The sequence below is a fragment of the Vanessa atalanta genome, chromosome 21 (genome assembly GCF_905147765.1).
Source record: "Vanessa atalanta chromosome 21, ilVanAtal1.2, whole genome shotgun sequence".
In the NCBI taxonomy this organism is placed as follows: Eukaryota; Metazoa; Arthropoda; class Insecta; order Lepidoptera; family Nymphalidae; genus Vanessa; species Vanessa atalanta.
Genome location: NC_061891.1, coordinates 5,350,947 through 5,495,125, shown reverse-complemented (window position 1 = coordinate 5,495,125; position 144,179 = coordinate 5,350,947). Strand labels below are relative to the sequence as shown.

At 32.7% G+C, this 144,179-nt stretch overlaps 6 protein-coding genes across 7 annotated transcripts; 2 read left to right on the top strand and 4 right to left on the bottom strand.

Annotated features, from left to right (window-relative positions):
- Nucleotides 1–32,514: 32,514 nt before the first annotated feature.
- Nucleotides 32,515–33,505, bottom strand: LOC125072316. Its single transcript, XM_047682901.1, has 3 exons — nucleotides 33,297–33,505; nucleotides 32,782–33,027; nucleotides 32,515–32,708 (listed from the first exon to the last, which is right to left on the bottom strand). Exons 1-3 carry the CDS (start codon nucleotides 33,466–33,468, stop codon nucleotides 32,515–32,517), a joined length of 612 nt encoding a protein of 203 aa, XP_047538857.1. The 5' UTR covers nucleotides 33,469–33,505.
- Nucleotides 33,506–37,094: 3,589 nt separating this feature from the next.
- Nucleotides 37,095–89,632, bottom strand: LOC125072308 (myotubularin-related protein 6). Its single transcript, XM_047682886.1, has 18 exons — nucleotides 89,428–89,632; nucleotides 47,953–48,069; nucleotides 46,121–46,283; nucleotides 45,641–45,798; nucleotides 45,143–45,315; nucleotides 44,569–44,656; nucleotides 43,773–43,905; nucleotides 43,554–43,629; nucleotides 43,323–43,479; nucleotides 42,398–42,541; nucleotides 41,936–42,042; nucleotides 41,393–41,521; nucleotides 40,925–41,051; nucleotides 40,374–40,513; nucleotides 39,880–39,997; nucleotides 39,570–39,704; nucleotides 39,329–39,485; nucleotides 37,095–38,853 (listed from the first exon to the last, which is right to left on the bottom strand). Exons 1-18 carry the CDS (start codon nucleotides 89,449–89,451, stop codon nucleotides 38,831–38,833), a joined length of 2,169 nt encoding a protein of 722 aa, XP_047538842.1. The 5' UTR covers nucleotides 89,452–89,632; the 3' UTR covers nucleotides 37,095–38,830.
- A 291-nt stretch (nucleotides 89,633–89,923) lies between these two features.
- On the top strand, nucleotides 89,924–102,889 carry LOC125072313 (toll-interacting protein-like). The gene is made up of 8 exons (XM_047682897.1): nucleotides 89,924–90,103; nucleotides 90,843–90,956; nucleotides 91,389–91,464; nucleotides 96,844–96,955; nucleotides 100,276–100,390; nucleotides 101,203–101,289; nucleotides 101,873–102,055; nucleotides 102,561–102,889. Exons 1-8 carry the CDS (start codon nucleotides 90,056–90,058, stop codon nucleotides 102,669–102,671), a joined length of 846 nt encoding a protein of 281 aa, XP_047538853.1. The 5' UTR covers nucleotides 89,924–90,055; the 3' UTR covers nucleotides 102,672–102,889.
- A 2,818-nt stretch (nucleotides 102,890–105,707) lies between these two features.
- Nucleotides 105,708–110,471, bottom strand: LOC125072309 (probable ATP-dependent RNA helicase Dbp45A). The gene is made up of 9 exons (XM_047682887.1): nucleotides 110,318–110,471; nucleotides 109,809–110,002; nucleotides 108,803–109,014; nucleotides 108,296–108,431; nucleotides 107,938–108,107; nucleotides 107,429–107,656; nucleotides 106,961–107,088; nucleotides 106,521–106,674; nucleotides 105,708–106,388 (listed from the first exon to the last, which is right to left on the bottom strand). Exons 1-9 carry the CDS (start codon nucleotides 110,391–110,393, stop codon nucleotides 106,058–106,060), a joined length of 1,629 nt encoding a protein of 542 aa, XP_047538843.1. The 5' UTR covers nucleotides 110,394–110,471; the 3' UTR covers nucleotides 105,708–106,057.
- A 1,041-nt stretch (nucleotides 110,472–111,512) lies between these two features.
- Nucleotides 111,513–133,285, top strand: LOC125072312. Of its 2 annotated transcripts, XM_047682895.1 has the most exons (8): nucleotides 111,513–111,849; nucleotides 112,756–112,843; nucleotides 119,891–120,030; nucleotides 123,908–124,073; nucleotides 124,767–124,897; nucleotides 128,963–129,100; nucleotides 131,916–132,093; nucleotides 132,286–133,285. In XM_047682895.1, exons 2-8 carry the CDS (start codon nucleotides 112,775–112,777, stop codon nucleotides 132,439–132,441), a joined length of 978 nt encoding a protein of 325 aa, XP_047538851.1. In that variant the 5' UTR covers nucleotides 111,513–111,849; nucleotides 112,756–112,774; the 3' UTR covers nucleotides 132,442–133,285. The 2 variants fall into 2 exon arrangements, with proteins under 2 accessions (XP_047538851.1, XP_047538852.1); XM_047682896.1 differs by lacking the exon at nucleotides 128,963–129,100.
- A 1,996-nt stretch (nucleotides 133,286–135,281) lies between these two features.
- LOC125072307 (RNA-binding protein 28) lies at nucleotides 135,282–143,472 on the bottom strand. Its single transcript, XM_047682885.1, has 11 exons — nucleotides 143,022–143,472; nucleotides 142,775–142,891; nucleotides 142,243–142,509; nucleotides 141,660–141,827; nucleotides 140,978–141,167; nucleotides 137,971–138,148; nucleotides 137,476–137,638; nucleotides 137,065–137,170; nucleotides 136,620–136,781; nucleotides 136,281–136,380; nucleotides 135,282–135,824 (listed from the first exon to the last, which is right to left on the bottom strand). The coding sequence occupies exons 1-11, from the start codon at nucleotides 143,290–143,292 to the stop codon at nucleotides 135,321–135,323; spliced, it is 2,226 nt and encodes a 741-aa protein (XP_047538841.1). The 5' UTR covers nucleotides 143,293–143,472; the 3' UTR covers nucleotides 135,282–135,320.
- Between the last annotated feature and the right edge of the window lie 707 nt (nucleotides 143,473–144,179).

Sequence of the window (144,179 nt, the reverse complement as noted above, 5' to 3'; positions counted from 1 at the left end):
GCCTGCTACCCTGTTAACACGCGGCGGCGCGCGGCGTTTGGATGTAGGTAAACTACCGCGCGATAACTAAATGTACCTACCTACATAACTGTTTTGTGTCGATAACGCAGCTAGGGTGTTCACACTGTATCAGCACTTTGTAAGACGCCGTCGTTGAAACAAGATTAGTCCCGAAAAGGACTGTTTTTATTATTACGTCATGTTCGATTGAAACAAGAAACGGCACGCAAGATAGCTCTGATAAGAACTGTTTTTGGATTCGTGTATCTTCATATCTCTTCAAGCATCTTCATCTTTCTTCAACACTTCAAGAACTTCACTTCACAACACATGGCGAGTCGACACGGCGATCTTCGGTGCAGTCGTCCTTTCTCCGCGCAACGCTCGAACAAAATGGCCGGCGCGACGTGCCGGAGCGTTATTTATAGCTACGGTGTCGCGGGTATGCGAACTAGCATGATGCGCGCGCAGCTCGGCGCGTGACGTCAGCGTGCGCGAGCAGGACGGAACGACATCTCCCGCCTCTTTTGTTACTTATTGTTTTTGTATACTGTTTTTTAATTGGCCAATTGATTTTGCAATTTTTGTATATATACCGGTGCAATTTTCGATTAAATCATTCATTCGACCACTCATCAAGAGTATTATTCAAGAAGCCTAAACTGTCCTCTAAAACACGATGCGTAATTAATTACATAACTTTTGGTTAACTTTACTTAGAAGTTTATTAATATTTATGTTATATTAATTTTTATTTTGTCATATATGATCGTCAAATATCACGTCCTCAAGTATCAATAGTAATTCACCAGTCACCCTGTATATTAGAAATCCAATCAATACGAACACCCAAGAAGTGGTCAACCGAACTGACGAGGTAATTAAATTAAGGAAGAGAAGGATGTCCTTATAGAACTCTGTTCCCAATATTCCGATATTTTCTATTTGCCGAACGATCAGCTAACCTATACTTCAGCCCTTAATCATCAAATTAAGACGAGTAGTGATATCGCTGTCCACACCAAATCGTATAGAATTCCAAAATGCCACAAGAAAGAGGTTGAAACTCAAATTAATAAGATGCTTGAACAAGACATCATAGAGCCTTCATCATCACCTTGGAGTTCGCTAATTTGGATAGTGCCCAAAAAGTTAAACCTTCAGGGCCAACGTAAATGGCGAATCGTCATTGATTATAGAAAATTAAACGACATAACTATTGGATAAACTTACCCTATTCCACAAATAACCGAAATTCTTGACCAATTAGGACATAGTAAATATTTCTCAACATAACCCCAAGGCCACTTCCGATTCAATAGAATGCCTTTTGGGCTTAAAAACGCCCCATCTACATTTCAAAAACTTATGAACAACTGTCTTTCTGGCCTTCAAGGTTCACGATGTTTCGTCTATTTAGAGGACATCGTCATCTATTCTCATGACCTGAGTTCCCACATCGAAAATCTAAGAGCTGTCTTCGATAGAATCCTTGATTTTAATCTAAAACTTCAACCGGAAAAATGTGAGTTCCTAAGGAAGGAAGTTGCCTATCTAGGGCATATTATCAGTGAAGATGGTGTCCAACCAAATCCAGACAAAACCAAAGCCGTATGCGAATTTCCAGTTCCCCAATCTCCAAAAGACATCAAATCTTTTTTGGGTTTGACATTATATTACAGTAGGTTCATACCAGATTTCGCCAAGCTGACACATACAAAATATCGAAACAGCTTTAGGAACCACAAGAGGTTTGTGTTCTCAAACTTATATTATTCAAGCTGATGCAGAATGTAAAAGTCTGTTGCATTAACAACGCGCTTTCAAGATATGTGGAGAGAGTTTGCATCCATTTCGCAACTAATACATAATAGAATAAAACGTAATGCATGGATTAGAAGTATAGGAACAATCCTAAAACAGACTTATGGTACTCTAGATGAAAACGATGGTCTGAAATACGATGAGGCGATAATATCCTTGCAAAATAATGAAAAGCAGTTGACTTCACTGATGAAAGAAAATATCTAAGTTACTACTTCAATATTAACATATTATAATGATACCTTGCATAAAATTAAAAATAATGAAGCCAATCTTGGTGAAGCTATCGACAAGCTCTCTCTTAGTATCAAGAATATTTCTGAAATAACTAACGGATTACAAATACTTGCTAATATAAACTAACTACTTGATATCCTAGAAACATCAATACTTACTTTATCATTTCAATTAAAAGATATAACCAACGCAATTTTATTTAGTAGTCAAAATATTCTGCATCCTGCAATAATCACACCAAGTCAATTATACAAAGAACTCGCCGATAACTACAGACGTTTACCAAACGACCTCGAATTGCTTTTTGCTTTAGATATAAGTTCTAGCCATCTTATTTTAAATATATCTAAGTTAGTTTGTTACTATGTTAATAATAAGATTGTTTTTGTTCTACAAGTGCCACTGGTCCAAACCAAGGAATATGTATTATTCCATAGTGTTGCAATGCTTACACCTTACAGACGGAAGAACTCAGTTCATTTAGCTTAATCATACCCAATAATAAATATATAGCAATGACCAAAGACAAATCCTTTTACTGTATATTCGACACTCTGCAAATTTGCAAATCAGTAAGCCCAGGAAACTTCATATGCGACATCGAAAATGTGTATTCCACTGACACGAAACCCACCTGTGAAAGTGAATTGTTAGCAAAAGTGATATGTGAAAATCTATAACAGTGCGAAACAAAAATCATAGTGGGAAATCTGGACATTTGGAAATCGTTGACGAACAATAAGTGACTCTTCATACAATCGGAACCTAACAAAATTTCTATTGACTGTCTTAATTCTAAATTGTATGAAACAAACATTTTAGGTACAGGCATTATTAGCATCCCTAAGGATTGTATCGGATATTGTAAAAGTACTACACTAATACCAAAATATATTGTTTTAAATATTACCTCACCTATAAATCATATTCCTGACTTTAGCTTAATCAACGACACTTGCTGTAACCTAGATAATAATATAGCAAGTAGTGTGTCTCCTATCCATTTACAAAATATAGATTTAGACGATTTTAATTCTGAAAATAAAAATAAAATGAAAACTCTTTTAAATTATTTAAATCCTATGGAAAAAACATTAAGCCGTCATATAATTAGATATGGGACTCATTACTCTGTTTCTATAATCGTAGTATTAGTTTTTATCCTTCTATTTCTAGGTTATTTAATAATTAAATTAATTATTTAAACTTATAATTTTTGTTATAAATTCTTTCTCTGGTTACCATTACCCCAATTGATCTTATTACCCCTATATCTGGTACTCATTACCTTGGGTAATGGGAGCCAAAGTAACTTTTACCAAAATTGGTCATAAATGTCTTTGTTTGATTTATTTCTTAATTTATTTGTTGTTATCATAAGGCTGATTAGTTGTACCGTAAGAAACGAACAAAAACTATTATAAAAAGTATGTTTGTCAAAGTAATAGGAGTTTTTTCTTAAGTGGCGCCAATTCCCCCGTGTTCCCCTACTCTATGGTAGATTTGTATTCTTTGTATTAGTATAAAAACCATTTGAAGGGCGTCGATGCTTTTCGTATAACAGAGAGTTCGGTTATCCTTGCGGATTGAATACTCCGTAAAATTTGCTCAGTTAATGAGTTGACATGCACGAATTATGATTCGGTGAATTATTTTCGTAGAAATTTCCGCAAATCCATCATAGCACATACTGGGCACATTTTTTTTAATAGAAATTCAAAAATGGCGTAGTCATCATAATGGACATGCAATTTTAGGGGTTTTTACTTACTTATATTTTGAGAGTTGGTAACACTGCCCCGCGCACCGCCGTTACGGACCACGCGACGACGGAGATAGCACGTGCTGTAGAAGTTTTTTTCGTCACTCCTTATAATTTTTCGTGTACTTTCGGATAGAAGTAGGGAAGAAGTGGGTAATGGGAGTCAGTGGGCAGTCGTGGTGACTACAATAACTCGAGAAACAAAATGCGCTCAGTCACAAAACGAGAATTTTTTTTTTGAATGGCTACAATATTTCACTGCGCATACTAAGCCGTCACCAGAACAACCCATTCTACTAATACTAGATAATCATGCCAGCCACATGTCACTACAAATCTTTGAGCACTGCAAAAAAAATAACATACATATGCTTTCACTGCCTCCGCACACATCACACCGCATGCAGCCGCTTGATGTCACATTTGTTGGGCCTTTTAAAGCTGCTTACAAGAGAGTGTGACTTATTTTTAAAATCTCGGCTTGCAGAAAAAATAACACCTTATGATGTGGCAGCGCTATCAAAGAAAGCATATGAAGCTGTGGCATCTATTAACAAAGGAGTGTCTGGATTTCGAGCAACAGGTATATTTCCAGTCAACCCTGGTGTTTTATGCGATGAAGACTTTTTACCTGCTGAAATACTTACAAACACTACAGACTCTATTGCAACTGTACCCATGCTTGCATCTACAAACTTTATGGCTATGCCAAGTACACCACCGGTGGACCCTGCTGTATCGGTCCCCACGCTTGTTTCTGCCAGTTTGAGTGCTTTGAACACTGCTCAAGCATATACTCCGGCATTGCCATTTGCCACTCCACCTAGCCAAGTCGTTGCACAAACTTCACCATCCCTAATTGCAAATTCTAGTTCCTTCTTTGCATCAACCACTCCAGTAATGCCAACCATTCCGCAATTGTTAACACCTCCAATCGCATCCACTAGGTCTGTTTTGCTATCGCCGATTCTTCCACAAAAAAATATTGTAACCTCACATACAGCTTTTGAAAGATTGCTTCCAATTCCTGAACAAACACCATGTGTCAAAACGAGAAAGGGTGGAATTAAGCAACATGCAAAAGTTTTAACGTATACACCATTAAAAGATAGTCTTTTAGAAAAAGAAAATAAGAAAAAAGAGAAAGCAGAGAAAGAGAAATACAAAACTGAAGGTAAGAAGGCAAAAAAAGGTAAGAGAAAAATGGAAGACAAAATAACTACTCCGAAAGCAAAGAAAACGCAAAAACAAAGAAACAAGGCTAAAAGACGTGTTTTACAAGACATCCAATCGACCTCCGTAGTCAGATTCAAGCCTCCATAACATTTGTGACGACGATGAAGATGATAGCCTGGAAAATAGAGATGAGATTGGTACTAGTACCTGCCTTATTTGTACAGAGTTCGGGCGCAACAAAGAGATCTGGTACAGATGTACGGTGTGTGGGCTGTGGGCACACGCAGACTGCACCGGATGTGATTCAGCAGAAGGATATGTGTGTGACAACTATTAGAATCTTTTGACTCCCATTACCCAATGCGTGACTACAATTACCCGCATTTGTGGGCAATAGTGGTCAAAGTGATTTTTTTCTTTAAGACTTATAATTAAGAAAGTTGGTCACCAAAGTAAATGAAACTCGTCAGACTGATAGTTGATTAAGTAAACTATGTTAAAAACTTATATTAATAAATATTACTACAAAGACCTGTGTTTTGGAAAGATTATTGCTTAAGTGACTCCCATTAACCACTCCTCCCCTAAGTAATAATGTATTTATATTGTAATTCTTTGAAAATAAAACACAAAAGAAAAAAAAATACAGAGACGTATTAAAAACAGCACTCTATTATTTTCACATCAAGGCCTTTAAAGGAGCAGTTAGAGGAAAAAGAACGCTGCAGAGAAGAAAGTTAAAGAAAAGAAAAAAACTAAAGAAAGGTCTGTCAAGAGAAAAGTTTTGAGCAGTAGCTAAAGTAGTAAGGATGAAGATAACAATATGAAAAGCAAGAAGAAAAAGGTCAGGCAAAGAAAAAAGAAAGACAAAGAAAAGTTTAAGAAATGTATCGACAGCAGCAGTAAAGATAGTGTGGATGATAGGCGCCTAACTCAAATGTGCGATGATGATGAAGATGACGATATAGAGAATAGTGATAGCACGGGATATGCCTGTATTTTTATGCGATAGCTTATATCGTTTTCATAATTGAAGGGGTCAGGGGAAAAACTACTTTTGTCCACTTTTTATATTTTTTCCACTAGCAATACCATCTGAAAGTACATTGCTGTCACTATATCCTCCCAAAAATAAACAGGACAATAAAATCCGGAGTCACGAGTTATTTTGTTTTTAAAATACAGGTACTGGTTTATAACACCCATAGTCCGTTACGTTCAGGAAAAAAATAACTGTTGTCCATGGTCCATGACAGTGACACTTTGAGGTTATATTTTGAGAGGTTATGAGTTAATGGGTGTTAAGAGTTGGACTTCATAATAACTATTAAAAGTGTTATTATTCTAGTTGTTTGTGTGTTATTTTAACGAAAATGTCAAACGAAGAAGTGGACAGTCTAATCTATGAAAAATCTAGCAAGAAAAGAAAAACATTTGGACGAATTTCGGAAGCAATTAAAAAGATGAAGCTACAAAGCCATGAAATGGGTGAAAATTGCTTATGTAAAAGATATAAATCTTTTGATGTGATAAATGAAAAACAAAGTAGGAATGTCTTAAAGAGTTTTAATCTTCTTCCGTCTCGGGATGCCCAAAATTTATATCTGTGTGGTCTTATTACTCTTTGTGAGGTACAGCGAAGGCGGCCAAGAAAAAATGAAGATGATGTAAATTTACATGCAGCAGCTTATGCCTACCGCATTAGGATAACTGAAAATAATGAAGCCAAAGATGTTCCTGTTTGTTTTAAAGGATCCATTGCGATACATGGTATTTCTGAACAAAGGTTAAAAACTTTAAAGAAATCTTTGCATCTGTCCAGTCTGGACATGCACCTTTGGACAAGCGAGGCAAACACACCAACAGACCAAGGAAACTTACAGAAGATATAAGGTAAAATAAAAGGTAGAAAAATAAGGTAATGGAGCACATTAGATCTTTTCATGGCCGTAAAAGTCATTATAGTCTTCATGAGTCATCTAAGATATATCTTTCTGAAGAATTGAATGTGAAGAAATTGTACAATATGTTTCCAAATAAAGACTTACTGTCTTATGAGTCATACAGAAATATCTTTGTAAATAATTTTAATATTGGTTTTGGCTACCCGAGATCAGATACTTGTGGAGCTTGTGATGAGTTTAAGGCAAAACTAAAAGGATTACAAATTGACTTGAAGAACACAAGTGATATTGAAAAAAAGAGTGTAATTGAAAAGAAGATAAGAGATTTAGAGACTGAAAATAAAGTACACAGAGTTAAAGGAGAGGTGTTCTATCGCAGAAAAAGAGAAACTAGAATTAAATGTCAATCATCTTCAACAAGAGAAGCGATTGCTATGGATTATCAGAAAAATTTAAGCATGCCAAACATAACTACTAATGAGATATACTATAAGAGGCAGCTAACCTTCAATTTATTTAACATTCATGTACTCTCTTCATCAGATTCTTATTTCTTTTGTTATGATGAGACCATTGCCAATAAAGGAGCAGATGAAGTTTGTTCTTTTCTCCATCATTATATCTTTACAAAACTCAATACAAATGTCAGAGAGCTGGTAATATTCTGTGATTCATGTGGTGGGCAGAATAAAAATTATTGCATGTTCAGATTTATCCATTATGTGGTTCATAGAGCCAGGCGTTTGGATATGATTAAAATGATATTTCCAATTAGAGGACAATCATACTTGGAGTGCGACAAAAATATGGCACTAATAAATCAGAAGGCACCCTGTGAAACACCAGATGACTGGAGAAAAGTAGTATCTGAGTCAAGAGCAAAACCTCCACCTTTTCAGGTTATTGATGTTGATCAGCCTTTAGTCAGATCTTGGACCAAGTTTTTAACACCAATTTATAAAAAGACATGCCCATTTTTATCTAGACCTATTCGTGAAATAAGAGTTGAGATTTCACATCCTCGCCTCATTTTCTACAGAAATTCTTATAATGGTCACTGGACATCCTCTGTTATGCTGGATTCAAAAAGAAAAAGAAGAAACTCAACACCTTGTGCAGAGCCTATTGATTCAGCAGAATTTATTCTGCCTGAACAAGCGTACAAGGACATTTTACCAATAAGTAAAGCAAAATTCCAAGACATTCAGTTGTTATCAAAATATTGCAACCCTGCAGCAAAACAATATTATTCAACAGTAAAATATAGTTAGGATTCAACTCATATTACATTAAAGTTACAATGTACCTCAGGGACATTGTTTGTTTAACCCCTGAATTTGGTGGACATAGGTTGTTTTTTTACTGATAAATCTGACTTTGAAGTTTTTTTTTATTGTAACCTCTAAATAAGCCAGGTTCAAAACTAAAAAAGTGTAACATTACATTAACAATAAACATATGTTTATAATAAAAAAGCATTTTTATTTATATGGCTTTAATTTATCATTTTATCCATGATCTAAACTGTTAATTAGTAATATCTCAGTGTGCTCATTAAGTGATAAAAGTTGTTTTTCCCCTGAACCCTTCTATTGTAAAAAAAAATATTAATACCAAAAAACTAAAATATAGCAAGGATTTTTTGTTTTCATCAGCAGGCAGATTCGGGAAATTTGAGAAGCGTCCATTTTGACGAGCCTTGAATTTCGCACTCATATTTGGTACATTTTAGTAATTATTTTTATAATAAAAAAAAACTATAATTAAAAAATATTGATGTGGGCATAATTCTAAAGTAATAAAGTTTATGAAAAAAACGCATTTAATCCTTTTTAGAATCACACGTATATTCCCTTTTGCGGCGTATATCAAGAGTTTAGTCGAAATTAAGAAATCTGGTTCCGTTGTTGTAGATGCTCGAATTGAATACATAAGGAATGTAGCGGAAAAGATTCTGCCAAGCAATTTTTATGTGATTTTATTTTTTATAAAGTCCAGCCGCTGGATCGTACTTTTATGGGACGCTTAAAACCTACTGTAGTGAAGAAGTTCGGGTGTTTCTCAGAGAAACTAAGGCTAAGTTCATATGGCCGCGCGGTACCGCGCGGAACTACGAACCGCGCGGCACAAGATCAATATAAACGATAATTATCGTCTACATTACCGCGCGGTACCGCACGCCAACGCGCGGCGCGCTCTGACCCGCGCGCAAGATCTAGAACCGCGCGCTGCCGCGCGGCACAAGTATTTCAAACCTGTATCGACCTGTTCAGTTGATCCGCGCGCCTTGAGACGGAAAGACACATAGATCGATGCAATGAGTACCGAAGATGACATTGTGCCTATCGATTTGCTTATCGACGAAATCGAAAAAAGAGATGCGATTTGGAATCTTAACTCTAAGGATTATTCAAATAAAATATTAAAAAGAAGGTCTTGGGAAGAACTAGTTTTAATTTTTTGCAAAAATGATGATTCCGAAGAAAAAAAGAAAAATTTGGGTAAGTATTTTTTTTAATTAGTTTTATTTATTTAAAATAAGTTTTATAAAATCATAGGTAGGTACCTATTACACCATTTTATCTTGCCAATCTAATTTACCTTCAGTAACAAAATAATTTGTGAATTTAGTTCGAATATTATCTACTTCATGGATTGCTCGTCCACTGTTAGTTGGATTCACATTAGGTAATGGCGCTGGATTGATCATATCATCCTGATTTATACCATCTCTCATCCTTACCAAGTTATGTAAAACACAAATAGCTTTGACGATATCAACAGCAAAATCTATCTTCACGTCTATTGGCCGGTGTAAGATACGCCACTTGTTACACATTATGCCAAATGTACATTCGACATACCTTCGTGCTAAAGAAAGGCGGTAGTTAAATATTTTTTTTTCTTTTGACAACATTTTACCACCATAGGGTCTCATCAAATTTTTAGTCATAGCGAAAGCCTCGTCAGCTACAATTACGTATGGTAGTTTAAATGCATCGCTCTCATTATTTGTGATAGATCTAGGCTCTGGTAAGTTCAACGAATTTTCTGAGAGTTTTTTGAATAATGACGTTTCCTTGAAAACACCCGAATCACTGTCTTTTCCGTAAGCTCCAACGTCTATCCATATGAAGCAATAGTTAGCATCACATAAAGCCATTAAAACTAATGAGAAAAAGTGTTTGTAATTGTAATACATTGATCCTGATTCTGGTGGCTGTATTAAACGAACGTGTTTGCCGTCCAACGCTCCAACACAATTTGGAAAATATGCTTTATTTTCAAATTGTATAGATATTTGTGTCCAGATTTCTTTTGTTGGTGGAGTTTTTAAATTTCTCCATAAAACTTGGCACACTTGCTTAATTATACCCGATATCGTAGACTTGCCAATTTTATAACCATATTGTAACTCTGCAAATGAAGAACCAGTTGCTAGGTACCTGTAACATAATAGTTATTTAAGATACACGTGCATAAAGTAGATCTTTACCGAATAAGTGCTACAGTGAAAACACAAGCATTGCGAGTGTTTACAGTGTGGCACGCGAGCATAAAGTGCATATGCTCACGTGCCACGATAAATATTCCATTTCTATTCCTACTCCTATTCCTCGTCAAATTCCTATTCCCATACCTATTCCTACCTCTACTTACTCCTATTCCTATTCCTAATTCTATGTCTATGTCTATTTCTTTTAAGTAAATCTTTACTGAATAAGTGCTACAAAGAAAACACATTCATAGCGAGTGTTTACAGTGTGGCACGTGAGCATAAAGTGCACAAAGTACAATTTGCATAAAGTAGGTCATAAGGACTCTTTATGCACCCGTATCGTACAACATTTTTCAATAGTTTTGCAATGAAAACTAATAATTAATTATTTACTTTCTAGGATCGATTTTGCAAAAATGGAAAAATTTACGAGATGCCTATGTAAAAGAACTTAAGAAAACAAAACATTTGAAGTCCGGTTCCTCAGCATCAACACCATCTTCATTTGCGTATTTCCAAAGATTGTCATTTCTTAAACAAGTTGTCCAGAAACGAAAAACTGACAACAGCCTTGATGTTGCGGAAGTTACAGAGAATCCTGATTTGGATAGTGCAGTTAACAGCAGCGGCGTTCAAGCTTCAACAGAAAATGTGCCCCGGAAAAAATTCAAACTTCACCCTGCCGATGAACATTTTGCAAATCTTTTACAACAAAGCATAAATACTCGAAATAATAATGCAGCAGAAAAGAAAGATGACGATGAAGATAAATTATTTTGTCTTTCATTGGTTAGGGAAATAAAAAAAGTTCCTGAAAACCGGCGTTTAAAACTGAAAATTGAAATTTATAATTTATTAGAACGATACCAAGCTACACGAGCACAGCCACTTGAAGATTTTAACTACCCGTCTACTTCATATAGCTCACAACGACCACCCAGAAACTATCATGCTTCATTTCAAAGTTCTCAATATAGCAACCCAATGCAGTACTCTGATAGAGAATCAACACAATATGGCTATACAACTAATTCATACACTTCACCTCCCACAAGTTCATCGCAAGCAACATCACCCCCGGGTGATGTTACTTGTGACCCGTCATACGAAGATTCTCAAGAATTAGATCTGTTCAATTAAACTTTAATTTGCCAAGAAGCCTCGCTCATAATTTCTTATTTTTTATAATTTTTACTGTGATTATGATTAATAAACAGTTAACTTACCGCAATGTTACAATGAGTTTTTCTTTTGGTGATATGCAATATCTTACAGCATTTTCACTGGATTTTAAATCATTTTCAATGAAATCGTATAAAAAATCAAAGGTTGCAACTGACATACGGAAATAATTAAAAAATTTTTCTTCATGTAACCTCAACTCAGGGTATAAGGTGACAAACAGGCTTGAAGAAAGTCTGTCACTTAATATTGGATGCACCCAGTATCGCCTTTGTCGTCTTCTGCGACGTCTCAGTCTTCTATATAAAATCCACAAGCAAATTGCCTCCTCCACGTCCATTGTTTATCAATGTTAATGCCAGACTGGCGCTCGTATATACCCTGTCATGTGAACTCTCACATCGCGCGGCGGCGCGCGGTGCTGCGCGGCCATATGAACTTAGCCTAATAGACCCTTAACACCAATTGACGTTGTCGACCTAATTGGAAAAGCCTACATTAAGTACCAAACTGGAGAAATTGCTGCCTATGGTTTCAGAGTTGGCGGCATATATCCGTTTAATCGAAATACACTACCGTCCATAAGTTTGTAATTACCCTAATTTTCGTCGACAGAAAAATTTTACCGCAATAAAACCATTAAAAACATTATTGTTATTGGAGATTAGTATTTTTACGACCGTACTAACAACAATATATAACAAAAACACTAATTTCTTATCAATTATCCATTGTTTTCAAAAATGACCAACGCACCTTTGAAGATTTCTTAGAATTGGCGATTTTAAGCATTGTTATAGTAATAGGTAACGTCTGAGCTTCGCAATATGAGTGTACATTTCAAAAATTGACAGTTTAGAGTTCAGTCTCACTTATGACGTTTACAAAAGTTTGCAAGCTCATAAAATGGTAAAAAGGTAACAGATTTCACTTGAACAGCGGAGTGCAGCTAGTGGACGTCGTCACTTCAAAGGGCATCATTCGTCGGGCTGTTCATAATCTCTGCCTACTGCCTGAACCTGAGTTTACACGAAATCCTGAGGACTTCGAGCGGGGGGAGGATGTTCGAGCCAAATAAAACCTCCTTGCTGTGTACAAAATTAATTACGGCGAGACGTCATTTTTAGAAAAAGAGAAGATTGCGCTTGGAGACTTGGACGTCAAATAATAATATAAATTATTTACATAAAATATTATGTTAATTTGATTAAATTCATTATTCAAGAGCCAAATACTCTTCTCATTTCTCCATCTTCAATCATTGTTCATAAAAGAAAAAGACTGGAGTGGGCCAAAACACATAAAAATTAGATAGAGAGAGTGGGAAAAAGTCCTTTGGATGGATGAGTCCAAATTTCAAAATTTTGGATCCAATAGACGAGTTCGAGAGTTCTTAATTGTCCTCAGTACATTTAACTGCTAATCTAAGGCTTGATTGAGATTTAAGTTTAATAAAGTACACTTTACAAATATTATACTCGTTTTAATTAAAATTACCCTAGTGATTCCAAACTTTTGGACGGTAGATTTACACAAGCTAATTACATGGCCGCTGCTCAAAATTTTGATGACACAGAGCCGGACAGAAATTCAATCCATTGTTACTCCTTCTCATATTTCTCCGGTAAACACAGTAAAAAAACTACCAATAGAGGTCGAAAACCAGCAAGATCGGCAATAATCTAAAGTTCTCACTATAAAGAAATAAGATAAGAGTTCACAACTTAAAAAGTCTGATAAAGAAAAGAGAACACAAAAAAAATTGAAAGAAAAGGCAAGAAAAAATAACAAAAAAGACCAAGAAAAGAAAAGTGACAGATAGTGACTTAACAGATCCGAATCCTGGGGCTGAATCTTGAAATAACACATTCTTCTAACGATCTAGCAACGAGAGATAAGACTGCAGTCCCTACTGACGAAGACGCCGAATGTTTTTTTTTCTGTAAAGAAAAAGGTGAAGTATGGGTACATGGCTTAATGTGCGAATTGTGGGTTCACGGTGCTTGCAGTGGTTATGAATACGGTGTGTATATTTGTGAATACTGCAAGTATAAATAACTAAGTCTAGTAAACTGTAAGTTTGAACTAAATATTAATCTGTAATTCTTGTGACTGATTACTAAATATATAGATATTATTTTAAAAAAGACTGATTATCTAGACAACTAAAAATTATAAAGATATTTTCTAAGTAAAAGTTATCTATTGTCGAAGAAAAATGTGAATATAATTTTGACCCCTATTGCCCGCAATCATTGTAACATACCTAAAAAAATAAATCTCATTAATTACTATTCCAGAAATGCCGTAAATGCGTCACAGGTCCACAAATTGGGTTCAATGGCATCTGAAACACCGTCAAAAGCTGAGGCTCTATGAGAAGTGCTGCGAAAGCAATGAATATACCTTTTTCAAGCCTCCAAAAGCGGCGGTAAAGAAGAATAATTTACCGGAACCACGTCTGGGATGACTTCCTGTATTTATAGCAGATGTTGAAAAGGTTTTGACAGATCGGATAAGATCTTCTATTTTATATGGAGTCACAGCGATTCATATAAGGAAAACAGCATACCAGTATGCAGAAGAACTTAAAATTTCACACAATTTTGATACGAGTGCTAAAATTACTAGACGCGATTGACTAGATGGCCTTGTAAAAAGAAATAGAATCTCTGTTAGGAAACCTGAAGCTATAAGTATTTACAGAATAACGGCTTTCAATAAAGAAAAAGTCCAACTGTTCTACAGACTATTAGATCTAATAGACAAATATAAATTTACTCCTAAATTTAATCCTAGATGTCAGTAGTAGTTCAGTTCGCTCCGCGTCGCGCGTGAGTGCAAAGATCCGTGCAGTTATTTGGCGAAATAAAAATTAATAGTAAGTAAAATCCTCTTTATTTGTTTCGGCAAGTATAAATATATTTCAGAGCGTTCATGTCTTAAGTTATTCTGATATAAGATTCATATAATAATGGTTATTTTAGGTTTTGTTGCAATGTATATGAGTTACAGTATGTCCTAACCTCAAAATTACTGGTATCGTGTTTTGACTTTGTTTTTTATAAGTATAGTCATCTCTTCCGGAAGAAAAGGAGAGATCGCCAGTGCAAATCATATATGATGGCCATATGGCCATCTTATACTGATGGTACAAAATTATCCATTATTAAGAAAAATAAATATATTTAATTTGTTTTAGATGCCTAATAAATACCAACGAAAGGCAGTGAGAGGAAATTGGAGTGAAAAGTCACTCAAAGCTGCTATTAGTGCTGTAAAAAAATATGAACTGTCTATTCGTACCCGCAGCCAATGAGTATAAAATTCCAAAAAAAACTTTAGAAAAGAGAATAAAGAAAAATAATGACAAAAAGGGGCCTATGGTACCATCGACTGTTTTCGGAGAAGATAATGAGAAGGAACTTGCTAATCATATCAAAATAATGCAAGCCAAAGGTTTTCCTTTGACAATGAAGGATGTTCGACAAGTGGCTTACGAATTTGCCGAACAATTAAAATTAAACTATCGATTCAACAAAGACTTTCAGATGGCAGGATATGACTGGTTAGAACTATTCTTGAGCAGAAATACAGATATCACTGAAATAAAACTAGTTTTTAACGGATTTAATCGCGTATATTAATTATTTTTAACATCCCGACGTTTCGAGCACTTTGCAGTGTTCGTGGTCACGGGCAGATAATTAATATACGCGATTAAATCCGTTAAAAACTAGTTTTATTTCAATGTGTAATAATCGCGAAAATCTAAGACAAAATTATACATATATCACATTATGGAAGGTCCATAATGTGATATCTATATTTATCATTCATCTCCTTGGGTCAAGCCAATGCGATGAATAAAGCAGAAGTAAATACATATTTTCAACTTCTTGAAAGCGTACTTATGCAAGACATTGGGTGAGTCAGATGTGCAGTTAAATAGTCGTCCTGGTCACGTACTTGCTCAAAAGGGTGCTAGGGCGGTTTCTACAATTACTTCAACAGAGAAAAGAGAAACGATAACGATAATAGTTAGTACGATTTTTTTATAACATAAGTACTTCTTTTTATTGCTTACTACAAACTGAGCCCGTGACTGTGAGAGTGTAAAACGCATAAAAAAATCCTTTGTTGTTGTTGTTGTTTTTGTACTAAATAGATGTACCTACATAATTATTGTTTCTAGGAATCCGGTACTATAAACGGTCAAAACAAAACTTTTATAATTTTTGCTCAGCCCGTCTGTCTGTCCCTGGATCTGTTAACCCATCGTATGGATATTTATTGAATAAGTCTCATAAAATGGTTATCACAGACTACTTATTCTTACAGGTACTCTGCTAAGATGCTACCAGGTTTGCCACGCTGTAATCATGATGCGGGAAATAAATAGTATAAATGTTGCAAATTGACGATACTAAATATACAAAATTTCCATGGAGAATTTTATAAGACAAGAAATAAAAAGGACCAAGATGCATTTTTATTGAAGCACTACAGAGTGTCAAGGGTGAAAAGACGCCGGCCAAGAGTTGGTCAGCGCCAGCCAACACAAAATACAACAAAATTATTTGTTCGAAAGAGAAATTCGGTGAAATTAATACGAGTTTGCCAAAAAACTTTCATAAATATTTTAGGGATTACTGAGCACAGAATAAGAAAAGTGTCTTGATCATTTGCCAGCACAGGAGCCATAGTTCAAGAAAAAAGGGGTGGAGATCATACATCGGCCAAAAATATCCATAAATTGAGAGAAGTCAAAAGATATATAGAGTCATTTCAGTGCTAAGAGTCACATTATTGCAGATCTACCGTTATGAGAAAATATTTGCCATCTACTCTAAACATTCGGAAAATGTGGAGAATGTATAACCAAAGCAATGTATTTCAAGTACGTGAATGTTACTTTAGATCAATTTTCAACACGTGCTACATTTCTAGTAGAAATAGACTTTTCAGATTGAGATAAACTGTAATTAACGCTCTAACTGTGAAAATGACGACGAACTACCTTGTCAGTGTGCCTAAATTGAAAGGACGGGATAACTACAGTGAGTGGGTTTTCGCAGCTGAGATTTTTTTAGTGTTGGAGGGAATGTCCGATTTCATCAAGTTGGAGACTATACCAACAGAAATAGGAGCAACAAGTGACGCGAAACTCCGAGCCAAGCTAATTTTGACGATAGATTCGTCGCTGTCCGTACATATCAAAAGTGTACAAACGACACATGAGCTGTGGATGAAATTAAAGAACCTAGGTATTTGATGACAGGATCAGTTTACTGAGTAGTTTGATTTCCATCAGACTTGAAAATAGCGTTTCGATGACTTCGTACGTGAAATAAATTATCGAAACAAGCCAAAAATTGAGTGGTACGGGTTTCAACATCAATGTCGCATCGCTTTAGTTAGCAGGATTAACAGAAAAATATTTCCCTATGATAATGGCGATCGAGCATTGCGGCATACCATTGACAGCAGACGCCATTAAAACAAAGTTGTTGGACATGGAAGAAAGCGGAAACGGCGGCGACAATATTGCTGTCAGTTTCAGTGGCGCGTTTGCATGTTTAAGGAAAAACCGGAATGTTGGTTGCGACCAAAGACAATGCCCAGATGTCAAAGTCTAAGCCAAAAGTCATTACATGTTATGAATGTAAACGACTTTAAAATCAAATCAATTCAAAAATCTAAAATTCGCCAAATACAAATAAAAATGGACGTACTAGCAGTAATGCGTTTAACACCGTGGTCCTGAATGGTGAATTTTGCAAAAGCTTATAGTTAATCCCAGGAGGAGATGAGTCCCGTAAAGTGTTTTGAGTTGTTCCATGGTAACGACACGAGAGATTTTATAACTGATATGAGCAATTAATATGTCTTACAAGGAAATCACACTTTGAATGTGACTAGTGATGAAATAAGCGTATACATTGTAATACTTCTACTTACAGGATATTTGACGCCTAAGTACATGCGAATGTTCTTGGAAGTAAAAAGTGATACGCACAATGACCTAGTAGCATCTAGCATAAGGCAAAATTGATTTTTCGAAATTCAGCAATATCTTCATCTTTCAGGCAGTGCATCCTTAAGCCCCAAGGACAAATCCGGTAAAGTTTGAGAATATTTCACAAAACTAAACGAAAATTTCGTTGCAAATTTTGAAAGAGCTGGTTTTCTCACATATTTTAATAGACGCAACTATAGTAGCATACTCTGGGAGACACGGCGTAAAACAAAATATACACGGAAAACCTATAAGGTTTGGCTACAAACTCTGGTCAGCAGCCACCCGCCATGGTTATCTAGTGAATTGTGATCTTTATCAAGACGTGTCTGGCCCTGTCCTTAGCATGCAGCCTGAGTTTGGCCTAAAGGCTGCTGTTATTTTGGAGGTTCATGCTAGATTGCCACTTTGACTTTGACTTTGTAAGTAAGCTATTTAGTAACTGGAAAATAGCTTTAGAAAGCTTTGATCATCATGCAGAAACGATGCAAATTTGCTGTTGAGCAGGCAGCAAATTTGCATAGGTCATGGAAGGCAAAACGCTTGATGTTGCAGAGTTCATAAATGTAGAAAACAATAAAATTGCCAAAGAGAACAGAAAAAGTTTAAAATCCATTATTTAAACAATTCTTCTTTGCGAAAATCAAGAAATAGCATTAAGAGGAAGCCGTGATTCTGGAGAAATTGGAACAAATGAACCCGCACATAATGATGTAATGTAATGGTAATGGTAATTTAAAACACTTCATCGTTTTCGTGAGCGATCTGGCGATGAAACACTTAAGAATCATTTACTTACACAAACCATCTACAGTAGAGCCGTGTTTACGTCATCAGGAATTCAAAATGAAGTGATTGAACTATGCGGTAGTGCTATTCAATCGCAAGTACTTAATAGGGTCAAAGAGGCTGGATTTTTTACTGTATTTGCTAATGAACATATCTCGGCGAGAGCAATTAGCATTATTGTTCTGATACGTGCACTGCTCGTCTGATCGACCTAAACAACATTCAGTAATTTTATCTAGCACGCCAATGAAAAGATCATTGGAAGAGAAGGAGAAGTAACGTTAAGAAAAAAAATGTAAAACTAAAATCATTGCAAAGGAGAAGGGAGAAACCAGCAGCAAAGAAAGGAAATGTACCGCAGGAAAAGGTAAAAAATGAAAGAAGGCAATCAACAAAAAGAAAACGTAAAAAGGGCAGAAAAGAAACTTTTTGAGAATGAAACTGACACATCAGAAGAAGACGTTGAGAATCTTTGAGACGATGAGTCAGAATATTCAGAAGAAGAGACGCTGAGTGCTATTTGCTGAAACATAGGAAAAAAAATGAAATGTGGTACCATTGCAGAGGTTGAGGTAAATGGGCACATAAATAATGTTCTGGTTCTGACAGCCCAATTGATTATATTTGCGTTTTTTGCTTGGATCCTTAAAATTAATTGTTATACGGTTACGTTTATATTAAATTTTGTATTATTAAGTACGATTTCAAACTGAAATAGAATTTTTTGAAGCTGATTTCATAATTTAGTAGCTCCCATTAGACTTATGGGTTTTATGACACCGAAGAACACGATCAAAATAAGCGAGCCTAATGTCCTAATCGAAACGGCGCCGAACGTTCCGGAGCATGCGCGTAAGACCACATGTGAATCATTTCGGGTTGGTGTAAGAATCCCACCATTCTATGCGGAGAAGCCAGCTCTTTGGTTCTCCCAGATGTAGGCACAGTTTGCTCTGTCAAATATAAAACTGATAAGACCAAGTTTTATGACGTACACAGGGAATTTGGATCCTCAATTTTCATGTGAGGTGGATGACATAATCACCTACCCCCCACCAACACACATATATGACAAACTAAAGAGTGAACCGATAAAAACGAGGAATTAGGAGACAGAAAACCTTCACAGTTTTAAAGACATCTTACGTACCTAGCTGGACCTGGAGTACCAGAAGACCTCCTCCTCGTAGTATATGGGCAAGTCGACTTCCACATAGTATGCAAGCAATAATTGCCCCACAATCGAAAAGCACGATGGACGATCCGGCGGAATTAGCGACGTCGATCACCGCAAATGGCGTAACATCAGCCGGCACGAAAAGTACTAGAAGTGAGAACGCTGAACATGCAAAAAAGTGTGTAAACCCTGTAACTACATAGCGTCGGGAAATGCAAGAGGCGATCAGTAACGGCGGCCAGTGATTGCCCAAGTGCCCGCCGCTTATTCGTAATCGATCGCAGAACCAAAAAACATTTTTTGTGGATACCGGCAGCGATCGGTGCATTTTCTACCGGTCAGCCTTATCAGAACAGCGTGAGACGACGAAGTTCGAGTTATGTGCGGCAAATGGTACACAAATTAATTCTTACGGTTTTATTAACTTAAATTTAAACTTAGAGTTACGCCTTGACTTTACATAGAAATTTATTGTTGCGGACGTTACGAAGGCGAAAACGGGAATGTGTGACTAGAAACGGAGTCAAAAAACAAAAAAGATATTTATTAGATACAATGTCCAATTTACAGAAGAATTTAAAAGTTAGAGTTCTAGTCTACTCAGTTAACAGACTTTCTGTCGTTTACGTCCTTTCTGGCACCTAAGATAAACGAACGAGATACATGCCTTTGCATCAAACATGCAAAGGCATGATAATCACAATAAATTGCTTGAAAACACTTGCTGCGATCGTTATGATGAGCAATGTTTATCGCGGGAATGCCAGCGTTGTGTCAGTAACCCTTAATTCGATAAAGTCCGGTGTGACGGACACTTATTTAAAATAAAACCTGCCAAGTTTTTATTTCATGTTCATCGATTTTCAATCGATTAACTTTATATGTTTATTTATACCATAAACAAATAGTAAAAAAAAGTAATGATTGTGGCAACATTGCATATGTCAGTTAGGACGCAAAATGTCTGCGAAAAGGCGGCCACCTGTTTTGCTCAAGGTATTTATAATTGTTTTTCTTATTTTTTGTGGAAAATGAATTGAATTATAGATTTATTTATTAGATAATAAACATTTCAATAATTATTTATAGAAACATACGCACTTAATCACTCACTCACACTCACATCCCGCGCGTTAAAACTAATCTTGGATCCCAGTCTCCCGTAGTACAATTAGCAAAATTTTATAATGACATTTCCAAAAAATTACCAAGTCCTATTTAGTGATTCATTTCATGTATTTAAACAAAAAATTATTGACTATTTTTTTTTCTAAGTTAAAGTTTTCCTAAGTTTATATAGTAATATTTTTTATTTTTATTTTTTGATTTTTACGTAATATTTTTATTTTATCTTTAAATTAATATGTAAACTTTTTAATTGTGCACTGTTTATAGTTAGTAAATGTTATGTACACTTGTCATTGACGTACATATCTGATGTTTTAATATAGTCACTTTAACTGTAAATGTTCAATATGTATGTTGTAAGTGTGCTTGTTGTAAATAAATAAATTACATTTTTATGGTGTTTATTTGTAACTAAAATGATTTGTCCGTCACAGCGGACATTGCTAATTGTATAGAAAAGTAATACTTTATCACTATGTCCGCTGCGGCGGACAACCCCAAAATGTGTGTGCTTCTGCTTGTTTGGTTATGGTTCTGAGTTTGTTTTTTTTTCTTTGCCAACAGCCTAATCGCGCAAGTAAAATTATTGCTTTAGTGCCGAATAAACATGCACCTTCCGATGCTAGCGAAATATCAGATTCGGAAACTGAATTGCATGATGCACGTACTAATTCTTCAACCCCCCTGTCTTCTCCTGCACCATCTATTGCATCTTCCCTTGCTAACATAACAATAGATACATGATACGATAGGACGATGAAGAATTACACTCCGAAGATTCTGATATTATACCAGATACTATCGTGCGTGAAATTGGCGAGTCCATTTATGAAAATGTTCCATTCCTATCTGCTATTCCTTCATTGCCTGCAACGCCTATAAGACCAATAGTTTCTTCATTAGTACCCCGATCTAGATCATCCCGAAAACAAGATCTAGGAAACCACCCTCAGTCAAAGCCAAAAGACCAAAAAAAAACAATAAATTTCAGCTGACTTACAATTAGAGAGTAGCTCAATTCCGTCACCAAGCGACAATAGAAGAGGGTGAGGAGGATGATTACATAGACCTGCCAGAAGATGATTCACCTTTGAGTTTCTTTCACCTTTTTTTTTCTCAAGATATGTTTACTAGTATCGTAGAGCAGACAAACTTATATTCAGTTCAACAAACCGGCAAGTCAATTCAACTAACAGACGAAGAATTTAGAAACTTTTTAGCCATCCATATATTTGGATATTGTTGTAATGCCTTCATATCTTGATTGTTGGTCAGAAAAATTTAGATATGGTAATGTCGCAGATATAATGTCTTTGAAAAGATATCAGCTGATACGAATGAGACAAATATTTTAAAGTCCGTCCAGTCATAGAGCATTTACGACAAAATTGTCTGAAACAACAGAAAAAGGAGACAAAATTTAGTATAGATGAAATGATGATAGCATATAAAGGAACTAAGGCCGGTAAAAGAAAACAATACATGAAAGCTAAACAAATGGGGATTTAAAAATTATGTAAGAGCCGGAGTTTCCGGAATAATTTATGATTTTGTGCTGTATGGAGGTAACGATACTTTTCGCAACCATAAGTTCACTGAAGAAGAATTGTCTCTAGGTTTTGGTGCTCAGGTGGTTATAGCATTATGTCAAAGTATATGTCAAAAACCATCTTTCGTGTTTTGCGATAACTTTTTTTCTTCACCTGAGTTGCTATTTATTCTCCGAGAAAACCATGGTGTTTTTGCCTTAGGTACTATTCGAGGCAATCGCCTTCGAGGAGCAGAAAAGTTTTACCTACTGAAAAAGCCATGAAAAAGAAACCTCGAGGACATTTTGTAGAATCTATATGTGATAAAAACCGCTTAGCTGTTGTTCGTTGGAATGATAATAAGACTGTCACATTTATAAGTTCCTTTGTAGCAAGTGAGCCTATAGAAAAAATACGCCGATATTCCAAAGACGCAAAAACCAAAATCGATGTCCAATGTCCACAGATTGTGCGTCAATACAATAGACATATGGGAGGTGTTGATCTTTCTGATATGCTAATATCACTGAACAAAACACCTTTCAAAAGCAGGAGATGGTATTTAGCGATATTTGCACAGATAATTGATATTTGTATAAATAATGCTTGGCTATTGTACCGCCAAAAGCATTCCGACAACGTGAAATCTAAAAAACCTTTGAAAGCATTTAGATATGATATTTATGACTTATTGTGCAAGGGAAACAGGTCGGCTACAAGAAAACAGACTGAATCCGTCAAAGTAAAGAAACCGCATGCACCCCGCCCTTTGAGTCCATTAAAATACGACAATATAGGACATTTCCCTTCGATCATGGAAGAAGGACGCTGCAGGTTCTGCCAAAAGAAAACTGTCGTGTATTGCATAAAATGCAACACAAGATTGTGTTTCATGACAGGAAAAGCCCCAGGAAATTGTTTTTCAAATTTTCATACAAAATAAACTGTACTTCGGTATCAATTAGTTCTCAAATGTTCATTTCTGTATTTGTGGTTTTTATTTTGCGTAGTTTGGCAGTGTCCGCCTTAGGAAATCCTATAAATCTGACCATTAATTTCACAGTAATTGGCAAGGTACGCTCTGACGGACACCAGTTTTCACAGCAGTGGGCTATTGTAGATTTTTTTTTAATTTTTCCAGAACTTTATGACATCAGTACAAAACTTTTAATGAGTTAAAAGAAAATCTTAATAATATCGAAGTTGCGATACTTATGGATTTTTCAGAAAATTACTGTACAAAGTACTGTGAAGAAATACAGGCATATCATTTTGGAGAATCTAGACTTCAGCTGAGTCTTCACACTGTTGTAGTTTCACGAAAGACTCTACAAAATCTTATTGTACTGTTTCACAAAACACTGCACATTCACCAACTTCTATATGGGAAAGCCTGAAGCCAATTTTCAAAACTTTATCGGCACATATTACCTGCATCCATTTTATGAGCGACGGACCTGTTACACAATATCGGAACAGAACTATCCATATATTAGCTTCAAGGCTTCATGAAGAGGTTCCAAATATAAAAAAGTTTTCCTGGAACTTTTCAGAGAGGGCCATGGCAAGACCGCTGCAGATGGTGTTGGCCCTACGTGCAAAAGAAATGCAGATGCCATCGTTGCTACAGGAGGTGACATTGACAGTTTGGAATCTTTTATTGATTCTGTGCAGCAAAGATGTCTTGCAATTACAATGTTTACGACTGACTCTGATGCAATTAATAATATTACAATATAATATATACAATATACAATTAATGATATTCAGCAAGACGCCAAGAATTTGAAAAGTTTCAAGGGTACCCTCAAAATACATCAAATTAAGAGTGAACTATTACGATGCCCTTTGGGATTACCGCAAGGTGCTGAGAAACTTATAATGAAAAGTTTAAGCTGCTCGTGTGAAGAAGAGTGTCAGCATTTTAATCTAGGCGTTATGAACTACCAAGTGAAGAAACTTTGTTGAGGACGTTTACACAGACTCAGAATCCGAAGTCGAAACCAGCCTAGCACATAACTCGCCTGATACTAACATTATTACAGAAAATGAAATTTTGCAACCGTGTGACAATTTCGACACTGATTTTGAGAATCGGTGATTACGTTTTAGTCAAGTTTAACGTCGAAACACCGAATATCGTTATGCTGCTGTTATTAATCAGGTAGATAATGAGGAAGGGAAACTAACAGTAACTTTTATGAAAATTTGTGATAATAAGGGCAAGTTCAAAATGGACGAAAATTATATTTCAGATGTCAGTTTTGACCAAATATTGGAGAAGTTACCAAGTCAAAAAGGGAGAAGATTATTTTATTATTTTCCAATATCTGTACCGGTCTTTGAGAAATAAGTTAATTTAAAGCTTTTTTCCTGAAGTGCTATGTTAATGTGTATACAATTAAAGTTTATTACCTTAGTTTGTTCAAAAGTACAAATGAAGGGTCCACTGCAATAATGATGAATGTCCAAAAACATTTAATTCTTAACCAGTAATGCCATTCGGTCACTTGACTATGTAGTTTCAAATCTTGTTTACAAACTTACCAATATCGCTTGCAGTCCCGAGACAAATATGTTTTTAATATTTTGGCTACACGGCTAGAACGCTCAACGTCACAGGTATTCACGGCAATAACGATAAATGTCCAGCGCATCGCACTGACCGCCATCTTGTTGTCAAATCAGCGGCAATCCCGCCAATTGTTTTGTCAGTCTTTGTGAGTCTTGCGTTCGTTATTAGGTAGGTAGGTTATTATACGGATTTTAGTGTTTTCTTTCTTAATATAATGACAGAGGACAACGAAATGACAAGAAACACGAAAAAAAGAAAACAGACAGGAAGAATAAGTGATGTTTTAAAGAAACTTCGACTTCAAGGACATGAAATTGGCGATGATTGCAAGTGTAATCGTTTTAAATGTTTTGAATTAATAAGTGAAGAGCAGAGGACAAGAATAATAAGACAATTTAATAGTTTTGCGAACAGGTATGATCAGGATAATTATTTAAGCGGGCTTATAACCGTATCTAATGTACAACGTCGTCGTCCACGAGTAGGTGAATAAAATGCGAAATTACATAATAAGTCATATTCTTACAAGATTCGTATGATTGGGGATGATACTTACGAGTTACCGGTGTGTAGAAAAGCTTTTATATCCTTACATGGTATCACTGGAAGAAGACTTCAATTTCTTCAGAAATAACTGACTGAGCATGGCGTTGTCCAAAAAGATAAACGGGGGATACATGTTAAAACAAAGCTTTCTAAACAAACTACTGATTTGATGTACAAGCAAATTGACACTCTAAAAACAATTAATGGTAAAAAAGGCCACTATAATTTACGGGAGAGTCAAAAAATATATCTGTCGGATGAGTTGAACTTGTCTAAGATTCACAAAATGTATAATGAAAACAATCCAAATAACAAAGTATCATACGAAACATATCGCAACTATTTCAACAAAAATTTCAACATATCATTCGGTTATCCCAGGATGAATACATGTTCTACTTGCGATGAATTTCAAGCTGAGAAAAAGCATTTTGAAATTAAGATTGCTTCTCTTTCAGATGGCCAAGAAAAATCTCAGATTTTGTCTCAACTTCGAAGGCTCGAAATTGAAAACTTAGAACATAAAAAGAGAGCTGAAGTTTTTTATGATAAAAAAAGAAAAGCTCGTTTGAGAGCTAGGCAAGATGTCACAACAATAGCGATTGCAATGGATATCTCAAAAAATCTTCCTGTTCCGAACATAACTACAAACGATGTATATTATAAAAGACAGCTGAGTTATTTTATGTTTAATGTTCATGTGCTTGCCGATTCCTCGTCTTATTTTTTCGCTTATAATGAGAGTATTGGAAAAAAAGGATCAGACGATGTGGCCTCTCATCTGTTTCATTTCATATATAATGAAATGGAGGTACAGGTCAAATCTCTTATAATTTTCTGTGACTCATGTGGTGGTCAAAATAAAAATTATACCATCTTTAGAATGTTACACTACATAGTTCACTGCTGCAATCGCTTAGAATCTGTCACAGTTATATTCCCGATAAGAGGGCACTCTTACATGGAGTGCGATCGTAACATGGCCTACTTAAATCAAAAGGCTAGGATTGAACTTCCTGAAGAATGGGCCGAACATGTGCGTGGAGCTCGACAGAGACCGAAACCTCTCAATGTCATCGAATGCTCACAAGATGCATTCAAGGGCTAGACTGCATTTCTGATACCGTTTTACAAAAAAACTTGTCCTTTTCCCATAAGACCTATGCGTGAATTTAGAGTCCAGAAAGAACATCCACGGCTCATGTTTCACAGACATTTTAATAATTGTCCATGGGAATCAAGTGTGGTCAACACACCAGTTTCTTTTCGGTCTATGAAGGCAGTTAATGAGGGCGAATTCAAATTACCTGGTTTGGCTTATAACGAGAAGCTGCCTATATCAACAGCAAAATATAACGACCTGCAGTTCCTGAAAAAGTTTTGTAGGCCTGAAACGAGACGTTATTACGATGAACTTCCTCATGCTACAAATATTAAAGAATCAGACGTTAATTAAAACAGGCATTTGGACATCTATCATTATTGACTGTCAACGAAGTGTGGCCAATGCTCATTATAGTCCTTATTTTTAAAGACTTACTTAAGATTAGATTATTTTTAGTTAGTTTATAATGCCCTAAGAATGATTTTTTTTCCAAAGAAATAATATATGATACATATACTTTAACTTTAATAAACAAAATTTTATTATCTGCAGGTTTTTTTTTTTTACACCGTTTATAAATTTAAAACCCAATTATCTTAAAACAAAAGACAAAGGACATTCATCATTATTGCAGTGGACCCTTCAAATGTTTCAAAGTAAAAATATTGGTTGTGATAAATGATTAGTTGTAGTAATTTTTCTTTGTCTATATTTGAATTTTTTATTATTATAAAGACTGACTTTAGTGTCATACAATTAGTCTTAAAAAAAACCGTTGAACTAAAATTTAGTTGATTTTGTTAAGTTTAACACAAATGTTATTAGCTCTTAAGAAAAGTCACTATAATAAATAAATCTTGTTTTAATACAGTTGATTTATTCCAAAAAATTACATATTTTAAAAACGATAAAGAAAAATAACGACTGATTACTTTAATAAACCAAAATACTTGTTTTTGTCCTTAAAACATTCCCCTGGATAGTTACGACAGTCCCCTGTCAGGGTAAAATCTTCCATAACAAAAAAAAGGGATAATGTGTGGGCTTTTTAAAGATACATATTTAGTATACTTTTGCCCTTCATTTAATTAACAAATATTGAATTAAATTCCATGTCTTTTAACAATTTTTAATAGCATTTTTATTCTTCTATGAAATATGACCAATTATACGTAGGTATATTGGGCTTCTATGGTTAATATCATGACTTTGGCCCACCTTTAGTTTATTTTGCCACCTTGTGGCCCTTGCCTGTCAAGCAATCTGCAACCTGCAGATGCTGCCTTATAGTAAAGAATTATAATAACTTTACTAAAAACCATCTAAAAACACCTTTGTCAAAATTAGGCCACAAGTTAATCAAATTTTCAAGACCCAGCCATATAATCTCTTACTAACTACTTTCTAGAACTTGATCACGAAATCACTCATATGGTCATTATTGAGACTGAAGAACGAACATCCTAACGTTCGATCATTGATGATTTTAAACATATTTTCATTTTTTTATTTAACTTAACCTTACATTGGAATTGTGCATTATATTGTTATAATATAACGCACCTGAGTAGTAACTAGATTTTTGAAATAACTACTGATTACTAAGTTGCTATTTCTCACGGAATCCTATCAAAAAATCTTCCATCCTAAACACCTAACAATTACTTGAGTGATGCACAAAAAGTATAAAAACACTACGATACAATAAGGAACACCGCTGAAACTCCCACGGCGCCAAGCTCGCCTTAATAGTATTGGGTGGCTTGTGTTTGCACATATGTTGAGTGCCGCCGTGGATTGTTGGATTCCAGGGCCGAGTGGTTATCAGGCAGGATATCAGCTCGTACACCCGCGCGATTTTTAGCGAACACTTTATTAATCAAGATATTATTGACAAATGTCAATTGTATTGTAAATGGCAAAATGGCAATGTTGCCGTAACACAAACTTTTATGTCATTAGACTATCGTAGTATCCTGTACACCCAGGTAGTTGAGCTTATACATTACAATAATCATACTATTAAAGTATGTGAAAAACATTGTTAAAAAAATTATGTATTTAAAAAATTTACTATGTTAATTATAAATAAACTCATAGAATTTCAAATATATATATGATAAATTATTAATTATGTTATTTTAAATTGTTGTAAAAATATTTTTTTATTAAATATATATATTTTCTTGCCTAACTACATCACAACGGCAGTTTAAAAAATCTATAGATACATTTTTCAAACATGATCGATTTAAAAAATAAAGTTTCTTTATTGACAATTTTGAAAATACAATCGAAATAATAAGTTATTGTATTTTTTCATGTATAAGCAGGTCACTTGCATTTTACAATAACAATATGTTATTGCTCAAATTTATAGCTAAAGATTTAAGTAATGATTAAACGAACTTACCTGTAAGTGAAGTTCTATCATAATTATACTCGTGCTTCGTCCAAAGAGATTAGTAACGTGTGAATATTATTGAACAAAATGTAGTAACACATAGGTGACACCACTTCATCACTATAGTTTAGAAAAAAAAAACAAATTGCCACTACCAAAGTGGCAACACTAAAACAAAAAGTAAATAAAGTATGTTCCTACCCCACTCAAGTCAGCCCACCTGCGCTGAGCTTTTAGTAGGCAGCCTCATTTAGTTTAAAGCTTATTGGATATTTCCTCCATCAATTATTGCGGGCTACTTAGGGAGGGTGGGTGTTACTAATCTCTTCGAACGAAGCACTTCGTATAATTATGATAGAACTTCACTTAAAGGTAAGTTCGTTTAATCATTAATTATACTCGTGCTTCGTCCTCGAGATTAGTAACGTGCGAGTATTATTGAACAAAATGTAGATGTTGAGAGTAAGTGGAGGGAATATCTTAAATAATAAGGTCATGTCATAGATCATTAATATTTATTTTTCCTCGACAAAAAAATAATACATAAACTTAAGAAAATAACAAAAAAAAATAGGTAACATTGTAATTTTGGATTCATATACCTAGCATACTAAATCAAAGAGAACACAATGTTCGTGCTAGTGCCATGTTACCTTCATTTTGAATAACAGGTCTATTATAAAATCGGGTCTTCGCCGGACATATCTCTGGTCTTATTTTGCACCGTTTTAATGTTTTGATATTTTCTAACTTTAATTTAATTCGAGTTATTTTGTCTGAGGGTAAGCTTATCTGCCACTTATGGGTGTCGATTTCAAATCCTAGGTACTTACAGGACTTTGAAGGTACTTTGACACTTTTATCTTCGTTGATGATAAACCCTAACGCCTGTAGTAACATTCGAGTGATATCAATGTTTTGTATGCACTCTTGATAGGAATAACCAGCTAAAAATAAATCATCTAGGTATGTAGATGATATAAAACGACATGACCGTAACAAGCTTATGACAGGTTTCATCAGTTTTGTAAAAATGAATGGCGCCGTACAGATACCGAAGGGCAGAACGTTAAATTCATACAATTTATCATCTACAATAAAGCGAAGATATTTTCGTGAACCTGGGTGTATATTAACAAGAAAATATGCATCTTTCAAATCCAGCGTCGCGATATAACACTCATTAGAAATGAGTTTTAGGACAGTACGTATGTCCTCCAATTTAAAATGTTCCGTATGGATAAATTTATTTAATTTTTTTAAATTTAGGATAAATCTCATTTTGCCATTCGGTTTCGGTACCAAGAATTTCACACTGAGATATTGCCCCAATAGACAAAAGGTTACGTAAGGTATCAACCAAGTGGGATCTTTCAGAATCTGTGAATGTGTTTGGCTTTGGCAAACATGGTTGATGGACTGGTTGATTAAACTTTATTTGGTAACCGTTTATCCATGATAAGATAGACTGATCACGTGTTACTAGGGACCATTGCTTACAAAAATGTTTAAGTCTGCCAGCGTAACGTACCGGATCTACGGGCGGCGGGTCTGCTTGGATCGCTGCGCGTAGTTGTGCGACAAGGGCGCGCGAGGCGGCGCGTTGTGTGTGACAGGCAGCTGGTGACGCGGCGGTGGACCCGTCGGTTGCCTGCGAGCCGGGGTCCTCGCCATCCAGTTTAAATTTTTCGTAGAGGAAGCTGCAAGTTTCGGTTTCTTGGGTGCATTCGGCTTAATATCCGAAATAGAATTTGAAACAGCCTTTGCTGTTTTAAAAGTCTCTGCTAAGTCGTTACCAAATAGGTATTTGTCAATTTTTGTTAATGATAATTGGTCTTTGAGTTCTTTTTTAACAGAATAAAGTGCAAAGCTACGCCTTGCCTCCGATTCGGTATGATTGATGTCGCAGAATAGTCTACCAACGTCCATAAGGTTCTTTATCAAGACGTTGTTTATATCTTTGGTACTCAATTGATACGAAAATATTTTGCCCAAGGATGAAATGGCAGCCGCCATTTGTTTTTGTCTTGATTCAATGGCTCTGTCTCTTATGACCACCTGGTCCGTTAGAGCCGCCTTAATTTCAGCATTTAGCTGTGGTGCCGTTATATTTTTACAATTTTCAGGTACTAGATACTTCTTAAGAAGATCTTTACGAGTCTCTCTGCTTAACCCAGACGTAGCAATATGTGTAAATCTGGATGCTTTTTTAATGTCCTTGTTAATGTCTGGGCCATATTCAATAGTCACGGACGGATCCGCTCCCAATATGTCCTGTATTTCGGTGTTAACGACGCCGCTTGGTTCTTCATGCAAACATGGAGCTTTGTGTCATTTTCTGAATTGTCGCTTATCTCAATGTGCGGAATTTCGCTATTTTGGGCCATATGCTGTTCTATGTCAATATTTGCAATTGTCTCCTGGCCTGTAAGGAGACGACGGTGGTTAATCTAATGTCATAAAAACATTATATTACCTTCATTGTTATATTTAGAGTAAAAAATCATCTAAATATTTTTATTATTATGTGGAGGGTAGGTGTAGAATTGTAGCGAAATGTTCCCACAGAACACTGACGCAACTTTAGATTAAGTTTAGATACGATTCACATGCGGCAAGATAGTCCCTCAGACTACTCTCATGCATAATAACAAGCTTGGCGTTTATCGCCATTGCAATTTAAATGCGACGAATTAGTCCCGCAGACTACTCTGATGCATATTTATAAACTTATGCTCTTACGGCCGTTACAATACAAATGCGATGAGCTAGTCCCGCAGACTACTCTGGTGCATATTTATAAACTAATGCTGTTACGGCCGTTACAATACAAATGCGATGAGCTAGTCCCGCAGACTACTCTGGTGCATATTTTTATAAACTTGTGTGCTTACGGCCGTTACAATACAAATGCGATGAGCTAGTCCCACAGACTACTCTGATGCATATTTACAAATTTGGCCGTTTCGTAGACAATTCTAATACATTCAAACCGATTATAATAGAATAGTTAGAGTACTCACAGTCTGGGTTTGGCGAGGATACTCTCGATGAACAAGAAGATGGACTTGCAGATGGACACGACGACGATGATGACGAACTTAATGAAACATTATTATGTTTTTTACGACGTGAGCGTAATCCTTTTCCAGTTTTCGCAATTTTTTTGCTATAAATTCTATACTATTATCGCTTACACGTTTCGGCATGATTTTTGCCTAATTTGTGTGCGAATAAGCGAAGTGGTTGAGCACTAAAATACGAATGAGGCTGCTTACTAAAAGCTCAGCACAGGTGGGCTGACTTGAGTGGGGTAGGAACATACTTTATTTACTTTTTGTTTTAGTGTTGCCACTTTGGTAGTGGCAATTTGTTTTTTTTCTAAACTATAGTGATGAAGTGGTGTCACCTATGCGTTACTACATTTTGTTCAATAATACTCACACGTTACTAATCTCGAGGACGAAGCACGAGTATAATTGTAAATATTTATTAAGGCAATCAATTTATAGATTAAATAAAACAACAATCGTTGTAATTATTGATGATGTTTTTAAAGTGTTTATAATTTATAATAGGTTTTTATCAGCAAGCTAATTTTAACATTTAAACTGTTATTTAAGTTATGCTTTAATATTATATTATATTTTCCATATAATTAATAGTTCACTATAATTTTATGTTTGTTATTCATCATGAGATCATTTGTACAGTCATTTAGATGTGAGGCCATTGCACAGTCGTTTTTATTCTTTATGCTTGTTTCAATACAGCGATCTAAGTTTTTCTCTAATTTTTTCATTAATTTATCATCTTTCTCATAAAATTTGCGCACTAATGAAAGTAAATTATCTGTAATAAACATCGTATTATTGACGTAACACAAATTTCAAAAACTATCGAAGAAATGTTTAAACATACAAACCTTTATGGATTTTTCCGTTTTCAATAACACCGTTCCGTTTTAAAACACACGCAATAAGACATTCGCCGTGTACAGGTGATTCTTTCATGGGTGACAAACTTTTTATTGGTCTTTTGTCATTCTTCTGAACTTCTTTAAGGCATTCGGACATATTCTTTTTAAATTGCTCAACGTGACTCTTGACTTCTTTAGGAAATGAACTGTATGACCAATCCGGCTCGACATTTCCGTGATTGTGAGTGTTGACTTTTGTAACAAAATCAAATGTATTTTTCTATACTCAATTAATGATAAAACACCATATAAAATGTTAAATGGTTCCCATAAGAGGTGACAATTTCATTAATATTAACCATTCTTTATACTGTAAAAGCGCCAGCTACCAACTAAGATATTATGTGCATTGTGCCTGTAATTACACTGACTCACTTATCCCCAAAGAGAAAAAAAATAAACAAGATCCCATTCTTATAAAAAAATAAAATAAAAATAAAAACTTCATTTATACATCTCACCACTTTTTACACGATTTTTCTTTTGAAGGATCATGTTTTTCGTTATGATAGTATCTTTGTCGATTTTTATATTATGCTTAGTGTCCATCCCTAGCATCTCTGCATTATCCTGACCTTTTTCGCCCGTGACAAATTGAAAAATTGTTATTAAAATGAAAAGGTAGGATAACATATTTTTTTTTTAAAGAATTTTCTAACTAAACTGTTAATAAGCCGATTAACTTTAGCTTACAAGTAAATGCTTAAATTGTTTCGCGGCGCTTAATTGGCTATTATACTTTTTATGAAGCAATTTATTTAGTAAAATCAATACAACTTTATGACTTTGGATTTGATTTATAAGAATTGATTGAGATAAAAATTGCTATTTCATTTTTTTTTTATTTCGGCAACATTTTGTAATACTTTAAGTATGCTTGAGCTATTATGCTGATTAATAAGTGAATGAATAAGTCTACATTATGCTTTGATGATAATCTGCACGAGCGATATGAAAGTTATCAAATAGTAAAAATAGGATTAAGGCTATTTTTATTTTTTATTATGAAAATATTTTGACTCGCTTTGAATGCGAAGCGGTATCACACTGCTCTATTAAAAGCAAAAAACATAGCTTACTTTAAATTATTGTTCTCAACTTTTTTTGGATCAGCATTCATCTATACTACATAATTATAAATAACATAAAAACTGAAGACAATTAGTCTGGTACATATGTTATTAAAGTGTGAACGCTAACACTTAAAATCTATACTAATATTATAAAGCTGAAGAGTTTGTTTGTTTGTTTGTTTGAACGCGCTAATCTCGGGAATTACTGGTTCGAATTGAAAAATTTTTTTTGTGTTGAATAGACCATTTATCGAGGAAGGCTTTAGGCTATATAACATCACGCTGCAATTATTAGGAGCGAAAAAAATTATGGAAAAAGTGAAAAAAGCGGGGAAAATTATTCATCCTTGAGGGCTTCCGTTGCGTGCGCTGCGAAAACGGTTCAAGATATCAAAAATATATGTATGAAAGAATTATTCCTCTTGAAATGATCTAAAAAAATGTCTGCAACAGTATATGTTTATCTTTTAAGATTAACTCACTAGAACCGTTTTTATGGTAATCAAATTTGGTCGAAATCGACGCGCGGTCGGCTCCCTTCTGAGCGTTTGTATGCAGCGTTATTTGTTTTTGCGATATAATATCGTCGTGTATAATAATACTTTTTAAATACTATTTAATTTTGTTTTAGGATAATATTTTGGTTCTAATAATTTCACAATTATTAACACTTTTTTTAGTTTGGATGTAGATAAAATTAATTATAATTAGGTGTCATAGTTTTCTTTTTAGTATTGTTTGTATTAAGGATAGTATTTTGTTTCTAATAATCCATACTATCCATACTTCCATATTATATTATATTTTAAATGCGAAAGTAACTCTGTCTGTCTGTCTCGCGTTTACGCCAAAACTACTGGACCGATTTAAATGAAATTTGGTATACAAATAGTCTAGAGCATGATAAAGGACATAGGCTACGTTTTAATTGGAAAAATGCTGTAAAGGGTTGAAAAGGGGGATGAAAGGTTGTAAGTTGTTGAAAGTATTGTCATTTTTAGAACTAGAAGCATACAACTTATATTTTAGGCTGTACACTTATAAACTAACATATCATGACACCCACTAAGAAGGGAATTTTGGAAATTCTACCCCTAAAGGGGTGAAATAGGGTTGAACATTTGTATAGAAGTCCGTCATTTTTTAAGTTGGAAACATAATACTTTATTTATAGGATACTTATTAAAAACAAGTACATAAATATTTAAGCGTTTCTGTATATTCTACTCCTAAGGGGGTGAAATAAAGGATGAAAGTATGTATGATAGTCCGTAATTTTTTAAGTTAGAAACACGAAACTTTATTTTTTTGATACTGATTAAAAATGACTAGATTTGTATTTAAGCGTTTCTAGATAATCTAACACTAAAGGGGTGAAATAAGTGTTGAAATTTTTTATGGGATTTTTTTTAAGTTAAAAGCATGAAACTTTATGTTTGGGATACTAATTAAAAATTAGTAAATACGAATTTAAGCGTGTTTTGATATTCTACCACAAAGGGGATGAAATAAGGGTTGAAAGTTTTTATGGAAGTCCGTTATTTTTTAAGTTAAAAACATGAAAGTTTATTTTTGGGATACTGATTAAAATGATTAAATACGTATTAAAGGGTTTCTCGATATTCTACCTCTAATGGGTTTAATAGGGGTTGACATTTCTTATATAGATTAGTCTGGAAGTCCGTCATTTTTTTAGTTTGAAGCATAAAATTTTATTTTTGTGTTACTGATTAAAAATGAGTAAATACATATTTAAACGTTTCTTGATATTCTACCTCCGAGGGGCTGAAATAAGGGATGTAAATTTTTTATGAAAGTCCGTCATTTTTTCAATTAAATATATGAAACTTTATTTTTGGGATACTGGTTAAAAGTGAGTAGATACGTATTTAAGCATTTCTGCATATTCAACCTATAAGGGGTTTAATAAGAGTTGTCTATTTTAATATAGTTGAGTATGGAAGACCGTCATTTTTGAAGTTAGAAGTAGGAAACTTTATTTTAGAGCTACCGATAAAAAATGAGTTGATTCGCATTTAAGCGTTTTTGGATATTTTACGCCTGAGGGGAGAAATAGAGGTTGACATTTCGTGTACAGGATAGCCTGGAAGTCCGTCAATTTGAAGTTAGAAGCATGATATTTTATTTTTGGGCTACCGATTAAAAGTGTCTTGATTCGCATTTAAGCGTTTCTGGATATTTTACGCCTAAGGAGGGAAATTGTGTTGACATTCCGTATACAGGTTAGTCTAGAAGTCCGTCATTTTTTAAGTTAGAAGCAGGAAACTATTTTGGGCTACTGATTAAAAATGAGTAGATATGTATTTAAGCGTTTCTGAATATTATACCCTGAGGGCTAAAATACACACCAATGTGGTATATAAAGAGGTCTTATATTAACGTAATTTTTTAAGTTAATTTGTAAATACATTTATATTCTACGCGGGCAAAGCCGCGGGTAACAGCTAGTTTAAAAATATAGACTGACGATAAGTTATTTAACAAATGAGAATATTCGATTTCTGTTAAAGCAAACATCGTTGCTCTTTGTCGTAACTAGTAGTCGCTCGCGGCTTTGGTTGCATGTATAATATTTCTTTTTTTTCTGCAAATCCGACTAACATTACAATTAACACACTATATCGCAGATGTTAGTCTCTGGAAGCACATGACACCCGATTAAACTTTAATATCAACTTATTGCATGAAATCTCTGAATGACTGACGTAAACTAACTGACATTTTATTCTTATATAATCATATTATGGTCACATTGAGTCACCAGACCTGAAAGATATCAATACGTCTATATTATAAACCGAACTCTATTCAAAGCGGGATCATCTCGTACTATCCTATCTAATAATCTAAATGTAAGTTACTTCATTAATTTGTTTATTACTTACGTTTCCTAAGCTACTCAAACAATCATCGTGAAAAATAGCATGCACGTTAGAAGAGGTACAGAAAACGACATAGTATTCATTAGACTTGACCATCGTATGACCCCTTCAGACGCGAGCAAAACTAGTTAGTAAACAAATCTTTCTAGATAAAAAAAGATTTACATATCTTTCAAATTCAGAACAAGGCAATCTATGTGGTGTGGATTAAAGTAAACAAGGGAATTTGATGAAAAGATTTATTATTAAACTTTATAAGATTCTTTAATTACTTTATGGAGCAGTCAACATCATTTCCAAATGAAAAGTTCTCTATTCTTGTTAGAAACAAGAATAGAGAACCTTTTCTTCATTATAACGCAATAAAAAAAAACTTTACATTTTTAAGAATAAACCGCACATTACACCGCAAGAAATAATTTGAGACCCGGGTTCCCGAACCCGCTGCAACCAAGAGGTCAGCTTATGAGCTGTATGACAAGTGCAAGTTTTACAAATTTTCTCGCAAAAGACTCGAAACAACCAATCACGAGCATTAACGTTGTCACTTTCGAATGCGAGTCGATGTTCGATGCTCGTTAAAAAAGTCAAACTCGCAAATAGTGATTCCGATTTCTGTCACTAGACAGCGCTGTTTTGATTTCATAAAAATATCACTAAATGTCAACGCTATCAAATAAAATCGTAAAAGCCTCGCACTAGGCAAAAAACAAATGTATTTTTCTTTAATTTTTATTTCGTAAAATCGGTCATACGTAACATGGACTTTCATACTATAATTTTTGTATTTTTTTTCGGAAGTAACAAAATCTAACCTAGTGTTAATATAATTATAATTAAATTAAATCTGTCTTGTACTAACTAATTTACATTTATGACATGTATACAGAGAATAAATGATATTTAAAAATAGAATATGGCTTAGCGGTAACAGGCGAATGTCAGATGGAATGACAGTAACACTCGGTTACTGTATTAAAAAAAGAACATACATATACTTTACTATTCCTTATTCTAATCCGTAAGTAATGGTAGTTTTTAAATTACACCTCGTAATACTCGTTCCATTATCCATAATACAATAAGATTCCTGTTATAGCGGACGATCGGACGATCAAGTCTGATAAAAAATAGTCTAAATAAAATTAAATTTATTTTACTGCCTTTAAGACAACGTAATTCGTTAATATCGCCTGATGTGCTACACGATAGGTTCTCTAATACTTTGGTTTTCTTAACGTGTGAAGTATGACCAGTAAATAGAACAATGAGGTATCTGTCTTTCTGGTATTAATAAGCAGGTCACTAGCATGTGTTAGAGCATGCTCATTAAAATGCTAGTGTTATTAATTTATCATAATCAAAATTATTTTCATTATTTATATTTTAAATCTACTATAAACTACTTAAATCTACCTTAAAACTATTTTGAAATACACGAAAATACTAAAACTAATGAACAGAGAGAGATAAATGCATCTAGAATGGATACTCATCAAATAATATCAAAACACTATTCATGCCATATTACTTGAACCGCACGATAATTATTTTTAAGTTTTATTTAAGAATTAATAAAAAAAAATCTGAAAAACTAAGACTATTTTTTGAATAATATGTACAATTTTAAAATTAACTGTTTCTACAACATTTGCATAGATATTTATTAAACTAAATTGCAATATACCTTAACAGGGATGTTCCACATATCCATTGTCATGAAATTCTAAAATAATTTGTTTATATCTGTGCGTGTACATGAAACACTAATAAATATTACAATTATTAATGCAAGCTCCGCTTTTATTTTGTTATATATAATTGCAAAATTACAAATACAGCTTTTTTCTATTAAGGTACAATTCATCAATACATACTTTTGTCATAACGTTAACTTATAACAAAACAGAAACGATGAGAAGATAATATTTTAACTACTTATATCAGATATTAATCAGAATATAGAAAAACATTTACAACTCTTACTGTAAGATAATTATAATTTTTGATATTAATAACTTAAGTGGCTTGTGATACCAGACCTGAAATAAGACAATTACAAAATTATTAAATATAAATTATGATATTTAAAATGAATGCATTCACATTAGATCATATTCATGTCATAATTAATATTTAAGTTACTTTAATATAAGTTAAAAGATGGGAAGACAAATTTTTGAAATTCCTAAACAAAGACTGGATGAGGATATCTGGTGGATCTCAAGTGAGAAAAAAATTTAGTGAGATGGAGGAGGCCCATACTCGTCGAGAGGTCCTTAGTTAAAATTAAATTTAAAAAAAAATCTCTTATAAGTATTATTTCTAAGGCGTTAAAGATGCTTAAATCAATAAATAAATATTAGTTGAGTAAAATAATGAAGGAAGTAAAAAAACTAAATTGCAAAAATATCGTTATAAGTAGCGACAGCGAGTACACTAGTGTATAAGAAACACAGAGCCGTTAAAAAATCAGTATAAGCATCAAAATAGCTTGAATTAGAGCGAGTCACGAACCGGCGGGGGAGGGCGCGGGCGCGTCGGGCGCGTCGGGCGCGTCGGGCGCGCAGGCGGCGCACAGCGGCACGGCGCGCGGCGCGCTCAGCGCCCGCAGCGGCGCGCGCGCGCACACGCAGCGCGTGCACACGCAGCGCCCGCAGCCCCAGCAGTGGTGCTGCGCGGAGCGATACAATCGGTAGTAGTCAACATTAGTGGGGCTCGTGCCGTCGGAGTATTGGAGTTTTGTACCCGCTCTTACCTTCCTGCTGAAGTGGTCGAGTGGGGTGGAGCAGCTGCACTCCGTTACGTTCTTGATGCTTTTCCAGTCCAAGGCTACGGTGTTCATCTCGGCCTCGAGTTGAACCATACTCGAGGGTATCGAGGCGTCCACTTTCTGAAACGAGCACATACAAAATAGTTATTTCTGCCCCACACAGTCCAATATTATATCTCTTGGTCGGCGGCTTCAGAAATCAACGTGAGGCTTGAGACGTGAAGCGTAAGGCTTTGAGAGAAAAAGACTTAGCCCAGTTATCTACTTCTAGTAACAATAAAAGGTTGAGCTGTACCTCAGTTATAAGAGGTATTTTTTGCGTGTTGGGCGAGGCTCCTCCCAGCTCCTTGAGGGGGTGGTCGTGCGTTGCGCACTCCAGCTCCGACAGCGAGCCGCCCGACTCGTACAGCAGCCTATATTGTAGTTAGAAGATAATTATAATCTTCTTAATGTCTTATCATTTCACATACACATAGAGATTAAAATTAAAAGTAGTTGAATTTGCATAATATTTTTATCGATATTTTTTTTTAATATTATACGTAAACACATAACACAATAAAAATTACCAAATGATGCTGTTCTGTATAATATATAACAAATTACGTTATATATAATTTTATAATCTAACGGTATTTACAATTTTACTGTGATACACAGATACAAAGAAAAAAAAACAAAAAACGATCAGATAACTCAGTCGAAACCCGGATGCTATATAAGAATTTCTCGGCCCTGTAAATAATAACTAGTCAAACCTCAGAATCGGGGTTTACTTGTCTTACTAACTTATTGTCTATCTGTAGACCTTCCACTTTAGTCTCGATTTCGACGGTGTCGTCAGCGCCGTTCTGGTAATTGACTAGCGCAGTCTCTCTACTTTTTTCGGCTTTACGTCCAGAGAGAAGGTTCTTGAATGTTGATATCCTCTGTAAAAAAAACACAATTATTAATTTATGTTACCTTTTAAGTCATTCGCTTATTAATATCACATTTATTTGTGGTAGATGCGGGAATCAATTTCATAGAGAAGATATTACGAGGACTACTAACGTCCGTAACGTTTGCCTAATTTAAATAAACGTAACTTGAGAATGGCCCAACAACATATGTGTAAAAAAAATAGTAACAGCCTGTAAATTTACTACTGCTGGATCAAGGCCTCCTCTCCCTTTTAAGGAGAAAGTTTCATGTGTATGAATGTCGGCTCTTACGATACCCAGTAGTAGACCATCTTACACTGTCAAAATAAGGAGCGTGTACGACATTTTAGTTAATATGCCAGTGGTAATAACTCTGACGCGTATCGCGTATCGTTAACACAAATAGTGTGAGGTAACCTTAGCGAGATAGTCGATGTGGTGCGTCAGGGCGCCGGAGTGCTCCACGGCGGCCGGCAGGATGTCCGCCAGCGACTCCCGCGGGTGGACGCCGCTCTCGTGCCGGCAGTACATGCCGCGCCAGAACCTGGTTTTAATATGCACGACTACAATAAAATTTGGAAAACAAATTACGAAACGTCAGCGTAGACTTGTGGAGGAGAGGGGAAGCAGGAATTAAAAGTAAAATAATTCCTAAGAGTACTCACCGTGATACAAATTCGTTTATAATCACATATTTGTCAAATATCGTAATACACATATAACGAATATATTTGATATAAATGATTGATTTAGAAAAAAATCAGTAATCATAGTCTGTGCATAATATTAATAATAAAGGCATGAAATTTTTATATTCAATTATCCTCTCTCGTGACTCTTATACCAGTAATGATAACAGCTACAAAAATATATGTAATTTAATACCTTATACTCTGTGCACTCAAATCTGGTTTGAGTACATCGGGATGTGCTTTGGGGTTATAGAGAGGATTCTTGTATTCGTTTAGATGACTCGCCATGTAACCCCACAGAGAAAACGTACGTTCAGACAATCTGTAACGAGAAAAGTAAATGTAAGGTTTAATTAAAAAGACAAAACAACTTTTTTATGATGTCGGTAGGCGGACGAGCAAATGGGCCACCTGATGGCAAGTGGTCATCACCGCCCATAGACAATGAGGCTGTAAGAAATATTGACCACTCCTTACGTCACCAATACGCCAAAAATATAATACAAGTGATCACAGCTAGTTTTACATGTTTGACAATAATTGACTTATATAAAATAACTTTGAGATACCCGCTTTTTAGAGATAAGTCATAAAAAAGTAGCTTATGTTCTTAATTCAAACTTGCTTCATACAAAATATCATCAAATTCGTTTCAGTGATTTAGAGCAAGAGACAGACAGAATCACGCATTTTCCCACTTATAATATAAGTATAACATTATAGATATTTTTTTAACCTTAAATCACGGCGATCTTTCTGACAGTTCCCGATGAACGTGCCGTATTGGCACGCATGCGCGTGATCGTGTAGTGTGAGGAGAAATCTCTCGTTGAACTGGAACGCCTGTAAAACAATGTGTTTGGGATCATGTCCTTAGTTTAGCGATTTACAACAGTTACAACAGTTGCAAGCGGGTGAAATCGAGATGGCCCGATATCATAATTGAAGATTTAAGCGCTTTTAAGCCCTGGCAAGCACCATCACATTTTGAGGTGCCCAATTTTTAGTTAATTTATTTCTTGTTCGGCGAGGTATCGTAAGAGTTGGGAAAGGTAAAAAAATAATTAATACACAAAAAAACGTCCTTATTTATTAGTTCTTTTAATTATACCATACCCTTACTTCCGAGATTACCAATTTCAACTTACGACGTATTGATAGTCTGCTTATGGTTTTGGTGGAGAATGAGACCGCTTACCTCTGGTGCTTGTCTGTACAGCTGCCACGTGCAGTCCAGAAGCTGCGTGAAGACGGGAGACCGCTCCCGCGAGTCGCAGGCCACGTGACCGCAGCGAGCTGTGAATTTGTGGCCGAAGGAAAGCCAATCTTTTTCTATGAGTGCCTGAAATTTTAAAAACATGTTTTGAATATATATTTCGATTAGTAGTCAATAATTTTATACTTAATTTTATAGGTAGCATTTGAATAACATATTTCTGGGCATTATTATCGTACGCTTGTCCTTAGTCGATTATTCTTAACACAAGAACGGGTGTTTTTTTCTGCACCAATTTAATTTTTAAGCTTTTGGCATTTATCAATATGATAGAGCGCAGGGCGTTTCAAGTTTTACACCATAGTAGGCTATTTGACTGGTTTTGAAAATCAATTTTATATTATTTAGTAGAGGTTAAGAAATCCAGTAAAAAAAGTATTTGCTGAAAAATATGTACTAGAATTAAAAAAATCATATTTAAATAGCGCGCGAAAACGCTACTTTGACAATGTGGTGCTGCAATGGGTTCGCTGACGTCACTTGCCTGTCTTGTAATCTTTAGCACATATAATCGAAATACAGTAGGCAAACGAGGTTAACAAGCAAGTGACGTCATCATAAGCCCGACCAATCAGGAGAGTTTTGTGTCACGTGACCAACGTTTAAAAAAAATGCATTTTTATTTATGGATTTTTGAATAAATAAATTATTATTTTCAACTTTCGTTAATAAATAACATTTTTGAACTCATAATATATACTGATAACAATAATTGACACTTTATTTTTCGCATTGTCAAATAGTCTATCATGTAATACTGAAAGTGCCACGTCAAGTCTTTCACGCTTATCGCGCACTATCTCTTTCTCCCTTCCTCGCGCGCCCACAGCTCGCCTCGCTCGCTCACCTGGTAGCCGTTGATGGTCCTGTAGTGCGGCTCGAGGCAGAGCGCGGCGAGCGAGCACACCTGCGCGGTGCGGTCCCAGCCGTCGCTGCAGTGCACGCACACACTCACACCGCTCTCGATCGCGCTCGCGATCCACCAGGACGTGTCCAGGATAGACCTGTTGTAGACGGGAAATCGCTTGAGAATATTGCAGTTTATGTAATAAACTTGAGGCATTGGTAGAAGTCATACTTTATATGCTTGAGCCAACCCGACGATTCCAGTCCATTGAGAAATGATGACATCGTTGGGCTGTTTTGTTCGCAAGCTAAAATAAAACATATATTGTTAGTTATATAAAATAATGGAAAAAAAATCTAAAATGAAAAGTTTTAAAGTTTTGAAAGAAACTTTTCGATGTAGGCAATTTGTCCAGTAATTATTGTATAAGCTGTCATAGAAAATGCTTACTTTCGACTATCTTTTGTAAACTCTTCCGCATGACGTGGATGTTCCCGATGCCCATGAACTGAAACTTAATATTTTCGTAGAAGGCTTCATTCTCATATCCTTTACCGGCTGCTCGGTTCACCATTGCGTTTATCTAAAAAAAAAATACAGTATTTGCAAAACAATTCATTACATTTGCAGTAGATGCCATAATAATAATAATATACTTTATTGTACACCACAGTAACACAGTAATTTAACGATAAAAATAAAATATATACAAAATAAAAGTAGATGCACAATAAGGCGGTCTTATCGCTAGGTAGTACCGAAATGTATTGTAGCAACGTGGCGCTTTCTAGTTTACAAGAGAGAAGGTCAGATCAGCAGTGGTACATTTACAGGGTAGCTTTAATTTTATTTCCAGATTTACCTTTAGTGTAATCTAAATCTTTACTTAATAATAATAGTACGGTAACTATTTTAATTTTTATTTGTATTAAAGCCTTAATGCCTTAAGATCTTGTTGCTAATAATTCTTATGTAAATAAATACATACATTTATTGACAAAATTGTACCACCGGTTCAGATTAAAATACCTTTAACTTAAAAAAAAACCAGCGAACGAAACTCAACGAGTTCGGGTATCTTCAAATTCGGGTTTTAAAACAATATATTGTATTTAAACTTAAAATGGCTCGAATGCAGTCGTTGCATTGCCGATGTGTGCAATTATCTTTGAAGTCGTTAGTTTTACGATAACTATTTATTTAACCTTGCCAAATTTAGTATATATATGATAGCATAACATCTCACCCTGGGCCTTGTGTCTACAACATACATGTAACCGCAGTTGGGATTCGCACGCCGTATAAGATCCAGCATTTGTTCGTCTTCCATACATCTGTAAACATTAACATAATTATGTTAAGCCCTGTCCCAGTACATTGTAAAAAAAGTGTGCGCCTATTGGTACATGGGCTAAATAATTTCTTAGGATTGTCCATTGATTTATTCTAAGATCTAACCTAAGTATCTTATGTTGATTAGGTGTTGTTATAATTATTGTCTTATCTACACGTTCTAGTTTTAATACCAATATAATAATTACCAATATTGAATTAAATAATTTCACTATAATACTCTCAGAAACAAAAAGAAAAAAATCAAAACTTTTGTGCCACATCTGCGCGACCGTCTCGGCTTAATCTCTGAACCAACTTCAATTCCCGCTTTTCCCTATTCTAATAGTATACATATAAGCAGCATTCGTCCTCTTGCTGCGCTCATCGACCAATGAGGTGCGAGTAATTAGTTCTCGAGGAGTTCGACTTGTAGTATGAACTAAAGAATGTTAAGTTTATTGTCTCCTATCCAATAAAGGACTCACCGAGCCGAGAATCCACTCAATGGCTGGCTGCATCTAGCAATAGCTGCTTTATTGTGATGTAAATAAGCGAGAACTGGTAATCGGCCTCGCGATCTGAAGCTGGCGCTGCCTAAGAGCACAGCCGTTGAGGCTCGTGCTGGTACGTATATTTCGCTTGGATACGTGTCGCAGAGCTGTAATATTGATTTTACCCAATAAAATTATATATTACTAAAAGTCATGTTGTTGTTTATTTAAATCTCAAAACGTTTACAAACATTCTTAAGATGGTATTCCAAAATTATCACTCTAAACAAAGGAAAATCCAGTATAACACACTATCATTTTTATGTTTTATATATATGTTAAACTAAAACATCTTTCTATCTACTCGCAATAAACGTAAATTTCAATAAAACGAATGAAATGAAATTCAAATTCTAATTAAAATTATCTCCTATTCATATTTCACGACTGGATACAAACTATGATAAATGTTCGAATATAATATTAGCTTACTTCATATTCCTTGTTGGCGTTACAAAGAACCCACTGTTCATTCGGTACATTCATCCTTTGATACTCGGTCTGTATATCAAAGAAGTTCCAGCCGGCTGACTTCGGTAAATCATCCGGAGTAGACTTGTAGTGGAAACAATATAATTCATCCAAATGAACTGCAATTAATATATTATTTTATAATGAGAAAAATAAAATTTAAAATAGAATGTCGAAAAATGCTTATTACTAAGGAATGAATATTGAATAAATACAAATACATTGTAAATGTAATCAAAATAAGTATTGTATAATATCAACCATCTACTAGTAAAATTCAGTAGGCAGACTAGCAAATGGATCACCTTAGAGTAGGTAGGTAGTCACCACATCCCTTACATCACGAATACGCCACCAAACTTGGTGACTAAGATATTTCCATGAAACAAATTATTGGGGTCGTATTAAGCTAAGCATTTTCCACAATAATACATAACTTACCTGGCTGACTTAATCTCAAGAGTGTCTGATGCATCTCATGACAGTCCCTCTCGCGCGGTATCACGAAGAATACCGACTGAAAGGTTTTGGTACGAACGAGCAACGGCGACCCCGTTGTGGTTATTGGTAAACGTTCGACAGACGATATGTGCATCAGAAGAATCTAGAAGGAGTTACGTAACATAATTAAAGGTAACTTTTAATGAATAATAATACCTAGATATCCATACTCACACAGACAAATATTGGGGAACCAAAAAAATAGCTTTTCTTTTAGGATTTTTTATAAAAGACGATTAAAACTGGCATTATTGAATGAAATAAAAAAAACTAAGCGTGATAAAGGAGAGATCGCATCGCATTGATCTATGATGAAGAATGAAATAGTCGACTTTAATCGAAAGTTCTTCTTATGATCGTCAAATCATTGATATTTTTTATTCATGAAACTTAATTCATTTCCATCAACACGTCGTCTTGTAAATACATTTAAAGCAACGATGACGGAGAGTTGACTCTAACCAATTGTGGATAGAGGTACCCAATCATCACCCGTTAGACCAGAATTAGTCGATTAGCCACAACTTTGTTATAAGCATATTTTATCGTTAATATTAGTAGTTGCATGGGCAAATGGGCCAATTGTTGGTAACAGTTCACCACCGACCATAGATATTGGCGCTGAAAAAAACCATTGTATATATCGCGAATGCGTCACCAACATTGGCAACCATGTTAAGACCCTTGTGCCTATAATTGCACTCGCTCATTCCCTCATAAAACCGAAACACAAAAATACTAAGTATTTCTTACCCGGTGAGTTAAAGTTCTAATGTAAGTAAAACAATCGCATCCCTACACTTAATATAAATAATTTGGAAAATCTATTTTAGACAATCTTTTAGATTTTAATTGTAAATCCCGTTTTCGATAAGACATTTAAGAAACTATTTTATTCAATCACAGTAGAACTTTAAAGTAATACCTAATTACGTATACATTGTGGAGAAATACATGTTTCCTAAAATAAGGAATAATAGGAGCAATTGTACCTACTCATTTTACGAATAAGATATTGTCCATACGCCCATTGGAGTCACATTACGTATCTCACAATTTGTATTGCTATAATTTTCTTTGATGTCAACGTTTCAGTTATACCGCCTCGTTTTCCAGTGGCTAGCTGATAGCCCCCGATGTCCTGGGCCCCGAGTCAGGTCAATCAAAATCAATATCAAAATATTCTTTATTCAAGTAGGCTCATAAAAGCACTTTTGAATCGTCATGTTACAGTGTTGAATTAAATTTAAAGCTACCACCGGTTCGGAAAGTAGATTCTACCGAGAAGAACCGGCAAGAAATTCAGTTACTCTTTTCCACCAATTTTTTTATACATCCTGCCTAGAAGTCAATAAATTAAGTCCACGCTCTTTTATCTTTAATATAATCTTAAATTGTGCAATATGCCTTATTTATCAATGTGTATTTAATATGAGTTTTAAATTTTTAATATGCCAATTAAATAAAAAGTTTTTAGGTTTTTCTCTAGAGAAATTCTCAATAGTAACCCATGTTGTAAAAGTAGAAATTAGTGTACTCTATTGCTTCGTAGAAAACACGTAAAGCCTTTGATCTTGGACTTTCTTTCCTGAATTATTTTCGGTCGTGACTGATTGCCGTCCCATCGGACTATATTAGTGAGGGCAGAGGGCACATATGTTTGCACACAAACGTGTACATTAAAATACATTATGCGCAAATGTCTAGTCTTCCTGGATAAAGGAACGAAGAACATCGTCTTCATGAAACAATGACAGGAATTATGCACTTACCCATGTCTCTTTTCTCATTTCATGATCGACAAATATTAGATGCGTCGTAGCGAAGTACAGCGTGCCCTTTGATGGATTTCGAAGATTATATTTATCCAACATCTGAACGTTCTCCAACTGCAACAATATGATTATTGATAAATATTTAAAACTGAATAAAACAAAAACTAAATCTGTTTCAGTTGCTAAAGTTAGCGCGTCCAGATTATGTCAGAAATCTTGTAATTCGGGTACCGAATTAATTATTAAACAACTCCATTTTGCTACTGGATAAGGGTATACCGGTCGGTAGCGTGATTTGATACACCCTTTACTTGATAATGGGAGCAGTATTTCCGAAACATACAAAGACCGACGCAATAAATAACATTAAACCGAAATACGTGACATAAATGAAAGTTGTTTTAACAAAAATTTCATATTGTACTTGTTGTTTTTACAACCCCTATAAAAATTAAAAGAGACAACAACTAACACTAAAGAAACATTTAAGTATACGATTATATGACTTTTTCTCTTGCTACACCATGCATAATAATTACAACATTTAGTTTTCCTGTTCATTTGAGTACAGTTGTTGTTTGTTTGTTTTTTGCTCGCTATAAGAAACTTCTTTTTTACTTATAATACTATTACTAGTTAATCATGTTATTTTATTTTTCTAATAACCTTCAGTCACTCTCTATCAGCCTCATCAGGTATCCTGTCGCCAAACAATACTTAGTATTGTTGTGTTTCGGTTTGAAGGATGAGCGAGCCAGTGTTTACACGTACACAAGGGATACGATATCTGATATTGGCGATGTAAGTTTTTAGTTAATATTTCTTACATCGCCAATGTGACCGCTGGTGACCTCTACCATCAGGTTGCCCTTTTGCACGTCCGTATAATATAATACAAAAAAGACTATCTTTTTGATTAGGTTAATTGACTTTCGTTTATGAAAAGCTTAAATAGGAATATAATTTCCTCGCTAACTCTCAAAGCTACAAAATAGTCTATATATTCAATCTTCATTCATAAATCACAGTCGTAATGAAAGCTTTATAGTCTGACCCTTTGTGAGTTTTTATTTTAATATTTAATATGCAGCAAAAAATAATAATTAGTTCTAAAATGGCTTGGGCCTTTATTGTAGACCTGTTTATATAAATTATGGGCAACGCGTTAAATAATTAATCGTATAATGAGATTATTTTAAATTATGTCTCTGTTGAGGTGGCTTTTAAATATAAATAATAAAGTATGCTTTCCAACCCTTGGGAATCAACTAATTTACCTGGATTTAAAATTTTCAATGTGTTGGCTAAAGTTTTTATTAATACGAAGCAGTTTTATCAAGATTCGTGTCGAGAGGAAAGGAAAAGATGAGAAAGTTTTAATATTTTTACCGATTATGATGCAAAAAAATCAATGCTGTAATTAATTTTTAGATATTTATTAATACGTTGTATAAATTTAATTGAAATGAACTTTAATGTATTTAACTAACAATCGTGCTAAAAGCATTGGATTGAATACTTCAAAAGGTGTATATTTGCGTTTGAATGGCATAATTATACATTGATGTTTGTAAAAGGTGTTTTCAAATAAATAATTAATCTTCATTGATTTAACAACATTTCTAGAAACCCCGTATAAATCTCATTACATTGCTGTTTCACACTCCCTTTGCACAAAATATATTCTCTTAGGTAACGTTTGGTTTGTCTGTGTTTTTAACATTAAATATTTATTAGTTCGTAGGGAGGATAACAAATAATTACACACTTTTTTATGTGATGATCTAAAGGAATTACTCTTCATATTTACAAAATTAAATAGATCTAGTATATCCAAGTACTTCTCTCCCTTAATTTTCTTTGAAAATATGAGAATTATTATATAAATAAATAATGAATTACGTTTAGGGGATGATGAGTTTTTTCTTTCAAATGTCAAAACAATAATAATAGTAAGAGAGAAATTCATGTTTAACTAAACAAACGCTGAGTTGTTGCTTATATTACAAGTTAACATTAGAGAAAACATAACGAATGATACTTTATTTTCTGCTTTAGCTATAGGTTAAAGCAGTGCGTTCGTACCACACCGTATCACGTTACAATGATGAAGTATATCGTGTGATCACTATCAATGATGAACATAAACGGGAAATGCATCCATTATTTATCATTCTTAGAAATCGAATACAACGTTCCAAACGTTTCATTTGCTGGGTTAAAATCCTTTAGATTTAATTAATTACATTGTTTTCTATACAGACAGTAACTACGTTTAGAAAATACAGAGGGTATTGCCAAAAAAGATCCATGTACCGTTAAAACTGTACTTACGGTTATTTTTTTATATTTATGGCAACGGCAACGGTAATTTGAAATAGATCATAAATAGAAACCGTCACAATAGAGAGATAACCTCTTTGCTCAATTAGTGTCAAGTTCAATTTTTGTTTTTATTTCATGATTTATTTCTTTTTAATTTGTAGTAGTTTTTGTTCTTTCATTTTATTTTTCATATTTATATTTTTATTGTAAAGATATATTAATGTGTATATAGTGTTTAGTTTTTTGTTATTTAATGTATGTATAATGTAAACGCCTGTAGTGGTGTATCACACTGTACAAGAATTTGTTTCCTACTTTTACTTGATAATATTTTGCGAATATGCCTAAGGTGTTTCGAAAATCTATAAATAAATAAATAAATATTTCATGACTAAAGCTTTTAGTGAATACATATTTAGACATATTTTGTTCTGAAATTAAGCTTCAATTACAGTATAATTAATTATATTATCATCCCTTTTGAATAATATTACTTCAAAACTATCAAAGTCTAAATCTCGTTTCACAAGTAACCGCTCGAGGTAAGAAGTAAGGAGTCCTTAATTTCGAATAAATTTTGGGTAGGGGAATATTGTTATGGAAACATTGCCCGAGGTGACTTTGTAACAATTTCCAAGTTTGTAAATGAATGCGTGTTCTAGACGGCGGCTTTCATTATTAGGAGTGTTGTGTGGTTTTTGTATGAAGAGGATTAATTATCCTTATATTGTAGTATATTTGTAAGTTATGTTGAAATCTAAACAGTACTTACGAGTTACTACGCAACAGAGATACTATTTAAATAATAAGCTTTTGGTCGCTAACAAATATAAAAACATACTTTATTAAAGCGGGTTCCTACAAGCAATTTACGATAGTTATTTAAAAAAAAAATGAATATTACCGGGAATACCCTCCAAGAAACACAGTAGTTACTTTTTCCCGATAATCAATTACACGAGCTTGTAAATTAATTACAACGTCATCATTATATATCTCAATATATACAAAATTTTCTAAAATTATAAAAAAGTCGTATCGACCATACCAAATTTGCAGCAGCGTTGATAGATCGTCTGTCAAAATATCGTTACGACGAATGATTATCTAAATGATCGATCAGTTTCAAAGCATATAAATGTCAACAAAATGTGATAAAATTATGTTTCAACTAATCAAATTGTTTTATATTATGGGTACATTGACTTAAATAAAGTTTTTTCAAGAAACTAATTAAAACATAAGAGGTTATTAACGCTCTAGAAAGGATGAAAGGAGTTGAATTAAAAATTATATAAACAAACTGAGATAATTACAAAACGACTAAAAAAAAGATGTTTTAAAAAAATATGTGTAAAGAAAACCCTTTAAAGTTTGTCCCTTTTATCTCAACTGTAAGCCGTCTTCTTTTTCACTGTCAGAGGCAAATCTGTTTTTATTGTTTGACGTATGCCTTAAGCTTGAAGCTGTTTTAAATAATATTAAATATACAGTATCCAAAAGATGATGTGATCCTTTAATAATAGCACTTGAATCTTAATCTGAAATTTTCCGTTTTTCATTACATATAGCGTGATCGGCAATTTAGAAAACCATCTTGGGATAACCTTTATTTCTCAGATTAAATTCAGCCACATTTGTACCCATCAACTCACATAGGAACAGTATGGTGGAATAGCCTTTAATAAACTTCTCCTTGTCAGAGTTCTTTATCATATTGGTGAATTGACTTCTTTATTACTGATAATTTATTGACAGAATAACTCAACACATTCATAAGCCAATTCAGAATTCGAACTCATGACCTCGAGATTTTATAGTTTATAAACTAGCAACTAGATCGCGTTGTCGGTTGACAAGTACGATCAGTGTTTCCAATTATATTTCCTTCATAAATACCTATTCCAATGGAAGTAGGAAAAATATATATGTTATATGCAATAAATAAACACGCTAATTCTTACATTTGAGGCCGAGAATCAAGGTCGGGTCAAAGTGAACGCGATAAGCCTGTCATTTCCATATCACAGCAGTAAAAACCTTCTAAGAGTCAAGTTAAATTAATCACCACATGGCATACAGCGACCTCTTTCTTAAGTTATGAAGAACATATATTAGAGAGTATACTATACTATAAGTATTAAAAAACATTTTATAAATTTATTTTTAATCTCCCTATTTGGAACAAATCTTCTAAGACCCTTTGAAGACCATTTTTTTTTTAATTTATTTCTTAAATCGATTAACATCTATAGTATTAAATGAAATATCGGTCTAATTAAAATGGGTCTAATAAAAGGGGAAAACTATTCGTTCAGGATTAAGTTGTGTAACAAATATACAACAAAAAAGTGTGTTCTCCATTTTCTTAAATTTATTATGAATACCTACCTACCACAAATTATCGATCATATCACAGACTTTGCCCTCGATGTCTTAATTATCTCATCGGAATTCCTTGCACGACGATAATACGACGATCCTCTGCAAAAAGGGAAGCTATTCACAGTGTCTCAATCCGACATTGTTGTTTTTTCACAAGAAACCTCTCTGTATTGTGTATCTTTTCATCGATAGTCTCTTGACCTTCGTCATATTTAATATGAGACAATTCTATGTTGTCATAAATTTAAAAAATGTAACGCTAGTAGAATTTAAAAGGTGATTTTTTTTTTGTTAAATTAATAGTAGACATGATATTTAATACAGAGGGTTAAAATGTATAGCATTTAGTAATTTATTAACTGATATATTTATATTTTAAATTGATTATTTTTAATTTACTAACACCGGGTTAATTGGCGCTTATTAATTGTCAGGAACAGTAGTAATAGTAAAATTTACCAAATTTCTAAACCTGTTGACGTTGATCAAAATTTCATTAAAAAAAGCCGTACAATATAATACTTATGAACATTTCTATAGCTGAAGGTTGATTAAAATCTAATCACGTCCCAATTTTCGATCCTGTAAATCCAATATCACCGGATATGAAGTACGTGCACGTATTGAATGCAAATTCTTGAGAATAAAAAAATAATAACTTTCTAATGATTACAATTTTTACAATACATCATCTGTTACATTTTTTTTTTCTGTTATCAATAACAACATTTGACATTTGTAAATATAATACGCACCATGCCACACCTGATATAGGAAGTTTATGGATCATTTCAGCTTCAATGCAAAGGAATTATAATATTATTTAGAACTAAATGTTATTAGTCAGAAAAATATTAAAAAAATAATAATTATATTGGGAAAATAACTAAAGTACTCAGTGATAACAAATTGAGTTTATTTTTTTAAAAATATATCATTTACTTCGATTAGGAGGCATTTTTTTCTTATCAAATGGATTTTTAGTAGCATATTTAACGACATCCTCGACCATACGTTGAAGCGGTACTATTTGTTGTTCTGCTAGTGCTAGCAACTGATTGCGGCGTTGATTTAAAGCGTCCATTGTTCGGTATGAACATGATTCTAAAGCTTCTCCTGCTTTTACGAGCGCAGCACACGATTTAATTGCCTCAGTTGCAGCAAATTTGCCTCCTTCGAAGAAAAGTTTAATCCGTGACATAAATTTTACGTTGGAAATTCTTGCTTTTTGTAAACTATTCTTAATTATATCTTTATAACTATTTATTGCCGAATCTAAGGATTCTTCAAATAGTTGCCTATGCTTTCCCAATCGATGGGCATAGCTACTCATTTTTAGTCTCTTAAATTCAGGATCAACCGGTTCTTTAACCAATAACATGTCCATATCAGTTTTAATAGTACTTATCCATTTGGTGAAAGGATATAAATCCGGTGCATCAATCGCCTTAAATTCGGATGCCTCTATAGGGAGCCTATCAATTATATTATACATGGCATCCAAGTGGGAATTAAGGCGTGATTCATGAAATCGTATTTCTGAAAATCGTGCTTCACGAGCAGCTTCTATTCGTTCTTTGCGTATGCTATGACTTATTAGTTTTAGAGAACATCTCATATTTACGAGTGAAGATCTTTCATCCACCCATTTTCTTGACTGTCCGTTCAAATATTCAGAGATAAGAAGTAAAATATTATCAAAAGACTCCAGGTAATTATTAATACAGAGGTTTATTTCCTGTTCTTGAAGTTGAGTTTGAAGCATAGTCTGCAAAATCGGTGCACGTAAAGACAAAATTTCCTGCATATTTGATGTAGGATCTTCAGAAGTCATTGAAGTTTCTATGGATTGCACTTTATAATGCTTATCTAATAAGCAGGAAAACTCAGAACTTATAATAGCAAACATGGTTAAAGGGAATTTCATGAAATCTTCAATCTTAGCGTATTCAGCTTCCTTTTGTATACAAAAGGTGTCTCCTTTCTTGTTTAAATAATTATTGATAACCTCAAATTGTTGTAGAAGTTTATCAAAGTCAGGAGCATAACGCATTTGCTCTAATGCTATATTAAAGCTAACTTCAGTCGAAAGTTCAATTGCATCAAATGTCGTCTGCGTATCGTCCAAGCTTAGCGTCATGAATTTTTGGACTAAGGATAAACGATCTGCATGGTCATTGTATATACGACATAAGTCTGATAAAATTAAGTATATGTCGTGAAGACGCTTAAAAAATAAAGTCAATTTTTTTTGTAGATTTAAAACATCGGATTCTATTAGTTTGAGTATATTATTGAAATCTTCATTAGTATACTGTTCATTACATTTGGTTAAGAGACCGAAAGTATCACTGATAATATTATTCAAATTTAAATCTTTAAAACTACACCTGTAATTTAATAAATTACTACTTCTATTTTCAACACTATTGTACAAACCGTCTAATTCAACAGATATTTTCTGAAGTGCTATAAAACAAGCAGTATTATATGTTTCTAAAATTTCAGAAACATACTTTTTAACTTGGTCTAAATTCAACAAGTTTAATAGATCTTTCGATGTTTGATCTTTATCATATTCAGCGCTGGACTGCTTTTCAAAGTTAGGATGCTTCAACAATGGTGATCTTTCGCTTTTAACGATTTTAGCTCTACTGAGACAAAATTCATTAATCATTGAATGTGCATGTACAATGCGTTCCTCCAATTGTAGTCGAAATTGTGCTTCCAGCTCTATATAAGCCCTGGAGTTGCTAAGTAACTGATGATTTATATCATAAATCTGTTCATCAAATTCATGCAGTAAGCTTGAAGGTGGCTTGTGTCCAACATCTATCAGATGTTGAAACTGACGCTTCAAAATTATTTTTAATTTATCTACTCGTCGCCTCTCCAGACCAAGAGATTCCAGTTTAAATTTTGCGAGATTTTCTGTTCTTTGAACAGATAACTTTGTTATCTCTTTAAGGGCATTATTGCGATCTTCTCTCGATAAAGGTACATTGTTAGATATAGCTTTTGAAATTATTTTTTTTATATCCACGTCACTATCTTTGATGTCACACAGCAAAATTTCCGCAATACTTCTCACTTTTGAATTAATATCAATATTAATAGATTTTGCTTCGTCTAGTAGATTATTAAGAGCACTGTTATGATTCATTTCGCGTTGTTTAAGAAAATTTATAAGAGTTGGGCCACAATTTCGAGGCACCAAATTATCAGGCAAAGCTGAAACCGCTGCTAAATCATCTGAGCACCCTGCAAATGCAATCAATGGTTTTTTCGCTGTTTGACTACAGGCGCACTTAATTTCTTTAGATTGTAAACTTTTCTGGTTCATAATGTTTTAAAATAAATAAATACATTCAAAATAAAGTTTGCAATCAATAAAATCATCGAATACAAATGTCAACGTCACATCAAAAGTATGACAAAATCATCAATTATTTTATAACATGTACAAAAAGGTTTTACAGAAAACACATATTTCATATTTTTCTAAATTGCGAACAGATTTTTTTTATGAATGATTAATACATTTATTCTCTGGTTTTGTGGATGAACCAACTATACCACGCAAGACTCGACAATGACCTAGAGGGTACTTGGTAAACTTTAATATAATATATACATATTATGAATATAAATTCCATTTGAATTGTGAACACTCACTACGTTTACAAAATTATGTCATAACGTGAAGTTGTATGAACAGCATAAATAATATATACAATGTTGTTGACAGATCTGCATAAATTTACAGACTAGCTACTCTGAATTAGCATGAAAATAATCATTGAATTCAGAATATAAAATATATTTTTATTATACAATATACATATTGAACTAACCAATTGTTATTCCACTTCAGAGTTTTTGACGTTGCCATTTTGAGTGTGTTCACGACGTGGTAGAATTCTGGTTGGAAGAAGAGAAGATAGCCAGGGAACTAGTTATAAATTATTAACATAAAATGGTCAAAAAATTACTATAAAATATGTATATACATGAGCGTGATGTCATTATATAAAATGTTTGACAATCGTTCTGAGCTGATTTTATTACCAATCTCGACAACCTATGTATCTACATCTAAGTTTCTTTTATTTTTTTATGAAAGTATCTTTCTTTCACTATTCTTCTACTTTTAAGTTGTCACAATAAGTATATACGATAAAAAAAATGTTTTCAATTTTTCTACTTCTCTATCAACACGTTCTCCAGACACATACTTGATGAGAAAATATTAATAATTTAATATTCATCTTAATTTCTCGCTTGAGTTGGCCGATTTACTAAACAGCTTTCCTTGAACATGAATAATAATTAAATTGATGGCGCACATTAAGATTTACGACGCAAAATTCCAAATTAAAAACTTAACACTCGAAATGTATTTACTCGTATATTATATATATTTAAGTAAAATTGAACTCCACCATGTTACATTGTGTTAGTAAAATATACATATACGCCATTCCTAGCACTATCAATGCGCTGATGAGATCTGAAATGTACTTTTGTGACTGAAATTAGTCCATCTCTTTAGGGAGCCTAATTTCCCTTTTAACCAAACACATCAAGGCAAAGTATTTATGTTTGACGGTAGAATAACTAATGAGCGGTTAGTACTTAACCAAAAGGACTAGCAAAATCGCTCTACGTGGCTTGCTTCTCTATTTGAGAATATCTAATGAAGTTTATCTGATGTTGTGATTGCGGGAGCTAAATCATTCACTTAGCACAAGCTGCATCTCTCGTACCAATTTTATTATATTTGACGACCTCCGTGGTCGAGTAGTGTGTACACCGGTTTTCATGGGTACGCCACTCCGAGGTCCCGGGTTCGATTCCCGGCCGAGTCGATGTAAAAAAAGTTCATTAGTTTTCTATGTTGTCTTGGGTCTGGGTGTTTGTGGTACCGTCGTTACTTCTGATTTCCATAACACAAGTGCTTTAGCTACTTACATTGGGATCAGAGTAATGTATGTGATGTTGTCCAATATTTATTTATTTATTATTTATTATATTGTATAGGCATAACCCGAACGAATTATGAAATTTTTTGTGCTAGTAAACCAATTTATTTTAAAACAACTTGATTTTACGCCTGATCTTTCATTTTACATAATACTACTACTGTTTTTACACAACTGAAACTCTTACTTTAAGCTTAGTCTGTTATTATGTTTATTTATTATAATATGCTTCTGAATGCTGCTCTAGAAGACGTAAGCATTTATGTTCAACTTTTCAACCGATGTCCAGAAAATATGCTAAAATATAACTTGTAACCCCCAAAGTACAAAATACGTTCCTAAGACACAGTTTTATTTATCTAAATAAATAAACGAATGTATAATATGTTATAATGGATAATAATTAATAGCATTTAATCCGATGCGGCGTTTCTTGTAATTAAGCCATTTGAGAAAATCCTAGTAATTAAGTATCGCAAACACCTGCTTCTCACGCACGACCCGTCTTAGTATCTAGGTTAACAAAGACATATTACGAGTACGATTAATTAATTATAAAATAAACGATAATAAATAAAAAATTCGTCTGGGTGCTATTTATTCTGCCCAAAGAGCCATTAGGTGATTTCGAAGATTAGGGTAAATCTTGAGTTCGTAGCTCGGAAAATATACCATATAAGTTAGTTAGTTAAGTTTATTTACGAAAATAAAATATTAATCATAATCATTTATAACATCAAAATAACGAAGCAATTTTGAATGGAGAATGCTCTACAACTGAGGTGATCAAAAATACTAATAAAGAATATGTCAAACAATGCTCTGGTTTAGATTATGTATATATTTCCTAAAAAGTCATTTTGTCCGATATGTAGATCATCTTATAAACTCTGAATACCTTTTCGAGCAGTAGCTCAATAAAGATTCTCGCAAAATTATTCTTCAGTCACTGCTGAATAAGCAGTTCAAAGCCTGCTAGGATGTAACCCATCGTTACATCAGAATTTTATATCAGTCCAAAAAGATTTGGAAAGCTTTATGTCGTCCAGAATGCCTCGCAATTTGCCCCGAATCCGAATATCTTGAATGTTTTGGATGAGATCGACTCGTATGCCGTAAAGACAAACGGCCTGACTCTCTCTTGTGCGGCCATGTGTCTTATATATAGAAATTTCAATATTCATCCATTTTGTTGTGTCACAACTGCCCGTGGCGGCCACATTTTTTTATTTGGTCAGGGTAAAAGATTGAAATAATGGCTCTTTTTTAAAAATAAATCAGCAACATAATCTTTCAGCGTGCCTTCTGATTAAAATGATGTCTCCAAGTTTCATCTATAGTAAGCAAGACAAAACAAAAAAAAAAAGCCCAGACCGATTTTTTTTAAGATTCGTCATAAAATATAAACAAGTGTCTTATTTTGTTCTTCTTTATAACATTTTTGGCATTCATACAAGTTTATTACTTTATCTCATTATTATTTATTTATTTATTACTATTTCTATGAAAATAATCAAAAGAATCATCGATGTTCGTAAAATAAATATTATTCAATGATTTCGTTAGTAAACCTACTTTTATAAAAAGGTTCTAAGGGTATCAAGTCTTTAGATTAAGAGCAGTAAATAATAATTATACATATTTGTTTTCAAATACTACAATTATGGTAAATGATTTCCTCCGCTCATACATAATTTATTATTTTACGATCTTGCATTAGGCTAAATTTCAAGACCCGATGGAACTATATTTTATGAAAAATTAACATATATATGTCAATATAAGCCGTACGATACCTTGTTAAAATGTGTACAGATAACCTGATGTATTATACCTGAGGGTAATTAAAAAGGTTCATTTAAAAACATCGCTCTGACGTAACCACAAATTGAAAGATATATGGAGCAATGTAAAGTGTTTTACGAATTTCGAACTTATTTAACTGGAATAAGGTAAGTTTTAGAAAAGATAATGACAGAATTTTATATAGGTTACGTTGCTTGCAAATGTATGTACTTTTGAATTGAAGTAGTTTTTACGATAATTGCGGAGCTATGATGCGATTTTATTTGACGTTATTTATTACAATTTTAGTACTGGATTGTATGATTGTCACAAAAGTATGATGTGCACAAAAAATCACTGTCGTAATATGTTTTGAACTGCTGTACTATAAAAACTATATCATTTTGCAGTAAAAAATGTCATGCTAATCCGTTAAAACATTAAACAGAAATACTATTTCTGTGTTTGAAATTAAACAATTTGAGACCTTTTTAATGATGAATTAATTATTTCCAAATAATTATTTATATACTTAGCAAAATAAATACGTATTCATACTTTTGTCATATTTGTAAAACATATTATGCACGTAACATAGCTTTAATATCAATGATAAAATGTGAAAAATCGTAGTTGGATATTTGTTGCGATACATTTTTTCACCAATATTTTCCGAATTTAGTTTAGCAATTAATAATAAATGGCGTATCGATAATTCCTAAATCGAGGTGAGCCTCCTGCTCGTTTGCCACCTCTAACATAAAAAAAAAAACTAATCCTATCCTAAACCATAACTATTTTTACACATAACAAGTCACGAGTGCTTCTTTTATTAACAACTGCCTTGCAAATTTTAACAACGTAGGTGAAAACTTTATGGACGTTTTAATCGTACTTTTTATTAACCTTTACGAGACCAATTTAAAGTTTAACAAAAGTTATTTCGATATTTAATGAGAAAAACCGCGGAAATAACTAGTAAAATTAAATAATTACTGGTGTTTTATGTAATAAAAACAGGGCGCCCAAACTGGGACTTAATGCCAGAAAATGTATTTAGTGAGATTTTATGATATTTAGATATATACCTAAAAATGTAATAAACGGAATACTTTGAAATTTGTATCACGTTGTAGTCAACAATAGCTTTAGTAGAATGTTAGATGAGCGCCCATGATATCGGATTTTAAGGAGTGCCATACTAACATATTTGTCGTATATTCTATACTACAAAACGACGTTCCAATATGGTACCAACATTTGACTCTAATAGATCTGCTTTGCAATTTTAGTCACATTTAATTTGGAATAATCTCTTGCTTTAATAAGATTGGAGCGGATAATTTATAGGAAAAACGTTATCCAACTTTCACATATATTCAAAACACTAACACAAATACATTTACGTTACATTTGACCGTTAGATAATTTTCGATTCTAATGCAAGCCTATGGTTTATACTCTAATTTATTCAACTTGATATTGATACGTTTCGGTTTTAAGGTTGAATAAGTCAGGTAGTAAGCAAAGCACTTATCAAAATCAATATATTTTTTATTCAATTAGGCTAATAAAAGCACTTTTGAGTCATCGTGTTAGTCTTGAATTTAATGTAGAGCTACCACCGGTTACTCTTTACGACAATTACTATTAATAATAGTAATATTTTTTATTTTAATTACACAGTATATCAGTAAATTTACAATTATTTTTTTATATATCCTACCTAGAAATCAATAAATTTTGTATTGAGTAATATGGCTTATTTATCTATGCTTTCTTCGACATGAGCTTTAAATTTTTAATAGGCGAAGTTAAAAACGGATGCGAGTTACTTATGATGTAAGACAACCCGTATTGTATTTGCAACACTATCGTGACACCAGATTACATGAAGTAGACTTATTTAATGACAGTAACTAGTGATGTTTTGTAATGGCACCTTTAGTTTGATATATTACGAAAACTATGCGATAACATTCATTAAACGTAACATAATATTCATAGCAATAAAAAAAATAACTTCGAAATACAGAAGACGATGATATTACTTACAACAATATAGGTTTTTTTTTTTTTTTATTTAACGGTTATGTGGACGGGCAAGGGACGAAGACTCATAACTATTGGTGCTGTAAGAAATAATAACCATTCCTTACGTCACACCAATGCATCACTAACCTTGGGAACTAAGATGTTATATCCCCTATGTCTGCAGTTAGAATACTAAGTATTGCTGTTTGGTGTTAGAATACATATTTGACAAGTGGGTGTTCCATAGCCAGGAGGACTTGCATAAAGATCTACCAACAAGTATAAAATACTTAAAATATTTCAAAAGCTTCTATTCTTAACTTACTATAGATGAAGAATATAATCTCACTTCGAAACTTTTTACCTTAATAATATATTAGCAACCTATAACAAACTTTGATAAATTACCTGGAGAATACCTATCTTAAGTAACTTGGTATTCATGTGAGACGGGGTTACGGTTTGTTATTGATACATTAAAAAGGTACATAACGGAACGGAATAACAATGGCGCCTAATGGAACCCATTGAATAGATGTTACTATTGAAATTGATCGGACGTGCGACATTTAATATTGATGTTTGGTTCGCTTTGGTTTTAATCAATGTAAAGGAATGGAGGGGATAAGCCTTCGTTACTTGTTTCGTTATTTATTACAAAGTAGTATTGCAACTTATATAGTACAAGTAATTAATTAGTATAGTTTTAATATATCTAAAAAAAAAAACACTATTATTTCCACTAAAATAATTAATAAATAAAATATTTTAAAAATCAACTAACGTCCCCATTTTTAGATTAATTTATAAATATTACACTCTTCTTTGTAGCAAAAATGTCCTTTAGAATAAAACTTTATATAAAAAATACGGAAAAGAATCGACGGTAAAGTAATCACACAAATTGAACTGTGACAAACTCGATTTGACATACAGCACAGATGGAGATAATGATACCTTTCAAATTAGATAAAAATTGTCACACTACGTAAAAAAATATATTTTACCCACCTCTTTGTCGACCAAAGTTGAAGGTATAAAAAGGGCGATACATAAATTATTCAAATGACTTTATCAGGCCAATAAAACGTGCTTTTTTGACAATCGTATAATCGTGCAATTTTGATATTTACCGTTTTATATTTTTTAAATAGAATTTGAAAAACAATTCATTTTTATTACGATATCTCGTAATTAAATGAAAGAATATAACCCATCTCGATAAAAAGTCTAATAAAATAATGTTAAAAAGGAAGTGTAAATTTATTAAGATTTATTTTGTAATCATCGCCTGTTGAGGTAAGGCCATCACTCAACCAGACGTAGAATGAGTACCTACTTCAATAAATGGAACATTATTTTTAAGATTAATGTTCATTATCATCATTATAAATTGATAAAGATTTTTACCAGTTAAAAATAAAATTAAAAACTATTGAATGTAATAGTAAAAAAAAAACTCGATGAGTTTGTATAATTACCGCCATTTACCGTTTAATTACTAGTTGCCGCCCGCAGTTTAGTTCACGTTTTAGAGATTGATCGTCAAATTTTAGGCCGAAATAAGTAGCTTATCCTTTCTTAGCATTCAAGCTTGTTTCAGGCCAAACTTCAAATTCGAGTCAGTGACAGACAAACAAAGAGACAGAGTTATGTTCGGATGTTATAAAAATTATCTTTCAATTAAAAGTAATTTGACCTTTCTAAACTCATACCTACCCGTAACAAAATAAAAGTACCATTATAATCACATGCCCATGTCGCCAGATGTTTATCACAGCCAGAACCAAATAAACATAGTAAGAATTAAATAAAAAGTTTAAGAAATAAATTGTTCTCCTTAAATATTCTATTATTATTATCCTTGTTATTTATTTCTCGTTTTGTTGAATAAGCATAGTTAATTTATCATTAACGGAGGTCTTTGGAGGAGCTTTGTGATTTAATAACTGTAATAAATTAATAAGCTATGTATTATATTCATAAAGTAAAAAATTAATTAAATTGGTTTAGTTATTATTTCGAGTAAATAATATCTAATTTGTTTCGAAAAGTATCTATTCCCTCTCTTCTATATATATAATAAAATTGGAGTGTCTGTTTATAATATTGAAATAACCGCTTTTTACTAAATGCATATGTATATACACGGTACATATATCAAAATAACATTTTTTTACAATTTTTGGCTGTCTGTCTAATCTCTGAAACGGCTGGACCAATTTTGACGGGACTTTCAATGGCACATAGCCGATGTAATAAGGTGTAACTTAGGCTTACTTTTATTTTAGAATTATATATAGAATAATAAGAATGACGACCTCCGTGGTCGAGCAGTGTGTACACCGGTTTTCATGGATACGCCACTCCGAGGTCCCGGGTTCGATTCCCGGCCGGGTCGATGTAGAAAAAGTTCATTAGTTTTCTATATTGTCTTGGGTCTGGGTGTTTGTGGTACTGTCGTTACATCGGATTTCCATAAAACAAGTGCATTAGCTACTTACATTGGGATCGGAGTAATATATATGATATTGTCCAATATTTATTTATTTATTTAAGAAAGTCACGCTGCAATGTACAAATACCGTCCAGTACCGCGCGCACCCCTGGCGCATGCCATCACTCCGCCGTCACGTCGGATGCCTACCACCAACGACTTAATATCACAATAGCTGTTAGTTTTGCTATGAAAATCAACAAGTTACAAGGGCAAACGTTAATCAAAGCTGGTATAGATTTAACTAAGAGTTGCGTTACACATGGGCAACTAAACGTTGCATGTTCACGTTGCGAGGAATGCCACTAGTGTTATTGTTTTAAACCAAAAAAATCGTACACCAAACATTGTATATAAATATTTTTTTCAATAAAGCAACAGAAACAAAATATCGATTCATAAAATGGAACAATTTCATTAAAATTAGCATAGGTATTTCTATACGCGAAATAAAGAATTAATAAGTTATAGTAACATCTGTGGACTGAATAATAACTTTTTGTTAAATTGAAGCGGAAGTCGCGAGCACAGTTACTTTAAAAATAAATGATTATATAATTTTATACCAAATTGCAACATACGTCATTGGTCAAAGATACATCGAACGTTGATCTATTCTTGGTATAAAAAACTTTTAACTATACTTATTAGTTATACAAAATTTCAATATAAAGATGTATATCGTATTAGAAAACTCGAGCTACAACATTGGATCGAGGTAAACAATATGTTAAATTTTCACAACTAATGACCACAATGCATCTTGAATTACGAATTGTTGAGTAACTCGATCTCCGTGCAATGAAAGCCCGACATTGTTGAGACGGAGACCTAAAAATCACAAGAACTCGTGGAATTATTACTGACCTACTTAAATAATCCGATGCGCTTAGAATGGGATGGAATACCCTCGGATTATTTGCGTTTAATACTGAAAAGATCCTCACATTGGAAATGCAATTATTGTACAGTAGGTACATAACCTAATCATTAGAGTGTCATCTTTTTAACTGATATTATTACTTAATAGTATTACTTGTCTTTGTATTTAACCTTTCGCATTATAAATCGGGTTTAATTGTTCCAGTTTTATTTATAGTATTAAACGAAGTAATGCTATTATAATGGTCCTCTCAGCTTTAATGTACAACAATGTTCGAGCGGTTTTCATTGTCCAACTAATGATCATTTATTACGTCAGAGAATATGGATTATTATCAAATATATTATATATAATATAATAAATGTTATTATACGAAATATAATGTAACGAGTATTTGGTACTTTACAGTATTCTCGATTATATTTCTTTCAAGAACGATAAATAACAAATACATAAATTTAACTTTGCGAAGAACTCCCATTTATTACTTCTAATCTTAGTAAATACCTATTTAAGTTGGTTTTGCCTAAATGGTCACTGATGTTAATATATTATGCTATAAATACATATATGCCTTTCGGCACTTGTATGATTTAATTATTTTTTTTAATTTGTAACTTTGGTCTATCTGTTTTGTGAGATTATTTCTATTAAAATTAAATGACAGGTTTTTTAAAAACGTCTCACACTAGATGGTCTTATTAAACAATATTAGATATATATAACTTATGTTGTTAAAGTGTGACTAAAACTGGTTTACCTACGTAACTCGCAAGGCTCGTGGCGAATTCAGATTTAGCAAAATATGAAAATCAAGCTCAATAATAATGCCAATTAAATTTTTAAAAATCCTTAATTGATGAAATTGCACTTACGGATTTATAAACTGCATTAAAGTTCAGCTTTAAAATAACTTTTAATATTATTTCAAAAGTATCTTGTGTTGTTTTCGAGGGTTTAAATTATACGAGGGTAAATCAAAAACCTAAATTTTTTCTTGAATGCCAAAAATGATAAAAAAATCGTTTAGGAAGGGGTGAAGAATAAAACATGTGACCATAATCATGAGCATATCATTTGATACCATACAATTAATTAAAACTGATTCAAAGGGCTTTAGAAAAGTGTCGACAAGATGGGCACCACAGATGTTAACCGACAAAGACAAAAAGCGACGTTTGTAAGTTTCTCCGCGTTATCTCGAAATGTTTCAGTGTTATTCGAATCAAGTGTGACGTCGGGTTGTGAGTATGAATAAAAATGAGTTTATTCCGATCGATTTTCTATACTAAGCATCCTCTTCGCCCATGCATTATTCCAAATGAATTGAATGAGGTGATTACGAGTTTCCAGGATTTATTTGTTTAAACTGCGTAAAATTTAAATCTGGAACTTAAATCTAAAATTTAAATCTAGTAATATTATAAATGTGGAAGTTTGGATGATACTGGATTTGGATTAAATTTGAAATTGTTCAAAATTTACACATTTTGTTACAATATCTCATTTAAAATTTATAAAACTTAAATGATAATTCCCGATTTTGACTGCATTCATGTGGAAACAACAAAGAACCAAAGTTATAGAAAAATGAAATTTATTCGACCACTGTCTCATTTCTTTTTGAGAGAATAATAATATATTTCTTTGTACGTCACTCACAAAAGCTGATCAGAAAGTTTTTGATCTAACAACAATTTTGTTTCGACATACATGATAACAATTGTCATGAAACAATTTTAAATGTTATGTTGTCCTAAAACCCATTTGTTTTCGAAACATACCCAACTGAATAACGGAATTTTATTTTTTTTGGTTAAACGCCAACGTTTTACCAAACTTTTAATAATGCCATAATAACTAACAATAAATCAATTGCTCTCTGTGTATTTAGATATACATGTGTGTAGTTTGCATAAATTGCCACCTGTCATCAACAGGACGCTAAGAGACATGTAATGTTGTCATCGTTACAATCTAGACTGCAAAATGAAGCTGAACAAAGATGGCCGACCGCCTAACTATGTTTATTTTTACATTTATTGCAGTTGTTCCACGCGGCTGACCATATCACATATAACGCCCAAAAACTTCGTCAGACCCTCAGAGATCATCAAAAACTTTTGATGTTGCGCTGGCCGCTACTTATCATGGCCGCCAGCCTCAGCTGTAATGAAAACTATTCTCACAAAATGAAAAACATTGCAATAGGTATATTACTTTTACGCCCGAATTCTCATATAAAAACGTTGTATGACAATATATTTAAACAAATACAGACAATATAATACCTAAATGTCAATATTGTTCTTAAATTTACAAATAAAACATTTATATTAAAAATAACGGCACATTGCCATTATCATTATTTTCTGTATGCATCTGTGACCGACGAGCGATCGTGGGTAGGCGGGCGAGGAGAATTAAAACCACGTCTTTGAAGGTTTTACAATATCAAATGATTGTTTCAATAAAATATTAACAGTAATACAATCAGCACTTTCAATATTATAATAAAATAACGATGCTTCACCGGGCATGTCTTGCTTACGCGAGAAGCAAATGGATTATGATCCGTTTGCCTCTGCGCATAAAAGAGCCTGAAGTTGCATCAGAATGAACGTCAAACCACACTATTCCAAGTGTCAAATGTCATTATTACTTTTGACGTTTCTTGACACTCCTGAAAACACAGTGGCGCCGTCAAATAAATACAAATAAATGGCAAGGTCCGAAAGCGTGTAGTTTTATTTTTAATTATCATTCATTCATTATAAGGCTAAAATAAAATGTATATTCGCACGTGACATTGGCGAAATAATCTGTGCCCTCTTGGCATAAATAAAAGCCAAAATTAAAAAAAAAAATGTTTATGGATAGCTTTTTAAATCTATTTTTGTAATATTTTGAGTGAAGCATCTATCGAGTTTCGGACAATGTAAAGAACATTGTTCAACAACAACAACAATTCCAATTTCAAAGTCAAAAATCTTTATTAAATATACAAACTAGCTTATTGATATTCAAAAATTTACCATCTGTTCGAAAATAAACACATCGGACCTGAGACGAACCGGCGATAGAACTCAGCGGGTTTTTTTACTCATGTTATATTTCAGTATTATTGTTTTTAGAGAACTGAAATATATTTTTAATAAATAGAACTGAAAATATATTTACGTTATTTAAACAGCCTGGCGGCGATCATCTTCGTAAGTTGTGCAATCAACTAAGAAGTCATTAGTTTTGTGATATAAGGATAAGCTAAGATAATGATAAGTAGACTCAAACGTTTTTATACAAATTTATTTGGTTTGGAAAATACTATAATTCAAGTACATATATGAAAAGTTCTACTAGTTTCGAAGGAAATACTGTCCTGTGTGCAATTCGCTAATGTAATTGAAGCGATGTCGAAGTACTAAGCAAACATTGAATTGAAAGTCAAATAGTAATGAAGGATTTTCTTTTAATCTAAGTTGATTTTATAGTTTGAATAAAATTAATGTAGTATTTTATTATAACTTTTTTTATGGAAGAATAAAATAGTTTATAAATGTTTGTACCTAATTTTACCGATAAACATAGATTAGAAGACATGTTTTTGCATAATTCATTGCCTGGGTTTGTGTATTATATTATCTATGATATTGCCGTTTTGTATAGAGAAAAAAAAAAACAAACATTTTCTTTACACGAAAAATTTATACTTAATTAATAGAAGGACGAAAATACCAGCCTGAGAGAGTTTAAGCGTAGAATTAAGGAATTTACGTTCTTCTCGAGGCATAACAGGGTAAATATTGTGTAATTATAAATTCCGAGTTGGTAATAAAAATATCCGAATTTCTGAAGAAACTTATTATGGCGTATGCAGCCTAAGTAAGTAAAAGTTTAAACGTGAGTGTGAATTCAGGAACGAAAAGAGAGAATGGGAAATTGGGAAATTATTTTGGACATGAATATTATCTAGAGCTCCGTTGAGACTTAAAACGATGGTACGATATTTACATAGCAACTTGGGTTTATGTTTATTTGGTACACAAATCGAGGCGTGGCTGAACCTATTAGGGTAATATTTTTTTTATTTTAAGAATAGTAGCAATGCCCCAAATTAATTAAGGAATTATTAGTTCTATTAACCCCTCCTTTTAACCTTATCTTTTGTGTTAGGACCGGTTATGACAATAGCCCAAGGGGTCAGGATCGATCCTGTCAATTTTTACGTTGGTAGGCGGCCAGAAAAACAATGCGCTGTTGACCCTTATCCGTTATCCCTCCAATATCTGTCCTCCCAATTATTTGGACCTTGAATTTAACCCTCCAAAAACAAAAGCGTGTCTATTTTTGACCTACTTTTCTAGGCTTAATGTGATGGATAAAATTAAGCAAACTGCTATAAGGATCGTCAAATTATTAATTGGATCACTGAATACGAGACGAATAATTATAAAAAGATATATACTCGATGCCAGTTACATTCAGTTAAGTTAAACCATTAATTAATGAAATTGACCAAAATGTTAAACATCATAAAATCCAAAAAGTTAAAAGTTAAAAAGCACATCACTTTAATACATGGTAGGTACATTTTAATAAGATATAAAATGTTACATTTAAACTGCAACTACAAAGAAATATTGTATTCAAGTTTCAAAGAAATCTAAGCTTACATGTTCCACGACTTAAATAAGATCGCAAGGAGCTCAGTCCGAAAGAAAAATGAACTACTTATAACTTCTTTACAATCGACGACAATGACAAGATATTGAATTAGCGTAGTTATATAAACAAGTTTTTAAAACATTGAAATCAATATAGGATAGGTATTATGACCCGGATTCGCTAGATTTATTCCTTGCTGAAAACCATAAAAAAATATTTTAAATACCTGACTCCTTGGTTACTGCTTAGTTTCGAAAGTTTTTGTGAAAATACAATGTAATGTATAATTAATTATGATCTATAATGTCAAGAGAGAATGAGAAAAATTATTGCTGGAAAATATACTTTCTTCTGTTTTTCTTTTCTACCAAATTTATAATCGTATCGGTATCGTATCGTTAAACTGATAAGCGCTTTTATAGAGAACAATAAATCCTTCTGTATGTATATATATAATAGAGCAGAAAAGGTTAGCATATGAATATTGTAGGAGTATATATCAAATCAAAATCGATTAGACTTTTCATTCTTTATAGTGTAGAGATCTTCCTAATGTAACTTAGCAAACAGTAAACATTATAGCAATTAGTTTACCCGTTATATTGTTGACGTATACGAAAGCATCCATTACAGGATTTTATGTGAGGTATATCTAGTCGATCCTCACGCGACCGAGGGTTTTTTTTTGATGATAGATGATTTTCGTGAAAATTACATGGCTATGGCCATTTATTGTTCGATTTTCAAACTACGAATCTAGTCTATGTTCTAATAATACTTAAAGTGTAATAGTCTTAATACTCAGAGAGATGAGGCAGGTGAACCAAGAGAGAAAGAAAAATACCTCCGCCCCCTTACTACGATATCAAATTATAAATTAACATTTCATATAAGTATTTCATCTGTATGTATGTATAAGAACGACAGATTGCAAAGGTATATTTTAACTTTTATTAAATTTCAAGAAGTTTCTTACTTCTTACTTTGAAACATCTTGAATGAGCGATTGAGGTCATCACGTCAGACATCGTTGAAAAATGTGGGTTGGAATATGCTAGTCAGAAAAAGAAAAGATGGCGAGACGAAATTCAGTGTAAAATGGTTTCCTAAAACGCTTATGCGCTTTTGTGAGAGCCTTGAAGAAAAATGATTAATAATCATTAGTTATTGAAATACTTAGTTACATACAAGAAAAATATTTTTATTTTATAGGACGAGAAGTCGGTACCTCATAGAGAGTGGTCACCACCGCCAAAAGTCATAACCGCTGTAAGAAACAATAAGCACTTCTTACATCGCCACTACGCGCCAATCTTAAGAACTAAGATGTAATGTCAATTGTGTCAATTGTATGGTCACACTGGCTCGCCCACCCTTCAAACCACAACAATACTAAGTATTGCTGTTTGGCGGTAAAATATGTGATGAATAGTTGGTAGTCGCCCCGACAGGCTTACACAAAACCCTACCACCAAGTAAAACCTGTGTATACTTTATAAATTACCTGTATACTTTGTAGGCGAACTAATCGGGTATAATAAGGGAATTGCTAGAAATTTGTAATATGACTCAGTCAATTTTCTATATGCTAAGCTTGGGTGGTTTCCAGTCCCATGTCCGCTTTAACACATATTTGATAAACATACTCGTATTTAGTGACTTTGTTTGGTTATACATTGACAGGATAACAAATGGGTTCTATATCTTATCCTATAAATGTCATATTTATTTGGTGGTAGGACTTTGTGCAAGCCCATCTGGGTAGGTACTCATCAGATATTCTACCATCAAACAGCAGTACTCAGTATTGTTGTGTTCCGCTTTGAAGGGTGACTGAGGCACAAGATACATAACATCTTAGTTTCCAAGGTTAGGGGTGCATTGGCGATGTAAGGAATTGTTAACATTTCTTACAGCGCCATTGTCTGTGCTTGTCCGCCAAGCTATACCATAAAAAAAGTAGGAAAAACCGTCGGCAGCTGTTGTCTCCATATATACATACTAAAACATTCAGTAAATGAGCTATCGTCTCCTCAAACACAAGTGCATTCTCATAATCTAATAGAGGACAAATCCAAAACGATCGATAAAGATAACATGCTCTTAGAAGCACCAATTTCTAACATAAAACCGAACTTTTTTTTTTAGTTAGCCAGGTTTTGAACCTTAGGCCTCTGGTGGCCTTATTAAGGTACTAATTAGCTAAAATATATAAGCTACTCATTTTCACCCGCGGCTTTGCTCGCTTTTTAAGGGTTAGTCGTCAGGCGTTAGGCATAAAAGGTAGCATATATCGTTCCTTGGAGTTCAAGCTTCAGTTGGTTTGGTCGTGAAAGAGCAACAGACAGACAAACAGACAGAGTTATCTCCGCATTTATAATATTAATATAAATAATCCTACGTGCTATCCCAAGACAGTATATATGTATATATTTTTTATTTTGCCTCAATTTTTTGGATGATGATCTCGTTAATCTCTTTAATTAATTATTATAGAGGGATCATGAAATGTCTAATGAAGATGAGTGAGTGTATTTCTTCCATTAGTAAGTTTTCAAAAATTTGTGTATTTATTTTTTATATCTACTTGAAGTGAGAAGTAAGACGTAATGGCTATGAAGATTAATGCTGTTACATAAATAGAATGTTAGGAAAATCTGAAGATTTTTTTTACTATCCTTATTCTTATTGACAAAATATTTAAGTGAGTGAAGTGAAGTGAACAAAGATGTAAATAACTAAATCAATACAAGCTCCTCACAAGCACTTTTGTATGATTAGCGCATGAGTTTATTCACCAATGAGTTTTCACGTTCTTAGTTTGTATTTATAATGCATCTCGAGCTCGGCGTTGTGGAGAAACATCCTGAGAAAACCTGCAAGTGCCCAATTAATTCTATTACATGTTGTGTATTCATCAAACGGCACTTGAGCAGCATATTGAATAAGCTCCAAACCTCATCTTCAATAGAAAAGGAAGCCTTAGGCTAATTGTGAGGCTGGTATTACAGGCTGGCGTATACTTACGTTAATTAAATGCTAAATTTTGAAATAAAAATCGTATCTCTATACAGTTTAAAAAAGTCGCTTTCTGCCGCCTGTACGCTTAGATATTTTTAACTACGCAACGGATTTTAATGCGGTTTTCAGTAAACAGAAAGAGTGATTCGAGAAAGGTTTATATTACATGCATATTATAGAAGAGAAAAGACGAGAGAAGATGAGAATTTCGAATTCCCCCGCTGGAAAAGTATAGTAGATGTAGATAGACTCTTATTAAACCAGTGTGAAGCCGGGAGGGGTAACTAGTTGAAACTAAGTAACAAACTATTATCCAATGCAAATATACGAAATTATATCTTTGGATCAATTCAATTGTTTGCTAACACGCCCAACTAATTCTTGGGTAAATTACATTGGTTCAGTGTAAGGAAACATTTGATCAATCCAACCCGACTTGCTGGAATAGTATGCATTGCATATCAAATATTTTTATCAAGTCATTTATAATCTGTAATATAATGGATAGAGTGATTATGATGTTATACTTAGATAACAAGAGTGGAGATTTCATGTAAAAAGCCACCGCCAATAATTCATTGTAAACAGCAATATGATAATTTTAATTGCAATACAATTGCGTTGTGACGCGTTGTGATTATTGGTCAATTGGTTTTAAATGCAGACTCTAGCAACACTGATTAAAATTATCAAATTAAAAAAAAAATAACTTCGTTTCACATTGGATTAAAACAAATAATACTTATTTAAGTTATTCTTTTATAAAACAAAAGAATACGTTTTTGGTCGTAGGGCTTTGTGCAAGCCCGTCTTGGTAGGTACCACCCATTCATCAGATATACTCAGATACACTACTCTGTATTTTTGTGTTCCGGTTAGAAGGGTGAGTGAGCCAGTGTAATCACAGGCACAAGGGACATAACTTCTTAGTTCCTAAGGTTGGTGGCGCATGGGTGATGTAAGAAATGGTTAATATTGCTTACACCGCCTTTGTCTATTAAAAAAATTATGAATTACATACATAAGGCATAAGATTCAAGAGTTTTCACAGTACTTAATGATCGACTGCCTCGTTGGTCTCGTGGCTAGATTTAGGGCCGCAGATCCCGAGGTCCGGGGATCGAACACCAGTCCAGTGAGTCCATGAAACGTTATTGAGCTTTTCTGTGGATTTTTTTTCTAATAAACAGCCCGGAATCGTCACACTCGGAAAGCACGTAAAGCCGTTTGTCCAATTGATCGGATTATAAGAATGAGGGGATAAGCAATGCACCTGTTTGCGCGCTCACTTGTGCAATATATCCTACCTAGTTGGCTGGATGCCACCTGGAAATCGGGCCGGACACAATCACTTATAAACGTTGCTTGGCGTTTGTTTAAATAAACCCAAAGAGATTAAATAAACCCAAAGATCCCTCATCTCATTATTGACTTGACATTTGAGAGAAACAGATAAAGCATTATTTCAATAATCACCCTGAATTTATAAGTCAAGCCAGCCATGATTTTCTTAGGACTTTTTGTAAATCTTGTTTTACAATATACTTATTTTTGATGGTATATGTAGCGGACAGGCAAATGGGCCACCTAATGTTAAGTGGGCACTATCGCCCGTAGACATTTGTGCTGTTGCATATATTAACCATTCCTTTCATCACACCAATATGCCACCAACCTTGGGAGCTAAGAGATTATATGCCTTAAGCATGGTTACAATGGCTCGTTCATCCTTCAAATTGGAACATAAAAATACTAAGTTTTGCTGTTTGTAGGTCAAATGTCCACGAGTGGATGGTACCAGACGGACTGCACAAAGCCAATTTTTTTTATAATGCCTTAGACAAGATATCTTACCGGACCATCGTAACACGACCAGCAATATAAAATCAATCGTCAAACGTATTTGCAATATTTTTATGCACCTAAAAATAGTATTAAATCGAAACATCGAGCTCTTGGAAGTAATTTCATTGAGCTCTTTGAAGATGAAGTCTTCGATGTACAAGATCGAGAGATGAAAGCGGAACTCAAATAACGTACCGCGAACTATATCGCTTTGTAAATATAGTTTTAATTACGTCTCGTATTAGTTTACGATATTGATTTATTTTTAAAGCAAAATTAAATCTATTTTTTCTCACAAACATTTAAATATTTTCTTAAGATAATCAATATAATCTTTCGAATATTTAATACAACTTGGCGGGACGATACACTTTTGCAGAGCAGACTTGAAAAGATACATACATACATTTAAACATACACTTTACATTATCATATTTATAATAAGAACATGAATTTCATGCTTGTCACGTCAAAAGTCTAAATTTACGGGGTGAAATTGCGAAGCACAGTTACTTATATAATAATATTATATATTAAACCTCTGGCTGCAATTTCTGGTATTACTTATATAAATATGTATATATATATTAATCTTGTAGTTTTAGGTTCGGTATTATATAACCACATCTCCTCATATATTCATTATAAGTAGATAGTTAGTCTATATTGAACAAAATTTTATAAGGATAATACGTAAAATTATTATTATTTAAATATTAACAATACCTAATTAATTATTTAGATAAGATAAGAACACCGACTCTGCAAGTAACTGATTAATTTTATTTATTGTATAAATTTATATAGTAATATATAATTAATAAAACAGATGTGTTTGTTTGTTTAAACATACTGAAGTAAGTTTTTCCTTAGATATTCTATATATTGAGAACATCATAGTACGACCCACTGGGTAGAAGCAGTAACGTATATCATGAATCAAATCACGCAGAGAAGTTAGATTTGTATATTGTGTTCATAATATTTATATTATTAAATATCAAACAACTTCTATTTTTATACATACGAGCGAAACGATACGAATCGTACCGACACAGTAAAGATTATTCTGATATAGTATCGTATTGTTAAAGTTTATCGTCCTTATAATAACACAGAAAAAGTAAAGTGATCTCCAAGGTTTTAGTTCCTCATTACAATCTAAGGCCAAGTGGTACTGGTCTGATTATAATGAGAACATAGCGTGGACGCATATAAAGAATAACCAATGTGCCCTTAAACATTCACGTGTCAATCCGCCCCCGATCCACGCCTTGGTTAATTCTCTTTTAACACAATTAATTAGACGACATAGAATTATGGTGTATTGGGACACAATCCCAAGACATTTACCCTAGCCAGTGGAGCGTGAAAATCGATTACCTTCAATATCTGTCGGATCGGCTTCACTAGATTTAACATGATGTTCAAATGTATATTAAGGTTATTTATAGAGCTCATCCCTTGATGTCAAACTGTGGTTCGTTATAAGCCGAATGAATTAAAGAATCTATAACAATTTGGTAAGAAATAATCTTTATCAGGATACTTTTTTATTTTGTCGTTCTAAAATTTCATAAGACAGATTTCATGACATATCTTATTGAAGTCATCATACTACAGTTTAGATGAAGTATAATTTTTAAATTACTTATTTTTGTTTTTAATTTTGTTTATTTTAATTTTTTATTAATCATTATTTTTTTAATGAACAATTTGTATCTAAATAAAAAAAAATCTATGATACTATATTATAAGATAACACAGAAAAATGTAGGATTTTAAAGATGCTAAAACATGTGCGGCATGAAATTTAATTTCAAGCTACAAGGGCATATTAAGTGCATGTAAGAATTTAACGCAATTTTCTCGAGACGCGTATAAACCGTTCCTAGTTTACGAGCAATTTTCTACAAAAATACATAATTTACCTATGTTTAAAACTGACCAATTAAGTTTTTTGTCATATGCTTTCTGATAAAAATGGTTTGAAGACTAAACGATACTCTTGATAAAATATATATTCTTTTATTGTGTGATGGACGCTCAGATGGCCGAATTTGTTTTAACAAAACCTTCTGTTCACGTTACTCTTACTGATAACAATAAAAACTATAGAGTTTAGCAATGAATTAATTATTATCTTTACATCGCAACATCTCAAAATCATTGAGGTTCTTAGCGTATTTATGGTACAAAAAAATATTTATAGCGTTTCATAGAAAATGTAGTATGTACGTAAGTATATTGATTATTAATACATCATATACAATATAAACCGCCCACCATTTTTATCTTGCATTGCATTCTTTCATTATCTCCGAAACGAATAATCGAAATAACAAAGTTATTTATTTAATAAACGATATTGTTGCGGAGAATGCTTAAAACTTTTGATTAGCCCTCATACCTTGTTGTAAAACTCAAAGGGAGGTACCGAAATTCTTTTGAAATTGAATTGTTGCTCTGATTTACGCTATATTTTAAATATAGACTTTCAAGATGTCTGTAAAAATTTTTAGAGATCTACTATTTTCTAACGCAACACTTCAGTTTGTAGACTATTGTAAAAACAGGAAGATAGAAGACAACTTTGACTATGAATTGTGGAAATCAGGCATTTTTAAGGTCGGCGAATTCGTTTACGGAACTTTGAAAGTAAAAATAAAGTGAATATTAATAGTTAAGTGAAAAAGTGTTATAGGTTATAATAAATAAAAATATATTTATCAAAAACTGTTTGTAGCGCGAAGATTGCACGAAGTGTTATTAGAAAATTGCATCGAATATGTAAATCTAAGTTTTGTTTACCTTACTGCGTCTTCGATTTGAATCTGTCTTTCTATTTTCAAAGCATCAAATCTATTCTTAAAATCTTTCAAATATAATTTAAAAAATATCAGAATAAAAAAAGTCATTCGAATCCATTATAAAGTTTCCGAGGTTGCAAAGTACGTGCGCAGACAAAGAAAAGATTATTTTCCACGTCTTTTAATTTTTTTTAATATTATTATAAAAAATATCTCTAATACATATATTTCTCAATTATTTCAGCCTTTACAGTTATACATCCTTAGACACGATTCTTTTACAATTTTACATAACAGATAATGGCGATCATATCCTCCGACCGAGTTGGAGACAAGCCAACTGCACAGGAGATATTAAGGACTTAAGTGTGTGCACTAACACAGATCAATATCTACTATCATAAAATCGCTCGGTAGGAAGGAGTTCTCGTGCAGGACCAACGGATTTTCAGTGCTGCCTGAGGCACAAGGATGTACACATTGACAATTTTTGCAAATGCGAACTTCTTTTTTTCTTTGACGATGTTTTTTTCTTTATGTCCGAGACTATAACCTAACCAATCAAATGCTAGGGCAATTTACACAACAACATACATTTGATGATAAAATACTTATTGAATATGAAAATTCATAACAATAACATTAAATAAACGGCATTCGTTTTAGCTAACCGATAACCCTTATTACTGAGGGTATCGAAATTCAACACCAAGGTATACACAAAGTCATTCGAAAAAATGACGTAAAAGTAATTAAGACGCTTCTATTGACATTTCTTCCCGTTTCGTCTCGGATTCAATCGTATAAGTATTAAGTACACTTCATTTTTCAGTGGTATATTCTCGCTGTCTGTCTGTAATTAAAACCAGCCAATATGTTACCAAAATAAAATGTAACACAAGCATATTTTTTGTCTGTCTGGCTGTTTGTCTGGGATAACCCTTAGAACTGGTAAATATAACAAATGATAATATTCTGATTAGTCTAGAGAGTATTGTATAACAAGGTAAACAAGAGTTATAACAACTTACAGTTTACGTAAATTTTTATTTCAAGTATAATACGAATATAATGCCAATAAATCACAGAGCACAGGTAGAACTGAAATAATTATATCCATAGTTCATAATTTTGCCCATTTACAACAGTGTTTTGGATTCCGTGATGTCATACTAGCATTAATATTGTAATCATAATAATTAAGTTTCAAGTAGTATGTTTAGAGAAGGGACACATTGCCATCTCTGATTCCTGGTAATTATTTTATCAAGGTAACCTTAGGAAATTATATTATATTCATAATATAGTATATACTACTGTATAATGTTCTCAGAGTGATAAACGTCACATGTCTTTAGCATTTTGGATTGGAATTCCATCAAACACAAAATATAACTATATTTTATCCGTGGTACATTAGTTGCTATTATACTACGAAATTAAATACGTCTAAATGTTTTAACAACGATAGTAATGCTAGAGTTAATCAAGCTATCTGTATATTCAGAGAATTTCTATTTTTCCGATTAATCGTAAAGATTGAGCTAGTCTACAGTCTGCTAAGTGCGACTACAGTCCTCAAGAAGGGACTTACGACTATCAGATTCCTAATCGTTCTAGAGCCCGTTAAGCCATTTATAAAAATGGAATCTTCTAAAATTAAAATGACGATTCAAAAGTGCTTGTAAAGATGCTTAAATTAAGAATCTTTAAAATTTGATTCAATTTGTATACCCCACATATAGGCTAGCCCGTGACACAGTATTAGCAGTTAATCTTTTTTATGACTGCTCCACTGAAGCTAACGAACGCGAAGCCAAAACGGATATTCTACTCGCTTCCGCTATACGCAACCTTTTATTTCACTCCAGGGATGGAGGAAAAATTTTATGACGTTCGACCCGTGTTTTTACGATACTTTGTAAAATGTACCAATTTATTTATCAAATCCGTATTCGATTTAGGATTCCCAACCTTTCTTGTTATGTATTATTTAAGCCAGGTTTCCTTTGATATGTTCCTGTAAATTAAGAAATAAAACTATTTTCTAAAAATACCGAAAAGAAAAACGTATCACGTATTAAGCACGGGAACTATTTGATATTGATATATCAAATGTACTCCTAGAAGATATGTGAGAACTGCACTAATATTGCGTAATTTGGCACTCCGAGAGCAACGGAGCGATTGAACTAGTTCGGCAATCTTGGCATTCAATGACAAAATTTAAGAAATGGCTTTTATATAGAACACTGACATTATTGTGTGTCAGTTTTTATTACTCTGTTGAACATATTTTAAATGTATCTATGCTGTATCTATTTCTAAAGATAGATATATGACAAAAAATACAAAGAGATCACGTATACCTATATATTTTAAACAAACACATATATACAAAATAAAAGCAACGGTATAAAATTTAAACAATTCGAAACAGATACAGTTTGTTAATTTGACGGGTAAATCAATAGAGGGATGCACATATATAAACGATTGCTATACGAGTAAGCCAAAGGTCATGTCGTTGTAGGTTTAAAATATATGAAAGAAATGTAAGAATACCTGCCAACTGGTTAATCGATTCAACCCGTTAATGCGGATACTATCTTATTTCAAAAAGATAGTTTATTTTACAAACCATCTGTTTTTTTTATGACTTACTGATTTCTTCTTATTCTTTATATTAAAACATTACATAACCAGAAGGTTAAAAGGATAAAAATTTTTGACTGACTGACTGACTTTTTGTGTTATCCTTTTTAGTACGAGCTAAAATACATTCATTTTTGTGTAATCTATTATCTGAAGAAAATTCTTTTCCAATTTCACAAGTTTATTTTATCAATAAAAGGGATATTTTAATTAAACAAAAATAATATTTAAAATGAATGATGAAATATAAGTTACTTTAAATAATACTATATCTCTATAATAGGTCGCAATGGACTTGGATAAACAATGGATTTTGATGCGGTTTTTTTAATAAATAGAATGATTTAAGAGAAAGGGTTATATGTATAATACATACACAATATAGTACAGAAACACTGAGAATGTTAGAGGTTTCTAAAGTGATGTAAATAAAAACATTTTTTACGCTTACATTGTAAAAGCTAGCTGAACCCTATGAGATAGATCAAAGTAATGTACTACAGTATTGTACACCTTAAAAAGGTCTTCAAAAAAGACCGCGATGGTATATGTCTATCTCTTAGAGATATCCCACAGCAACCATTTTTTAACCTTTACTTTTTACGAGAAATAAAACTGAAAAACTGTTAAAACTGTTATCGTTGTAAGACATTCTGTAGTATATTTAGTGGCAGCATTGCACCCGTGCGAAGCCGGGGCTAGTATATACATAAAATTCAAATTCAAAAGACATCAAAAACGCCAAACGAAATAGCACATTGTATATTCCTGGCCCTAATTAGTTTTATCATTTTAGAATTGAATGCACACGAGTGTGCAAACAGTTGAGAGACATTCGTAAGAGGAAATCTCACTCGGTGTTTGAACAATGGCAACATTTTCATAGTGTTTCACTTTGTTATTTTGAAATGACTTATTTTTTTATTTTTAAACCGCGTATAAAAAAAAAAAACTTGCAAACAACAGCTCACGGTCTTATATATTTATTTTATAGATATAATATGCTTAGTGGTTAATATTATCGGTTCTACGTAACTTACCCCAATAGCACCACTGAATTGTCATGTGCTTAAATTGTGTTTATAATTCATCTAGTACCTGCCGAAAACTCCGTTTTGAGCACAGCAAGCGCAAATAACTTATCGTAGATTCTGGCAAATACAATATTCTTTAAACTTCCATATGAAACTGTTAAAATATTCAACTAAATGAAAATGTAATTTGATAAATGTGATATCATTACGCGTCGCAGAAATGAAATTAGTTGAGATTTAATAACATAACTTTTAACCTAACATATGCGAGCTACAAGAAATATTCAGGTATGTACACACACGCTAATGTGCACAAACACAACACATGCAGGCTCACCATGCACGATCTACGTTTTGGACCTTATTCCTTATCAAAATTTGTACTTTTGACAATGGAACCGAAAATTAAATTCCAAACGGAGAATATCATAATAAACTATTTTTTCTTCGATTGTAATATCTAATAAAACTTTAAATTACGTAGGTAAAGCTCAAAACGGTTTAAAATTTGTTTTTGTAAAATTCTCGTGTAGTTTTTATTATTCTCTTATGATTATTTTGTTTAAAATCATTAAGATTATCTTGTTTCGTACCAGCTTGGTGGTGTGGGTGTTTCATCCGGAAACCACTACTCGATTTTTAATGAATCACCTTAATCTTTTTATAACAGGAAATTAATTGGAATTTCTAGGCAAAGCGTCGTGGGTTTTAATCCGGTTTAAAGAATTTTATTCTCATAAAATGTTATTTTTTAACTCCATTTTAGCTCTTATATATTTTCCGATACATATTATTGTAGTTAACTTTTACATAAGTTTATAATATCAAATTCTATCAATCATTTGGGAGCTTAGCTTTCAATCAGTGGAGAAAATATGCAGCCGGAATCGATTCTTGTTATACCTCTAGCAACGTATGTAACTTCATGAACCTCGATTCCTCTTCCCTTCGCCATTTCGCTAAAGTTTTTTTAATAATATCTGCGTTCCAAGTTGTTCGAAGTTTTTTTTTGGAACAATCTTCTTCGTATTTTCATGTATAAATTCATAACATAAGCGTTAGCAGTTATTATTATTACAATTTTTTTTGTTGTATACTGTGTTTGTAAATTACATGTATATGTAACATGTAATTTACATACATTTTGTTATTAACGTCTCAAATTTCACCTAAAAACATAAGATACAGCCGAGGTTATAAATGTCTCATTACGGAACCACAAACCGCACCTCCCTTTACGAAGAATAATTTGAAGCTCGACATCCCTAACGCGAGCAACCGGAACGCTCGCCCTCGTACAAAACCATGTCATTTTCTACATAAAAACCAAAACATATTTTATTAAAGTAGACACTTCCTAACAATTTTGAATCATAACTTTACAAGATTCAATGATGTCAACAAATCAACACAATGATTTAAAAATAATTTAGAGTTTTTTCTACTTACCATTTGTAATTGAATATTTTTGGGTATTATTGATGATCTAATATTCAACATGATTTGTATAAATAGGAACAAATGGTGAGTTAAAACGTGACATGAATTCGTAAACTTCTTCGCCTTTGTAAAAATCATAATATTACAATCTGATATAGATTAAGTAGATTCGGAAAAAAATACAATTCTCATTTCATAATTAAACATAATCAACAACCACAAGAGGAATAAGGCCACAAAAAGCCAGAGCGCTTGAATAATCTATGATATACATTATGGTTTCCCAAAAAATGACGTTTCGACATCGACAAAGCTGCTATCGAAATTTGGAAGAGAAAATGAAGTAGATTTAAGAAGTTGAGTGGAAAATTGTTGCTTTGTAAATAAATGTATATATTAAACAAGGACTATCAGTAGTGGACGATATAGCAAACTACAAAGAATATAAATACGGGTACCTATATGAATATTTTACCGATTTCGGATTATCCGATAGTTTCGGATAGTTTCGATTACGGATATTACATTATTTAGACATTGTGAAAGAAAAAATTACAAGATATTAATTTGATATTATTTGTAGGCTATTATTTAGTATAAGGCATAATCACAGAGAAAAAAACTTATAGCTTTAAAATACAATAAGTTACTCACTTTTAGTATAACACTATGGAAAAACAAAAAAAATAATAAATATATTTTTTATCAGTTTCAGTTACGGATAGATTTTCATTTTGGACATCCATAACATCCCTGGTTAATGTAAGGTTTGTCCGAAAATCTCGATAAACAATAATACCGTTACAACGTAGGCATAATTCGTCCGTTGTGCATGTTAGATTTGGAATAAACGTGAATGTGTAAACTGTCTCACGTGCCTTCGCAAATGTACATCGAATATTTCGTGAATACACATAAAATTAGACATTTCAGTCACTTACTTTTTTTACTTATTAGTACAAATATTAGGAGAAATAGCAAAACAAAGAATCGGTATTCATCATCCTTTCTTTTTTCTATAATAAACGAAATAATTTACTTACTTATTTCAATAGTTTTCTTTGTGAAACACTGGCGAAAAAAGAAGGCTTAAAGGTAAATCACCAAGTCGAGATCTAAAACTCATGATGTTAAAGAAACAAATTGTAAAGGCCGAATGAGTATTTATCTGACACATTGGTCTCGTAGCTGGCTTAACCAGCTGTAGATCTTCAAGGACCCGAGTTCGGATACCGAGATCGGATTCGGATCAATAAAAATTACGAAGCTTTATCTAATAAAAAAAACTCAATAACGGAACGATTTTCAGCATATTCAAATAAATATATTATCTGTGCCAGTGTCAAAATTCTAAAACGACGTTTCAATATTATAAGGACATATTCATAATCCCTAGGAGAAAACTCTCTCATACACATGATGCCGAAGTTGTTTGAAAGTTAGAGACCTGATTAACGAGAATACGTTTGAGCACGACATGTAAAGGAATGAGGGTAGTACGAACGCTCGTTGCACGTCCTGTACGTCCTTTCACAGCGCTTTCGATAACTCAGTCTTATTAAACCGATTGCGTTTTACTTTGTAATGTACTTTTTTATTTTTATATATATATTATACTGAAATATCATTCGAATAGACACAATTTTAATTAATGGCATTTATTCATTGTAATACAAATCGAAAGCTATTTTAATGACTTTAATTAAGGATATAATTTTCTAGCATTCTTTGATAGCTTTCATTCTAAGTATTTTATCAAATTTAATTCTGTATAAACTGTCAAATAGCAATCCTTGGTATTGCTCTCATACATTGTTTCGTTTGTATTAAGTCATAATACACAAGTGTTTAACTACAAGTACACATACATGTTCCTTCACGCTCGTAGCCTGATGGGAAAATCGGCACGACCGGGCAGAGATCGGAAAACAATTGCAGGAAAATGTACATAACATCTTTGATCCCATGATTGCCCTCGCATTGGCAACGTATATAAATACTTTGTATTTTATTTGTTTGTAAGGAAATGCCTTTTATGAAAGAGAAACGTGATGGCCCTGTTGTTGGAACACGTGAATCCTAATCGAAGACTGTAGGGTTAAAGCCGAGCAAACTGTGCTCAATTTTTGTTTACAACTAAATTCATGACAACATCGTGAGAAAACTTGCAATGACAATGTTCCACCCACGTGTGTTTCCAGTTTACCAAAAGCTTGCATTGTAACAGCTAGATGATAAACTCCAACATTACTCCCAAAAATAGAGGAAGCCTTAGTCCTTATATAGTCAAGATTCCATTCGAAAACCTTCTCGAAAGCCTTCTGTATTTAAATACTAAAAAATATCTAACCTATATTAGCATGTATTTATACAAATGCGATTTTATTTTGATCCTTAAAATAAATATAATTGAAGTAAAATCTAATCCTTCAATATCCTGCTTACCATTTAATTTTTAACATTTGTAAATAAAGAGCAAAACGTCTAAAACATAAGTAGTCCATGAACATTAACTTACAGCTATGACGACTATCTATACAAGTAACTATCTCATCTCAAATTTCCGTTCCGCAGAGCTATTATGTAAGAACATATTCGAATCTCACCCCAGAACACGACACTGATAACTCAGGTCATATACAACTGTAGTAATAAATATAACACTTAAAAATATACATACAAGCATCAATTAGCGAATTACTAATTACTCATCTCGGGTTCGCTGCAAAAATATCTTTAAGCGATAATGTCTTGCATATTTCATACGTGTTTGTAATTTCTTCTACATTCCTTCCACGTATAAACTAATAACAAAAAAGCCAATACATAGTATAACTTATCACCGTATAGCATCGGTTTTCAAAATTGGTCGAGTGAGATTCGAAGTAAGATCTTACAGAATAACACTGTATGGCAATACCTTGTAACATATACAGTAATATACTATTCGATTGCCAATATAACCAGAGCGGAATTAATAACACAAACTGATTGTAGCAACTAGCAAGTAGGTATTACAAAAGAGTTTAACATATTAAATATAATCTTATATCAGAATTTATTTTCGAAGAAAATTTGTTTTTTTTTTTTATTAATAGCACACAATCAATAATAACACAGCCGATGGTTAATCAACGTTCAATTAATGCAATCACAATTAACAGAATTTCTATCTGTGCGACATGTAGGTATATTAAATTACGTATTAATTAGGGCATAATTATCCTAGATAACTAGCCCTCACGACCTAGTCTTCATATTGTTTCGATTGTATTAAATTAAAATTTATACTGAATATCATAACTACGTAGGTAAGATAGTTATATTTATAGGGATACGTAAATTATTTTATTGCCTCATACGTCTATTTAGTTGTTAATCTATAAGGCTGCTGTTACCGAGGTCGTGGGTTCAAATCCCTTAATCGATCTAGTTATAAAGGTGTAAATACTATAAATTTCCAAACACGAGTCTCTCTCCTCGGAGAGCACTTAAAGCCGTTGTTCCTGCACCTGAACTCTCTATTAGTTTCGGTAACCGTCACAAAGGATCATAAGTATTTCAGGCATGCTTTATAGTGTACCTGGCTTTGCACATACACTTGCACACTGGAATAACTCCTTGAGAATGACCAGGGTGCCCGAAATTGGCTAGGAAGATAGCTATATCAACATAGCCTAGTAGGTAAGTCTTAGTGTCCCATTATTTTCCATTTTAATAACGTGCATACGTTGCTTATTTGTAATTTTCTATGACGACATGAGTTGGTGATTTCTTTATATCATAACATTGATTTTCCAACCTGCACGCCATTAATTATAATTATAAATCGTATATTTATTACTGATATGAACGTTACAATCTATTTTGTAAACAATGCTTCCTTTACTGTTTTCATAAGGCTAATAATAATAAACATTGAATAACTATTGGACACCCATTAGTCGAAATTCGATCATAATAATCGTTGAAAATTTGAGGAAAACATATATGTATATCAATTTCTATGTTTCAAAATATTTTACGACTTATAAAGCTAGCCATACAACGCGACCAAACAAAAACAATAGACCATCTGTACTGTGTAGGCAATCAGAGAAGTAAAAGGTACTGAATGGTTTTGTCTTTTCCTATTTTTATATATCAAGATGCCGCCGATAGAACTATAGCCTATTCCAATAGAAGTAGAAAAAAAGATGAACCTTATATTTACGTATTTCATGTGATTTACTAATAACTCAGCTATGTTGTGCACTACTAAGAGTTTATAATTAATATGTCTTTATTTATAATACAACATTATTACACTTAAGTACTTATTTCCACTTTAATTTGACTTCCACAATTCCGATAACCGCTTTCTTCGACGTTCAAAACGCTATTATTTCGCAAATCCATAGTAAATATCATAGATTAATCAAGCTCTTAACCAATGATATCGCGTCAATTTGCTGTCAAATGTGGTTTATTTAGCTTTTTCCTGTTATGGTTGAGATTGAGTATGTATATGTATATTAAATAGGTAAAAAAAAATTGCAATTCAGAAATTAAACAAATAAGAACATTATGGCATATTTAAATCACACTGTGATTATACTTCTATGAAAAACTTAATTTGAACGTCTCAATACAGTGATGATTCCGTTTTCATTAAAACCTCAATAGGTAGAACCTCAAAAGAGGAAACACAGATTTTTTTTTAATCGTCAATGATACGGACTACATAATTACTTACTATCTTACCTGTATTGACTATCAAGGACGAGAGTTTAAGACACAAACACGAATCATTTTTTTTTCAATGCTATTACTACTACGTTGAATAAAAACAAACACAAGTTAACAGACTGTAGCAAAACAAATAAACGAACGTGGAACAATACAAATTAAAAAAAAATTGCCAATTTAGTAAGCATAAAAAAATATCGTTTCTATAAATGTAAAGTTTGAAAAGTAAATATCTCACCTTTTCAGTGACAGCAAGTCCACTAAACTCTTCAGATGAAACACAATCACCCTTAAACCAATTTGCCAACCTACCAAGTTCGCCAAACATTGTTGAAGAAGTTAGAGAACTAAACGCCATTTTAATGAAAATAACTTTGTAAAAAATATTTATCTGTGAACTATGTGTGTGCACGCATCTTTATTTAAATGACATTACTTTCTGATTTTTCCATACAATAATCGAATCAAATAAATAAATTGTATTATTTGAAAACTCGCAGATTCGTATTATTAATAATTCAAGAACTTGTAACAGACAATAAATCTAGACATAAGTTATATTTAAAAAAGCTTCGACGCGATATAATTACGTCAAATTGAATTTCCCGCGCATTCGAAATTTTCGTCTTCACCCCTTAACGGCACGAGAGGAACTAGATACAAAATTGACAATTATTGCGCCCTAGGTAGTATCCCAAAATATTCGCGATTCTATTTCAACGAATAAATTCACATTAGACCTTATCTTCATCGCATAAACACTACTTTGGCATGTCAGAGGTCAATACCATGCGCATGCGCGAACTAAGGCTCGGTCGTGTCCGATTACGCCCGAGATGGCGCCATTTTCCAATTTATTCTAATTTCATAGTTTTAAATATAAACATAATTCTTTTTTTTATTAGTAATATATATTTTTATTATAAATTAACATGAAAAAATATTCTTTACCATTTCAAAAATAAAGTTTGAAATATTTACATTATAAACTAGTATAACAGCCACTTAAGATCTAATATAATATGATGATTATTTATTATACTTATGATATATAAATTGTACAGTTTGTTTGTTTAATAATATTGCATATCAAAAAGCTTTTTTCAAAATTTGATTCATAGAATGATCTAAAGTTGGAACAAGTATAGATTTTGATATACTTAATCTGAAGATTTTCTTTTAAGCCACTAATATTTTAAGTCACAACAGTTGTATTACAAGTTCCAATAAGCATTAACAATAGTATAAAAAATACCTTTTGCACATAACTTATTACTATAATTTATAGTTTGGAACAACATAGCAATGTTATTAGGTTTCAATGAGTTACCGTTCAATTATCAAGTTCTTATGCAGGAGTAATTTCCAAGATATTACTTTAGATACTATAGGAGATTACATTATTAATAGCACCAAATATGTATGCAAAATTTCTTGAATTAAATTTTATTTCAAGTTTAAAGTTTTGACCCTAACGTTAAAAGCTTCTTTTACACCTTAACTCACAAGATCATGATTAACAAATTTCAAGTTCACAGTAGAGTCATTTTTGCTCATATATCAATTCCGTGTAGAATATTTGGGAATGATTTACCTATTTACTTGGCTTACCATCATTTCATACAGATACATGAATTCTAAACTACCCAATTATTTATATATTAATTTGCATGACTTTTGTATTTTTTTTATTGTATGAAAATTATTTGTATTATGCTTGTATTTAATTATTAATTAAATGGTTTTTTTTTATAATAAATTGCTGTATTATTATGTTACAAAAAAAAAAAAATTTGTTGATTAAAACAAATGTTACTGTCAAAACAATCATTTTATTTTGTCTTTATTGAAAATAATAAATTATTTTTAACTAGATAATTAAACTAAGGTCATACAATATGCATACAATATGTATGACCTTATTCTTAGCTAGCTCTTCTTCTTCTATTCTTAGCTCTAGCTTTTTTTCATATCTAATATTTATCAATCTACAGATATTAAAAATTCAATATTTTTTTAAAACAATTACTCATTTCAATTACAGATTCGATAGTTTCGTAATTTGTCAAAAAAATAGAATAGAAATAAGTAGAATGTATCTAATACAATCTCTGCTCAAATGCTCTAACATTCATGACATTCCATATATTACTTATATGAAGTTGAAGGTGATAACCAAATTTTTTTTAATCAAAATACTTGTAGTTTTGAACAAAAGGTTTTTAGAAATTACAGACTATTGTTAATAAACATGTATTTTTAAATTAAATAAACATGATTTATTAATTACGTTCAGCATTTGAAAGACTGAACTAAATTATCTGAGGAGCGGTGAATACTTTAACAAAGAAATAGACCGTAATCAAAGTATATTATTGCTTACCTTTGGCGTTTTGATGATATCCATAGTCACAATTAGTATCAATCGATAAAAAAATCAACTAAACATATGCTTAATTTAAAGACACACACAGTTTTGACACTTTGGATACAAAATATGTTTAACATTAAATACAAGTCATTTCATAAAATCCAGACACAATAATATATTTAGCAATATTTATAAAAAAAATAGCAAAACAATTTGAAATTGCTCAACTTTGACACGAGATAAGGATATTTTGACGTTTGAATATTTTCTAACCAGCACATAACGGATGACAACATTAATTCAAAAGTGCCATTACACTTTCTTATACAAAATTTAAACTTAGTTTTAAACAACTACATTTGTTTTATTGATCTAAATTTCTTTGTCATGTTATAGCATTATCATTATGAAGTAATTTATCTATTATAAGATTTTTTTATTATTTTAGTTTACAGGCAACATTATAAGCTATTATTATTATGACAGATGTGATATGACAATTGACATAAAGGTTTCATTCGTAGTTCGTTGTCATCTTTAATCTATTGTAAAAACCAGTCGATTTCGGAAATAAGTTTATTTTACTGAAAAATATTTTTCAGAAGTTTTTAAGACATTTCTCTATTCCGAGACAATAATAATGACTTCTACTGAGCCCAATGATAGAAACGAGGAACGTAGACGAAGGGTGAGTCCATATTTCATGAGCAATAATATTAAATAAGTCTACATACTTATAACATATGATTCATAGTATTACGCTTTGCTTTCTTATCTCAACACAGATGAATATAATTTAACCAGGTATCATGTTTTGTCAACCGGTTTTTGACACGTTTTCTATGTGATAAACAAAAACATTTTTTTTTCTCGATCGTTCTGCGTGTTCGTTTGTAATAATAGACTAATGTTTTATTACAAAACAAAATAATATACTACACTATTTTTAAATACTTTTCTCTTTGTTTAACATTTTTATCACACAGTAGGTATAAATAATGTACTTTACTCTTTAGTCAACAGTATTATTTTATTGCTATTTAATTTTTACAAATTAGCATAAACTGTCTCCTTTCTTTGAATAAACTGCTAGTAGAACTATGATTAATATTTATTTATCCCTCTTATTATTTACATTAAAATAAAAAACCTCTTGAAACAAGTGTTAAGACATTTAACATTGTTTTGGTAAACAATGTTTAACTAGCATGAATAATCAAAACATTACTATTTTTTGCTTATATTAATGAAAGGTTAAAGTAGTTAAATTTGAAAGTTCTGACAATATTATGCAACATTTCATAAATTTTATTTCAACATCATCAGGTAATAATCAATCACTGATCTAACATCCTCAAAAGTTTCAAATTAAATTATTAATATTGGATTAAACCAACTTACATAAAGTTAAATTGTGTTATCTTTAGGTACTTTTGGGGCCTCTGCCCTCTGGGTTCCTGAGAGCTGATGGAACAACTGACACACTGGATGCTGATTATCAGGCTGCGCTTGCTCTGCAACAACAGCTCTGTGGTGCTACGGTACATATTTGTTAAATATACGAATTATGAATCCTTTGGTTGTATTCTACAATAATTATCAAATACCATGTGGCATGTGTATTAAGAACTACTTGTTGGATTTAGTACACCGTACATATTGGTATATATTATTAAATACTTGTGGGTATTTTACCGGGCTTTACACAGCCTTATCAGGCCACCCACTCACTTACACATCTGTACTACATATTGCTTTGTTTCGTTTGGAAGGATAAGTGAGCCAGTGTAATTATAGACATAACATTCTAAATTTCAAGGTTTAAATTCAATTGCTTTGTTAAAATTGTATTTTTAATGCATAATTATTGTAATTAAACTAAATGTACGTATTTTTTGCAAAGTAAAACTCTAAACGAATTCCAGTCTGGTAAAGGTTGTTCATTAAATGAATGTATTGTAAATGTTATCTAGATGCCACCAGCAGGACCACCGCTAACAGCAAGGCTCAGCGTTACAATTGCACAGGCTAAGCTTGTAAAAAATTATGGTAAGTGCTTATTTTATAAGAGAGATATTTTTTTATCATAAACGTTTATATTAGTAAAATGTCAATTTATTTGGGCAGTGGTGACCACTTATGATCTGGTAACGCATTTGCCAGTTACCCCTGACATATAAGACTATGAATATTGCCCTAGTGCCACCACTGAAAGATGAAATTACTATTAACCCTCATGTATAAATACACATATGCTTTACATCCATTTTTATTGATTTGATTAGTAGATACATATTTACCCACAAAAAATATATTTCGCCAAAATAAACACGTTTGCTTGTCATAAAATTAATTTATATTTTAAACCTTTTTTAGTCCCGCAAAAACGCTGTCAGTCGTTTTGATAAAAACAACAGTTGTGTACGTACGACCGGCACTCATCAACGTTAACAGCTATAAATATTCGGGGTTTTTGGGAAAATAATAAAATACAATCGCTATCCTAAGAGTTTTATATATATATGTTTATATTAGTATATAAAAAAAATTGCATTAAAACTCCAGAAAAGTAGTTTATCAAAGTCCCAGATAATATTGAAATGACAGTTTTTGCCTATCTGACGCCACACCATGGCGGCTCGTGTTTTAGGTCACGTGATATATAGACTAAAAATTACTACTTTTAATTTTAATATAATAATGTGCTTTTATGACCAAAAATTAAAATATTTAAGTATATTTCTACATATATTTAAATTTTTATCAAACAATTTATTTTTCGCTACCGAAAATACCCTATTGTCTGAGATTATTTTAATAGTAATTTCGATGTTATATGATAGAATATTATTCGTAAAAAATGTATTACGAAATTGTACCAATAAGTCAGTTCGCTCAGAAGTATAAATATTTCAATTTAAATTGCTCTCTAAAATATTTGCAAATACATATATCTATTACGTACCATTTTTGAAGTAGGGTAATAATCGACTTAATTTTAATGGTGTTTATAAATTTCCTCAAAGTGAAAAAAAAATAAATATACATTATGGATTTCGATTGATCTTAACAATAAATTACAATTTGATTTTTATTAGAATACTTTTCCATAGCGAGTTAAATATTTGCATTATTTTAACTTTATTCTTGCATCGCAGGCCAAGTAAGAGATATTAACTTTTTGGTTACTGATCCCTATATACATGGTGTTCCCTAATGGTAATCCCTGATTACAGTCCTATTTTTTGTTCATTATGCTACGCAAATCAAATATGCCAATTATTAATTTAACTTTGTATTAAATATAAATTGAGTGAATGAACATGCAAACATAGGCACGTCATATTAAACTTATTATTTTCTTTACTCGTAGTTTTTGATAAATATTGTAAACACTTGAACATAATACGAACTTTCCAGAATTCAAAGGTTTGTCCTTCTGTTTGCCTGGTCGTAGGGCTGTCATCGTTAGCCACGCAACAATAGTATATATCGACGTTTTCTGGTTTCAAATCAAATGTATTTTATTCAAGTAAACTTTACAATAAAGCGTTTTTGAATCGTCAATATTTAAAAACTACCACCGTTCCGGCCGGCCACCGGCCTCCAGCGAAAAGAAACGGCAAGAAACTCGCATAGTTGCTCTTTTTAAATAAATATATTTATAATGCTGTTTTTCTAAATTAGTGTTCAATCAGTCATGTGATGGAACCCGAGCCAAGACAATCAATCAAGATTTATTTATTAATTTAGCAGTAATAAACTTTTTAAAAGAGCTGGGCATGAATAAATGAGCCGGTGCAATCATTCAAGCAAGGGATATAACATCTTAGTTTTTATGGTTGGCGTCGCATTGACACTCTAAGAAGTGGTTTATTGATAAAAAACCTGCAATTATCCCACTGCTGGACTAAGGCCTTTTACTAGTTTGAGAGTAAGGCTAATAGCTTTTTCCAACAAGCTGCTCCAATCTGAGTTAGTGGATTTATTCATTTAGTACTTGAGGTTTATTTCCTAGTCAGCCTTTATAAATAAAAAAATACGATAACGAAAAATAAAAAAAATTAATTAAATGTTAAGTACAAAATAGGCAACATACATTCCATTGGCAGAATATTTTGCGCTTAACTACATTATGTACATGCTAGAAATGCTAGAAAAAAAAAAGCAAGATTTTATTTACAAAATTTCGTGTCGTGTGTTGATCGTTAAACAGTAACTTTGCCTGGAGCCAATCTTGGGTGTAGAATCTAATACTGGCTATTCAAATTCATCGTCATCGAACTCAGGTTCTTCGTAATTCAGCTTGCAAGATTTCACCTAAAAAAAACATACATTGCAATTTAAAAACTTGTAAAAAGTACCAAAGTTTGTTAAATAACAATGTTGTTGTCTGTGAAATTGCATTTGTAAGAATTCAATTGATACTCTTAAAATATTATCTCTACTCTCTTACTGTCGTTAATCTATAAGGGCACACACTACGCGCTGTTAATTATAAGAAGCCAATAAAATGATTCGCAAGTACATTTATTCAAGAGTATATAATTATGACGTTATCTGGAAGTTTATTCATTCAATTGTAGTTCCTAAGGTTGGTGGCGCATTGGAGAAGTAATGAATAGTTAATATATATAATAATATAATAATTAGTGGTGGTGACCACTTACCATCAGGTGGCCCATTTGCTCGTCCGTCGTCCGTCGAATACCGAATATATAAGTAAAAAATCGATATTCGGGCACGCAATTTACCTTACCGAATATTCGGTATTCACTCTAAGTATACCATGCAACACAACTAAATTCTACTTCAACTTACCAAGCGAACATATTTAGCGGATTCACTAACTAAAATTGCAAGTTTATTCAGTGACATTGATATCATTGCGACAATATTTAACTTTAGAAACCATTATCCTAACCTAACCATACAACATTTCGCAATCGAATCGAATCAATCGTTTCTGTTCAACTATTTTCCTATTCTACGCATCGATCCAATAGGCTATTTGACTGGTTTTTAAAATCCATTTTATATTATTTAGTAGAGGTTAAGGAAACCAGTAAAAGTTGTTTTTGTTTTAATTCTACTCAGTATATAATTGCTGAAAAATATCAAATTAAAAATTCCATATTAAAATATTTTTGACAATATGGCGCTGCAATGGGGTTGGTGTCGTCACTAGCCTGTATCGTAATCTGTGGCACATATAATCCACATACAGCATGCAAACGAGTTTAACAAGCAAATGACGTCATCATAAGCCCGACCAATCAGGAGCGTTTTGTTTTATTAATGGATTTTTGAAAAGATAATTGTTATTTTCAACTTTCGTTAATAAATAGCAATTTTTAAACGCATAATATATACTGATTACAATAATTGACACTTTATTTCTAGCATTGTCAAATAGCCTATTGCGGCTCGGTCAAAGAAGAATCGGAATCTAATTGAGATCGTATGTAATCGATATAAATAAGTCGAACTGGTCAACAGTCGTTACGCGTCAATTGATTTGTCCCCCAGGCAGTTGGTATATATTTTGTTATCACAATCCACAACAGTTCCGTTCTAGGCGACAGTCAAAAAGTGAATAACTGGTTTGGCAGGGTATAATAATAACTGCCCTTTAACAGAATATCTGTTTTTATTTATTTATCTATATGTTTATATATATCTCTGATTTATATTTGGCTTAAGTTTGTATTTTAAAGAAAAATTATAACTTTTAAGACTTTAAGTATGACTCTTGTCGATTTCTTTAACCTTTTCTGAGTATTTAAGTAAAATTTGTAATTGGCCACAATAGAATAAATGTAATAAATAGTTAGCTGTGTTGGTTTTAGTATACACTAGACGAACATTTTTTTCTACATTGTTCAATGCCTAATTTTGACTATTAAGAAAATAGACTTATGTAACAAAAGGGCTAAAATAGAATAGGCTTTGTTTTTACTTAGACTATAAATATGTATTTATTTTGATAATTACTATATTAAAGCTTATTGCGATAATAATATGATAAAATTAGTTTTCAACTTGACAACGACCATCTTATACTTGTGAATGATATTGTAAATAAAAATCTTATTTTTATATTGCATCCAGCTGAACCACGCGAAATTTATACAACTTTACCTATAGCACACAAACAGTGCCCCCCCCCCCACGCCCCCTAGTTTAACCCTCGAGGGTGAATTAAAAAATGTGCCTATGTCCTTTTCCAGGAACTATCTCTATAACTTATTTGCATCTAAATCGGTTCAGCGGCTTAAGCGTGAAGAGGTAACAGACATAGTTACTCCCGCATTTATAATATTAGTATAGACATTTCTATTGTTTTTAAAGAGAGTGAGAAATCAAGAAGCGTTAATAGCGTAATGGTGTACGAGACGCCTTGCGATATGAAGTCTCGAGTCTTAAAGTGACTCGTGATATAAGTAATTCTTAAAAAAAAATTAAGTTAAGTTATATTCGACGATAACTTAGACTAGTTATTTTTTAAATACTTTATCAACTAATAAAAGAATTATGTCATGCATATATTTATCATAGGTGTAATCGAATCAGCAGTCATTGTTATCAAATCTTTATTAAATGAATTAATTTAAAATTTTCATTTTATCGATATAGTACACAAGCTATGAATTACAATGGTAGGATCAATTTCTATTCGTCTATTCATTTATGAGCGAATTTTTTTCGTTTTCCTACATTAAGTTACAAGGTCATATTCATTGATATTAAATTGCCGTTTAGTGGTGAGGCCGATATTCGTACGATCTATTTGTATAACTTGTTTTGGTATAAATATCTGTATTATTATTGTAATTAACTATCAACTTACCCTGGCTTGATGAGAGCCGAGATAGTCCAGTGGTTAGAAAGCGCAGATTGTGGAATGATCTCCTCTGTGAGGATTTCCTGATGCCCTATAATGAGGCAGTTTTGAAACACCATGGTTACAGGTTCTTTCTATCAGTGTTCCTAGGTTGGAAACGCATCAGCAACTCACAGGTTGCAGGTGTCAATGGGCGACGGTGGATATTGGCTCGCATGCATTTTAACCGATGATTCTAGATTCAAACCCAAAATTCAAACCACTTAACTTTCGTGTGCTTAATTTATTTTTATAAATCATCTCGTTTTTAACGGTCAAGAAAAACATCGTGAGAAAATCTACATATGTCTAATTTCAATGAAATTCTGCCAACAAGTGTATTCATAAACCATTGGAACAGCGTGATGGCTCCAAAACCTTCTTTACAAAAGGAGAGGATGCCTTAGCCCAACATTGGGTCTTTCTAAGACTGTTACTGTCACCCCGGCTAAACTCGTACATGACGTAGGAGGTTACTTCAATCCATGGTTGAAATATTTACGAAGACGACACGGCGATAATTAATAAATCATTTCCTTGCGTAGGTCTCACTCGCATGGATCCATATGTGCGGCTGCGTGTCGGCCACTGTATCTATGAAACTCAAACAGACCCCAGCGGCGGCAAAACGCCTCGATGGAATAAAGTTATACATTGGTAAGTATATCCGTAAAATATGTTGAATTAAAGAAATTGCCCAGTTATTATGTTTGGGCTGATTACAGAATGATCTACGCCTTTAAATTATTTAGTATATTGCTAATGTATAATAGAGCAATATTTTATGTGTATTAGACTTCAGAAGGAAATAATCCTAATATCTTTCTGCAAGGCAACAGAAAATCTATTTAAAGATATTCCTTAAGTTGTATATAATACATATTTTAAAAGTAGTTTAAATATATATACCAGTTATAGACCGTAAATAAAAAACCACTTCTTCCTCAACGTAAACAATTCTTTTGTGGAATGTGGATATACATGATTGTTAAAATGTTGCCTGACACAATCAGATTTACATTTCACGATGTTATTATTCACAACAGAATATATATAAACTCAAGATAACTGCAAATAATGTTGATTTTCGCGTTTATAAACAGCGATTTTGGGTATGATTTATACGGCATAAACACTGGGTCATATACCTACATATATACCTACTGATTCAATATCTGTCGCTCTCTGAAATATGGCCTAGTGTAATAATAATGGGATTATAAGTAATTAATAAGTGACTAAAGTCTGTTCGAATCGAAGAAGGAATGAAGATAAACAACTTTACTACTTATAATATACAGAGCCGTCTCAAGGTATACTGGGGCCCTTGGGCCTTTTTTGCTAGATATTTTTTGGTTTAATTTGGTAAATTGTTGGTTCTTCGGGGCCCTCTCGGGATGGGGGCCCTGGGCACGTACCCCATGTGCCGTAAAGTGCTGTATACCCCATGTGCTGTATCGTAAAGACGGTAATGATAATACTTATATATAATTTTAGTTATAGCCTATTCCAATGGAAGTAGGAAAAAAGATAAACAAACCTTAGATTTACGTATTTCATGCTATTTGCTAATAACTCCGCTATATTGTGCACTACTAAGAGTTTATGATTAATATACCTTTATTTATAATACAATAGTATAACACTTAACTACTCAAGTATATCCACTTTAATTTTACTTGCAAAATTCCGACAACGGTTTCGTCGACGTTCAAAACGCCATTTTTTCGCATATCCATAGTGAATATCGTGGATATAATCAAGGCCTCAACCAATGATATCGCGTTAATTTGCTGTCAAATGTTGTTTAATTGGGTTTTTTTCGTGTTATGGTTGGAGTAGAGTATACATAGTTCCGATAACAGCTTTGTCGACGTTCGATGCGCCATTTTTTCGCAAATCCATAATATCATAGATTATTCAAGCTCTCGACCAACGATATCGCGTCAAATCGATTTCAAATGTTGTTTATTTGTTTTGCTTTTGTTCTTTTGTGGTCGGAATAGACTATACTAACTATTAGCCTGGTTTGCCCGTCTGCGTCTTGCCTTGGATTTAAGTTTCTTTCCATCGGATGCACTTACAATTTATCAATAACACTTGAAAGTGCACAACTACACGCTTTTCCTGATAGTTAAATGAATAATTGCTTATCATAAGTATTCGTATCTCGGTTAAAATAGGAAAAATCAGTAAACAAGATTTCATAAAAATCATGCACTATAATGAATCGAATATTTGCAAGAAATATTTAGGTACAAAGATATAAAAGATTTGAATTGGATGGGATAAAACATGTACTTAATAAAACAAATAATATACATTTAACAATAAATTATAACGAAAAAAATTACTTAAACGTAATGAATACTCCTTACACAAATTATATATAAAAAAAAACATTGCCTTATTAATTTTAACTACACACTAAATAAGTATTAGAGTATGGTTTGCAAAGATCAAAGCCCGGTTACTTTACTTAAGAAATTATACTTTTATAGATTACGTTTTATTTTATTTATTTTTTTATTATTCTTTATTGTACAAATAAAACATGTACAGAGGGCGGACTTAACGCTATAACAGCATTTTCTGCCAGCCAACCCAGAATAGTGTAGGAGAGTAGTCAGTAGGGTGTGCACAGAAGTTAAAGAATAAATAAAATTAAAGCTATGTTTACATAGGAATTTAAAACACTAACGTACTAAGGCAGATTGTACACGATCACTATTAAAAAAATCTATTAAATTAGCATAACACCATAAATATTTTCGTATGCGAATTTAAGTAGAAATATGTAAATATAAATTCTTGACAAAGCAACGATGAGAAAAAAAATCGTTTTAGGTCAAGAATGTCATAAAACAGGCCGTAAGTGGACGAAAGAATCGTTGTATATTTATAATATTATGTGCTTTAAAAACAGCTACTTATTTAATTTGCATGAAAAATTTAATTAAAAGTATCGTGGAGTTATTACTTATACTATACATAAAAAATAAAATCTATAAAAATAAGTCTTGTTATAGTTCGTAATCTATGAGTTCGCGTGTCACTTATCGTTCATCCGATTAAGTTGAAATTTTATAAGGTTATTGTACGGTCGTGCACATGTTTCTAACATTACCTTCAACATAGTATAGGAGGCGCGTGTGACGTATCAATAATCAAATATATGTTATATCATGTCTCTATTATGGAAGCTGAAGACGCGTATGTCGTAAACCAGCTGTTATCCGCCTGCGATGCTGGGTATTAAATAAGAAAGAAGTTTCAACGGAATTCAAAAAAATAATAGCATTCAACCGATACGTTCGATAGTTACGTGATATATACAAAGAACTTATTAAAAGTGATAGAATTGCTTGCATCTGAATAGTTATCATTCAAACGTTACGTATTTCACTACATACATATTACACATGATCTAGACTTTTTCCAATGTCTCGTCTGGATTACATCTAACGAACCTTAGCATGATTAGTGATAATTGAACTATATAGATCTATTCACTTACGACGGCGTGTTCCTCCACGTCACTTACGTGCAAAGACAGATGTAGTATACGTACATACAAATGTCCTCGAATGTCTTTTGTACAAAAAATCCTAAACAGTCAGGAATTAAAATGTTATTCTTGTGACTATTGTGCCACAGTGGTACAAGCAATAGCCTGGATATTTCTAAGATATTTAAGATTATTAATTCATTGGCAATCGTGTTGTCCGTATGTTATGTGTATCTATTTATTTTTGTCTCTATTGATTAATGGGAAAATGTTAGAGAATAATCTTTAACTGTGATAGATAGATTTTCAACTAAATAACTTAAACTATACTAGTTTAGGACTTCTTGGACAATATATATGATCTTTTTAATTGTGTCAATTAGAAAATAAGATACTTTTTATATTTATAACCAAAGTCCTAAAGACGATATTTAACGATAAGTTTTAACATAAATAATATGCCCAACAGCTTACTACCGCCCGGAGTCAACTCAATTTACTTGGAGATCTTCGACGAGTGCTCCTTTACGATGGATGAGCTCATCGCTTGGACTCACATTACCATCCCACAAGCTGTCTTGAATGTAAGTAATCGCATTACGTTAATATTTTACAGTTGGTTCATTAACACGTATATTATTAAAGGAAGAAGATCAGATATGGATTCACCATTCTTCAGGCATCCCTTTTTATTTAAAAAAGTAAAATACATTGGTAAATGGGTCTGATTGGTGAGTGGTCACCACCTATCTATATACATTGACCCTGTATAAAATATTAACCATCGCTTGTATCGCCAATGTTGTACCAACCTTGAGAACGAAGATTTTATGTCACGTATGCAGTTGTGGACTAATTACACATACTCACTTAACCTAGCAAACAACGCCCCACCCCGAAGAAAACTTGTCGAGAATTTCCCTATAAATGGCGTATTATAAATAGTTAAGGTTTGTAGTTAGAACTATCTAAACTACATTTAATAAGTTAGTTAGTAATAAGTCGTCTGTCAGTTCTTCCTAAAAAGCAGTAAGTTGTTTTTTAAACGCTTGTAACGAGACGTAATAATTAATACCCAAGCTGAGTTTATTTAAGTTTTTTTTTTTTTATATTATCCCCCATTTAAAGCATTTTCCAAACCTCAGCAGGAGAGGACACCTCACCCAACAAGTGGGAGATTTTGCGGGTATTTAAGTTACTTAATTAAGTGTGGAGATTTAAATTCCTCATTTCTCCAATGTTTTGAATACATTAGTAATATCGTGTAAAATAAAACTTTTACGGTCTGGGTTGAAATCGTTGAACGCATTGTTATATGAGAGGGTGTATATATTTATGTTCTTATGGAAGCTTCTTCTAGGCTTAAGTTTGTATGTTAATATGTTTTATATTCCAGGGCGAGACTCACGAAGATTGGTACCCCCTGAACGGTAAACAGGGCGACGGTATGGAGGGCATGATCAATCTCGTTCTAAGCTATTCTGTAAGTATACATTACTTCATCCCATCAATAAAACTATAAATTAGTTGTCTAGGAGTTAAGTTTTTACGGGCGAATTTTTGGATTAAAAACTACATGTGAGACTGGGATAGTGGAGGAGAGTGATCGAGACACCAAAATGTATGGTCTGCATAGTCGCACTACTTGAAACTTAGATGCCATTTTTATTTAAATATGTCCATTGATTTAACATTTCCCCTTTGAATCGCTATTCCGATCCTCGGGACAAAAAACTAAGCAGTCCTCCTGTCACCAAAGGAGGCAATAAAGCGAGGTGTTATACTTTTAATTAAGATTTTTCCAAGGTCCAAAGTGTTTCATGGGCCAAAAAAATAATTTGAAATACATATATATTTTTAGCTTGAATATAAATAAACTAAAAATAATTAATACATTCCTAATATGCATAAAATATCAACTACGAAATTTCTTGCTGATTCTGATCACTATAATATACATTCCGAAAGAGTTGTAGCGCATTTAATCTGTGTTTAATCGAAATATTTTTTACGCAATAACTGCACCACACTGCACCGTAAATAACACTAACGGTCCGTGCGCGTAGGTGGGCCCGGCCGCCATGGCCACGTTCCCGCCCGTGCTGGTGGTGCCGAGCACGGGCATGGGCTACGCCGCCATGCCCGTGTACCCGGCGCCCATGCAGCAGCACATGGCGCCGCACCCGCAGCAGCAGCACGTGCCGCAGTCGCCGCCGCAGCAGCCCGTCACCGAGGAGCAGTTGCAGCAGGTAAAGGCTTACGAATGCTGTTACGTTTATGACACTTATATTCGTATTCTAACGTCGTTAATTTATGAGCGTGTATATGGGAAAATAGTATTAAATGTCTACCTCAATAAAGCATATAATTCAGGAAATCGTACTTTGCCAGCTAATTTAATTTATTAAAATAAGTCTTACATAAAAGCGCTACTTTGATGACACCCCTAATTACGAATTACCTAAATAACACAACTGTTATGACACGCCCATTTAACTACTTAAGTATATGTCCTCTCTAAAACTTTAGATGGATTGCTATTAAAATATTTATAAAATACATATACATACATACATACATATCTAAAACTACATTCAATCTGAGAGAGGTAGATCCACGGCGCCCCATCCCCCTCTCAGACACAGATAAACAGTGTGTCACTTGAAGCAAAGAAACAATTCAAACAGACGAGCCAACAAAATGTAATAATGTAAATGTAACTCAAGATAACAACATATATTATCCTTTTTGTAGATCGAAGAAATGTTCCCCAGCATCGACAAGGAAGTTATAAAATCGGTGCTCGAAGCGAACCGCGGCAACAAGGACGCCACAATCAACTCTCTACTTCAAATGTCTGAATAGAAATTATATTCTAATACATTATATTGCCAGATAAGAATAATTCCATTCATCGAAAATTATGGCGGAAATGACTGAAGCTAATATGTCCGAGAGTGACATAAAATACTTGGTATATTATTTCGCTAATATTCTTAGACTTTCGTTTATATGTATAAATGTTGAATATAAATATATAATGTGACGGCACTGTGTCTATATAAAATATTTTTACTAAAAATAATAAGATTTGTATTCAATATTGTTATGTTCACTTCAACGTTTAATCCCTGAAGAGTTACTGTAGACAGTGGCGTAGCTAGGTGGGCAAGGGCCCCGGTGCATAGGAAATGAATCGGGCCCTCACCCACTCTTTCCACCCCATCTTTAAATTATATCGCCCTTCAAAATTATAGATAGAAAAATAAAAAAAAACTTCTGAGCAGGGTCGAGATTTTCTTGCCTAAGGAGCTGGCGAGTTGACAGAACCGCTCTTCTCAGAGCTTAGGTTAGAGGACCCCCTTAGCTCCGGGGCCCTGGTGCACTGCACCACCTGGCCCTACGATAGCTACGCCACTGACTGTAGATCTTGAATTTGTGTAAGTATAAATATACTGTACGTTAAAAAAATAATATCTATGAAGGCATTAAAAATATTCTTAAGTTATTTTTCTGTGATGTCTATAACACCTGTACGAGGTAACATTATGAACTTGTTATAAAAATTGGTTTTATTTTGTGCTATCTCGAGTTCTCGAAACGTTTTTCTTTAAATGTCTAACAAAGATCTATAATATTTTAAAAATACTATAAGTGGGTAACATATATAATATAAATAATTATATAAACTGTATTAATATACAGATTGGTAGTCGGCGTAGATGCGGTATTAAAAATGCCCTTTGTCAACAAAAGTTGTCAAAAAACGAACCGCAATTATAAAACCATTTTTATAATTCACAGTTCATAAGCTTTTTTGTTGTACTTGGACGCCTTCTAGTAACCCAACGCCTAGAACACAGACCGTCGCCTTATAAGATTCCTCGGTGATACTTGAGATGATAAGTTATTATAAAAGTATTTTTTAAAAATAACAATTATTTATAATTCAAATAACGCGTTATTTGTTATTATTAAAATCGTAAATCGATCTAAACTATATATATTTTATTTATATTCGTTCAATTTAAAATGTAATATAAAATTAAAATAATAAAACTTTTATTAATTAAAATAAAATTAAATGATGTATATTAAGCTTCGCTAGACTTTGCTATATTACACATTTATAAACATCTGTCTATTGAAATAGTTTTTATTATGAATTTACACATGAAATAATATGTAATAAATGCAAGTCGAAATTTCAAATGTATTATTTTGTAATATAAAAAAAAACCTTTTGTAATAAATAGCAACACTTGGTTTTTTATGATTTAGAAAGTATTTAAGTTTTTTTTTGGTTTGACAGAACATTTTGATTCCTGTTTAAAAATATTTAAATTATTTTGGAATTCATTTAGTTTTATATCTTTGACATAATTAAATTGAATCGTATCTGATAAAATAAGACTGGTTGCAAACGAAGTCCTCTACAAGAGGGTAAAATAAAAAAAAAGTATCAATTATAGCGCTTATCTAAAATATGCTTCATTTCTTTTCTTCATCTCCTATATAATATCTAACTGAGATCGAAACAGTGCTTAAGAGAAAGAAGTATTTGTTTAGCATACAACCCCAGTAAAGAATGATATAATTTGTTTACTAACAGCATAATGGAGGTGCTAAGACAAACACACAGACATGAACTAAAATTAAAAATGTAATTGTTGGTTGTAACAACATAAATGAACTCAGGTAGTATGGTTCTATTCTATTTTTAATTAAAAATCAATCGGGAGAAATCATGATAAAGTTACAAATTATTAATGCCTAATAAATTTACAAATTGATTCAAAATTTATAACTAACAACCAAAATATATTATTATTTTTAAAAAGCTTAATATTTTTTTATTTATTAAATAATGAATTTGATTTTTTAATTATTTAAGTTTTATGCGTATTTTAGCAATCGTATACAAAATCACTAGGAACATTAAAAAAAAAATCCCTAATTTAGATTGATTTTAGAACGGTCACATAAGAATAGATTTATTATTAACTACTATGAAAACTCTTTAAATAGCATTGATTATTTATGATTAAAAATATTTTCAATATTTGCGGCTATTTTAGCTTTATGATAATTTTGATATAATTATCTGTGATTATGATTATTTAATTTTTAACTTATCTTCTAAGATATTTTATTACTTAATTTATAATATTTTTTAAGTGGGTATCGGTTTTATTTTTACTACAAATGTCAAAAATTGTAATTTTAATGTTTAACTGTCTTTATTATTTTGTTTAAAATGACCGAGATAAACAAATATTTTCGGATTTATGAAATTAAATAAGATTTAATATTATTTTTCTTTTAAAATATTCAAATAAAACACAAATAGAAATCTTCACTTTAAACTACACTTATAGATCTTACACATTAAATCACTATCAATGTAATTAAATAGATTTTCCGGGTCATTAGTGCCTTCTCTTTTTCTCATAGGCGTTTAAATAGAGATATACCATCAAAGCCTTATGTCATATAATCGAGTATATAATACGAAAGCTTTGCGGCTGATTTGTGCCAAATCAATTGCCATCAACGATTTGCTTGTCTATAACTATTGTTGTATTCATTTTTAATTATACATTGTATAATAAAATTATTGTTTATCCAATAGCATGTTGTTTTTCTATTCCTCTTCCTGACATTACTAAACTGAATTTGGAAGAAGATACCGCACTGGTTAACCATACAACTGTTATGCCAAGTATATTTTAATATATAGCATATAAGCAAATTAGACTAGTCTTTTGCGTTTGGGTTGTCGAAGTCAAGGTTGAAATTCAAATTAATATAATCCAAATTCAACTGTTTTAATTCTTGATCACAAATCATTTAAATATATAATTAAGCATAAATTTATCATAATTTTAAACTCAAATTTGGAAAAATTATCATCAACTGTCATTGCTCTTGATGCCTAATATATTCTAATGCACTTCCAAAAAATATGTGGAACTGGGACATATCACCTTATCAATCATTCTCAAAGCTAGCGGTACATTGACAATGTAAGGATTGGTAATATTTTTAGGTGCCGATGACTACGAAGTATGAACAATGCTTACCAAGCAAAACTACTTACTTACTTTTCGAAAATGACAAGATAAATTGTTTGGTAGTCAAATATTTGAAGGTCGAATAATTGCTATAATTGTTAAAATATCCTCCTCCCCAGGAATAAAAAGAACACGCTCTAAAATAAAATAACCAAGTAATTTTAATAAACCTTTTTTTCATTTAGTTATTACTTTTTTCTTTTTTGTATTTGACCCTTTCTCTTCTCGGCTGTTTTGTTTCAATTTCATATTTTCCGCTTTACGCTTAATTTTGCTCACTTTTCCTATAACGTCTTTGAATCTTTCGTCTTTCTTCATGAGACTTTTATTTACTTTTTTCAAACCAGTTTTGATATTCGCATCGATATCTTCAGACTCGCTCGGTTGAAGGCGATTAGTGTCTTGACTTCCTGTTTCCCCAGCCTTAATTTGGGCTTGGATGTCTTTTATTTTAGCCAACTTGGCTTTTTTCGCTGCTTTTATACGTTTTCTACGCATTTCTTCAAATCTGACAGAATAAAAATAATTAATTATTTTATAATTGATATTCACGAGACGATGCATTGCTTTACAATGCTAATGATTCCAAAATCAATAGCAAATTAAACAATTATATTTTTTCAAAAATACATGTCCTCACCCAGCCTCCATAGCATCAGGGTCGACTCCCGCCATGATCCAGCGCTTGACCTTGTAGTTCCGCTTCCTCTGTTCGAACTCCTCGTTGTCGAGCTGCGCCTCTTGCTCCCGGCGCGTCACGCTGACCGTCGTGAACACTTTAACTGCTTCGTCATCTGTAAAATTAAAATAATCAAATAAATAATCAGATTCTTCATTCTTCGAATACGTTATTTACATTGTTCATCCATGTACCGTTAACAGAACAAATTTAAAATGTTTTTCCGTAGTAAGGTGGTACCCAATTTGTACGCCAACCTGAATGATTTATTTAGACTACTCTTATTAAAATGTATGGTGCACTTTTACAAAAAGTAGATTTTTGTTAAGAAAACCTCAGTAACATTTCCGGAATAAGAGATTGACACTTATGTGCTTTGGGTTTGAAAAATATTGTCATACCATCAATTTTATATTCGCTGAGCTTGGTTTTGATCTGGTCTTCAATCTCGCCGAGCCGCAGTATGTCGTATGGAGTTATAAGCGACACCGCCATACCGCTGCGTCCAGCTCGAGCTGTTCTCCCGACTCTAATAAAATATATTTTTTTTTATTGGAGTAGGCTCTTATTACGATATGTCGATTCAGAAGTGCTTGGCCTAATGTGCTTGACTTATACTTGGATCGGAAATATTATAGCGCCGGTTCCGTATGTAGATTCTACAGAGAAGAACCGACAAGAACTTCAGTAGTTATAGTCTATTTTCTACCTATTGCATTACAATTCTGATACGATTATTTCTGATTAGTTTGTTGAGAGTCTAAAAGATAACTAACCGCATTTTAAAGATATGGATAGAAAGATAGTTGTAAATTTCTTTTTATATTTTGGATTTATAAAGTCAATAATAATAGATCATTTTCTTGTACCTGTGAATATACTCCTTAGGCTCCAATGGTAACTTATGGTTAACAACTAAGTCAACTGATGGTATGTCGAGCCCCCTGGCCGCTACGTTGGTAGCTATCAGTGTACACTTGAGATTGCTACGGAACTGTGTGAGCGCAGACAGGCGCTCCTTCTGTCGCATGAACCCATGCAGACAAACATTGTCCATTCCTATGGCATTCAACATCATTGACAGTACTTGGCATTCTCTGTAAAAAATATGAATTTTTTATTACATTTGTTTAAATAAAATTGTTTTAATAAAATTAATCATCTATAGATTCAATTTGTAAACTATTAAATCCTTTGTCTATAATGACATAACACTTAGTAACAAGTGATCCCTCAAAAAAACGCATAAGCAAACTATTGTGATGTCACTTAGATGAATGCAGTGACGAGTATAGACTGCGCCTCTGGTTTGGTATACTCACAATTAAATCTGTAAGGGCATTTTTTTAAGTTTAATCATTATCGCTATACAACTTACTTCTTAGTATCTGTAAACACAATAATGTGTGAACTAGGCTTTGTCTCCCGGTATTTCCTAAGAGTTTGTACTAAGTAGACGTCACGAGCATAGGCTGGACACACAACATATCGCTGATCTAATGTAGAAACTGTTAGCTGTGGATCACTCTCCAACCATGTTATGAGTTTCTGAAAATTTTAACATTTTGAACTTTTACTTTCGTAACACATAACTTTGACAATAGATTGACCTTAATCAATATGGGTACTGCCTATATTTATTTATTATTAATCTATGCGGGTAGTGTTGTCTTTAATTCAACTTCAATAACTCAAATAATTTAAGTTATTGTATTAATATTTTTTGTCTAACTTACTTCTTTATTTAGTGGAAGAAGCTTAGATTCCTTTACATCATCTGTTATTGTGGCAGAGAATAGTAAGTTTTGTCTGTTTGTTGGCAAAGCAGCAAAAATTGTCTCCAGATCTCCTTCGAATGATTCACTGAAAAGCCTGTTGAAAATAATTTAAGTCAAATTTAAGTATGCAATTATTTATTGTAAACAACATCAATGTACACATTATATTTTTGACTTAGTTTATAGGACTGCAGAACCCGAGGTTATGAGTATCAAAAATTGTACCAACTTAAATTTACATATAATATAATTTACATTAATAAAATTGGTTAATGATTTCAAAATAAATGCCTATTTTTAGTTACTCTATAGTTATTTGCGACTTTGCAAGTCACCAAACTGAATGTAACACTGGTTTAGCTGGTGGTTGCGACAGTCTCATAATTATATGTAATATTACTAAATTTACTTAATGTATAATATTATTAAAGTTTATTTTTTAGTATATATTAAATTAAATCTAACCTATCAGCTTCATCCAATACTAAATATTTGATTTTCTTTAAGCTAAAAGTGTCACAGCCACTGACGTGATCCGCTAAACGACCAGGCATGGCCACCACTATGTGAGGTCGTTTTGACAGCTTCAATGACTCCTCTAATTGGTCTGATCCACCGGTCACAATGCATACTCTAAGTTTTAATGGCTGCCCTAAAATCTGAAACTGATCAGCTATCTGGAATAAAAAAGTTATAATTGAGTGTAATTTTTATTATTATGATCATTGATTCTTATATGTAATATTACTATTATGGCTCCAATACATTTAATTGATGAAATGGGATTTTTTGTTAAACTTAATATCATTCTAAAAGTCTGGAACAGAATTTGTGCCTTTTTAAGGATTCCATAAGATACCTAGTTAATTTTAGAAACATTACATATAGTTATTTCATTGTGATAAGTTTTTGAGTAGTTCTCTGTAATCATACTGACCGACTGCTTCTTGCTAGTAATATATTTATATTAAGTATAGAAGGATAAACAAATAATATACATATTTACATATGAAAAGATGTTAGTAGTCAGATAATTGTTTAAGATTATTTCTAATTTAACCAATCAGCTTGAAAACGGCATTTATACTATGTACATACATTTGCCTATTATACCATGTACAATGTGTAGATGTACTCTTTTATAGGGAAATTAGTTAAATACCTGAAAGTCATGAAATAAGGGCAGTAAGATGTTTCAAGAGGATATTGTTAAATTCCATTTAACTTTACTTTTTATGATGATTTAATATGTGTCATTTTAATTAGAGCTTTTTTTTTCCTTTAATTACCCCAGTTGAATTAGGGACACATTAAGATATATATTTAAACAATACTTACATAAAAATTTACTAAACAAGTTTATGATATACTTGATTATACACTTTTAAGATACACCCAATTTAAAATTGGACTATTGGTGTGATAAGCATGAATGAGCATAAATTGTTTAATGAAATATATTAAGTGTTACCTGATAGGCTAATTCATGTGTTGGTGTGAGTACCAAAGCAAATATGCCATAAGGATCCTCAGCTAAGTTTTGAAGAATTGGAAGAGCAAATGCAAAAGTCTTGCCAGAACCAGTTTTCGCTGCTCCTATACAATCATGTCCTTCAAGAATTTTTGATATACAGCCTTTTTGGATAGGAGTAGGGCTCCTGATACCTTAAAAATTCCAATCAACACCCCATAAAATGTACAGATTATATTATTTTAGGTAAGTAACATACTACAAGTATACCTATTGCTGGACAAAAACATTTTTGCTTAAGAAAAATTGCACGAGAAATCTCAGAAATCTTGAAAGCTTAGAGGCGCTTAACTGTATCAAAGCTATCAAGTTTTAACTATAATTATCAGGTTATATGTACTGTATAGACCCAGACCTTCATTTTAATTTAAAAATACATTAAAGCATGATGTATTCCAATCAATTTTACGTAGTAACCTCTATTTACTTTTATATTGCTCTTAACTTACCAAGGCTAAAGAGCTGCTTAATAAGCCACTGTTTTACACCTAACTCTGCGAACGGTTTCTCGTCATTTTCATTCATTATTAATTATATTGTTGTCTTTATAAATACAATAAATATTATTTTTAATTCAAAATGAAAATTAACACACGTTGTTTTGTTTTTTAAATTGACAATCCATTTGACAATTGACATCCCATCTTGAGCACAGAATAGAATACTTATTGGATGTTACTATAGTAAAATTTAATAGCACATTAATTAATATTCTTTGTCCTTATATACAAATATAAATTAAAAAAAAATACCAAATAAATCTTGAACACATGCAGTGGTAGTAGGAATGCTATCAGCATTTCCCCGTTGAATCGCAATTCCGATCTTCTGGACAAAAAACGAACCAGCTCTCCTGATATCAATGGAGGCGATAAGGCGAGATGTTATACCTTTAATGAAGCTTTTTGCAATATTATTCTAAGGTGCAAGTGTAGTAGAGATTATTCTTTAATTAACATTAGTTAATATATAATATATTTAACATACTTTTCTGTCGTTCTCAAGTAAAATTTCCAATAGTTACTCGTCTGGTCCAACAATATCAATTTAATGACAGTAATGCCAATCAAAAACAAAATAAATATTGCAATCGTAATGGAATAAAGACGAAATCTCGAATAGATTTTTATATTTAATTTTTCTAAGTAATATCTTAACATTTTCTTAATCAGATAAACTTATAACAACTAAAATAAGAAAATTTGAACCCCTATTAAATTGAATTTTTATATAAAGATCTTAAGTTATCTTCTACTTTAAATCACCTTTGTATTTTTATATTCGCTATGTTTAAATTACAATGTTGGTACTATTCTCTCTGATCTGTATTAGGCATCGTTGGCAAGGGAGCTTGAATAAACAATTCAATGGAGAATTCACATTATAAATAAGATGGAAAAAAGAGGATAGATAAAAATTTTCCCAGCTACATATTTGAGAACCAATAACAAAATGTCAATTAGTGACAACTTCTAAAGAATGTAAATAGATACGAAATCGTTATAAATGCCGCTTGTTAAAATATTAAGCAGCCTCGTGTAAGCACTCCCTTATACATACATACATATTTTCGTAAGGTTTCCAGAACTGTTTCAGTAGCGGTTGAATAATGAATTGAGTTGAACTGTTGAAATTTGTTGATTAGTTTTTTTTTGTCATCCGCGTGCGCAGTGCCGCCGGTTTTGCGGCACTAATGCGAAGAGTGATTATACTTTCACAAAATTTGAAATTCGTGTAATAAAATAATTACGTTAAAAATAAAGTTGTGTTATGATTATACGTTTTTTGAATGATTATGGTTTTAAATTAAGATAAATTGAATGATTCATTTTGTCATAAAGTTAAACAAAAATCTAATAATACTTTTTAAAATAATAAACTAAATCAAAATAGGCCGTTTTAATCAATCTTTTACGGAGTAAACGCGCTTAGAAATATTTTTACTGAATTTAATAACAAACAACTTTATCATTACAAGCGGGTAAGTTGATACTCGAATAAAGCTTAAACTATCTCAGTATGTTTATGTGATTGAATATTTTCATATAATATATTGTTTCGTAATAAATTAAGATAGGTCAGTAAATATATTTAAGAGATAGAAACAAGGCCAATTACATTTTCCATGGTTATTTGTAGTTTGGCATCAATGAGAAAATTACTGTTGCTTAGCACCGATCTGCGGCTACAATAGCCACGATGCATAATGTAGTGCAACAGCACAACAATAAAATAGCACACATAGTATGAATAATACATTTTATTGTATTAAAAACATTAACATATATAATAAAGTTTACGATATTATACAAAATAGATAATATTTTTAAGATATTTGAAAAAGTTATGTTTATATTTTGATTATTATCTACATTTATATTATAACAAATTTAAAATAATTCTTGATTGCGAAACAGCATAAATTATTATATACAGTATATTTTGATAAATATAATCATAGTCTGCATTCATATTACTGTTATATATTATAGTTAATATGATATTTAAATGATAATCCTCAATTACATAACAATATTTGTACCTAATACAAATATAGAAAAATATCGTATTATTTATTATACAGCAGATTTTTATGAATATATAAAGTTATATTGGTAGAATTCAGAGTAACCAATTCTCTTAAGTGCTTATCAATTCAATTGCAAAATAGTTATATTACATATTGTTGTGGTCCACTACCAAGAGTGAATGCTTTAATATAGACTCGCAAGGGTAATAATTGTATGATTCAAATGGTTGACAATGTATCAAAGTTATTCATAAAGCAAAGCTAGCTAGCAGCTAGCTTTGCAGTATACTGGCGACGTGGTTAGTAATTTGAGTGAATAAAAAGAAGTGAAAATATTTGTTATGTTATTTGTTATAGATTTTAAAAAGGATTCAAGATGAGTCTGTTCAAGACGATGGCAGCTGTCACAATATCTTGTGGAAAGATGGGCATTAGGAATGGAAGTGTAAGTTTTTTAACAGTATTTTTTATATGTCTACTAGTTGTGTGACTGATGTGATTACCCATTGTTAAAAACATTCTGAAGAAACACAATTAATTTTCTAAAATATTTTAGTTTTTTGGCAAACTGCATTTTACTATGATTAAAAATGAATAATTTGTACCTAAACCTTCGTCACATATATAAAAAATCTAGAAGATTATTAAAAAAAAAAATTCAACCCATATTTTTCAGAAATTCCTTCGTTTAGGCTATTAGTGTATGACAGTTATTTTAAAAATTATATAAAATAAATCAACTTTACTTTACTTTTCATGTATTAGCATGTATCTCATTTTATATTATAAAAATAAATAAACAAAAACATTTTCAATCTCGAATCTGGTTTATTCCGGCTTAGAAGTCTTACATTCTGCTGTTAAATCTTTTATATGTATTCTTTAAATAATAAAAATATTAACATGCTAAATAAGGCAAACATAATGGGTCTCATATCCAGGTCTAAGAAAGGATTCCATTGTTGTTGAAAATTTAATTTAGGTATGCTCATATTTCATTACTCATATTGCTCTTATCAATGATATACTGTTTTACTTCATATTCAATCAGAAATAAATAATTACTATATCAATAAAAAAGTCTGAGTAAGATATTCTATCCCACTGACCCACTGTGAGGTGTGACTAAATGAAACAAGAGAAAAAAGAAATTAAAGGAATCCTATCCACTGAGTTGGTGTGTTGAGTATGTTCTTACATTAATAGTACGATTTTCATTGTAGTATATTGACGCAGTATAAATAAAGATTGCTATGTTTTACAAAACAATTTTAGGTAATAATTAGTAATTGCTTTTATTCCTGGGTGTTTAATATTCCTTATTTTCTGATGTAATATTGACAGCCCATAAATATCCCACTGCTCGGCAAAGACTTCCTCTCGTCTTCAGGAGAGGGTTTTCAGTTTGTTCCACCTCACTAATCCAGACATTGACGGAATTTTCTGCTGACCGAAGTTGTCAACAACTACCTATGTATATATAGGAATGCATTTTACTTAAAATAGTTTTTGTGCGTCGGCAGAAAGTTTAGTAAAAATTTTGCTGATGTCTAAATTTATGTTGATGTGACTTGGTTTATTCAAAAGCATAAGTAGTATTGCATTGCTGCTGCGTTTATTTTAATATGAGGTTATTTACGGGTATCGATAACATGCTTATAATACTTCCGAATAAACCAAATATTCGGTCGAATAAAGCAATATCCTTATGCCAACATACTATTTACAACTAAATTCATAGTTGGCTCGCAGCTCACTTGCAACAATTATATACATTGTCTGTTTTTGTTGGCAATGGTATGAATCAGTAACGTCAGTCGCATTGCCAATATCAATATCATCAATAGTAAACATTGCTTCAGTCAGTACTCTCTCCGTGTTTTCAGCGGGCGCCACAGGATCGCTTTCGCATGCTACCATGACATGCTAAGTACTGTATTTATCTTAAGACCTTTTTGAGTTTTTACGTAGTCAACAGGGATGATAAACGTCGCGACGGAATGGAACGGAAAGAAACGACAAACTGTAATGATTATGATTTATGATGTTTAAAAGAGATGAGAGAATAATCTTCGAATCCTTTTCCATAATACGTCTTATAAAGGTCTTTGTCCAGCAGGGATAAGTTAAAGTAATTATTAGCGATAAATAATTTGGAAAAAACAATTCGTAAATTGCAATACATGAATCTAATCTGGAGTTAATGGTGTCTGCCACCAACCACCGTTTACATTCAATCTACTTACACGGTAGTTTGTAGTATGTATACACTAACTTCGCTTAAATAAAGTATTGTGAAGAGTACACATTATGGTAGCAAAAAGACGATAAATGGACTAAAGGTAAACATTGAACAATACATTCTTCATTGAATGAACAGTTATGTATAATAATGTGCAAAAGAAAGTATATTCATTATATTTTGGCAATATTTCTATTATTGCAATCAAAAATTGAGCAAAACTGTTCTACAAGTCTTTTAACTTGAATCACCCTCTACTATGTTTTAAAACCGGATCAAAATCGTTCCAGATATTATCTTAATTAACGGAAAAACATGATCGTACCGCTTATAAAATAAGTGGTATAATTTTTATAGTAGATAAAAAAATGCGCGTTACTAAGGTGTTGTTAGGTTTCACAATTATTAAAGTAGGTTAAATCGACGAGTTGCAGTGATAACTGTAAACTTATATGGTCACATGCAATGCATTTTATGGTTTATATCTATGTAAATAAAACCGTGAATCGTGAGTACGTAGCTGTGAACATCGTGAAAACCATTTAATAATTCAACGCAGTATGTTATATTTTAGTGAATGATTTTGCTGGTCTCCTCCAGAGGTAAGCAAGATGTATCTAATTATAATGACGTTTGGAATCTTATTTATTTACGTATCGAATGTAAATTTCAAATATTCGACTTGAATAAATATTTATCATCGGTGATAAGATCTTGAAAGTAATATGAAACTACCCTTTAAGTATCTCCTTTCCAACACAAATAATAATCGCCGAAATCCATTGACCCGGTAAAGGATTATTTGCCCATATGTAGTGCAGATGCCTGCGAATTTTAGATTTTGAAGTTTTTTTCATAAATTTGACCAGATTTACACCCTCGTTTCTTAATTTCTATTAGAAATATATTATTTAATTTCGGAAAATATGTTAACAAAATATTTCAACGAATTTCGAACTTCCCTCATTCTTTATACCGACTAAATAATTTATCAAACTAAACAAATATATTACATAATTAATAGGATTACATTATTTATTTATTATCAATTTCTACTACAGACGAATAACCTATATTAGTATTAGTTATTTTGATATATTTTTACCAGTCACGGAGAGTAAGATTTGCTTTAAATTTATTAATAAATATAATCAATAAGATTATAATATATAATTTTCTTAAATAAAATATGATTATAATTATTAAATAAAGATTTTAATAAATAATTGTCGATCGTAACGATTTAATTATGCCCGTCTAATTATGTTAATTGTTTCCCCGAAATTATATTCACCGTATTTACCCTTGTATAAAAACAAGGTTATGAATGCATAGTGCGTGCGTGTTGCGTTGTTACAATGTTATGTTACTACAGATATCCCTGCATATAAGTCAACTTGACAGGATTGCCGAACTAAAAGAGCAAGTAAAAATGAGATTGAGAAAGAGTTGGCAATATATTCCTGTCAAATGTTTAATTAAAAGGCAGAGAAATGAGAGATGGTTTTAGAAATAGAAAATTTAGTATTTTTTTTTACAATTTTATAAGTCTTTGGTTACTCGTTTTTGTCGAGTACTCGTTAATAGGAAGAGAAGTTGGAACGCATTAAAGCGTCGTACGTTCATTGTAAGATGATCCACGTGACATTTCCTACATTTACTGGACTACATCCTTTAAGCCTGTAATTACACAATAACCCCTACATGTAAGATGGCAATTGTTGGATTGCTGTTTGCCGTCAGAGTATAGAGATTCATACACGAAGGCGCGCCCCTCCACGTTGAATTATTTATTATCGTTTAGTATGAGTGATTCGACGCTCGTGTTTACAAAATATCTTAGTGTGCGTGAGACGACTAGGGATAAAGATTATATTTGCTAAGTTTCTTTCATGAAAACGCCGATGATAAAACTTAAAGGCATTTAGTAAATAGATCTATACTTACAAACGCTTATTTATACAAATATTTATGTAGTACGTATTCAGAGGAATGTCACAGATTAAATGTTTAAAAAAGGCGTCTCATTATATGAGTTTAAAATATTATTTGTATTTAAGTAATACAATTTATTTTGGTATCGCGAAATCAAACGAAGTTACTCATTTTAATTTGCCGTAGATGCTGGATTATTATGTCGTGGTATAGAAGTTCTAGTGTACGATGCTTTTTATCGGTAATTCATAAAAAATCGAAACGAGTTAGTAACAGCTAGAGATACATGTATCGTATTTAAATAATTTACAGCCTGGTTCGAATTATCTTTTAATTGCCTCTCTTTCCAAATACTCATTATTCATTGTGAAGATAATCTTATATGATTTGGGAACAACAGGTGCAGAACTAAGGATTACATGGTTTTTTATGTATTTATCCGACCCGGAAGTCGAATCTGGGACATCGGGAATTGCGGTCACTAGGCAGTAAAATATTTAAAAAGTAAACAATGTAAAAGTTGCAATGAAACATAAATACTTGCAATGCAATTCTAGTTAAAATTAATTTTCATAATATGAACTGCGTAGTACCGGTATTGCATAATGTGTGTGTATGTTGTTTTATTATACAATTGGCAACAGTATGTCGCGATACACGTGACCGGCGCATGCGCACGTGTCTTGCACTTGAACTTGAAACAGACCGGTAATTATAAATGTTTCATAGCTGTTTTATAGCATATACAATATGTCGTATAGACTATGTTCTTTGTATACTGTAGAAAGATGAATCGATTTGATATATCGTGTTAAGTTGGTGATTAATATGAAGTAGAATTCAACGATTTCATTGTTCTAAAAATCATTAAGGTTGCTCGATATTATATTAATTAAAAAAAGTACCCGTCTGACACTTTCGCCAGATTCAAAACACTATATAAATACTGCTATTTTACATAATTATTAAAAAATAAAATAATAAAGAATTTTTTATTAAAAATATTATTGTTATTATTATATGAATACTAGATACCCGACCCGGCTTCACATGAGGTACAATAATTATATATACAACTTTAAGATCCAAAAAAGAATTATAAAAACAAAACATGTTCTTTTACCGGCGAACGAAAATTAAAAAAAATTGGGTATTTCTGTTCTGTACTGTACGTGTATTACAAATATAAACCTTGATCTTGAATAAATCTATTTATTGATGAAAACTGAAATCAGTTGCATATTTATATATCTAAGCGTTCAGACGGTGGATAGTGACTGTATTATACTATGTAGAGATACATGTATATCTACCAAGTGTATATATGTATACTTGCCGGCACGGTGTACGGTCTTGTCGGTACTCGGTCTTATCCCTGAGTTGTGTCAAATGGAAATCCTCTTGAAAACTGTATATTATTTAATATTTTAAAGGCCATAACATACAAGTCATAACAAACACATAAATCAAAGCGTAAAGATAAATGACAAGATATCGTGTTACAATGTATTAAACGTTCGTAGAATTGCATCTATAATAAGAAGATAGTTTAAAAGAAATAATAAACAAAAAAACAACCACAACAACAAACAGTCTAGGTACTTAAACCAAAGACTAGTTTTTAATGATGATTTATTAAATTATTTCTATTTAAATGACGAAACCTAACATGAGCTTCAATAAATATAATAAAATTATTAAATCGGCGGTAAGTTGCTGTAGTAGGTACTTTACATTACGGTAAGGTTATTTGGTGGTCGGGCTTTGTGTAAAACTACAGGCACAAAGGACATAACATAGTTATATCCCAAGGTTGGTGGCGCATTGGCGAAGTAAGGCATGGATAATATTTCTGACTGCGGCAATGTCTATGGGCGGTGGTGACCACTTAACATAACCTGGCCATAGCTATTACCTACATAAAACAAAAAACCAAACATGTAAAAATATATACCGAACCATTACTATCTATTGTAACAGCCTGTATATTTTGAGGGGAAGTAAAGTAGCTTATTCCAGATACAATTATTCAGGTTGGTTGATATAAATGTGGCAGATTTACATCCGAAGTATGCAGGTGTCCTCAAGATGTTTTTTCTTCGCCGCTGAGCACGTTATTAATTACAAAAATAAATTACTTGTAAATTCAGTGGTCCCGGAACCCGCAATAATCATGAAAGCATGTACAAACTTTATTTTTTGTTGTAGAAGCAAACAATAGTATTCAATCAATAGTTTAATTAGCATGTAGCGTTTGCTTTTAAATGATTTTACATAATATGTGGATGTATTATAATTGTATATTTATTTAAGAATGACCAATGTAAGTCTGGACCACTTCGGCTCTACCTGACCGAATAGATACTTTATATACCTTTTTTGGAATACTATCTGATTTCAATACAAAAAAAATAGAACGGCCCTTAAAGAAAGATAACGTGTGCCTTGAATTTTGGTATGAATGACCTTTTACTCATTATTCATAGATAATATTTCCGTGAAATAGTTTCGAAGGTGTTTGAACTTCATTCGAGGCCACTCGTTGCATTAGTTGCTTTTTGTTATATTTTTTGTAGGGAGTGTTTGTTACGAGATTTAATTTTTCTTTCCTTGCCAAAAAAGGTTTAAGGATCTAATTACAGCTTGTAGAATCATGAGAATATTCTTTTGAAATTCGAATGATTTTTATACCATTATTTTAATTGAAATGTGACTGTATGTCTGTTTGGATCAAAGTACATCAACCGCGATTCGCGATAGAAAGTTCGTACGAATCCAGCTAAGAGTCCTAGTCGACTACTTCATTTAATATAGAAGTATGCTATTAACTGGTCTATTAAAATTAACAAAAATAAAGTCTTTTAATATCCTACTCCTTTTTAATAGGAATGTTTGGGATCCACCACGCTATCAATCCAGTATCAAAGCAAATTTTCGCCCGGCACATTAAAGTTTTGCTTTTCCTTTATTATAGAGAGAAGCACGTGATAACTCAGCGGTGCTACAATATTTTTAGTTAGATTAATGCAAAAGAACAATATTTATTTATCAAATTAAATTATCATATAAATTATAGAAACCAGAGAATGATTCAATTGATATTAAATGTGTTCTACTCAAAATCTATGTCGATTTAAAATGAATCATTCGTGACAATATCAGAAAATGCTCAATATATGTAACTGACATGTAGGAATTGAATGACACACTCGTTAAAGTATATAATATATATTATTTGATTATTTGTGTTACTGAAATAATAAAAGAAATAAATGATTTTATGTAAAATATTTAATCCGATTATTTTTCTGACAGTTGCCCATACGACCTCTACTGACTTGCGCCCCCGTGGCACTGACATGGGACCGTGGTGCGCACACGCAGGACATCACGAAGAATATACAATATATCACCAATGAGAAGATCAAGCTAACGACAGATCCAAAAACTATGAAGTGAGTTAAATTTTAAACGGAATTATACACGTAGTAAAAATAATTGTAAAATCTTAGATTGAGAGATGTAGGTATAAATATGTAATACATTATTATATACCGTTAGATGAAATTACCAGTATAAACCGAGGCCGAGAGGTAATGTACAAAATTGTACGCCAAAACCGCAAGAGACATGTTTCGCTGATAAATGGTATTTTATTTCATTTAATAGTCATCCAGTCTTATTTGAAACTTGTTTTTTTATTAAATGAAAATTTGTGTTGCGTTTTGAGATCCTCAGCACTGTTGCTTTTAGGGGCGGGCGATAGGGCGCCAGGGTCAAAGGTGAGCGCAAGTACGGCGCGTGACTCACTAATGATACGATTAAAAATTAACAGTGAACTTTTAAGTAGGCACTTCAAAATGCGAACACTTTAAAGAATGAGATACTTAATTTAATTCCTTTATCGCTTTGCAACTGTGATATTTATGAATAGATTAAAATATGTAACTCAGATAAATTAGCTGAAACGCTTTCTACAGCAATGCAGGCGTCTTAATCAGTCGTCACACTTAAAACTCATAGCCTATTCCAGTAAAGAGAAAAGATAGAAGCACCGACTATCATATGGCATGCATTTTTTTGATATATGTAGCCGAACGTACAAAGTCCACCTTAGTGTACACAGTTTCTCACGTTGGCAATAGGCTACCAACCTTGGAAGCGAAGATGTTATCTACTTTGTGCCTGTAGTTACACTGGCCCATTTACACTACAAACCGGAACAAAACAATACTAAGTATTGCTGTTTGGTGGAAGAATACCCAATCGGACTTGCACAAAGCCACCGCGTAATAAATTTGCATTAAATTAATAGATGAATTTGCATTAAATTAAATTAATAGAGCTCTTTTACATTATGCACTACGAAGAGTTCTTGATTAAGATATCTTTATATATTATTCAACATTATCCCAATGAACTACTAAATTTTTACTTCCAGTATTTAACTACGATGTTCGATGTTCAAACGCATTTTTTTTCACGGTTCCATATTCAATACCCTCAATATTTCGACCGATGATATTATGTCAATTCAAAGTCAAAACGTTTATTTGTGTACTGGTTTCTTGCTATAGCCTGTTACTGGCAAATTTATAATGTATGTGTATTTTTTGATCGTTCTAAATGTTAGTTGTGAAAGTTTGTTAAATACGTTTTTAATTAGTACGCCGTTTTGTATATTGTTAGTAAGGTGACCTGTTTCAAAATGTGCCCGCTAAGTGGCTGAACATAATGCCCGGAGTCATATTAATATGTAAAGAGATTCGTTCCAATTACAATACAACTATTGTTGTTCTCATTTCAAATATTGACAGTTTTATGTATTTGGTTTATGTACTTACGTCTTTTTGTAATTGAATAATGACTTTCACTTTACAATTTAAAAAAGAAAATGGTGACCATTTTATACTGATGTATACGATGCGTGGCCTACCTGTGTGAAACATTATCTATATGTCACTGAACACGACTCCACTGGGTTGTAGAGAGGTTATCGGGCCGCAGATCGCAAGGTCCTGAGTCCAGGTCGGGCCAATAAAAAAAATTACGGTTGCGGTGCCTGAACTTCCTGTCGTGTCGGTGTTGCCCGATTGTGGTATTAAAAAGTGCACTGTTGCCTCAAGCATCTCAAGCAAAGCCTCAATGACCGAAATGGTACAATAAGACATTCATTGTCATTATTTCAACAAACCTCAACCAGCAACTACGTCTGCCCTCGCGCCTTTAACGGACACTTTGTACAAACACTTTATCTCAAAAAAAAAACATAAATTAAACCTTAATTTTTGCGTACTGATAATGGAAAATGAAAAACGTGGTTCGTATTTATAGATCCAATCCTTCTAGTTTCATAAGGTCATTCGAACAGCCCCGGGTATAAAGGCATATAAATCCCGAGTTGTCACATATGTAGGTGTGCGTTAAAAGTACATTATGTTTAAAAAATATTTTCATTGAAACATTTAGAACCCAGTCTGTTTGAGTGCCGTTGAATTTGTTTATTACAAAACTTATTTAGTAGTTCTAGTGTGTGCTCTGTATGCTGTGTATGCTCATAGTATAATGAAAACATAAATAATTTGAATGGTTATAATCAAGGAGGAAGTTTCTTCTCTCGGCCTAAAATATATGTTTTGTAAGAATATGGTGTTTTCGTAAATGTCAAGTTTTTCTCGGTTCAAACAAAGCGATGTTAATAAAGGTCGTGATGGAAACATCGGTTAAGAACTTTACTATTTCCGTCACCATCTGAATCTAATTAGTAATTTTAGTTGAAATATTTCGTTACTATTTACTAATATACAACTGTTTTGCGGAAATTAATGTCTTAGTCATAAACAGAAGTAAGATTTTCAAGGTCGTGTTTATTCTTAGGACTTGTTGTGTATACGTACTTGTGATAGTGCATGTGTGCGTGCCGCCGCTTGCATTATTCACGAGCCAATGAGTCGGTTAAACATTTGTTAAACTTTGCCCGTTCAATTGAGACTATACCCTGTAACTGTAACAACTACTTTACTAAATATATTAATAACTAATTTGTTAAGTTAAACCAATACGAGTAAGATATTATTATTTAAATATATTCAACTTTATTAACATACATTTTTAGACTTTTCTGATATTACTTTGGAATAAATAAACTAGTAATTTTTAATGGAAATATTTAATGTTTAAAATAATTCAAGCAATTTCTCCCAGGTCATAGTAATCTTAATTTTAATGATGATAATAATTGTGTGAAAATTCACATTTGACGTTAGCTTTTTTTATGTAATCATTATGAATGAGACAATTTTTAAACGAATTATTTGTGACTAGCACTAACCATACAGACATCATCCAAGGAAAGTTCAAAATATATATGACATTAAAATAAAAATAAAAAATGTACTAAGAGTTGAATTAGTAAGAGTACTCGTGATGTTAACATAATTTGTTTTTTTTTTGTTTTTATTTGATGTAGCCGAAGAATGATGTAATGGCCTGGTTTTAGTCAAAATTCGCTTAATCATTTTAAGAGTTTCTTTAAATAACGAAATTAAGATCTCTTAATTTAAAATATCCGTTTTACATATTAGACTGTTTTTTGATAGTCACTCAGTCGGGAGATCAGAGTTTTCAAACACTAGTAAGCACTTTTATACCCTTTACAAGATTCGTTTCAATTTAAAGTAACCAACAAGAAATTAAGTAGTTGCTTTTTCCGAAGTTTAAGTTTTAATATAATATAATTCAATCATTATTTTATAAGCATACATAGGTATGTAGACTTGTTAACATCGTATAAGAATTATTTTTTACTTAGAGGATTCAATGTACAATTAAAATAAAAAATAGCTATAGAAATCATGACCGTGTGTTGGCAAGAATTCTGGCATAGTTTAGGTACCCATTCAACCGCAATTTACCTAACGAAAAACGAAATAGCCCTCCTGTTATCAGTAAGACGTTTATACAATTTCGATATTAAATTACAGTATTACTTCAAAGTCCAAATTTTTAAAATGCAAAAGAATACAGAGATATATTTTCGAATTAGAGTTGATAATTTGTGCCGTTAGTTCGCTTCAGCATTTTGCCGTGAGACGACCGACATAAGACTTCTTTATGATCGTGATAGTATAACTTTTATCAACGATTATTAATCGATTAGTACCTTATTCGAATGGAAGAAATCTTCCTTATTTAAAGGCATGAACATTTGAGGTGTATTATTAATTAACCGTGTTTATCTAGGATGTAATAATATAGAATACATGTTTAGAAATTGGCACTTGTAGTTGCTTCGATCGTAATTCGATCATAATATTTACCTTCTGTCCGTAGATTGGACAAACAACTGAACCGTCCAACATGCGTAATGATCAACTGGCTTCTGGCACGACAGAAACACGTGATGAAATACGCAAATCTATACCTCGAGCAGGGCTTCGACGTCATCTCCGTGTCCTGCACGCCTTGGCAGCTGATTTGGCCGCTCAAGGGTTCTCAGGTTAGTTGCTTAAAATAGACCATATCTCGATCGAATATAATAACATAGATAAAATTTTATATTTAGTATATAGAAAGTTTATTCATAAATGAAAAGCTGACTGGAAGATGAGCCAACTTGATGATGATTGGTCAAAATGTTCGCCCATTGAAATTAGTATTTTATTAAGCATAAGCAATTCCTTGCACCATCATATGCAGCCAAGTAGGTGTATATATGTCCCTGGTTTCTGTAATGATTTCAGAGGTTAGGACACGAAATACTTAACTGATGTTTGCGGCTTTAAATCCGGGCAAGCACCGCTGAATTATCACGTGGTTATTTTCTCTCTCCTACCCCAATTAGAGAAGGTGAAATACACTCCAGCCTTTTCTAGAAAAGCAAACCTTACAAGCTGTTACTTTGCTTACTTAACTCCCTCTTTCGACAGCAACAGCAATACAAAGAATTGATGTTTGGCACGAGAATAACTGATTGTCGGATAGTATAAGACATTAGATATTAAGACAAACCAAATGTGTAATATTGCTTACGTAGACATGTCAATAGATAAAATAAATTAATAAACATTTAAAAAATATATTTACAAAATTCTTGTTTAACCTGATAAGAGTTCCTTCGTCGGGAGCGGATCAGGTCATGTTTATCATAACAAAGCATTGTCAGCGGGTCTAATTTCTAAATTGTCCTCAGCTGGTAGCGGCTGATCTCATAAAGTTCATGGCGGCGAATGAAAACGACCAACCGACCGTCCTCCACGGGTTCTCGGTGGGCGGGTACATCTGGGGCGAGGTGTGCGTGCATATCATGAATAATAAGGAAAAGTGAGTATTATTATATGTATTTAAATTTTCGAGAAATTTTAGCCTATTTTAATGGCAGGAGCAGTAAAAATAAACAAAACTTAAATTTATATGCTTAAAATTATATGCTCTGGTAAATTGTGCACTTATTGTTTAATAAGTTTTTTATATATATAATACAGCTCTTTTCCAATTAATTGCTTTTATCAACTTTAATTTTCCTCCCAAAGTTCCGATAGCAACTTCTCCGGCTTTCGAAATGCATTTTATTCATAAATCTATAAATGATACTTCAGATTATTTTAGATCTCTACTCATGATGTCATGTCAATTCAAGGTCAAAGTTATTTATTTATCTTTATTCTGTCATTGGAATATGGTAAGTAAAAGTAACTGATTATAAAATTAACTGTAATCAATGTTAAATGAGAATGTGTAGTTTGTATTTGCTAGTTCGATAAGACGGTAACTATGTCTGAAGTGACATCTCCTTGAAGGGTTATCGCGGATTGACTATTATTCGAACATAGCGCTTCGAACATTAAAATATAAAGTATATAATTTCAAAATAATCTTCCGGGTGTCATTGTATTATAAGAATATATTAGCAAGTATTTACTAATATGATTACATTAAAAAAAGTAAAAGTCAAGTGTTAACATATTTTTTAGCATTAGCAGCCCGTAAATGTCCCACTGCTGGGATAAAGGCCTCCTCTCCCTTTTGAGGAGAAGGTTTGGAGCATATTCCACCACGCTGCTCCAATGCGGGTTGACGGAATACACATGTGGCAGAATTTCGTTGAAATTAGAAACATGCAGGTTTCCTCACGATGTTTTCCTTCACCGCCGAGCACGAGATGAATTATAAACACAAATTAAGCACATGAAATTTCAGTGGTGCCTGCCTGGATTTGAACCCGAAATCATCGGTTAACTAACCACTGGGCCATCTCGTATCTCAATATATATATATTGAGATACGAGATACACGATTATACTTTATGTGTTTTTAGATTTTACATAATATAAATAACAAGTACCCTCTGATTCCGTTCGTATTCGTTTTTTCCTAAGTTATATTATATCAAAAGGTCTTTTTATTTACGTTACGAGTCTTCAGTCTATTTTTGCCAAATATTATCTAAAGATTTTCTAACCATATCGATACGCGCAAATCGCGATGCTACCGTTCTGTCGCCTAAAAAATCAGCCTAACGCGAATCGTTGAGCCGACACCGATTTCTGACACTTTTCTCAGAAAATAGATGGCATAGAAGTTATTTAAAAAGTATATGATGTTAACTACTTAATATAAAGATAAAATGAATTGAAAGATAAAATATACATAACACTAATATTGTAGAAAAAAACAAGGCGCCCCATAGACTGTTATTATAAGTCATTAAGTGTTATTATGAACGTTATATTAAATTATTGCGTTATTATAGGGTATATTTATCAAGGCTGTGTGCATTATAAACGAATAAGTCAAATTCTGCTATTTAACAATTAAAATTAATTTAATTAAATTTATTTTTAATTTAAATTAGTGTTATTTCTATGAAATATGGAGTTATGTAGTCTGAGATTTTGAACGAATTAAAGAAATCAATTGTTATTCACACTTCGTTTTATTTTATTATGTCTTATGTGAAAACAATTTATTTGAATAAGATAAATGAACCTTAAGAAAAATTAATGATCGATAACTTGGAAAGCAGAGGATAAGGAAGGTCACCTTTAAACCGTGTGTCACGGATATATTATGCGCAAGCGATCCCGTGATGCTCCCAAAGAAACGGGTGGTATCTACCAAGACGGGTTTGCACAAATCCCTACCACCAAGTACAATATTAACACATTCTATCACTAAGCAGGAATTTGTTAACTTAATGTTGTTATTTCCCGATTGAAGAGTGAATAAGCCAGTCTTACTACAGGCATCAGGGACATTGCAATACCCAAGGTTGGTAGCGCATTGGGGATAGTAAGGAATGGTTATAAAAATGACAGCCGCCTACCTATACTATAAAAAAGTTACCTTTAAACTGTAAATGAAACTCGTATCCTAAATGCATATAAATCGTATAATAAATTATCTACAATATCATACAAGTAATCTTTTCGTTTTTATTCCTACAAAATTACGGTCATTGTTTGACCGTAATTTTATAGGTCGCTTGTAAACTATTAAATTGTTTAAATCAAAACCTCATCTATATTATATAAAGATTAAAATATACTATACGTATACATAATTTGTTGAGTTTATTTAGTATCCTTATAATTATAAATTTTAAAGGTCATGATAAATAAGGCAAATTATTCGATATGATCGGACATTATATTAAAGATAAAAAAGCGTGGATTTAATACTTATTGATTTTATTGCACTTTACTGATATACTTTGTAATTTAAATGGTGGAAAAGAGTAAGTACTGAGTTTCTTGGCGGTGCTTTATCAACTGTAAAATGACAATTTAAAAGATCCTTAAAGAACGTACTTGAATAAAGAATATTTCGATTTTTGATTATATTGATCACAACATAAAATTCATCTCGTGCTCGGCTATGAAGGAAAATATCGTGAGGAAACCTGCATGTATCTATTTTTAACGAAATTCTGCCACATGTGTATCTACCGACACGCATTGGAACAGCGTAATGTGCTCCAAACCTTCTCCTCAAAGGGAGAGGAGACTTGGCCCTTAATCTACAAGCGAAACGAAAAGTATTATGTTTTTGTGTAAAATATTTCCCCATGGATCCATCTTTATGCATGCCCATTGCATCTGATACAGATTATAATCTCATCAACGTTCAAAACGTAATGGCAATCTTGGAAGTTGCATGACAACCGGATGTAGCGCAGATCGTTTTGAGTCAATATATTTTATTGTTATATCTACTAATAACTACTAATACAAATTTATTGTTTTAGTAGATATTACTTGAAAGTTAACACAATATGCGAATAAATAAAGCCTTTGCCATTACAAACATATTAAAACATGAAAGAGAAATGAAAAGAAACATATATAATACAATTAATGGTTCAAGTTCATAGCAACATACTTCGTAAAATTGTGAATTGAGTCTGTCTCAATATCAACAAGATAACACCAGGTTCAGGAATTTATACAGTCTTCAAACCGGGAAATTATCTCCTAGAATATATGCACGCAATAGTGGACAATGTATAGTTGTAATTATCAATGCAATAGTCGCCGTCAAAGACTTTGATGATACTTTTATTGTAAACAATAATCTAAAAATATATATTATAACGTGCTTGCTAGTTCATTCTGAACGTGCATTCAGACAGACAGACACACGCAAGCACAATAAAAAAAAAAAAAAATTGAAAATAAAGGCACTGACACACAGACGTTTACCTGGAAAAAACATAATGCCATAATAAATTGCTGTTTATAAGTACGTATAATATTTCATAACATTTCCATCGTTGATTCGATGCTAGTAGTAGAAACTTAGCAATTGTAGCCATTATACCAATTACTCGGATCATTGAGATAAGAAAAAATGTTAACAGTTCATTAAAAACGTGACAAAAAGGTCCGGTTGACATACGTGTTTCTATTCTATTTTTATAATTCAGAAGGTTTTATTTACCAAAATAAAATATTTATTAACAAAATAAAAGTAACTATTATAATACATATAATTTAGCCTCCCCGCTTCGGACGTGTAGAATAAGGGTCTATTAATTGTATACATATATGATTGTATGGGTTTATGCAGCGTAACCCGGTAAAGTTGACGTTATTTTTTCAGATATTTTCGTATTTCAATAAATTAACACAAAATATAACTAATTATACACCTTAACCTTTCTCATAAATTAATTAAAACGAAGTTTTTGAGTTTATTGCATTCAGACAGACACATTGCATTCCGCGAAAAAGTCATAGCTTTAGCTCCAAATATAAAGCCTTCATAACATGCATGGAGTCAAACATGTGTGTGTCCTTACGAGAACTTCATGTTTCGACATTGGAGGTAAAAAGAATAACAAACTACACATGAAATTGTTAATTATTATAAAAAAACTGCAACTTTCAGATACCAACCAGTAATAGACCGCATAGCGGCTCAAGTGTGGGACTCGGCCGCTGATATCACTGAGATCACAATCGGCGTGCCGGCCGCGGTCTTCCCGAAGAACAAAATCATGCAGAAAACACTAAAGGCGTATATGGAGTGAGTAGTTTTATTATTAATGTTCTATGTAGCATAGTGGTAGCTTTAAATACCACAATGCTATATAATTTTAAGTAACCAAATTTCGACGAAATCTTATCAGATATCGGTCTAACTTTATACTGCTTTCAATACTAGATTTTGGCAATCGAAACACGAAGAAATAGGTATTATATTAATTGTACTAATAAGCGAGGCTAACTGTCGATAGACTGATCTTTATAAATGCCTTATATATCTGTTTTTTTTTTTAATAATGTTAGTCGATTTTTAAGTGGTCCACTATCAAAAAATAATACGTATATCGTCTATGAGTAAATTTGTATTTAGAGTAGATGAGAATAATGAGTGTCGCAACAACCCAGACGGCTAAAGATATGGGCCTATATATAACGATAAGATGATAAATATTTGACACAAACGGAAATAGAACACGCTATCCCTGATGTCTGAAGCGTGTTACGTCACGTGACTCATTACGATATGAATATGATGCAATGTAGAAAGTTAATTAAAGTAAAATTCCACTCGATATTGATCTCCAAGCGATAGAAACAATCGATTGACTTATCTAATAATAAATGTTTTAAAGTGAAACATTGTATGTTTGTTGTAACGTTGTGTCAATTCAACAATATGTGCATTATAATTCACTAGCTACCCGGCCCGGCTTCGCACGGATGCAATGCTGATACTAAATATACGTCTTACAACGTTCACGGTTTTTTTTGTAAAATAAGAGCGTGTATCGGTAGTGATAAAATAGTGGCAAATTTATAATTGAATAATCTCTATTTGAAATAAAAAAATATTTTAATTTGGTACTTAGTACTAATAGTCTATACTGATATTAATTAAGTCTTTTTTGAAGAGATGAGTAGCCGGATCGGCAAATGGGCCACCTGATGTTAAGTGGTCACCATCCACCAATGGACATTGGCGCTTTTATTAACCATTCCTTACATCGCCAATGCGCCACCAACCTTGGGAATTAATGATGTTATGTCCCTTGTGCCTGTAGTTACACTGGCTCACTCACCTTTCAAACCGGAACATTGCTTACTGCTGTTGGGCTGTATAATACAACACATACTACTAACTAAATAGTCAAAAAACTAAGGTGATATCTAATGTATTGAAAGCGATCAATTTGTTCGAAATTGTTTTTTAAGTGTCTTTAAATAGACTTGTAAGTGAAGTCTAGCAAAAAGATTAATTTAATCAGTGAATACCATTGATTATTATTTAAGATAAAGATGAAAAATGATGAACGTCATTTCAATGTCAAAGTTGTTTATTTTCTTAACTCTTGTGATTGAAATAATGCATCCAGTATTATTTCAACAATATTGATATTTTAAGGTCAAAAAATGTTCGTGTAAAATATAGCGGTTATAATAGATGATTCTTTATCTGATAAGGGCTTATGTATGACCGTGACATTAATTTCCATGTTTAAAAATACAATCGTAAAACTAGCTTATTCTTTATCTACATGATTTATTTATTAAATATATTTTGTTGTATTACTTTGCTGTTGACGTTAGTTTAAAGTTTTCTGATAAAGTAACAACAACGCTACAACAACGTAAAAAAAGACGTGCCAGTCAGTCTTTTCGATCTTTGCAGTGCATTTCACTTGACACCTACAAATGCTCCTGTGCATAGGCCCCGAGCTGTTTGTTTTATTTTAAAACGTCGACCAATGATATCGATAACTTCCTGACCGGTTTCGACTATGGCAACCTTACTCAGTAGAGCAATTGACTGGACATATTATAGTCGCCATGAGTGTACGGAACACAAGTGCCCTCTCTATTCCGTTACTCTCATAATCTGCTGGCATGGCAAAGAGCTTAGCGGCAAGACCAAAGGGTTTATAGTACGTAAATATTTCCGGGGCATCAGAGTGTATACACTACCAAACCCTAGGCTGGTATGAATTTCTCGATATTTGATTGGTTCACCCCTGAATCTCTAGCCTTATAAACTAGACACGTGACCACTTCAGAGATGTGATGTGATGGCATATAGCATGGTAGACGCACTAATATAGACTTTTAAATTATTTAATACATCTTCGGTAAATCGATCAACGCAACGTTCTATAAGGCACTTGAATGACATAATTTGAGTCGCATTATTGTATTATGCAATATACATAATATATTATAAATTATCATTATCAGTAAGTCAAATTGAGGGATCAGTGTAGACGTGATCGATATTATTGCAGGTATTATAATTGTTATCTAAATAACAATCATGTTTTTTTCATATATCTGTGAACACAATAATTATATCTATAATTCTAAATAAGAATAGTGCTCCTGATATTGTAAGTAATAAAAAAAATATGCATGTACTAAATTCATTTTAAATTCAAATTTAGTCTTGATAAAATCGCGTACATACAATAAACTATTTATTTTATTTCTATTCTTTATTAATTTATTTAAGATCGTCAATATTTCAAATTAAGTCTTTAAGCCTAATTTATAAGAACTTATAAAGTAATTTGTTCCGGAATTTGGAAAATGTTATCTGTAATAACATGATATTCATTGCAATCTCTTGTTAAATATTTTTAAAGTATAAAATGGTTTCTGCAATCGACCTACCTAAAAAAAGGTGACTGAACTAAACTCATATTTTTGCGCTTAAAATACGTCCCATTCAAATGCTCCATAAATAGTCTTCGGACTTATACTGAATTTTATAAATACAGTATTCGCTCTTAAAAAAGCTGGATTTCAAAAAAAGGTTTGATTTATTATAGACAATACCGTTATCGATTACAAATGTCGTCCACCAGATACCACCTGAAGACGTTCCACGACGCCGCCACCGTGCACTACATCCGCTCGTCGCAGCTGTTCCACACCAACCTGTGCCGCGCGCCCGCGCTGTTCCTGCTGTCCGCCAGCGACCCCGTGGGCGCCGAGCGCAGCAACCGCAGCGTCTACGACAGCTGGTGCAAGATGGGCATCAAGGTACAGCGAAAAACTATATAGTCATTCTAATGTCCTCCTGACCGAAATTTGGTCATGTCGTAGGATCTGTGCCGGAGATGTTACGGTGCAGACATGTGTATTGTCCAGGTTCCATCCTGGGTTTGGATGCAATCCGAAAAAACTGTCATATTTTCCAAAAATGTAAAACGATAACGCGTTACTTATCCCCAGTGCACGTGGCAATGCTGGGACCGCTCGCCGCACGTGCAGCACTTCAGCAAGCACCGCGACGAGTACGTGTCGCTGCTGCGCGCGCACCTGCAGCAGCACGTCAGCGCGCAACACGCGCCCGCGCCCGCGGAACTGTCTCGCGCGCACGCCCGCTGACGCGCTGCGACCCGCCTCGGTCCGCTGGCCGTCATTCGTACTGTTGCGTAGTTATTACTGAGAGAGAGGAAAAGAATAAACGAAATGTTTGTTCTACACTATTTATAAATATTAAGGATTTTTCACGTGTTACTTCATCTTTTTATATTAGATCACTATAATCCCTGAAATGATGAATCATTATTTTTCTTTTAAAAATTTATAATTCAAAAGTCGTATGAACCCTTAGCTCTTTAGTTATTTTGTCACAATAATAAGTCATAACAAACACTTCAATAAACAAATAAACAGTTCAAAACGACACCTACTGTGTATAAAAACTGATATCCGAATATTTTTTTAACTTTTTATTATATATTATAGTTTAAACGAATTTATTTATTTTGATTCCCTAAAGTATATAACATTAGGGAATTTCTTTAAATTATTTTATAGAAGATTGAAAGTATACATATTCCCTGATACAAGCAATAATGTAAACGTCACCACTATGTACTAAGTATATAATGATAAAGCCTCTCATTTGACATGTGGGTTTCTATATTCCTATATTTATATAGTTAAATGTCTCGACTTGTTTGACTTTGAAAATAAGATTAGATACATGTTGATACAGAATGTTACCTACGAAAAGTGTTTCCTTCCAATATACCACAACACTAAATATAGTGAGAGCAAAGTTCTCATCTGAAGAAAATCAATTGCCCAGTTTATTTTTTCATTTTTACGTTGTATACATACACTGAAGCTGATGAACTAATTCAACAGTAACAAGTACTGTTAAAAGGGCGGGGGTTAACAATCACCCAAAACGTGCATTAAGAGCATGTCAAATTCTAGCAATTAATTTAAAAAAAAGTTGTTGATATGAAGTACTCATTCGTTTCAATTTGGACTACATCATAGCCAATAATAATATCGGTTAGTCTGAACATATTGCGTTAGTTAATATTATATTGTATAATCGTAGTTTATTATTAGTTAAATATAGTTACAATATTTTTTGTGTGACGTCATGTCTCAGGGGTATTTAGTATTATATAAAGTAAATTATATTAACACATGTTCGTGTCTTGTGTAGATTTATACGACTATTTAAAAGATGGCATCCTTTTTTAAATTGTTAAGAATAAGTCTGTGATTGGAGTGTTTAAAATTTTCGAACATTATCACGTATCGATTGAACTGAATTTTTAGTGTAAGTTTTTATGTAAAATCCTTGTGAAAACTGTTTTTTCATAACGTCTTTTATATAATAAAAATATTTAAGTAATCATGTGTTTCTTTATATGTATTGTAATCGCTTAGAATTATTAAAGTTTATCATTGTTAATGCTTTTTAGCCGAGAGCCTTTGAGAGCTTTTGAGAGCCGAGATGGCCCAGTGGTTAGAACGCGTGCATCTTATACAGGCATAGGCAGGCACCACGGAATTTTCATGTGCTTAATTTGTGTTTATAATTCATCTCGTGCTCGGCGGTGAAGGAAAACATCGTGAGGAAACCTGCATGTGTCTAATTTCAACGAAATTCTGCCACGTGTATTCCGCCAACCCGCATTGGAGCAGCGTGGTGGAATATGCTCCAAACCTTCTCCTCAAAGGGAGAGGAGGCCTTTAGCCCAGCAGTGGGAAAATTTACAGGCTGCTAATGGTAATGCTAAAATGCTTTTTAAACGTTCTCAAGAGAATCCTTTGTCCAGCTTTTACAACTGTTTCATTAAAGTCTGTTGGGAGTGAATACGCGACATACGACACCATGTCGGGCCCGTCAGACAAAAACATGTGATACGACGCGCTCATAACCTTGGACATGATCTCTGACCTCTACTTCCATCAACGTTGAAATTGATTACCTCAACTTGAATTTAAACCTATAACTAACCTAACGAAAATTTAAGTTACAAAGATATTATATTCGATACCTAAAATGAATCAAAACTGCCGAAGCAAAATATCAATATTTATATTTGGTCAGTTTCTTAAAATGAGAATATTAATAGTAAACATTTAATTTTTACGTTATAAGTAGGCGGACTGGCCAACGGACCACCTGAAGGTCAGTAGTCACGACTGCCTAGTTATTGATACTGCAAGAGATATCATTCCTCATATCACCAATGCGCCACCAACCTTGGGTACTAGGATGTTATGTCCCTTGTGCCTGCAGTCACACTAGCCTCTCGCCCTTCCAACCGGAACACAACAATACTAAGTATTGTTTGGCGGTAGAATACATTATGAATGGGTAGCATATGCCCAGACGGGCTTATACTGAGCGCTAACGATACGTACCTATCAGTAAAAATATTAATAACACTTATTTTGACTTTTATTTGTTTTAAGTAGAAATAACTTCTTAATTGCTATTGATGTTTTAAATATGTGTCTCATACATATAGATATATATTGGATAGTGTATGTGGCAGTGCTAGGCAAATTACTGGTACCCACAATTAGTACGGCGTGTTAGTGGCGCACGTACGCGCAACAGCATCCCAGCACTAAGCACAGTGCGCCACCGACAATGACAAATAAGCGGGCGACCGAATACAGAGAAGATAGTTATTTAAATTAATGTTTATAGCGCTGAACAATTATTATTTTGCTAGTATAAGCAGATATGTAAGCTAAATACACGAGTAAGATAAAGAAGGCTCTCTCTCTCTCTCTCTCTTTATCTCTTTTTCCACTTATAAATAGTTTTTTTAATCATTTATATAATAACGATAGTAAGATATGGGTTTTAAGAGAAATATTTTATATAAAGCAGCTTACAGCAGTTATCGTATATGAGAATACGAGTTTGTATATCCCATTTAATTTGAAATAAAACGCAAACGAAATGGTATTAAATATATTTTCCTAACAAAAATAAACATTTAAATGAAACTACGGTCAGAGTTTCTCTTCTTATTTCTTTTTCCTGTTTTATTTTTGTTAACCTTTTGTTTTGGTTGTTTTATCCGTTCGCGGGCCATTTTCTTCAGCCTCATCGCCCGCTGGCTCTTCTTCTTCTCTACCTTGACGTTCTGTCTATGTAAGTCCGCTTGTGTTCTAAGTTTATGATTACTCCGCATTTTGTGCTGACTTCCTTCTTTGGCTGTCAATCCTGAGTAATCTTCCGTATTATCTTGTCCGTGTCTTTGCACGAATCTCCCGACTTCTTGTCTCTGACCATTATTTTGCTCGAATTTTCTCTTCTTCATGTAGCTCTCGTCTGGTGTGTTTTGTTTTCGCTTCTTCCCCCTACGTCTGTCTTTGCTTTGATCGTTATCTTGATTGTCTTTCTTTGCTACGGGATTATTCGCTATGGATTTTTCTAATCTCTTTTTTCTTGCGTTTAAAGCTGTACGGTCCTCTATTGAGAATGATACTATTGGCCTCTGAAATGAGAAGAATGCCATGAGTGAAAGTACACTATACACTAGCCAGTTTTAAAAAATTACAGTCAAACAAATATCGGTCTAATCTCAAAAACCTGTTTATTTTATCTTGCTATTTATTATGTACATTTCCAAACAACTACATACTCAAAAAATGTTTACGGACTAAGCTTATACAGAAATGTAAGTAACTTGTAAGTATACAGCAGTTTGTTTGTTTCACGATGGCAACGTGAAAAACTAAATAAAACCGCATTTTTTTATGTATAACAGTATGACTATTAAAATAGAAATATTATAACATATTACACATCTATTGCAAGTAATTTACATTAGTAACGGACAAATTTATTTAGTTAAGTATAGATAAATGGTCATATAAATTATATGCGTGCTCTCAGTCATCCCAGGATAACCTACTGCTTTCCTATTGACATTTTTAAACAATATACTTACATTATTCTTGTCGAAAATATCAGGATTGTTGTTGAGTTTCCGCAGACACGCTAATGCGTCCTCGTGTCGCATGAACATCACGAAGCCATATCCTTTAGATCTGTAAAAAAATTTTTTTTTGTGGTCTGTGTTAGTTAAGATACTGTAATAGTTCAATTTATAGCATCGTTATTCTTGTTTTTTATAAAAAATTTTAATAAAACTAATGAATAATAAAAAATGTTACAATGATATATAATTATGAAAGACGTTATATAGGAGCACATGTTAGTAAAATTGCCTGTTGCCTGTTGGATGTTTAAACGAGAGATGTGCGCGTGTGCGTGCGCGTGTACTCACGGATGGTGGCCGTCGCGCTGCAGCGGCGCGCGCAGGTCGCGCATGACGCGCGCCTCGGTGATGGTGGCGCGCGGCGCGGCGCGGGCGCACGTGCGGCGCAGGCGCGCGTCGTCGCACGAGCTCGGCAGGTTCGACACCACCAGCCGGTAGCGCGACACGAATCTGAGCCCAACCGATTGCGTGAGTCGCTTGAGATATAGCGCGAACGTATGAGCACGCCCTTTTGTTTGAAGACGTCCGGGCGTTTATCTTTACCGCGAGCACACTTTGAGGTATTTCATGAGTTATTATAAAATTATACGTTGACGTGCTTACTGATAAGTATGAAATACTATGACTAGGTGTAGTAATTTTTATTTTTCAACTTCAATACATTTTTATTCATTCAATTTGTCAAAGAGACGCGAGCGATTACTTTTAAATATACGATATGATATTATATTACCTGTTTAAATTCTTTAACATCTGGGTCTTACTGCGCTCGAGGGCGAGTCGCTTCGCCATGTCCGACGCGGACACGCCCACGGCCGCCTTCGTGCCCGCCACGACCACTACCGACACAAATAAACGACGTGTAAACGTCATACGCAATATCGATTGACATCGAACTTCTAAATTTCATCATTGGCCTTGTAACCTTTGCTTTTTTTAAACTGCCAATCTAGTAATCTATTATGTTTTACTTTTCCATATGTATCAAGACTATTTGAATTAATGAATAAAATATACCAATCATTCCTAACCCCGTTCGCTGTTTATATAACTGTGCTTTAATCAAACTCTCAGAATACTTGATGTCAAAATTAATAATAAATTAAATATACAAGACAAGACAAAGACAAATGTTTCCACCGACCTCCTTCCTTAACCAAGTACAAGTTACGGTTGTCCTTGGGTTGCTTCTTGTTCCCCGTGCTGAGGTTGTCTCGTTTTAGCGCAGGCCTTACTTGCATCGCCTGTCCCTCCAGCCGTAGCTCGGAAGCATCTAGAGATAGGAAGCGTTCTGCGTCCTCTTTGTTCTGGAAACAGATTAAAATTGTTTAAATGTTTTTTGCAAAGTTTTGAACTACAAGCTGATACAAAGAACTATCGTCATCGGCATTAATATTTATTACCAATAATTTTCAATTTCTTTCAGTCAGGATATTAGATGACAGATAATTTTGATAGTAGCACAATAAGAAGCATTCTATCTTCTTTTATAACCAGAATAATCTTATGGAATGACTTTCCAAAGAACTTAAATAAAAAAATCAGTAAGTGTCGAACCATCCATGCATGATCAACTTAAAGGCTTCAGAAAAATCACAAAACTAAATTTCTACAAAAAACACACATCAATAAAACTTACGGTAAATTTAACAAATCCAGAACCTTTAGAATGTTCAGTCATCTTATCGACGCAGATAAGAGCGTATTTCACTGGACCAGTCTTCTCGGCAAAGGTTCGTAGCTCATCATTGTCCACGCTGAATGGTATGTTCGTGAGAAACACCGTACAGCCGTCCTCGGCATCATTTAGTTTTATCCTATAAAATACGTCACATTATAAATAAACCGACAAAATGAAAACAACGAGCTATCAACTCTTACCCGCCGTTAAGAATTTTTGAATAACTATTTTTTGCCACTTGTGTGAGGAGTATGTTATGGATATTATGATCGGTTGAATAGCTCAAACTTAAAGCGTAACAATTAAATAAAAACTCACTTTCGTATTCATAATATTAGCTAAAAAGTTTTGTACGGAAGATTCGACATATACATAATCCCTTAGTACGCCTTACTTAAAAATCTAGAATATTCGCGATAGTCGTAGGTGTCACTTCGTACCGCACTGTCTAAAGTATTCAAAATCTTTTCCGAAAATATTAAATATTTCTTACAACTTTGTATACTTGTAACGCTATGTAATTCTATAGAAAAGATGACCTAATGTCGACTTAATTTCTACATATTTGAAGTCTATAAAACTTTTCGATCTCCCAGGGTTATCTTTCTCCAGCTTAGGAAACGATATCCAATTACAGTGGATTTCATTTATCAGGACCTTGGTTGAAGCGACCATTCGTCTATAGCGACGTTAAATCTAAGTCCCTTGAATTAAAGCATACTATAGTATGTACAAACATATGGCTATAGAGACTTTGGATGTAACATCGAGTTCGGACGTAGCGACTGTTTTTATTGAGTAGTTTGTAATAAATTCTTAGAAATTCCATGCAGATGTTGCGACCGGAGTCGGCCCCCAAAGACACAAAAGAGGTTTCTTATATTTTGTTTACATCCACACAGATGGTCAGCAACCTTTACTTTTTGTTTATAGATATTAGCTAGGTAATTAGGTAGGTAAGCGTGTACGTTTCCGAGTTAAAATGGTTCAGTTACAAATTGATATTCAGAGTAGCAAGCGTGTATAATAAACTTTTGAATAAGTATGGCTCCTAGACGCACGTTCACTGTTAAAGAAAAGGCGGAAATGGTTTCAAAATTGAAAAATGGTGCAAACAATGCTGATTTGTGCAAAGAATTCAAAGTTTCGCATTCAAAAATATCTACGATGTGGAAAAACCGTGATAAAATATTAGAGTGCTTTGAGTCCAAATCCTTAAAAATTAAGAAAAACCGCAAGCCGACGCATCAAGATGTTGAACAAGCCCTTCTAATGTGGCTTAAAGCTCAAAGAAGCCAAAACGTACCTTTGAGCGGTCGTCTGCTGCAAGAAAAAGCTAATAATTTTGCCAGGCTGTTTGGGAAAATAGATTTTGAGTGTTCCAAAAGCTGGATATACCGATTTCGTCAACGGCACGATATTGTAGTAGGCAAAGTTTGTGGAGAAGCCGCTAGCGTATCGCATAGGGACTGTGACAACTGGCTAAAAACTGTTTTCCCAAAATTGATTGAAGGTTACACTGATAGCCAAATATGGAACGCAGACGAGACAGGTTTGTTTTTTAAGCTAACGCCTGAAAAAACATTGAAATTTAAAGGAGAGAAGTGCGTAGGTGGAAAATTATCAAAAGATAGAATCACCGTGCTTGTTGCATCAAGCATGGCAGGGGAAAAAAGAAAATTATTGGTCATAGGCAAAAGTGTTTCAAAAATGTTAAATCTTTACCAGTTGACTACCAAGCAAATAAAAAGGCCTGGATGACTTCAGATATCTTCGAAAACGTTCTACGAAAATGGGACTCCCAGTTAAGAAATAAAAAAAAGAAGATCATTTTATTTATTGACAATTGCCCAGCTCGTCCTAAAATTGAAAATTTTACCAACATAAAACTGGCATTTCTACCGCCAAATACAACATCGGTGATTCAACCTATTGATCAAGGGATAATTAAAACCCTCAAAAGTCATTATCGGAAGATTTTAGTACAGAAAATGATGAACGACGTTGAAAATGCGGCAGGCTCATTTTCTGTGAATCTTTTAGATGCTATTGAGATGATAACTACGGCATGGGCTCGAGTGACTCCTGATACAATCAAAAAGTGTTTTCTACACGCTGGGTTCTGTAAATCTTCGGTTATCACAACGATTCTGACGATGAGTTGGACATACCATTGGCACAGCTGACAACATCGTCAAGCGGAACAAATGTTGCGGATTGGGAAACATATGTCAATACTGACAGTCAGCTTATCACCACTAGCAATTTAACTGATAATGAAATTGTTGAAACTGTTGTTCCATCACCTACGACGCAAGATGAGAAAAATGAGGAGGAAGAAGAAGATGGCAAGGAAGGTGAGATTCCTACAACTGAGGATGTGCTATGTGCTGTGACAAGGCTCAAAAGATATTGTCTATTTGGTGATGCAAAGGATACTATAGACATTGAAGGCGTAATGAAAATAGAATACACCCTACAGCGTATGCTAGCACAGATAAATGAATTGAAGCAAAGTAATATTACACAATTTTTTAAATGTATCAATAAATAACTATGTGTGCAAATATTTTTAACAATGAATGAATATAAACCATGTACATGTCTGTATCTTTTTGCCTTTGCCTGTAACGACATCCGGTTTTAATGACGAAATAACAGTGATCCCTTAATCGTCGTTAAACCCGAAATCCACTGTAATTTGAATTTGTTCACTTTTATTGAAATCAACAATATATACAAATACTAGTTTCAGTCATGTAAGGAATGCGGGGGTTAAGGAGATTATTCCGAGACAAATAAAAAACTAAATAGTCTCTGTGCCAAATTTCATCCAGATTCGTTCAGCCGTCCTGGCTTGATTGAGTAACAACCATCCATCCATCCTGCTAAGCAGTAACTAAAGTTATTAATATCAATGCTAGCTTATATACTTATTTTGTGTATTATATAAAATTTGCAGTACCTTTGAAATTCAGGCTGAGTGCTTGTTACACTTTTATTATCATCTTCACCATCATCGTCTACCTCTTTATCGGCATCTTCATCGTCCTCTGACTCATCATCTTCATCTTCATTTTCATCATCTTCGTCATCTTCTTCATCTTCAGACTTTACTTCATTTTCTGAATCAGATTCATCATCATCCGATTCATCTGTAATTATAATAAGAGAATATTAATAAATTAATAAATATAATAAGGAAAGGGATGTGGATCTTATAATAATTTTTTGAAGTCGTAATTGAGAACGAGCTATAAATACGACATTTGATTCTTCAAAGCACTATATCAAGCTGTAAATAAAAGATAAAAAAAAACCATCAAGGAAAATGAGATCAGTTAAATTTAGTTATTTATGTTGAAAAATGTTTATTTTTTAAATGACAATAAAATCCAAGAGGGAAATTTATAAATTTTGACTTATTTTAAAGGTGAACACCAAAGAATGACCTTGTTCTGCAAAGCGTATTAAAGTATTTATGTTAAGGATTAAAAGATTTTATTTGGTTTAATTTACAACCCTGAATGAATCCTATTTTTATAATGTGACCAGCATTATGTATATTTATAATAATCTAATACTTTGTACTATTTAAACTTTCCCAAACTTAAATCTTTTAAATACTTCTATTTGTACTTACTTACCTTTAATTTCCTGTTTTACATCTTCAGTGGAAACATTCATTTTATTGTCATCATCATCACTATCCGACTCCTCTTTCTTCACATTGTCTTGCATTTCCACCTGCTTGTTGACAACATGCTGCATATATTTATCTTTTGCTATCGCCCAATCGACCGATATTGGTCGACCTAAAAATATGTCATTATTATTTAACTATACTTTTGTTTACGATACAATAGTACAAATTCTAGGAAATATTCTATAAAGGATTTGTTTTAAGGTAATTATTATGTATGTTTGAGATATAAATAAATATATATTTTAATTACAATACAGAATTATTTCTTGAATATTATTAAGATTATTAGATTTTTTAATATATAAGACCTTACAATCTGTAATTATGAATATGGTCAATTTTATTATTATTACGTTATTTTATAATTATACTTGTTTATGAGAAACTAAAGTATATGTAGGTAAAAGAACAACTATACTTTTGTATCATACACACAAACAACCTTAGAAGGCATAATATATGAGAAAATAATCAATGAGAGCAAAATAAACTAACAATGATTTTTTGCTTGAGTGTTTACTTACCCAAGAATGGTTTCATATTTGTTTTTGATATTGCTTCTGTAGCCATTGGAACATTTTTAAAATGTACAAATGCACACCCGACAAGTTTTCCATCAGGTTTCTTCAATAATTTAACTTCTTGAACCACACCATATGGATCAAAATGCTCTTTTAGCGACTCCTCTGTCGCTTTAAAAGATATATTACGAACTATAAGACGAGCTCTACGATTAAATCTTGTCTTGTCCTTTTCTTCTTTTGACATTGGTTTCTCATCCGTGTTTTCATCTTAAATAATGGAAAAAAAATTACTTGAGCGGATGTGAATTAATGGATCAAACAAGATCTATCTAGACAGTCATTACTAACTTACAGATAGGCTAACTTGTGCTTATAATTGACATTACTATTGTTGGACAAAAACCTGATAAAGAGCATCATAATCAAATGAACTTTAAACCTTATTCTAAGCAGAAGAGGATGTACTTGATATGATTCATAATACTAAAAAAATTTTGAATTTTCTATAAGTATTTATTAACCAATCATATACCTTTAATATCTGATTTAGAGTCATCTGTTGCATTGTTAAATTTCTTTGGACCATTACTCTGAATTTCTTCATTATATTTACGTTGTGGCACCGCCCAAGAAACATATATTGGCCGACCTGAAAATTTAATTTATTTCAGCAGTTAGTTTAAATACCCAAATATACTTCTTTAAACATATTTATATTTTTAAAATAAAGAAATGAGTTCTATAAATTGTTACATTAAATAAAATATTAAAATGGGTACCAAGAAATGCTTTCTTATTTGTTGCAGCTAAAGCTTTATTGGCCATAGGAACATGAGTGTAGTGCACAAAAGCACACCCAACAAGCCTTCCATCGGGCTTTTTTAATAATTTAACCTCTTCTACGGTGCCGTATTGTGAAAAATATTCCCTGACATTCTCATCGGTAGCTTTAAACGATATATTTCTCACTATTAAACGGGCATTTTGGTTAACTCCATCTTTATATTTTGTATTACTTTCGGGGTCCACGTTATTATCATCTTCAGTCATTTTTGTAAAGTTACGTTAACGTACACGTTTATTAAGGTTTTCATAAAACTTATGCTCATTAAATAATAGAAGACATGTATTTATAAAATAATATTGCTGTTACAGCTATTATTTCATAGAATAATTTTGTTTTCCTTGAAATTTAACTTGCGCACGCGATACGCACATTGTTTTCAGTATTTGACATCGCCTGTAAAACAAAATTGACATTGACAGTTAATGTTAATGTTGTACAGAATAAAAAAACGCTATAAAAATAAGTAAAAATTATTAGTTAAAAGAAAATAAATATACATAAAAACTATATGTAAACTACCCAAACATAGCTTCAACCAGGTATCCTATCATGGTAATCGTGATAGTAATGTATTTATTATTCGAGTTATCCCATCAGCAGCTAAGTTATTCAAAGCTTACCTGTCACATGATTTTAATGATCATCATGACGACACTCTATTGAAAGCTTTGTACACTAGACACGAGACAATTAACAACATATTTTTAAAAGGTGATTCGTCGATAGCATTTAATTTAAGTAACTTACGGTCATTTTCTTTCTTTATATTTTGACAACATCCGTATCTACTCATCATGTGATATATTTATCCACGCTTTCAAGTTCTTGACCCAAGTGACTCCGATGTATCGCTGCAAAGACCTCTCAGCTGCTCTCATAACTTCCAAACAATGTCTATATTTGCCAAGGCATTGCTTTATTTGAAAAGTCCCTTGAACTGACGTATTAACTTTTTGCTCTGGCGTCATTGTTATAACTAGCTATCTATCTTGATTACCACCAAATGCCTTGTAGAATTATGTTGGTTCCACTTATTATTTTCGCTATTGGCCCAAATGTGCGTAACGACTCTAATATTGTTTTGGTTTGG

Coding starts and splice junctions, on each gene's coding strand:
- LOC125072316 (XM_047682901.1), bottom strand. CDS start 33,468: ATGTTATCCTACCTTTTCATTTTAATAACAATTTTTCAATTTGTCACG. Junction 33,028..33,296: donor GAAAAATCGTGTAAAAAGTG/GTGAGATGTATA, acceptor TTGTTACAAAAG/TCAACACTCACAATCACGGA. Junction 32,709..32,781: donor AAACGGAAAAATCCATAAAG/GTTTGTATGTTT, acceptor TGTTTATTACAG/ATAATTTACTTTCATTAGTG.
- LOC125072308 (XM_047682886.1), bottom strand. CDS start 89,451: ATGGATATCATCAAAACGCCAAAG. Junction 42,542..43,322: donor GGACCATCAACGGCTACCAG/GTGAGCGAGCGA, acceptor TTAAAATTTCAG/GCACTCATAGAAAAAGATTG. Junction 40,514..40,924: donor ACATCGACTATCTCGCTAAG/GTTACCTCACAC, acceptor TTTTTTTTACAG/AGGATATCAACATTCAAGAA.
- LOC125072313 (XM_047682897.1), top strand. CDS start 90,056: ATGACTTCTACTGAGCCCAATGATAGAAACGAGGAACGTAGACGAAGG. Junction 90,104..90,842: donor ACGAGGAACGTAGACGAAGG/GTGAGTCCATAT, acceptor TGTTATCTTTAG/GTACTTTTGGGGCCTCTGCC. Junction 100,391..101,202: donor TCCCACAAGCTGTCTTGAAT/GTAAGTAATCGC, acceptor TTTATATTCCAG/GGCGAGACTCACGAAGATTG.
- LOC125072309 (XM_047682887.1), bottom strand. CDS start 110,393: ATGAATGAAAATGACGAGAAACCGTTCGCAGAGTTAGGTGTAAAACAG. Junction 109,015..109,808: donor CACATGAATTAGCCTATCAG/GTAACACTTAAT, acceptor TTTTTATTCCAG/ATAGCTGATCAGTTTCAGAT. Junction 106,675..106,960: donor CAGCGAATATAAAATTGATG/GTATGACAATAT, acceptor TTAATTTTACAG/ATGACGAAGCAGTTAAAGTG.
- LOC125072312 (XM_047682895.1), top strand. CDS start 112,775: ATGAGTCTGTTCAAGACGATGGCAGCTGTCACAATATCTTGTGGAAAG. Junction 124,898..128,962: donor ATCATGAATAATAAGGAAAA/GTGAGTATTATT, acceptor TGCAACTTTCAG/ATACCAACCAGTAATAGACC. Junction 132,094..132,285: donor GGTGCAAGATGGGCATCAAG/GTACAGCGAAAA, acceptor ACTTATCCCCAG/TGCACGTGGCAATGCTGGGA.
- LOC125072307 (XM_047682885.1), bottom strand. CDS start 143,292: ATGACTGAAGATGATAATAACGTGGACCCCGAAAGTAATACAAAATAT. Junction 138,149..140,977: donor ACTCAGCCTGAATTTCAAAG/GTACTGCAAATT, acceptor CGTATTTTATAG/GATAAAACTAAATGATGCCG. Junction 137,639..137,970: donor CTGGATTTGTTAAATTTACC/GTAAGTTTTATT, acceptor ATCTGTTTCCAG/AACAAAGAGGACGCAGAACG.